This window comes from Vespa velutina, chromosome 21 (assembly GCF_912470025.1).
Source record: "Vespa velutina chromosome 21, iVesVel2.1, whole genome shotgun sequence".
NCBI classification, from domain to species: Eukaryota; Metazoa; Arthropoda; class Insecta; order Hymenoptera; family Vespidae; genus Vespa; species Vespa velutina.
In genome coordinates this window covers 3,922,985-4,062,330 of record NC_062208.1, presented here as the reverse complement: position 1 = coordinate 4,062,330, position 139,346 = coordinate 3,922,985, and the positions used below count along the sequence as shown (strand labels likewise).

At 39.2% G+C, this 139,346-nt stretch overlaps 14 protein-coding genes across 46 annotated transcripts in view; 7 read left to right on the top strand and 7 right to left on the bottom strand.

The window, feature by feature from the left end:
* The first annotated feature begins 22,706 nt into the window (after nt 1-22,706).
* On the top strand, nt 22,707-34,737 carry LOC124956220 (synaptotagmin 1). 4 transcript variants are annotated; one of them, XM_047511726.1, is made up of 10 exons: nt 22,707-22,934; nt 23,663-24,003; nt 27,123-27,270; nt 27,381-27,506; nt 27,783-27,928; nt 28,010-28,108; nt 28,354-28,548; nt 28,638-28,814; nt 28,966-29,217; nt 29,405-29,962. In XM_047511726.1, exons 3-10 carry the CDS (start codon nt 27,126-27,128, stop codon nt 29,597-29,599), a joined length of 1,335 nt encoding a protein of 444 aa, XP_047367682.1. In that variant the 5' UTR covers nt 22,707-22,934; nt 23,663-24,003; nt 27,123-27,125; the 3' UTR covers nt 29,600-29,962. The 4 variants fall into 4 exon arrangements, with proteins under 4 accessions (XP_047367682.1, XP_047367683.1, XP_047367686.1 ...); XM_047511727.1 differs by lacking the exon at nt 22,707-22,934 and adding an exon at nt 33,460-34,737 and having other exon boundaries at nt 23,573-24,003; nt 29,405-29,625; XM_047511730.1 differs by lacking the exon at nt 22,707-22,934 and having other exon boundaries at nt 23,573-24,003; nt 28,016-28,108.
* Nucleotides 31,491-40,352, bottom strand: LOC124956221 (pancreatic lipase-related protein 2). 2 transcript variants are annotated; one of them, XM_047511731.1, is made up of 7 exons: nt 38,363-40,352; nt 37,492-37,603; nt 36,925-37,073; nt 36,435-36,689; nt 35,700-35,891; nt 35,338-35,506; nt 31,491-35,024 (listed from the first exon to the last, which is right to left on the bottom strand). In XM_047511731.1, the coding sequence occupies exons 1-7, from the start codon at nt 38,427-38,429 to the stop codon at nt 34,910-34,912; spliced, it is 1,059 nt and encodes a 352-aa protein (XP_047367687.1). In that variant the 5' UTR covers nt 38,430-40,352; the 3' UTR covers nt 31,491-34,909. The 2 variants fall into 2 exon arrangements, with proteins under 2 accessions (XP_047367687.1, XP_047367688.1); XM_047511732.1 differs by having other exon boundaries at nt 36,943-37,073.
* A 3,667-nt stretch (nt 40,353-44,019) lies between these two features.
* LOC124956262 (vesicular glutamate transporter 1) lies at nt 44,020-51,759 on the bottom strand. Of its 3 annotated transcripts, none has more exons than XM_047511801.1 (9): nt 51,512-51,759; nt 49,569-49,769; nt 49,257-49,477; nt 48,796-49,109; nt 48,529-48,703; nt 48,158-48,450; nt 47,491-47,871; nt 47,155-47,367; nt 44,020-47,082 (listed from the first exon to the last, which is right to left on the bottom strand). In XM_047511801.1, exons 2-9 carry the CDS (start codon nt 49,640-49,642, stop codon nt 46,834-46,836), a joined length of 1,920 nt encoding a protein of 639 aa, XP_047367757.1. In that variant the 5' UTR covers nt 49,643-49,769; nt 51,512-51,759; the 3' UTR covers nt 44,020-46,833. The 3 variants fall into 3 exon arrangements, with proteins under 3 accessions (XP_047367757.1, XP_047367755.1, XP_047367756.1); XM_047511799.1 differs by having other exon boundaries at nt 49,569-49,750; nt 51,512-51,758; XM_047511800.1 differs by lacking the exon at nt 51,512-51,759 and adding an exon at nt 51,174-51,349 and having other exon boundaries at nt 49,569-49,750.
* Nucleotides 51,760-58,905: 7,146 nt separating this feature from the next.
* On the top strand, nt 58,906-60,595 carry LOC124956361. 2 transcript variants are annotated; one of them, XM_047512080.1, is made up of 5 exons: nt 58,906-59,063; nt 59,210-59,305; nt 59,395-59,779; nt 59,981-60,165; nt 60,230-60,595. In XM_047512080.1, the coding sequence occupies exons 2-5, from the start codon at nt 59,231-59,233 to the stop codon at nt 60,299-60,301; spliced, it is 717 nt and encodes a 238-aa protein (XP_047368036.1). In that variant the 5' UTR covers nt 58,906-59,063; nt 59,210-59,230; the 3' UTR covers nt 60,302-60,595. The 2 variants fall into 2 exon arrangements, with proteins under 2 accessions (XP_047368036.1, XP_047368035.1); XM_047512079.1 differs by having other exon boundaries at nt 59,966-60,165.
* On the bottom strand, nt 60,478-62,404 carry LOC124956360 (TATA-box-binding protein-like). Its single transcript, XM_047512077.1, has 5 exons — nt 62,085-62,404; nt 61,903-62,015; nt 61,579-61,822; nt 61,294-61,492; nt 60,478-61,154 (listed from the first exon to the last, which is right to left on the bottom strand). The coding sequence occupies exons 1-5, from the start codon at nt 62,187-62,189 to the stop codon at nt 61,078-61,080; spliced, it is 738 nt and encodes a 245-aa protein (XP_047368033.1). The 5' UTR covers nt 62,190-62,404; the 3' UTR covers nt 60,478-61,077.
* LOC124956358 (intraflagellar transport protein 52 homolog) lies at nt 60,732-64,679 on the top strand. Its single transcript, XM_047512073.1, has 6 exons — nt 60,732-63,007; nt 63,082-63,299; nt 63,430-63,538; nt 63,613-63,898; nt 64,024-64,272; nt 64,369-64,679. Exons 1-6 carry the CDS (start codon nt 62,865-62,867, stop codon nt 64,651-64,653), a joined length of 1,290 nt encoding a protein of 429 aa, XP_047368029.1. The 5' UTR covers nt 60,732-62,864; the 3' UTR covers nt 64,654-64,679.
* A 242-nt stretch (nt 64,680-64,921) lies between these two features.
* Nucleotides 64,922-67,222, top strand: LOC124956359 (nuclear transcription factor Y subunit gamma-like). Of its 3 annotated transcripts, XM_047512075.1 has the most exons (6): nt 64,922-65,063; nt 65,394-65,526; nt 65,637-66,104; nt 66,240-66,413; nt 66,534-66,709; nt 66,893-67,222. In XM_047512075.1, exons 1-5 carry the CDS (start codon nt 65,041-65,043, stop codon nt 66,705-66,707), a joined length of 972 nt encoding a protein of 323 aa, XP_047368031.1. In that variant the 5' UTR covers nt 64,922-65,040; the 3' UTR covers nt 66,708-66,709; nt 66,893-67,222. The 3 variants fall into 3 exon arrangements, with proteins under 3 accessions (XP_047368031.1, XP_047368032.1, XP_047368030.1); XM_047512076.1 differs by having other exon boundaries at nt 66,282-66,413; nt 66,534-67,222; XM_047512074.1 differs by having other exon boundaries at nt 66,534-67,222.
* A 2,232-nt stretch (nt 67,223-69,454) lies between these two features.
* On the top strand, nt 69,455-82,662 carry LOC124956356 (eyes absent homolog 4). Of its 8 annotated transcripts, none has more exons than XM_047512070.1 (10): nt 69,455-72,211; nt 72,686-72,817; nt 77,231-77,352; nt 77,620-77,785; nt 78,350-78,533; nt 78,646-78,781; nt 78,940-79,023; nt 79,361-79,626; nt 79,813-80,269; nt 80,362-82,662. In XM_047512070.1, the coding sequence occupies exons 3-10, from the start codon at nt 77,241-77,243 to the stop codon at nt 80,541-80,543; spliced, it is 1,587 nt and encodes a 528-aa protein (XP_047368026.1). In that variant the 5' UTR covers nt 69,455-72,211; nt 72,686-72,817; nt 77,231-77,240; the 3' UTR covers nt 80,544-82,662. The 8 variants fall into 8 exon arrangements, with proteins under 8 accessions (XP_047368026.1, XP_047368024.1, XP_047368027.1 ...); XM_047512068.1 differs by lacking the exons at nt 69,455-72,211; nt 72,686-72,817 and adding exons at nt 73,167-73,763; nt 73,834-73,912; XM_047512071.1 differs by lacking the exons at nt 69,455-72,211; nt 72,686-72,817 and adding an exon at nt 73,167-73,426.
* A 452-nt stretch (nt 82,663-83,114) lies between these two features.
* Nucleotides 83,115-86,216, bottom strand: LOC124956354 (digestive cysteine proteinase 1). Its single transcript, XM_047512058.1, has 12 exons — nt 85,968-86,216; nt 85,691-85,741; nt 85,440-85,592; nt 85,193-85,365; nt 85,007-85,111; nt 84,759-84,918; nt 84,478-84,670; nt 84,173-84,390; nt 83,981-84,081; nt 83,752-83,883; nt 83,429-83,618; nt 83,115-83,356 (listed from the first exon to the last, which is right to left on the bottom strand). The coding sequence occupies exons 2-12, from the start codon at nt 85,731-85,733 to the stop codon at nt 83,172-83,174; spliced, it is 1,653 nt and encodes a 550-aa protein (XP_047368014.1). The 5' UTR covers nt 85,734-85,741; nt 85,968-86,216; the 3' UTR covers nt 83,115-83,171.
* A 356-nt stretch (nt 86,217-86,572) lies between these two features.
* LOC124956357 (caspase-8) lies at nt 86,573-88,949 on the top strand. Its single transcript, XM_047512072.1, has 6 exons — nt 86,573-87,296; nt 87,429-87,676; nt 87,771-87,963; nt 88,035-88,160; nt 88,228-88,365; nt 88,462-88,949. The coding sequence occupies exons 1-6, from the start codon at nt 86,714-86,716 to the stop codon at nt 88,695-88,697; spliced, it is 1,524 nt and encodes a 507-aa protein (XP_047368028.1). The 5' UTR covers nt 86,573-86,713; the 3' UTR covers nt 88,698-88,949.
* A 615-nt stretch (nt 88,950-89,564) lies between these two features.
* LOC124956355 (sodium channel protein Nach-like) lies at nt 89,565-99,006 on the bottom strand. Of its 3 annotated transcripts, XM_047512060.1 has the most exons (11): nt 98,891-99,006; nt 92,361-92,683; nt 92,016-92,222; nt 91,731-91,896; nt 91,481-91,632; nt 91,275-91,386; nt 90,904-91,213; nt 90,760-90,822; nt 90,489-90,705; nt 90,254-90,360; nt 89,565-90,158 (listed from the first exon to the last, which is right to left on the bottom strand). In XM_047512060.1, exons 2-11 carry the CDS (start codon nt 92,516-92,518, stop codon nt 90,022-90,024), a joined length of 1,629 nt encoding a protein of 542 aa, XP_047368016.1. In that variant the 5' UTR covers nt 92,519-92,683; nt 98,891-99,006; the 3' UTR covers nt 89,565-90,021. The 3 variants fall into 3 exon arrangements, with proteins under 3 accessions (XP_047368016.1, XP_047368018.1, XP_047368017.1); XM_047512062.1 differs by lacking the exon at nt 98,891-99,006 and having other exon boundaries at nt 89,567-90,158; nt 92,397-92,704; XM_047512061.1 differs by lacking the exon at nt 98,891-99,006 and having other exon boundaries at nt 89,623-90,158; nt 90,489-90,687; nt 90,772-90,822; nt 92,361-92,704.
* A 20,049-nt stretch (nt 99,007-119,055) lies between these two features.
* LOC124956273 (putative mediator of RNA polymerase II transcription subunit 12) lies at nt 119,056-127,649 on the bottom strand. Of its 10 annotated transcripts, none has more exons than XM_047511821.1 (6): nt 126,940-127,649; nt 125,163-125,547; nt 123,239-123,791; nt 122,648-123,039; nt 121,636-122,205; nt 119,056-120,691 (listed from the first exon to the last, which is right to left on the bottom strand). In XM_047511821.1, exons 2-5 carry the CDS (start codon nt 125,268-125,270, stop codon nt 121,705-121,707), a joined length of 1,554 nt encoding a protein of 517 aa, XP_047367777.1. In that variant the 5' UTR covers nt 125,271-125,547; nt 126,940-127,649; the 3' UTR covers nt 119,056-120,691; nt 121,636-121,704. The 10 variants fall into 10 exon arrangements, with proteins under 10 accessions (XP_047367777.1, XP_047367787.1, XP_047367786.1 ...); XM_047511822.1 differs by having other exon boundaries at nt 119,066-120,691; nt 122,657-123,039; nt 126,940-127,431; XM_047511825.1 differs by lacking the exon at nt 125,163-125,547 and adding an exon at nt 124,416-124,947 and having other exon boundaries at nt 119,068-120,691; nt 126,940-127,428.
* A 3,401-nt stretch (nt 127,650-131,050) lies between these two features.
* Nucleotides 131,051-137,214, bottom strand: LOC124956295 (coiled-coil and C2 domain-containing protein 1-like). 6 transcript variants are annotated; one of them, XM_047511911.1, is made up of 11 exons: nt 136,989-137,214; nt 136,777-136,924; nt 136,575-136,681; nt 136,143-136,467; nt 135,297-136,061; nt 134,836-135,212; nt 134,578-134,753; nt 134,220-134,486; nt 133,764-133,802; nt 133,212-133,302; nt 131,051-133,089 (listed from the first exon to the last, which is right to left on the bottom strand). In XM_047511911.1, exons 1-11 carry the CDS (start codon nt 137,061-137,063, stop codon nt 132,970-132,972), a joined length of 2,490 nt encoding a protein of 829 aa, XP_047367867.1. In that variant the 5' UTR covers nt 137,064-137,214; the 3' UTR covers nt 131,051-132,969. The 6 variants fall into 6 exon arrangements, with proteins under 6 accessions (XP_047367867.1, XP_047367868.1, XP_047367869.1 ...); XM_047511912.1 differs by having other exon boundaries at nt 137,007-137,213; XM_047511913.1 differs by lacking the exon at nt 133,764-133,802 and having other exon boundaries at nt 136,989-137,213.
* Nucleotides 137,215-137,298: 84 nt separating this feature from the next.
* Nucleotides 137,299-139,346, top strand: part of LOC124956294 (DNA-directed RNA polymerase I subunit RPA1) — a 5,905-nt gene continuing 3,857 nt past the window's right edge. Inside the window, exons 1-2 of the mRNA XM_047511910.1 lie at nt 137,299-137,584; nt 137,714-139,346. The exon at nt 137,714-139,346 is cut by the window's right edge and continues 2,758 nt beyond it. Of these exons, the coding sequence (XP_047367866.1) occupies nt 137,407-137,584; nt 137,714-139,346 (1,811 nt within the window). The 5' untranslated portion in view covers nt 137,299-137,406. The remainder of the gene's footprint in view (nt 137,585-137,713) is intronic.

Here is a 139,346-nt window from a genome sequence, read left to right as displayed (position 1 = left end):
TTTAAACACAACCAGACGCAACGTCAGTCGCTACCCTGACGCTACTCGGACGTTACCAGACTCAACTCGGAGCTAACTCTGACGCAACTAGTTCGCAAACATTTTTTTTTTCTTTTTTTTTTAATTAGTCTTTATGGTAGATCTTTTTTTATCTAGCGTCTATTGGACAAACAAACATCGTAACTAAGATACAACTAGTACGTTTGTGTGAAACAAACAGACGTAACTCCTACGCATGTCAAATAAAATCCAATAGTAATAGTTGCTTTCATAAGTTTATTCGTTATAATGAAAACAATGTAAATAATAAAAACAATGTAAACTGTAATTATAATAATTCGCATAATAATAATAACAATTGGTATATTGGTAATAATATTTACACGATAATAATTATTTTGTTACTAGTAATAGAAATATGCACTACAATGTAACAACGTAACTACGTACTACGGCAGGTAAAAATAAAATTTATCTGGAGAAAAAATGGCGAACGAATGTACGTACTGTAAAAGTTTGTATAAATAAAAGTGTTGACATAATTTGATATTTTAACACGTTGGATGATGGAGAGAAATTGCAAACGAGTGCTCAGGCGACTTTGCGGCAACGTTCACGGTAGGTGATGCGCAGGAACTGATTATATATTACTTTTATTAAATAAACAATATTCTGTGTCCCTGAACATCACATATACATATTTTTACACCAATTATTAAAAAGATTTTCGATGCTTTCGTATTACAATGGTGATATTAATAATATTCTTTCTATTTTTCAGTTTTCGAACGACGTCGCAACTATGTTCGAAGCTGATGAATCGATTGTTGTTCGCTACTATAAAAAGACAATAATCTCGAAAGACCGGCGGATCTTTTTCTTTCGATAGGGAAAAATTTAACTGCATTATTCCACTCAGATTTAAACAGAATGGAGGGATCTCCGAGATGGCCAACTTTCGTTATCAGCTGCATCGACTACATCGCATCTTCCAACATTCCTTTATTTTCTTTATAATCTTCTTCTTTTCCACGTTAAATCTTTTATTTATTTGAAGTTTTTAGCAATGTAGAAGGGTTATACGTTAATGTTTAGTTGGAATTAGATAGAAAAGATAATGGAGAAATCTCAAAATATGCAGCCATTCGTTCTGTAACACTTCCGCTACATGATTTAGAATTATACTTCGCAAGTAATATCGGCACAGTACTCACTAAGTGGAAGTTGCTGCACATGGAAACCCACGGGTTTTTGAAATTACAAAAACAGACATATCTATAAGAGGATTGAATATAGAGGTACGAAAAAATTTCATTTCGACATTTACTCTCCGGAGTACGAAAGGAGGCTGACGTGGTATCCCGTATCGTCCTTACAATGCTCCTTCTTTGTTGGCATTATCGATCGACAAAAAGTGAATGAGAACTATTTTATATAAAACGTCTTACTAGCTATACAACGCTTTACGAATTCCTATATTGTTTAATTACTGTCTCATTATACTCCGAGTGCATTGTACATTGTTTAAATAATTATAAAGTAATCGTATCTATAAGACGATAGAATTTAGCGGTAAGGAAATAATTCATTTCTACGTTTACACCTCGTATTACGAAAGGAAGCTGACGTAGTATCTCGAATCGCCCTTCCAGTGTTCCTTCTTCTTGGAATTATCGAACAAGAAAGAGCGACAGAAAGCTATTTTATCTAACGCGTCTTAAGAGCTATACAACGCTTTACGAAATGTAATATAATTTATTTACTCTCTCATCGTACTCCGAGTGTATTGTACATTGATTAATTAATATTACTTTTAGTAAAGCGTTGTATAGCTCTAAAGACGCGTTAGAAAAAGTTTTTTTCATTCAACGATCTTCGATCGATAGTTTCAAGTAGGAAGAACACTGGAAGGGCAATACGAGATACTAAGTCAGTCTCCTTTCGTATCCCGAAGTATAAACGTCGAAATGAAACTTTTTCGTACCGATAAATTCTATCCTCTTATAGATACAATTATTTTACAATTATTTAAACAATGTACAATGCTCTCGGTGTACGATGAAATAGTAATAAATCAATATAGGCTTGCGTTAGCGTTGGATAACTCGTAAGACGTGTTAGATAAATAGTTTTCGTTCGACCTTCGTCGTTCGATAATGCCGACAAGAAAGGTTCATTGGAAGGACGATTCCAGATACCACGTCAGTCTTCTTTCTTACTCCGAGATGTAAACGTCGAAATGAAATCTTTCCGTACAGCTACATTCACTCGTCGTACAGACACAGTCATTTTATAATTATTTAATTACTCATCGTCTCATCGTACTCCGAGAGCAATATATTTTGTTTAAATAATTATAAAACAGTCGTATCTATAAGACGAGAGAATGTAGTAGTACGTAAAAATTTCATTTCGACGTTTACACATATGAATGGAGGAATACGAAAAGAGGCTGACGTAGTATCTCGTACCGTACTCCCAGTCTTCCTTCTTCTTAGAAGTATCGAACAACAAAGAGGGAAAGAAAGCCACTTTATCTAACGCGTTTTAACAGGTAAGAAACGCTTTAGGAAATGTAATATTGTTTAATTTAATTATTAAGACAATTAAAACGTTTCAATATATTTTTCTAAGAAATTATTTAAGAATTCTTTTACGTCTAATCTTATCTTTATGTATTCCAACATAATTAGCTAAGTAAAATGAAAGTACATTAACGTCTAGCAAGATATGAAAAGAAAAAATTTTTAAATTGGATAAAGACATGCAGCCATTCGCCCGATAATACTTGCGTTATATGATTTAGAATTAGACTTTGCAAGTAATACCGACCCAGGTCTCACTATGTGGAAGTTGCTGCATGTGGAGACCCACGGGCTAACGGTGACTCTACTCTAAAATCCGCGTTCCGCGATACCGATCCGGAATATCTTTCCGCTTCAATGCACTGGCTTCTTAACTAACAGGGTATGCGTAGCTTAGCTACAACACACCTCTTACAGATAGCTTCACCTTTTGCACCGTCCGCTTCAGACATAACGGATTATCAAGCACATCCGAATTCGTGCTTTCCGAATTTCGAACAAACAATGCGCACTCCTTAGAAATACTAACCGCGTCGCGACACTCACGTGTGTGTTATTATTACGTAGATTCTACTGTTAAGCCGAAATTCGCGAAGTACCCCCATCGAAATTTGCAAAAAATCAAACGAAGTCCACGGTAGGATCATTAATCGCGCCCGAACACCCACGCGAGTGTTAGAAAAACGGTGACTCTACTCTACAATCGCGTTTTCGATACGAACAATCAAACGAAATATAATCGCGCCCGAGAACACCGATGCCTGTGCCCGCCGACACGCGCGCCAGTGTTCTTCCTATCCTTCCCGTTTTCTCGAGTAGAAATCGATGAAGAATCCTGCCATGCGATGTATCATCCGGTCGCAGATGAACCTATCCCTCGATGATCTATATCCTAGAAAAGAAGAAGCTAAAGAGAAAATTTGAGAAAGCAAAAACATATATATAAAATAAAACATAATATATACATAGATTATAAATAGAAAATAAATAAAATAGAAAATAAATATATATAAATAGATAAGAGAGTTAGAGGAAAAAACGAAAAGAGAAGAAGCTCGACATCATATTGAATCGCCAGTCCGCATCATCCCATGGATCCTACCTAAAGGTGTAAATCATAGTTAATAAAAATATATTAAAAACGTAATTAAAGCATAATTAGAAACATAATTAGAAACATAATTAGAAACAATTAAAAATATAATTAGAAATAATTGAACATATAATTAAAAATATAAATAAAAAGAAACAGCATAAATAAATATTAAGAAAATACAATTAAAAGGAAATGATATATTGACAACATAATTGAAAACATAATTGAAAACATAATTGAAAAATAAAAATATGAGATAGAAAAGAGAGCCGGAGAACAAAAAGAGTGCCGGAGAATGTAAAGAGAGCCGGAGAACGAAAAAAGAGCCCCATAAAGAGAAGAAAAGAGAAACAACTCCACACGATGCTGAGACAGCAACCCGCACTGAGGCCCTCACCCATGGGCCCTCCCATGGGTCCCACCCGAGATAAGGACAAAGGATAATTAGTGAGAGCAGACAAGAATAAATAGAAATGATAGCGGACATAAAAGTATAATAGAAAAATTTCCTTTTTGTTTCTGTTAGAAATAAATGTTCAACTAATTCTGTTATACTTCTTCTATTGAAGTATTATTAGCGATATAAAATGGATATGTGTTAATGTTTAATTGGAATTAGATTGAAATAATATTGGAAAAGTAATACAGTATGCAGCCATTCGCTCGATAATACTTGCGTTATAAGAATTACAATTAGACTTAGCAAGTATTAACGACCCAGGTCTCACTACGTGGAAGTTGCTGCATGTGGAGACCCACGGGCTAACGGTGACTCTACTCTAAAATCCGCGTTCCGCGATACCGATCCGGGATACCTTTCCGCTTCAATGCACTGGCTTCTTAACTAACAGGGTATGCGTAGCTTAGCTACAACACACCTCTTACAGATAGCTCCACCTTTTGCACCGTCCGCTTCAGACATAACGGATTATTAAGCACATCCGAATTCGTGCTTTCCGAATTTCGAACAAACAATGCGCACTCCTTAGAAATACTAATCGCGTCGCGACACTCACGTGTGTGTTATTATTACGTAGATTCTACTGTTAAAGCCGAAATTCGCGAAGTACCCCCATCGAAATTTGCAAAAAATCAAACGAAATCCACGGTAGGACCATTAATCGCGCCCGAACACCCACGCGAGTGTTAGAAAAACGGTGACTCTACTCTAAATTCGCGTTTTCGATACGAACAATCAAACGAATAATAATCGCGCCCGAGAACACCGACGCCTGTGCCCGCCGACACGCGCGCCAGTGTTCTTCCTATCCTTCCCGTATTCGCGCGTAGAAATCGATGATGAATCCTGCCATGCGATGTACCATCGGTCGCAGGTGAACCTATCCCTCGATGATCTATCCTGAAAAAAAAGAAGCTAAAGAGAAATTAAGAGAAAGCAAAAAAATATATAAAATAAAACATATTATATACATAGATTATAAATAGAAAATAAATAAAATAGAAAATAACAATATATAAATAGATAAGAGAGTTAGAGGAAGAAACGAAAAGAGAAGAAGCTCGACACCATACTGAATCACTAGTTCGCATCATCGCATGGATCCTACCTAAAGCTGTAAATCATAATTAATAAGAATATATTAAAAACATAATTAAAAACATAATTAGAAACATAATTAAAAACATAAATAAAATATAAATAAAACATAAATAAAACATGAATAAAACATAATTAAAAACAAATAAAACATAATGAAAACATAATTAAAAAAGAGAAATATGAGATAGAAAATAGAGCCGGAAAAAGAAAAGAGAGCCCCAGAAAGAGAGAAAAAAAGAAGCAGCTCAACACGATCCTGAGACCCGCACAGAAGCCCACACCCATTGGCCCCTCCAATGGGTCCCACCCGAGACTAAAAATCATAATTAATAAGAGTATATTAATGACATACTTAAAAATGAAAAATATGACAGAAAAGAAGGCCGCAGAAAGATAAGAAAAGAGAAGAACCTTGCACGATGCTGAGACAGCAACCCGCACAGAGGCCCTCACCCATGGGCCCCTCCCATGGGTCCCACCCGAGATAAGGGAAAAGAATAATTAGTGAGAGTAAATAAGAATAAATAGAAATGGCAACGGACGTAATATTGTGATAGATAAATCTCCTTGTCGTCTGTCTAAAAATTTATTGTACAATATATTTCTGTTATATTTGTTCTTTTGAAGAATTATTAACGATATAAAATGGATATATGTTAATGTTTAATTAGTTAGTTAGAATTAGTTTGAAATTGAAGAAGTAATACAATATGCAGCCATTCGCTCGGTAATACTTGTATTAAAAAATTTACTATTAGTCTTTGCAAGTATTATCGACCCAGGTCTCACTACGTGGAAGTTGCTGCATGTGGAGACCCACGGGCTAACGGTGATTCTAATTTACTCTAAAATCCGCGTTCCGCGATACCGATCCCTTATGCCTTCCGCTTCGGACATCTAGGGCGACTTAGCTAACAGGAGGTATATAGCCTTAGCTACAGGGACCCCACTTACAGAGAGCTTTACCGTTCGACACACTCGCCTCAGGCATAACGGATTATTATGCACATCTGTATTCGTGCTTCCGAATTTCGAACAATCAAAGAGCATTAATCGCGTTCACGACACTCACGTGTGTTATGAATACGTAGATTCTACTATTAAATCCAAATTCGCGAAGTAATCTAATAGAACTGTTGAAGAAATAAAACAAAGTCCCCGGTAGGACTTTTAATCGCGCACGCGAACATTTACGTGTGTGTTAGAATAACGGTGACTCTAAGTTGAAATCCGAAGTGACATGAGTTAACCGGTATTATGACTCTCGATGATATTTGATCGAGGGATTTTCCCCCGCTTACAAATAACATGATCGTCATAATGTCAATCAGCTACATGTACTGCACTACTAGGTGACACCGTTCGCGCACCCCGAATTTCAACACTAAACGGAAGTCCATGATAGGACTTTTAATCGCGCCCGGACACCCACGCAATTGTTCGGAAAACGGTGACTCTATTCTAAATAAACTAATCGAATATTCGAGCAAACAAAACGAAGTCCCCGGTAGGACTTTTAATCGCGCACGCGAACACTCACGTGAGTGTTAGAATAACGTTGACTCTAAGTTGAAATCCAAAGTGACATAAGTTAACCGGTATTTTGACTTTCGATGTTATTTGGTCGAGGGATTTTCCCCCGCTTACAAATAAGAGGACCGTCATTACATCGGCTAACTACATGTACAGCACTACAAGGCAAGCCGTTCGCGCACCCCGAATTTCAACACTAAACGGAAGTCCATGATAGGACTTTTAATCGCGCCCGGACACCCACGCAAGTGCTCGGAAAACGGTGACTCTACTCTAAAAAAAAACGCGTTCGCGAGGTAATCTAATCGAATATTCGAGCAAATGAAACGAAGTCCCCGGTAGGACTTTTAAGTCGCGCCCGCGTTCATTCACGTGAGTGTTAGAAAAACGGTGACTCTACTCTAAATTCGCGTTTTCGATTCGAACAATCAAACGAAGTTTAATCGCGCCCGAGAACACCCACGCTTGTGCACGCCGACACGCGCGCCAGTGTTCTACCTATCCTTCCCGTATTCGCGCGTAAAAATCGATGATGAATCGGTGATCCAGACCGGAGAAAACGAAGAAACGGAGAAAATATGAGAAAGAAAAGAAAAGAAAAGACAGACGAAACCCTCGCGCAAATCACAATATTGCTCGATGATCCCTCGATGATCCCTGAAAAATAAGAACAGAAAGATAGAAAATATGAGATATAAAAGAGATCTAGAGAAAGAAAAGCAATCAATAAAAGCTATAACAGCCAGCATAGAAGCCCATACCCATTGATTTTTAATCGCGAGTGTTAGAATAACGGTAACTGTACTCCAAAAATCGCATTCGCGCGATAAAACGAATTTACTTACATATAAAAGGAAGTCTCCCATAAGATTTTTATCTGCATCGTGAACATCCACGCCTGTGCCCGCCGACGTTCTTCCTATTCTCCTCGTATTCGCGTGTAAAAATCGATGATGAATCGAGGCATGCAACGATGTTTCCGACCGCAGATGAATCCATTCCTCGATGACCTATACTGGAAAAGAAGAAGCTAAGGAGAAAATAAGATAAAGAAAGAAAATATATAAAATAGAACATAATATATATAGATTATAAATAGAATATAATAGAAAATAAATATGTATAAATAAATAAGAAAGCTAGATAAAGAAACGAAGAAAGAAGCAGCTCTGCACGATGCTGAAGAAGCAGCCCGCATCATCCCATGGGCCCTACCTAAGGTATATAAATTATGATTAATAAGAATATATTAATGACATAATTAAAAATATAAATACATAATTAAAAAGAAATAACATAATTAAAATCTGAAAAGACATAATAAAAAGAAATAACATAATTAAAATCTGAAAAGACATAATAAAAAGAAATAACATAATTAAATTCTGAAAAGACATAATAAAAAAAAATAACATGTTAATAAAATAATTAAGAACATAATTAAAAACATAAATACATAATTAAAAAGAAATAACAATCAAATTCTGAAAAGCATAATGAAAATGAATAACATATTAATAACATAATTAAAAACATAATTAAAGAAATAAAATATGAGATAGAAAAGAAAGCTACAGAAAGATAAGAAAATGCAAGTAGCTCTAGACGATGCTGAAACATCAACCCGCACAGAGGCCCACACCCATGGCCCCATCACATGGGTCCCACCCGAGACTATAAATCATAATTAATAAGAGTATATTAAAGACAAAATTAAAAACATAATTAAAAAGGAAAAATATAAGATAGAAAAGAGAGCCGGAAAAAAAAGAAAAGAGTGCTCCAGAAAGAAAAGAAAGCGAAGTTTTACACGATGCTAAGACAGCAACCCGCACAGAGGCCCTCACCCATGGGCCCCTCCCATGGGTCCCACCCGAGATAAGGATAAAGAATAATTAGAGAGAATAAATAAGAATAAATAGAAATGACAAAGGACATAAAATTGTGATAGATAAATTTCCTTATCGTTTGTCTAAGAAATTATTGTACAATAAATTCTGTTATATTTCTTCTTTCGATGTATTATTAGCTGCATAAGATGGATATATGTTAATGTTTAGTTGGAATTAGATTGAAAAAATATTGGAAAAGTAATACAGTATGCAGCCATTCGCTCGATAATACTTGCGTTATAAGAATTACAATTAGACTTAGCAAGTATTAACGACCCAGGTCTCACTACGTGGAAGTTGCTGCATGTGGAGACCCACGGGTTAACGGTGACTCTACTCTAAAATCCGCGTTCCGCGATACCGATCCGGGATACCTTTCCGCTTCAATGCACTGGCTTCTTAACTAACAGGGTATGCGTAGCTTAGCTACAGCACACCTCTTACAGATAGCTCCACCTTTTGCACCGTCCGCTTCAGACATAACGGATTATTAAGCACATCCGAATTCGTGCTTTCCGAATTTCGAACAAACAAAGCGCACTCCTTAGAAATACTAATCGCGTCGCGACACTCACGTGTGTGTTATAATTACGTAGATTCTACTGTTAAGCCAAAATTCGCGAAGTACCCCCATCGAAATTTGCAAAAAATCAAACGAAGTCCACGGTAGGACCATTAATCGCGCCCGAACACCCACGGAAGTGTTAGAAAAACGATGATTCTACTCTACAATTCGCGTTTTCGATTCGAACAATTAAACGTAATATAATCGCGCCCGAGAACACCCACGCCTGTGCCCGCCGACACGCGCGCCAGTGTTCTTCCTATCCTTCCCGTATTCGCGCGTAAAAATCGATGATGAATCCTGCCATGTGATGTATCATCCGGCCGCTGTTGAACCTATCCCTCGATGACCTATACTGTAAAAGAAAAAGATAAAGAGGAAATAAAGGAACAAAAAAATATATAAAACAGAATAATATATATGTACATATATAAAATACAAATAGAAAATAAATATATATAAATACATGAGACCTAGAAAAAGAAACAAGAAGAGATGCAGCATTATAAATCATAATCAAAAACATAATTAAACACATAATTAAATATATAATTAGAAAGAGACAACATAAATAAATATTAAAAATACATAATTAAAAGGAAATAACATATTAATAACATAATTGAAAATATAATTAAATATGAAAAATATGAGATAGAAACGAGAGCCGGAGATAGAAACGAGAGCCCCAGAAAGAGAAGAATAGAGAGCCCCAAAAAGATAAGACAAGAGAAACAGTTCTATATGATGCTGAGACAGCAACCCGCACAGAAGCCCTCCCCCACAGGCCCCACCCGTGGGTCCCACCCGAGATATATAAAGTATAATTAATGAAAGTAAATAAGAATAAATATAAATGACAGTGGACATAAAAGAGAGATAGAAAAATTTCCTTTTCGTTTCTCTGAGAAATTATTGTACAATAGATTTCTGCTATATTTCTTCTTTTGAAGTATTATTAGCTATATAAAATGAAAATATGTTAATGTTTAGCTGGAATTAAATTGAAAAGATAATGAAAAAGTTATACAATATGCAGCCATTTGCTCGATAATACTTGTATTATAAGATTTATAATTAAACTTTGCAAGTATTAACGACCCAGGTCTCACTACGTGGAAGTTGCTGCATGTGGAGACCCACGGACTGACGGTTACTCTACTCTAAAATCCGCGTACCGCGATACCGATCCGCGATACCTTTCCGCTTCAATGCACTGGCTTCTTAACTAACAGGGTATGCGTAGCTTAGCTACAGCACACCTCTTACAGATAGCTCCACCGTTTGCACCGTCCGCTTCAGACATAACGGATTATTAAGCACATCCGAATTCGTGCTTTCCGAATTTCGAACAAACAAAGCGCACTCCTTAGAAATACTAATCGCGTCGCGACACTCACGTGTGTGTTATAATTACGTAGATTCTACTGTTAAGCCGAAATTCGCGAAGTACCCCCATCGAAATTTGCAAAAAATCAAACGAAGTCCACGGTAGGACCATTAATCGCGCCCGAACACCCACGCGAGTGTTAGAAAAACGGTGACTCTACTCTACAATCGCGTTTTCGATACGAACAATCAAACGAAATATAATCGCGCCCGAGAACACCGACGCCTGTGCCCGCCGACACGCGCGCCAGTGTTCTTCCTATCCTTCCCGTATTCGCGCGTAGAAATCGATGATGAATCCAACGATGTACCATCCGGTCGCAGATGAACCTATCCCTCGATGATCTATCCTGAAAAAAAGAATCCAAGGAGAAAATAATAGAAAGCAAAGAAATATATAAAATAAAAAATAATATATACATAGATTATAAATAGAAAATAAACATATATAAATAAATAAGAGAGCTAGAAAAAAAAATAAGAAAGAAGCAGCTCTGGACGATGCGAAAACAGCAGACAGCACCATTCCATGGATCCTACCTAAGATCTATAAATCATTATTAATAAGAATATATTAAGAACATAATTAAAAACATAATTAAAAATATAATTAAAAACATAATTAAAAACATAAATAAAATATAAATAAAACATGAATGAGACATAAATATACCATAAATAAAACATAATTAAAACATAATTAAAACATAATTAAAAAAGAAAAATATGAGATAGAAAAGAGAGCCGGAAAAAGAAAAGAGAGCCCCAGAAAGAGAAGAAAAAAGAAGCAGCTCAACACGATCCTGAGACAGGAGCCCGCACAGAAGCCCTCACCCACGGGCCCCTCCCATGGGTCCCACCCGAGTCTATAAATCATAATTAAAAAGAGTATATTTATGACATAATTAAAAAAGAAAAATATGACGGAAAAGAGAGCCGCAGAAAGATAAGAAAAGATAAGCAGCTTGACAAGATGCTGAGACTGTAACCCGCACAGAGGCCAACCCCCATGGGCCCATCCCATAGGTCCCAACCAAGATATATAAAGGATAATTAATGAGAGTAAATAAGAATAAATAAAAATGATAGCGAACATAAAAATGTGATAGAAAAATTTCCTTTTCGTTTGTCTAAGAAATTATTGTACAATATATTTCTGTTATATTTCTTCTTTTGAAGAATTATTAACGATATAAAATGGATATATATATTAATGTTTAATTAGTTTGAAAAGATATTGGAGAAGTAATACAATATGCAGCCATTCGCTCGGTAATACTTGTATTAAAAAATTTACTATTAGTCTTTGCAAGTATTATCGACCCAGGTCTCACTACGTGGAAGTTGCTGCATGTGGAGACCCACGGGCTAACGGTGATTCTAATTTACTCTAAAATCCGCGTTCCGCGATACCGATCCCTTATGCCTTCCGCTTCGGACATCTAGGGCGACTTAGCTAACAGGAGGTATATAGCCTTAGCTACAGGGACCCCACTTACAGAGAGCTTTACCGTTCGACACACTCGCCTCAGGCATAACGGATTATTATGCACATCTGTATTCGTGCTTCCGAATTTCGAACAATCAAAGCGCATTAATCGCGTTCACGACACTCACGTGTGTTATGAATACGTAGATTCTACTATTAAATCCAAATTCGCGAAGTAATCTAATAGAACTGTTGAAGAAATAAAACAAAGTCCCCGGTAGGACTTTTAATCGCGCACGCGAACATTTACGTGTGTGTTAGAATAACGGTGACTCTAAGTTGAAATCCGAAGTGACATGAGTTAACCGGTATTATGACTCTCGATGATATTTGATCGAGGGATTTTCCCCCGCTTACAAATAACTTGATCGTCATAATGTCAATCAGCTACATGTACTGCACTACTAGGTGACACCGTTCGCGCACCCCGAATTTCAACACTAAACGGAAGTCCATGATAGGACTTTTAATCGCGCCCGGACACCCACGCAATTGTTCGGAAAACGGTGACTCTATTCTAAATAAACTAATCGAATATTCGAGCAAACAAAACGAAGTCCCCGGTAGGACTTTTAATCGCGCACGCGAACACTCACGTGAGTGTTAGAATAACGTTGACTCTAAATTGAAATCCAAAGTGACATAAGTTAACCGGTATTTTGACTTTCGATGTTATTTGGTCGAGGGATTTTCCCCCGCTTACAAATAAGAGGACCGTCATTACATCGGCTAACTACATGTACAGCACTACAAGGCAAGCCGTTCGCGCACCCCGAATTTCAACACTAAACGGAAGTCCATGATAGGACTTTTAATCGCGCCCGGACACCCACGCAAGTGCTCGGTAAACGGTGACTCTACTCTAAAAAAAAACGCGTTCGCGAGGTAATCTAATCGAATATTCGAGCAAATGAAACGAAGTCCCCGGTAGGACTTTTAAGTCGCGCCCGCGTTCATTCACGTGAGTGTTAGAAAAACGGTGACTCTACTCTAAATTCGCGTTTTCGATTCGAACAATCAAACGAAGTTTAATCGCGCCCGAGAACACCCACGCTTGTGCACGCCGACACGCACGCCAGTGTTCTTCCTATCCTTCCCGTATTCGCGCGTAAAAATCGATGATGAATCGAGCCAGGCGATGATGCATTCGATCAGATGTGAACTTATCCCTTGATGATCTATCCTGAAAAAAAAGGAGATAAGGAAAAAATAAGAAAAAGAAAAGGAAAGATATATTGAATATCGCTGCATTATTACTCGATCATCCCTGAAAAAGAAAAAAAGAAGATGAATTAGAGATAGAGAAAAAATATATAAAATAGAAAATAAATACCAATAAATAGATAAGAGTGCTGGAGAATGAAGGAGCTCTGCACGATGCGAAAACAGCTGTCCGCACCATCTCAAGGGTCCTACCTAAAACTTATAAATCATAATTAATAAGAATATATTAATAACATAACTGAAAACATAATTAAAAACATAATTAAAAATAAACAACATAAATAAATATTAAGAAAACATAATTGGAAAGAAAAAACCTAAATAAATATTACGAAAACATAACTGAAAAGAAATAACTTATTAATAACATAACTGAAAACATAATTAAAAAAGAAAAATATGACATAGAAAAGAGAAAAGAAGAAATGCAGTTCTATACGATGGTGAGATAGCAGCCCGCAGCTTCTCACCTGTCCTAACTAAAATTTATAAATCATAATTAATAAGATTATATTATAATAACATAATTAAAAACATGAGTATACACATAATTAAACACATAATTAAACACATAAATAAACACAAATAAACACATAATTAAACACATAATTAAACACATAATTAAACATATTATTAAAAACATAATTAAAAAGAAATAACATATTAATAACGTAGCTGAAAACATAATTAAAGAAGAAAAATATGAAATAGAAGAGAGGAAAAAAGAGATGCAGTTCTATACGATACTGAGACAGCAACCCGCACAGAGGCACACCCCCATGGCCCCTCCCATGGGTCCCACCCGAGACTATAAATCATAATTCATAAGAGTATATTAATAACATAGAAAATAAAAACAAGAAAAATATAACTTAAAAATGAGAGCCGCAGAAAGATATGAGAATGGGAGCAGCTCTAGATGATGCTGAGACAGCAACCCGCACAGAGGCCCTCACCCATGGGCCCCTCCCATGGGTCCCACCCGAGACTATAAATCATAATTAATAAGAGTGTATTAATGACATAGAAAATAAAAACAAGAAAAATATAACTTAAAAATGAGAGCCGCAGAAAAATATATGAGAATGGGAGCAGCTCTACATGATGCTGAGACAGCAACCCGCACAGAGGCCCTCACCCATGGGCCCAACCCAGATATATAAAGTATATTTAATGAGAGTAAATTAGAATAAATAGTAATGACAGTAAAGAGAATTTTCTTTGCGTTTCAATTTTAAATCGATAGTATATCTATTAATCAATAGTATATAGTAGTACATGTATATGATTTTTATAACGTTGCTAAGAAAATCCTATTTAAATATTAATTAATTATAATTTACGTGTATCGTATATTGTTTAAATGTTAAAAGAATCTTCTTTATTAATTACTCTTTCCCGTGTTCGCAATCCCACGACCTGGAACTAGCTGAAAAGAAATAAGGAAAAAGAAAAGATTATGCATATATATAAATTAATTATACGTACGATAAAATTCTGGATTTAATTTAATTAAACTTAACAAAAATAAAAGATTAATTAACAAAAAAAAATGAAATATGCTGAATACAGATCTAAATTTAATTAAATCTATTATTTTCTCTTAAAGAAATATTGTATTACTTGTACATTTCATAGTGATATGATTTTAATGTAGAACTCGATTTTAGTAAAATAAAATTATGAATTGAATTGAACTTTAGAAAAGAAAAAATGTGCAAAATTTATCAATCGACTTTAACGTAAAATTTAATTTTATTGAACTAGAATCATAAATTCAATTAAGTTTTAAAAAACAGTTTAATATTAAAAAGGCATAAAATATAAAATAATCCTATTCGCGTACGCGTGGCAATCTGGGAATATTTTTTACGGAAAGTTACTTCGTCTCAGATTTTTAAATTTACACCCCTACACCCATCACCATAAGAGCATTTTGAGTGACAACATGGTAAAATTAAAATACTAACACGATAATGCTAAGAGCCATTCTCGGAAGTTCTTAGTGAACCTTCGAAAATAACTCAATAGCCTAATAGTTGTCCTCTTGAGCCACATGTTGTCTTCGGCATATAGCCTCTTCTTTGCTTCGTGCCTCAACCTAATCGATTATCACTCTAAAACTGTAACGACAAAATTTCATTCCAAATTCTAAGATATGAAAGAAAACCCTAATACAACGCTAACGCATCTGAGAACTTATTATCCTTTCGAAAGATACTTTTCCGCAGCGTGGGAGAAATTAGATATTAATTATAAAAAAATTAGAAATTAGATAATAGTATATTAATTGCTGAAAATCCTGTGCTAAAAATTAATTAATTTATCATCTAGGCTTACGGACTACGTCTCTTTGTTTTTTAACAATTCTACTCGATTTTTCTCTTTCAAAACCAATGACTCTATCGAGACTTTTCTTGTATCAATTTAAATTGATTAAATATTTAATTAATAATTATTTAAAAATATAAAGTAAACCCTTGGACGTTCCTTCTTACAAACGAATATTTTAATTATTGTAATAAAATCATCCACAGTTTCGTTTGTAATCCAGAGTCTATCCATCGCGAGTGTCTTCTTGCTCGTTCTTTATTAGAACTTATGAACATCGATTCTTTACTTATTTCCGCGCGAGTAAAATATTTAAAAATGTATTAAAATATTCAAAATCTCAAGTAATTATAAATGCATTTGAACAAGAAGACCCTATCCTGATCTAATAAATAAGTGAAAAAATAAGAAACCGTTCACGAGTAAATCTCCGAAGAAATTTACTCGTGGTCACTCAATGCTCTTCTACTAATTAATTACAACCAATCACCCGTGCCGATTCGGACCTTTTGTCCTCGACATAATTGAGTGATAGGAGGGACTTCAAAATTCACTCACTACTTAAGAAGTTCTGCGATGGCTCCAAAACACTCGTCCAAATCGAAATTGAGAGTGAACGATTCGCATGTGGTTGAAAATTAGGTAGGTCGACATCGAAGTTGATCAAGAACTTCTTCAATGATGCACTGACTCTATATCGCGATAGTTTTTTTTAACGAACGGTCACTGAATTTACTTCGCGAAACTCTACTGTCTTTTTATAAATACAGCCTATGAGACTGTGAAAAAATTAATAAAGTTAGCGAACAAACACTGACTCTAACGACTGCATTGCACGCAGACGTTGCAAAAACTTTTTCTTTTTAAATCGCGAAACGCGAACGAACGAACACTGCTTCTAATTCGCGATATTCATATTTAAGCGATACAAATATTCCATTACATCATAGATTCCCGAGCAATTGCAATGACATTCTGAAACAACAAAATAAAAACAAAATTATTAATATCACCGTTATAATAAGATACTGTATAAATTATTGAAGAAACGTAAGATATAAAAATATATTTACCTTAATATTCGTTGATACTTGCAGCGAAGACATCCTGAGACACTTCAATGTTTACTTGTCAAAATACAAACGAGATATGATTCGGTAAATGCGATTTAGAATTTCTAATGTTTAAATAAATGTACTATTGTTTAATTATTACTCCATTCGATACCGCGTGCTATAAAAATCATTTAAATAATTATAAAATTACCGAAAATATTAATTTATAAGCTTTAGCGTTTAGAAAAATGAATCGCGATGTGCACAGGTCGAAGTGCAAGAGAAAACTAAGTCTCGAACTGTCAAAGTAATGAAAAAGTGCGTTTATGTTTAAATTACAGAATGTAACTACTCCGAAATTAAAATTCTAAAGTACAAGAAGTTTATTTAAAAATTATTCAACGTCCCGAACGCGTTTCAGACTTTATAATGTTTAAATAAATGTACTATTGTTTAAATATTACTCTATTATATCCCACGTGCAATAAAAATCATTTAAATAATTATAGAATTACCGAAAATATTAATTTATAAGCTTTAGCGTTTAGGAAAATGAATCGCGATGTGCACAGGTCGAAGTGCAAGAGAAAACTAAGTCTCGAAATGTCAAAGTCGCGAAAAAGTGCGTTTATGTTTATATTACACGAGGCAACTACTCCGAAATTAAAATTTTAAAGTAATAGAAGTTTATTTAAAAATTATTTTGAGTCCCGCGCGCGTTTCAGACTTTTTAATGTTTAAATAAATGTACTATTGTTTAAATATTACCCTACTCTATCTCGCGTGCAATAAAAGTCGTTTAAATAATTATAAAATTACCAAAAATATTAATTTATAAGCTTTAGCGTTTAGAAAAGTGAATCGCGATGTGCACAGGTCGAAGTGCAAGAGAAAACTAAGTCTCGAACTGTCAAAGTCGTGAAAAAGTGCGTTTATGTTTATATTACAGGATGTAACTACTCCGAAATTAAAATTTTAAAGTACCAGAAGTTTATTTAAAAATTATTTTGAGTCCCGCGCGCGTTTCAGACATTTTAATGTTTAAATTAATGTACTATTGTTTAAATATTACTCTATTCTACCCCGCGAGCAATAAAAATCATTTAAATAATTATAGAATTACCGAAAATATTAATTTATAAGCTTTAGCGTTTAGAAAAGTGAATCGCGATGTGCACAGGTCGAAGTGCAAGGGAAAACTAAGTCTCGAACTGTCAAAGTCGTGAAAAAGTGCGTTTATGTTTATATTACACGAGGCAACTACTCCGAAATAAAAATTTTAATGTAATAGAAGTTTATTTAAAAATTATTTTGAGTCCCGCGCGCGTTTCAGTCTTTTTAATGTTTAAATTAATGTACTATTGTTTAAATATTACTCTATTCTACCCCGCGAGCAATAAAAATCGTTTAAATAATTATAAAATTACCGAAAATATTAATTTATAAGCTTTAGCGTTTAGAAAAGTGAATCGCGATGTGCACAGGTCGAAGTGCAAGAGAAAACTAAGTCTCGAACTGTCAAAGTCGCGGGAAAGTGCGTTTATGTTTATATTACACGAGGCAACTAATCCGAAATTAAAATTTTAAAGTAATAGAAGTTTATTTAAAAATTATTTTGAGTCCCGCGCGCGTTTCAGACATTTTAATGTTTAAATTAATGTAATATTGTTTAAATATTACTCTATTCTACCCCGCGAGCAATAAAAATCGTTTAAATAATTATAGAATTACCGAAAATATTAATTTATAAGCTTTAACGTTTAGAAAAATGAATCGCGATGTGCACAGGTCGAAGTGCAAGGGAAAACTAAGTCTCGAACTGTCAAAGTCGCGGAAAAGTGCGTTTATGTTTATATTACAGGATGTAACTACTCCGAAATTAAAATTTTAAAGTACCAGAAGTTTATTTAAAAATTATTTTGAGTCCCGCGCGCGTTTCAGACATTTTAATGTTTAAATTAATGTACTATTGTTTAAATATTACTCTATTCTACCCCGCGAGCAATAAAAATCATTTAAATAATTATAGAATTACCGAAAATATTAATTTATAAGCTTTAGCGTTTAGAAAAGTGAATCGCGATGTGCACAGGTCGAAGTGCAAGGGAAAACTAAGTCTCGAACTGTCAAAGTCGTGAAAAAGTGCGTTTATGTTTATATTACACGAGGCAACTACTCCGAAATAAAAATTTTAATGTAATAGAAGTTTATTTAAAAATTATTTTGAGTCCCGCGCGCGTTTCAGTCTTTTTAATGTTTAAATTAATGTACTATTGTTTAAATATTACTCTATTCTACCCCGCGAGCAATAAAAATCGTTTAAATAATTATAGAATTACCGAAAATATTAATTTATAAGCTTTAGCGTTTAGGAAAATGAATCGCGATGTGCACAGGTCGAAGTGCAAGGGAAAACTAAGTCTCGAACTGTCAAAGTCGTGAAAAAGTGCGTTTATGTTTATATTACACGAGGCAACTACTCCGAAATAAAAATTTTAATGTAATAGAAGTTTATTTAAAAATTATTTTGAGTCCCGCGCGCGTTTCAGTCTTTTTAATGTTTAAATTAATGTACTATTGTTTAAATATTACTCTATTCTACCCCGCGAGCAATAAAAATCGTTTAAATAATTATAAAATTACCGAAAATATTAATTTATAAGCTTTAGCGTTTAGAAAAGTGAATCGCGATGTGCACAGGTCGAAGTGCAAGAGAAAACTAAGTCTCGAACTGTCAAAGTCGCGGGAAAGTGCGTTTATGTTTATATTACACGAGGCAACTACTCCGAAATTAAAATTTTAAAGTAATAGAAGTTTATTTAAAAATTATTTTGAGTCCCGCGCGCGTTTCAGACATTTTAATGTTTAAATTAATGTACTATTGTTTAAATATTACTCTATTCTACCCCGCGAGCAATAAAAATCGTTTAAATAATTATAGAATTACCGAAAATATTAATTTATAAGCTTTAGCGTTTAGGAAAATGAATCGCGATGTGCACAGGTCGAAGTGCAAGAGAAAACTAAGTCTCGAACTGTCAAAGTCGTGAAAAAGTGCGTTTATGTTTATATTACACGAGGCAACTACTCCGAAATAAAAATTTTAATGTAATAGAAGTTTATTTAAAAATTATTTTGAGTCCCGCGCGCGTTTCAGTCTTTTTAATGTTTAAATTAATGTACTATTGTTTAAATATTACTCTATTCTACCCCGCGAGCAATAAAAATCGTTTAAATAATTATAAAATTACCGAAAATATTAATTTATAAGCTTTAGCGTTTAGAAAAATGAATCGCGATGTGCACAGGTCGAAGTGCAAGAGAAAACTAAGTCTCGAACTGTCAAAGTCGCGGAAAAGTGCGTTTATGTTTATATTACAGGATGTAACTACTACGAAATTAAAATTTTAAAGTACCAGAAGTTTATTTAAAAATTATTTTGAGTCCCGCGCGCGATTCAGACTTTCCAATGTTTAAATAAATGAACTATTGTTTAATTATCACTCCATTCGATACCGCGTGCTATAAAAATCATTTAAATAATTATAAAATTACCGAAAATATTTATTTATGAGCTTTAGCGTTTAGAAAAGTGATTCGCGATGTGCACAGGTCGTAGTGCAAGAGGAAACTAACTCGCGAACTGTCAAAGTCGTTAAAAAGTGCGTTTATGTTTATATTACACGAGGCAGCTACTCCAAAATTAAAATTTTAAAGTAATTGAAGTTTATATCAAAATTATTCTAAGTCCGATCGTGTTTCCGACTTTTTAATGTTTAAATAAATCAACTATTGTTTAAATATTACTCTATTCTATCCCACGTGCAATAAAAATTGTTTAAATTATTATAAAATTACCAAAAATATTGATTTATAAGCTTTAGCGTTTAGAAAAGTGAATCGCGATGTGCACAGGTCGAAGTGCAAGAGGAAACTGACTCGTGAACTGTCAAAGTCGTGAAAAAGTGCGTTTATGTTTATATTACACGAGCCAGCTACTCCGAAATTAAAATTTTAAAAGAATAGAAGTTTATATGAAAATTATTTCAAGTCCCGCGCGCGATTCAGACTTTCCAATGTTTAAATAAATGAACTATTGTTTAATTATTACTCCATTCGATACCGCGTGCTATAAAAATCATGTAAATAATTATAAAATTAACGAAAATATTTATTTATGAGCTTTAGCGTTTAGAAAAGTGATTCGCGATGTGCACAGGTCGAAGTGCAAGAGGAAACTAACTCGCGAACTGTCAAAGTCGTGAAAAAATGCGTTTATGTTGATATTACACGAGGCAGCTACTCCGAAATTAAAATTTTAATGTAATAGAATATTATATTTAAATTATTCTAAGTCCGAGCGTGTTTCCGACTTTTTCATGTTTAAATAAATGTACTATTATTTAAATATTACTCTATTCTAGCCCGCGTGAAATAGAAATCGTTTAAATAATTATAAAAATAATAATATGAAGTAAATAAAAAAGATGTAAACAATCAAAGGACCATCGAGATCCTAGACACGATCATCGTTCGTACCAGTTCGTTCTTACCATTTCTTTATTACTCAGTTCCCGTTCGCACAGGCAGTGTTCCAGACGTCTTCAGATCTGTTCTCGCATCGTTAATTACATTTCGTTTAGTTTGACATTTATATTATATAGAACTTTTCATTAAGTTTGATTTAATCATTTATGGATTTTTAATCTTATTTCATATTATATTAGACTTCAATACGCATATTCATTGGACAAATTCGTAGCAAAATGAAGATTCAAAAGAGGACAAAGCGACTTTTTTGAACTTTCGCTAAAGTTTTATTTTCTTTCCAAAAATCATGTCAAAAAATGGTCGACGATAGTTTATGCAGAAAAATAAAACTTAGGCTTATGTCATATAAATTGTCATAAAATAATTAAACTTATATCAAAGTCTCGTTGCTTAACACGCCCACGTAATTCTCTCTCTTTTTAAGTACATACAACGAGCATCTTAATAGAGAAAGAAAGATAGCATTAGGACATAGATAACAGCTTAAAGGCTTCCAATCGTCTCCGGCAAGCAACAAAGGAACCAGTCGAGCGTGATAAAATGTTATTGCTAACACACACTCACACACACACACACACATATATATATATATATATATATATACACATATACATATATATCTGTGTATAAATACGTCATATATTATTCGAAGAATTTAGAAAGTATCGGCAAAAGCACATGTAAACAATCGAACAATGATCGAGATTTCGCCCTTGGCACGACTTTTCCCAATCGTCCCTACTAACGCGTCACACAGTCTTCGTTCTTGCAAGCAGCTCTCTAGACGTGTTCAGAACTGCTCTTTCTTCGTTTATTCTAATACAGAAAAGTGTCAAAGTATAATTCATTCAGTTTTTATCATCCTACTACAGAAAAAACGAAGAATTCTTATCATTATTCTTGGTGTTTGATAAATTTACAATTATTATTATTATACATTATAGTTATACGTTAATAATTCATTCTTTTTCCGTACCTACTAGTAAAATCACAAGCTATACATCTTGAGTGATTTTTAGTGAACAGTTAAAACACAAAATTAGTCATGCAATTAAGAAACCATTTAACTTGTGTTTAATTAATAATTAACGTTCGATATCGGCTCGAATAAGTGAGTTTAACATGTGTAAAGAAAATATATACGAATCCAATGCAGTAATTATCTTGACTTATTCGTTTCCTTTGTCGAAACGTGATCGATAATATTATAGAATAGCTAACGCTGTTAGAATTCACATACATATAAAATTAATCTGTAAAGTACACCGTATAAAAGTAGCCTGTGATGTCCAATTATTAAAATGATTATTCCTGAGCAAAAATCGATAGTTGGTAAATATTAAAACTATTTGGAATAAAGGCGATCCAGATTAGTAATTTAATAATGATATAATAGTCGCGAGTCTTTGTCATCTTGTCGAAAGTGTCATGTTAGATCAAAAGAGAAATTCAAAATCTCGAATCTATTATCTCGTATATTTCCAATTTATCCCTATTTTGAAACATCAAGATATTATATAACAAAGAGATTAGCCTAAAAAGTTTTCCTCTTCATTCGCAAAGAATATCCGAGAGGAAAAGAAATTATTTTCGCGAATGACCATAGATTTACGACAATTTTACGAATGTCGCGCAACAAGAGGAGTTATAAAAATCAATTAGAGTAAGTATATATACATACATACCTGCATGCATGCATACATACATACATACCTACCTACATATACATACATACATATATTTATATATATATATATATATATATATATATATACATACATATATTTATATATATATATATATATATACATACATATATATATATATATATATATATATATATATATACATATATAGAGGAAACTTTACTAAAGGAACGATACACATATTTTATATAAGAGACGTGTAAGAAATTCGTCAGGAATGAAGCGAGAATGAAGTGAACTTATAGTTCAAGGAGAGAATCCGCAGCTTACGTAGAGACACCCTCGTCGTTCTTTTCATAAGGGTTGCTATCGGTTCTCCTCCAGCAACTACGTCGACGCGAACCGGCTCCTTCGTAAGCGCAAGGGGTTACCGCGTTATCATCCCTCTCTCGGCGCTTCTCCATTCTATTTCTCTCTCTCTCTCTCTCTCTCTCTCTCTCTCTCTTTCTCTTCTTCATGTCCTTTACGCCGTCTATCTCCATCATTTTCTCTCTCTCTCTCTCTCTCTCTCTCTCTCTCTCTCTCTCTCTCTCGGCGCAAAATGCCGGAAAACGTAACGTGTTTTATCGATTTCGTCGTACGTGGGTCGGCCATGTTCGCGTTTGCCATCGGTCAGGCGCACTCGCGTCCTACCTACCTCCTCTGTAGAAGAGCCGTACCACGGATAGATTTTCCACCGTTCTAGCACCGTCGTGGATGTCGCAAGGGTGTTCGACGTCAAAGGCGAAGACGAGGTGGATGAGAAGGATGCGTCTCTAAACGGAAAATAATATTCGTGCGAGTTACTAATCTCTTCCAACACCATCGTTTATAGTATTTTCCTTCTATCTATTTCTCTATCCATCTATATCGGTTCGTCTACGTCGAGGGAGAATACAACGACAAAGTATCCAACATTACGTTCTCTTCTTTTTAACGTCGTTTGTTCTTCGATCGGACAACGGCACAACGACGGGGTGGATCCTTGGATTGGTGGAGATAACGGACTGAATAAAAAATCACCTTCGATAAGGAATATTAAATTACGTGAGTACATTTATTTCAATATCTCTCTTTTCTCTCTATTTCTTTATTTAAGTATTAAATTCTTTAAACGAATCTTTTATTAATCTATCTTTCTGTATATCGGTTATCCGTATAAGCGGCTATCGAAATGGTGACACGCCACGCTCCCTAGAATCGATTTCTCTCTTTCCCTACCTCTTCCTCTCCAGCTCTCTGTGATTTTTCGACCCAAATTCGAGATCCGATCTCTATCCATTTTATATATATAGAATAAAGTTCGATCAACTCTCTCTCTCTCTCTCTCTCTCTCTCTCTCTCTCTCTCTACCTACCTATTTGAAGCACCAATATTCGTCTAATTCGTAATTTTCGTTACGGTCGTGCGTTTCTTTCATGTACGAGCAGAGTTGGCAACGTTCCGAGAGTCTTCGTCGAAACGACTTAGAAACCAGCCTCTCCTTCTTTAGAGAATGAGACACACATTTCTCCTATCTTTCTCTTTCTCGTCGTCTATTATTCTCCATTTGTCTCCATTTGTCTCGTCGCCTTAAATTTCCATGAAGGCTTTCATGAACATCACCCCCTCGTCGTTCGATTCTTTCATGCGATATATACAATGAACTTAATATTAAAGAGAGCATTTAACATTAAGGTGTTATTTTGTGCGATATAGTTGCGCGACACGTGATTTTATCAAAGAGAGATCATCTTTTCTGAACGGTTCTTTGTAAGAAGATAGAGGGGGTGGGTCATTCATTCATGCTGGAAGGGCGTTGGATGCCTCCTGCGTGACGATCGTGACGAGAACGTCCTTGAGAAAAGGATGTGGGACAGTCGATACTGTTAACAAATGACCATTATCTTAAAGAGGAAGAAGGAAGGAGGGGGGAGGAGTTGGCAAAAGTATCAACGAGAAGAAAGACCGAATGTTGTTGGAATTGAATGAAATCTTCCCTTTCCTTTTCTTTTCCTTTTTCAACCGGTCATCATAATCTTTCGCATCGACAGGCAACGCAATTTAAAAGGCAGCTTCTAATCTAAGCATATTTAATACGATGCACGCGATGATATATTTTGGCTGTTCTAATAACCAATGGACGTCGTCATAAATCCTTTTTCTTATCGTTGAAATTTTATTTGATTATTTTGTTACTTTTTGACCTTAAACTTATTAGCCGATATCATTATCTATCTTAATCACTTTGATTTCTTAGGGATTAGTTAAGCTCGCCGCTAGAAGACCCTTTGAAAACGCGTGTAGACGGAAGTGTCGTTGGTAATATTATTGGACCGGCAGAGTCTATAACTATCCGCTTGGTATCGATTTACCTCCCAAGTATACTCATGGACGGGTACATACATACTAACGTAAGCGTACATAATACCGGGGATGGACTCTGGTTAGTTCGCGCGAATCCAATCCCGATATCATCGTACGTTCGTCCAACGATCGTTACATTCTTATTTTGAACTAGAACATTTACATTTGGATAAAATATATATTGAAATAAAAATTACAAGTCTTCTTTTCACACATATAAGATATTTTTGAAAATTCATACACCGGCTTATGGGCATTCCATGAAGCTTAAAGAAATATTACATTTTATATATAAATTCGATCCTTAACATTTTATGGAAATAAGCACGAATCTTTAGATATAGGATAACCTTTGGTCGTAGCGTCAGCGGTCAGAACAGTATCAACATTAGCTCATCGAGCAGTGAAATAATCCTATTGAAAGACATCCGTATCGATTTTACATACATTACGTGCCACACAAGTAAGATGCTGTGCTACTGCTACCTTTGGAATTTTCACGAGAAAAGAAAAAAAAAAACAAAAAAAAAAAGGAAAAAAAAGACGACTCAAGAGAAAAATATGTCAACGTTCGCTTTAATTTAATCTTTTCCAATTGTTAGAGAGATATTACCTAAATGTGACGGTTAATGTCCTGCCCGATGAGGGGAAATAGTTCGAAAAGAGAAGAAATAGTTCGACCTATTCTAACGAAATGGGAAAGCTTATCAACGTCAACCTGTCGCTCATATCATCGCGATGAGTGCTCCCCGTCGTGCTGTCGAATCGTTACACTTTCGCTACCTCTCAGCTTTTTACCCAAAGTGCTATGCACGTACATACAATCTATACGTGTATATATATATATATATATATATATATATATATATACATATATATATATATATATATATATACTTGGAAAAGAAATAGAAATCAAAAATTTGAAAGGTCCTCGGCAGACTCCTTAGGAAGAATGGTTACTCTCCAATTTGTCCTTTTCTACTTTTGTACTTTACCCTTATCGTTCCAACTAAAGAAGAATATAAAACGGAATAAAAATAAAAAATGAAGAGAAAAAAGCGCTCAAATCTTGGTATCTTACCCGAATAATTGATTTTCCTACTTTTCTTTCCCGCAATGGATAATTTCTGCCTTTCCTTTATTCCTCGATCCTTCCATTTTGTTTCTTTGCTCCTTTCTCCAGTTCATTCGATACTTCCTCACGGATGGTATATACACCGACTCCCACGCATTGATCGATAAACCGTATTGCCGCGCGTGCTGGACTTTGATTATCTCTTTTACCACATTGCTTCTACGTACTATTCATTCAGTCATCTATTCCTTCGTCGACCATCATTTGACATTTTTGTTCGTAACTTTCCTTACGAAATATACTTCGATGTTTATAATCAAATGGAGTTGTTCCATTTTTAAAAGAAAAATTAAATCAGCGCGACTTTAACCTCGAAACGCGTTTTAAACACGATAAAAGAAAAAATGTATTTATCGTGACTCGCAAGCGAGTCCTGCGCGAGCGATACGCATGCGAGTTTCGAATGCCGTGCCTACCGCGGAAGTGGACAACAGAGATTAGGGAGAACGAACGCGTTTGCACACAAGCACGGGAGATTATTACGAGTCGAGATATTATTTTTCATTGAGTGAAGCATTGGAAGCTACTCGCTCGCATCGCCTTTTTCCCATTTCATTGATCTTCTCCGAATTTTCCTCTTACGTACTGACGTAGACGTAGCTCGGTACGTGATAAAAACGAAAAAAGAAAAAACAAAAATATGCGTAGAATCCCATCTAATGGATAGTTTTGAATCGTTCAGAAAATGCCACCTGTTAAGAGGGAAGCACCGTCAGAACCGGCGCCAGCAGCAGCTACCTCGGAAAATGTGGAAACGCAAGAGGAAACGTCGAACCTACCGCAATTGACGTTGAAGGCGATGACGAGTACCGAGGAGGCAGTAAGAAGCGGTAAGTTTTCAAAGCCATTCCATTTCCATTTTTTTCCATACGAATTCGTTATCATCGGCCTAACATTTATTTATTAAACAATTCCATTACTTTCCATTACTTTTATTCAGAGACAGAATCGGAAGTCACGACGGAAAGTACGATGAAAAATTTGAAGGATCAACTAGGAACATTATCGAAAGATTTGGCCGAAGAAATGGGTATACCAACGTGGGGCTTAGTCGCGATTTTAATAGGTATGGGACAAATTTGTGGAGTTAAACGTTTTTGGAATTAAACGCTTTTTGTCAGATCATGATGAAGCTTTCTTGATGAAATTATTTCGATGAACTAATTTCGTATGTTCACGTGAAAAAGCATAAGCTTTGAAAATTTAGAAAAAAGAAAAAGGAGCCTAGGCTCTGCATAGGCTTATTATATGTATGTAGTCATTGTATGTAGGCATTTATTGTACTCGTGTATGATCGACGCGATGGTCATCGTATATAATATCTTTATCATATCGTACGTAGCCGTCGGCGTAGTCGTCCTTGGAATTTGTTTCTGCTGTATAAGAAGATGCTGTCGCAAGAGACGTTCCAAGGATGGCAAAAAGGGCCTAAAAGGAGCGGTGGATCTAAAATCGGTTCAATTACTTGGAAGTACGTATAAGGATAAGGTACGTACTCGGTGTGCCGTGTTTATCTGTAGATATTAGAAATGCATTCTACCCTCGTGGAATCCACTTCGATGTCCTTAGGTACAGCCGGATATGGAAGGACTCACGGATAATGCAGAAGAGCCCGACGAGGCTGAAAGCAAACAGAGCGAAGTCAAACTAGGAAAGCTTCAATACAAGGTAGAAGAAAGAAAGAAAGAAAGAAAGAAAGAAAGAAAGAAAGAAAGAAAGAAAGAAAGAAAGAAAGAAAGAAAAATAAATAAATAAATAAATAACAACGGTACTCGATATCATACGTATCGCGTATATACGTGCTTTTAGGATAATGGAAATGCGTCTCGTTAAAATTGCTCAATAATTCTATTAAATTCCTTATATCTCAGTTGCGTCGGCATTCGATCGACTTCAATGTATTGAATTTTCAGCTCGAGTATGACTTCAATTCAAACAGTTTGGCAGTGACGGTGATACAGGCCGAAGAATTGCCAGCTTTAGACATGGGTGGCACTTCGGATCCTTACGTAAAGGTATACTTGTTGCCCGATAAGAAAAAGAAATTCGAAACGAAGGTCCACAGAAAGACGCTGAGCCCTGTATTCGAGGAGACGTTTGTTTTTAAGGTCCGTTTAATTTTCATTAGATTCCCTTTCATTTCTCATAAATCCGTCATTGACCATCTTTCATTTCTCGTATTTTTATCGTATTACAGAATGTACCTTACGCGGAGGCCATGAACAAAACATTGGTATTCGCGATCTTCGACTTTGATAGATTCTCGAAGCACGATCAAATCGGTGAGGTTAAAGTACCGTTGTGTCAGGTCGATCTCGCACAGACCATCGAGGAATGGCGAGAATTGCAGAGCGTCGAAGGAGAGGGAGGACAGGTAGGCTTAAGGGAGATAATTGATTGCGATAAGATTGTCGGACAGAAGATCTAAGAAAGATAACTTTTTCATATCTCTTCTTTCATATTTTTCCATTGGAAAGCGAATTCGATCGTATAAAGAAAAAAATTTTTCGAATTGTTCATTGCAGGACAACAAATTGGGTGATATTTGTTTCTCCCTGAGATATGTACCAACGGCTGGTAAACTCACGGTGGTCATTCTCGAAGCTAAGAATCTAAAGAAAATGGACGTTGGTGGTCTCTCGGATCCTTACGTCAAGATTGCACTCATGCAAAATGGCAAGAGGCTTAAGAAGAAAAAGACATCCATAAAGAAGTGCACTCTTAATCCCTATTACAACGAATCGTTCACCTTTGAAGTTCCCTTCGAGCAGATCCAAGTAAGGAATATATAACGTTTGCCGATTGAGTTTTGCATTTCTTGCAATGTCCGTATACTTTTAATACGTCTAGAAAGGGAGAACGAAAGAGATTGAGAGAGAGAGAGAGAGAGAGAGAGAGAGAGAGAGAGAGAGAGGGAGAGAATATATCGTTGATAAGAGATTGATATAACGTTGTATTTTACAGAAAGTGCAATTGGTCGTAACAGTGGTGGATTATGATCGCATTGGTACTTCGGAACCGATCGGCAAAGTCGTATTGGGATACAACGCGAGTGGAACGGAATTGAGACATTGGTCGGATATGTTGGCATCTCCGAGGCGTCCAATCGCTCAATGGCACACACTCAAGGATCCCGAGGACGGAGATAAGAAGGATTAAATTGGTTAAATGAATATTCAATCGAGGTAACGTCCCTCCTCTGCTACACCTAACCAAAAAATACTTTCTATAAGATGGATTCAAGAGATATAGACGGCGCCTATATGCATACCACATCCACATTATAATTTCTTTCAAGACGAGATCCAAGAAAGCGTCGAGAAAAGCGAGAACTCTGAGTGTCGAGAGAATTCGTTGGCAATAACTAATCGTTTCTTTGCAGGAATATATCTCACGAGAGAGAAATGATAAAAGGAAACAAAAAAGTGTGAAAGTGAGGAGAGAGAGAGAGAGAGAGAGAGAGAGAGAGAAATTATGCGGAGGAAAATGAACGTGATAAGGAGAGAGAGAGAGAGAGAGAGAGAGAGAGAGAGAGAGAGAGAGAGAGAGAGAGAGAGAGAGAGAGAGAGAGAGAGAGAGAGAGATAGGAAGTAAGAAAAAAAATACTTAGCAGATATTAAACGATCTATGATTAAATTAAATAACGATAAATACCACCAAGAATTTAGAATTAACAATATGTTCTCATGGAATGTAGTGTCTTGTATATATACATGCATACATACATACATACATATATCTACTATTACTTCTCTCCGTAGATGTAAAACACATTTGAATAATAATTTCCCGAATGAACATGCGTTCTCTTCATATCTACGAGAAGCATTTTGAAAAAGAAAAGGAAAAGACATACAAACAAACACATATGTGTATAAATTTGTGCATGGCTATATATATATATAGGCACGCACACATATAGACACATATATATTTATCAAGTTACTTCGAATAGAGTTCTTTATAAAGCTAAAATAAGAAAGATGATAAGAAAAAACTACTCTAAGAGCTCTTACGGTCCCTTTGACGTTTCAGCGCAGATTTAATAAGACTCTTTGTAAAGTAATCGATATTGTTCATGTTAAATACGTTGGACTGAGATAAGAAGACACATAAAACAACAAACATTATATACACGCATATGTACGTGTCACGAATGGCGTGCACGTTGCGTAACCAATGTGTGAACATTTCTCGGGAGAGTATAAATAAATCATAAAATATAATAAAAAGAACAAAAAGAAAAAAAGAGACATAGCGAGCTTCGTGCGTAAGTAAGTAAAGTAATTAAGTAAGTAACCACAAGATAGTTGTGTTTTTCGTGTACAAAATAACGAGAGAGAGAGAGAGAGAGAGAGAGAGCGAGCGAAAGTGCGAACGTGCGACGAGCGAACGAGCAAATGAGCGAAAGAGAGAGAGAGAAAGAGAGCGAGAGAGAGAGAGATGAATAAACAAAATATAAAAAAAATTAAATTTAAAAGGATTACAACGAAGCTTCCGTCGATCTTTCGACGCATTTAATTCGCCACGTACCATCGACGCCTATGTGCAGAGAGAAAAGAGAAGGAATACGTAAAAAGGATAAGAAAGGAAAAGATGAAATGACGGCTTCCGGTTGTGGCAAAGATTCTCGGAAAAAAATGTTAAAAAACAATGAATCAGACAAAAGGAAAACAAAAAAAATAAAAGGATGGCTATATCCGTTACGAAGAAGACGCGTTATCAAAGCAGACCGGAAGCGAAAGAGCTATGGACAAAAAAAAGAGAAAAAGAAAAGGAAAACATGACTTTAAAGAGACCTGAAGATGACATTTTTTCTAGCTTGCCAAAATCGAAGGCACATAAGAGTTGTTTCACGCGAAGGGCTCGTGAAAAGGTTTCCTCCATTGAAGAAAAGTCTGCTTTGATGAATGTCTTCCAGACTTCGTAAAGAGGACTCGACGACGCATATATACATATATACATATATACATATATACATATATATATATATATATATATATATATATACATACACGTATACATACATGCATATGTATATATACACATACATACATAGATATACGTATAAGTAGCACACGCGCTCGCTCGTTCGCTCGCACATACGCATATACATATGTGATAAGACTTACGATTTTCTTTTATCTGTATTTTACGCGTATGAAACGAATGAGAAATAATTACAGAAAAAGAAAATAGCGTAAGTCATTTCTATGTCGTATATACGTGCAACGCGAACGTGAGCGCGCATACGTATACGTACATACGAGTGTATATTACGTGTATACACGCACACACATAAACACGCGCACACACACACACACACACACAGATATAAATACCACAAGTTACATCCGCAGATATTGTTATAATTGTTTTACGAAAGACAAGAAACTATGAACGGGCCTATCCTATTGTATGTACGTGCTTGTTAGACACATTTCGGCCAATAAATTATCTCGATTGAACACGGACTTGAAATCAACGAGGAAGATAAAATGGCGAAGATAATAAAAAAATAATCGAGCGTTTAAAGAAAGATCAGTGACCGTGGAGAAAAAACGGATAATAAAAAGAAGAAACGCGGCGGGGGGGGGGGGAGAGAGAGAGAGAGAGAGAGACGGAATACAACCTACATTCTACGCATTAAAAAATATTTTGAAATATTTTACAAAGGTAGAATCGTATCGCCGTCTTAAGTGATCGTAATAAAATCTTACTACGGAAGAGAAGGAATGAAAAGGGAGTGAGGAAAATGAGATAGGAAGAAAACAAGAAAGTGTCCGACATATGTCATCGGAATGTCGCAACTTCTCGACTCTCCATAAAGAAAATTAAGACAAAACCGTCGTTTGGTTCTATCGTTTTCCATTCAGGACCAATTATCTCGCTAGCGCGTTCCAGATGAAGTTACTATTATTATGCAGCATTGTACTTAAATGAAAAAGAAAAAAAGAATCTTTAAGGCGAGTTCGTAAGTTTAACTGTTAAAAAGTGTCGTGAGTTGGACGATGACATCGATGAAACAAAGACGAGAAGAAAGAAAAATATCGAACCGGAAGGTGGAACGAACAAACTCCTCGTCCATTAATTCTCGTTCATTCGCTTCCTTCTATCTTTTTCTTTCTCTTTCATTCAAGCGAGAATAGAACGACACTTCGCTACGGTACTATAACAATATAAGCGTTCGATATTTTGTTGAGACATGGAGGAACATATGTACGTAGTCGTTGCATCTTTAAAAGTTAGATTTTGGTAATATTCGAAATCATGATACATAAGCACAGTGTGCGGTATACATAAGTCAGAAATTGTGACTCACACGGCGACAGTTTATTATTAACTTCATTACAGCCTTTTCTCCTCATTTCGAAAATTTCTGTCTCGACGAAATTTCACAATTGCGGTTTTTCCGCGTGCGTGCTTTTTAGTAATACGTGACGTAACGTCTTTCTTGCGACAGAAATATTTAATGAAGGGGAGAGATAGAGAGAGAGAGAGAGAGAGAGAGAGAGAGAGAGAGAGAGAGAGAGGGAGAGAGAGCGATTTTAAATAAAAGCGTACGCACCGGTTACCCCTATAATTCACGATGGTGGCGTAGACACATTAGCAATGCAATAAACGGCCGCCTTTCGTTCCTTTCGAAATGATTTCCGCGCATTCGCGTTGCGTGTTCGCCACGTTATCGCAACCGATAATGATGCTGGTAATGGTTCATCAATGTCATCGGCCACGTCTTTTCGCGACGCTAATTCAAATATTTAATTGAATATTAGAGCGATGAGAATAAAAAATGAAAAAAGAGCACGCGTGAAGTTTGTTGGTTTTGTGGTTAGTTTTCGCGAGGGAGGAAAACTGTCCATTTTTTACAGTAGATCCTGTGCGTTCTTTACATATAAGATAGGAGGATGCTTGTTTCTTGTTGTATAATATATAAAAAGAAAAAAAAAATCTACAAAAACAACAAAAAAAGCAACTTTCCTGCGTTTTAAGGGGCCGATGCTTGATTTCGTCCGCAGGATCTACTTCTCTTTTTCGACGTAGACACTCGCAGACTTTAGATCACCATCATAAGAAACAGAACAAGTGAGAAAAACAAAAAGGAAGAAAGAGAAGAAAGATAAAGAAGTACGTCTTGGAAGGAAGGAGAAGGAAAAGGAAATGGTGATCCTGACGACAAGCATCTTTCTGAAGCGTCCCATCTGAAAAGAAAAATAATATATAAATATAGATATATATCCCCAGACGCATATATATCTTCTTCGAAGTAACGTGGACTTTTAGGAGAGAAAGGAAATGAGAAAGAATGGAAAGGTGCGAGAGAGAAGCAATTGAAACTCGTATATTTGATTGTCTCGTCCAAATGAAATCTATAAAAAAAAAAAAAAAAAAAAAAAAAAAAAAAAAAAAAAAAGAAAAAAAAAAAAAAAAGGAAAAGAAAAAAAAAGAAAAAAAAAGAAAGAAAAAAGAAAAAAAAAAATAAAAAATAAAAATGAAAGGTAGAGATGGAAGATGGGAGTGGAGAGGAGAGGAGAAGAAAGGCAAAGAGAAAGAAATTCATAAATGCAGTCAGCTTTAAACGAAGATTGTATCGGGAACTTGTAATCATTCCATTGCATATTATACATATTAAGGTTTAGTGCGACAATGTACTGTAAATCCATAGAAGTTATTATTATGTCCTTAATTATTATGTAATAAATATTGTTGTTAACATAAAATCATACGAGCGTGTTCTATGGGAACGAGGAACTATGTGAAATAAGGTAAGTGAATTTTATATAAGTTTTATATAATAAACGCATACAGGGCACATCGCGCAGAGATACGTAAATATCGTGTCTGTGCGTATTCCTTGATCGTGTTCCTTGAAAAAGTATGAAAGACGTTAAATCTGAGCAATCGAACTTGCGCGATATCATCCTTTATCGAATTAATATTATAATGAGGCCGTCGTACGACGCGATGTTTAAAAATAATCATCAATGAATAACTCATCAAGATGATTTCATAGAAGAAAGATGGGATTAAAAGAAGAAGAGATTACGTAGTATTAATCATCTCTCGTATTGTCTCTCTGAAAGAAAAGGAAAAGAAAAAGAAAAAGAAAAAGAAAAAGAGAAAGAAGAAATTGAAATTGAAAAAGTAAGAGCTTGGTTATTTTTCTTTTATTTTAGCCAACCGAAAGTAAACTTAACGGTGACGTTATTGGGTCAAAGGGTAAATTGGGTCGATTGTGAAACACGATAAAAAGATGTTACGCCTTTATTATCGTACAACTGATTTGACGAACGTAAGAAGTTTTGAAGAGACAAGAGAAACATAGGACGACAAGCGTAATAACAGAGCGTCGTTCATCACGACGACGAACGCTAACGTTAGGCAATTAACGATATTAATGAATTAATCAATAAGTAGGTACACAGATTCGCTATTCTATAATTATATTGATAAGCTGCTTAAGCAAGCTTAATACTGGCGGTAGGACGATTGCTTCCGACTTGTCTGTCGCTGCTTTTTTGCGGGAAGTCCTCGGGCGTACGGTCTGTGTGCGTTTGTTGACAGATAGAAGATGCCTCGTGCTCTATTCAAATGTAATCGATGAAACAAACGAAAGACGATTAGACAGGGAAATAATCTAATAAATGGAACGTTCGAATAGTTTAAATGGGGATCAGCTTGACTCGAATGGCTTTTTTCTTTTTTTCAAATATACTCGAAATCTATCCAATGATTTCTCACAATAATAAAGATACGACAAGAGGACTTTTTTTCTCTTGTTTCTTTTTTTTTTTTTTTTTTTTTTCCCCTTTCCGACCTCCCCGCTCGCCGAAAGAGAAAAAACCCCGACAATATGACCGGGATAACGGTAGGAGTATAATCATGAGAAAACTAACGTATGTGGCGTGTCCTCTCCCATGAGAATGTACTTCTCCAACGGCGGATTGCACCAGCCGATCAGGTAAGAGAAAAGATTGCCGCAGGGTGCTGCCCAAAATCCTTTCTTCGTTGTGATCGACTCGATGTAATACGGTGTCACTTTGGTGTGGTCGCAGGAGAGCGTTTCTAAGAGGTGAAACTTTTATTCGGCTCGTAATACCGATAATTATAATACGACGAGTAATGTGAGGAATAATAAATATATCGCGAGATATATGGGGTTTATCCTTTTAAAATTATCCTTGGAATAGATCGATCTTTTTGTAATAAACGATATGATGATTTCGAATGGTGGAAAGAAGGTGGGGATCGTACTCACGGAGCAGAGAGGAGGTCGCGCATCCGGGTTGGCTCGATCCGCCGTTCACATAGAAATCCGCGTGTCCGTTCGGTCCCCATTGGCCTAAAATACCGGCGCCGGTGTGTATGACGTCGACGAAATGGGCGTCCGTCTCGTCTAAATCCATCGAACGATTCCCATTCATGTAGAAAAATATCGTCGGATCGAGGCCTATCCCACAAAGGACATAGATACTTTAACGAGATTCGATTCCTTCGAACACTTTGCTACTTTGTCAATCGATTTTATACCGTTTTCAATAGATTTCGAAACAAGCTTTCTCTTAAGCGTGAAAATTTTCATTTGGTAAAATATACTTTCCCAAATAAATGAGTCTGATAACGGGATTAATATTGTATAAAGGGGAACGTGAATGAATCCAGTGAAAGTAAATGCTGATGCGAACTTATGCACGAAGAGATCAGAAAGCTCGAGCGAATCTCTCCTTTTGTCTTCTTCGAAAGCGTGCCGGACAACGGCATCGAAAGTGAAACGAGTACATTTGAGGCAGAAATTTATTTATCGCGTGGGAGAAATTGTTGGTTAGAAATGACAAATGGAAAATGAAGAAATAATCTCGGATGGAATTTGAATTAAACGACTGTAAGAAATGAAAAAGAGAATATGTAATATTGGTGTATAGGAATAAATATTATCTATCTATGTATAAAGAAAAATAATGACGGTATATGTAGAAATATTGGAAAGATTTACCCGTTATCCTGCCGAGCTTATCGTAGGGCAAATAATTGGCAATCAGTCCGGCTATATGGGCGCCCACGCTATAACCAAGGACATGAATATTCTCCGCCCTTGTACCTCGTGGATGGTCCCTCAAGTACCTCACCAATTGCGCGATACATCGCGAACAGAAATCTGGTCCCCATTGTATTTGTGAGAGACAGGGCTCGCGTACCAGCGTGCCGTAATCGACAATAATGATATTGTAATCGCCTCGAGTGAAGTACGCTAAAACGTACGAGGAGTTTAGTAACGAAGATACTCCGGGGTTATCATTGATCTTAATCATTAGTCAAACGACAAATCAAAGATTAATCAAATCAAAACTCGATCTTCGCTTGACTCGCATTTCTAATGAATGAGTGACACAAGTTTTCTTTGTTTTTCTTTTGTTTTGTTTTGTTTTGTTTTGTTTTGTTTTGTTTTGTTTTGTTTTGTTTTGTTTTGTTTTGTTTTGTTTTACCACGTCTAAGATCCGTACTAGGTGCCAAGTTTCTACCACCACCAAAACCGTGAATAATGATTTTGGTCGTATGGGAGTTGTTGAATCTGGAATAGTAGAGCGACTCGAAGCTTCGAACGTCCAATAGTAAAGGATCCTTTTGCGTATCCCTGAAAAAGAAAAAAATCGTCTACGTTTAATTTATATTGCAAATATAAGTGTATATTTTCTCATGCGTTTCACCATAGTCAAGGTGATTGTGACGTAAGCAGGGTCAATGCTAAGTATTAGTGCGGTGAATGTTGTTGTTCGTACGGAGCTAAGCGTTCGTGTCTACACGAACGTAGATATCGGAGAAAGGTGAGCTACGAAAGGAGGACACTTTCGTTACGGGAGATGAGAAATGGTCGTGATCTTGAAAACGAGAGTCTTTTTAGCTGCGAGAATAAAGCTTATTTTAGCGAGTCTTACGATACGAGAATACGCAAAGCTCCATCATAATTTTAATAACAATTGTCCAATGGAACCGTGACCGTTCGCAATAGATTAAAGAAGAGGATACGCGTGTTTATGAAGAAGGAAGTTTACCTGGTGTACAAATAAAATTCAATTTGAGGATGTGGACACTCGAAAGGTGGCTTAGCGCAGGACGTGCTGTTGAAAAGATCCTTCAGAGTTTTGTTTTCTGCACCTACGTTGTCTGCGAACAAAATGGATGATGCGATGGAATGGAAGTGACAGAGGATTAAGTAATGGACTTATTAATCACGCTTTATAATAAACCAATACGTGTATTTATTTATCCAATGAACCGCGCAACTTGTATCGCTCGTTTCTCGGATCGTTGCTTCGATGAAAAGAAGAAAAAGAAGAAAAACGAGGCAAGTGGGTGAAGGTCGTGTAGTCGTGGTCAAGCTCGATCGACCTTTCATTTTTTACTTTCTTCGCGAGATTTTTATACGTTTTTCTTCCCCGAGATGTTGCCGATCGACATCCTTGCGCGAAAGAAGAGAAGAGAAGAGAAGAGAAGAGAAGAGAAGAGAAGAGAAGAAAAGAAAAGAAAAGAAAAGAAAAGAAAAGAAAAGAAACAACCGATTACAATATGGATTAGAAAGAAGTTATCTCTCTCCCTCTTATTAGATATATTTCTTTTAATATGCGTCCTTGTAAAATGGCATGTCGTAGAAATGCAAAGCCAGGAGGAACACGACTAGTCGGATTCGTTCTCTTTAATAAAAAGAGACCCATTGATAGATAAGAAACGGGCACTTGGAGGAAGACATATAAAAGATTATCTATTCGAAACTTTGTCTTCGCTTTCACGCTTTTTAAATACAACTGGTACGTTCGACTTGAGACGAATGGTAATCCGTTTGGCCGGTGAAAACGTTTCTGGCGGCGATCCAAGATAAAGAGATTTGATCGAATTAAAAAACGAATACATATTGATTTTACTCACATTGACGGACGAAGATCGAGGAGAAGAGGACAAGAAGAAAAAGGTATCTCTCGAGATAGATCGCCATCTCCCGCACTTGTTTGATTCGTGATATAACATTCAGGCACGTAGATGATTGAGAATGAAAAATTACTTTACATGAACTTGTTTTGCCAAAGGAAAAGGTACAAAGTATCAAGAAAGTTGGTGTCTTCTTTGCTCAAAGTATGAGGAAGGAACGTAGGCGGAAGGTAGGGGAAAAATGTTGGAAATTAATTGACAAAACGTTATCTGCGAGACGAAACGCGCAATGAGTAAAGTGTAAGAAGGATGCGTGCCGGGCCTCCGAGTGGCCGAGAGCACAGCTATGAGCGCAGCTATGAGCGCAGCTATGAGCGCAGCGCGGTTGCGCCTACAAACGAAAGAACTCGAATGTACTCGCGTATCGGCGAACACGTGGAGGACCCACTTTCCCCTACCGCTCTGTTCGCTACCTTTCTTCTCTCCTCAACGATTTTCGTCAGAGATCCACCATGTTGCTCCGGTTTTGATCATAGTTTTGTTTCGACCAATTGAAAAATAATAATAACACTCCTCTTATTTTGCATTTGGAAATATTTGAAGTATTATATACAAAAATTAGAGATTAACTGGAACGATCGGAAGTTATTGTTTTCCTTTGTCTACGATAAATCTATTTTTTCGTTTTCCTTCTATACACACACACGCGCGCGCACGCACGCACATGTACGTATATATGCATGTATATATGTATAATGGCCCGAGGAAAACAAATTTCTAATTCGTCTCCTTTCTCCGGTTTTCCAACTCTCTCATTTTCCTTTGCGTCGTTACTTACGTAAATGATGGAATATAGCGGCGCTCTGACGTCATCATATCTATCGTGAGACGAATCTCCTAGATCCCGACGGTATCATATTTTCGAATGAAATATTAGATAATTACGATATAATTGTGGAAAAATTAAATATATCGTTTTTATATTATTATCGTCATTTATATTATTCGTTATTCGAATGAAAATTCGGCTGATAGCTCGTATACTACAAGTACGACAGATACGCGTCGGTATTTAATCGAGGAAATGTTCTTCCACGTTTCGAGTGGCAGCTGAAAAGGAAAGAGGAACAGGAAGAGGAAGCTACGTCGAAAACGAGCGATCTCCTTAAACGTCACATAGAGATATTCAAACGCGAAAATGATCTTTACCATTATCGAGCTCGGTGATTGCTCGAACGCTCCGACGATCTTTTCTTTTTTCTTTCTAATTAAAATGTTGGAATCGTATGCACGTAAGTATCATATATACATACCAAGGGCTAATTATCCTCCATCCTCGTGTGCGTAAGTAAAACCACGTATCACGTACCTATGTATTCTAAGTACATCCGTCGACGATTTCGCATGACGACACGTTGCAACGAATTTCCAAAATGAACAAAAATTAATGATATTAGCTCGTAGAAAGTGAGAGTCGATTGTCGACCGGCTATTTAGAAAAAGAAGAAAGAAAGCAAAAAAGAGAAAGAAAGAAGAGAAAATTAAGAAATTTGAATACAATATATCCTTTAAATATTAACAAGCTCAAGGCTTAATGAGTCTTGAAAAGATCGGCTTCCACTTTATTGTCAATAGCCGTCAATAGCAGTGTTTCTCGGTTTAATTACACGATACAATCACAATACAATATACATACATATTTTACATAATCGTCGAGATATTAATTATTAACAAACCAGACGATACCGGCGTGTAACAAGAATTTGATAGATTCTAAATTTTGCAGCTATGATTACAGAACGCGACTTTTTAACTTTTTTATCTTCTTTTTCTCATTTTCTTTGTTTTCCTTGTTAGAGATATAACAGGTATATCGATCGAACGTACGTTGCTTCCTTGACTTTTATATTTTATCTTTTGTCACGTGAATTACACGCGCGCGCGCGCGCGCGCGCACACACACACACACACACACACACACACACACACACACACATTCTTGAAAAGTTTATACATATATGAGAGAGAGGGAGGGATGAAGGGAAAGAGTAAAAACATCGAAGAAATAATAAATCTCAATTGCGGGATATAATCGATCTTTTTTCCATTGATAAGGAAGAATAATAAATATAGAATAATAACAAATTTCTATCTAATCGTAAATCGAATACTATTGTATCTACGGATTCACTTCTACGGCATACAAGAATAACCATCTTTCGATATTCGGAATGGAAAAAGGCGTAAAATGTGAGATATTGTTTTCGCCACAGCACGTAAGAGCAAAAGATTCATTTTGGCCCACGGCGCGCATCTTTCTACTTTATAAACGTGGAACATATTATTAGAGGACAATTTATGCGTATTTATTGTTCACGAAAGATTTAATCATCTCTCGTTAGACGTGGATATATCTTTGGTATATTAGGATGAATCCTACGATCGATCTACACACTCAAATATTCTCTTTAGATTTAATTCATCAATTTAAGTAGATAATTAGTGATACGACTCATCAGGAAGCTTCCTTCGTTTTTTAATTTTAATGAAAATCTTATACGTAGAATTCTCAATAAAAAATGAAAATTCCTTATTCCGTTGTTATTATCGAATTCACTCCGTCGGTATAATTCTATCGAAAAATCTGATGGAAGCTACAAACTGACAAGCTGATATATTATCATCGAGCCGGTTGGGAGGTTCATACCGAACGAATCGCACAGGAAACGGCCTAGCTAATACTCCTCGGTGCAGGAAGCAGACGAAATGACAAAACGGTTCGCGTGACGCAAAACGCTCTCTCTCTTTTCTGACGAGGCTTGTCGCTTGTAACGCGGAGGCTTATAATTTTAAACTTTCACGAAAAAACAGAAATACAAATACGATATAACAATAAGAGATTGTGAATGTCTATCTTTATCTATGCGTGTTTGTGTTCGTGTGCTTGTGCGTGTTCGTGTGCGTACGTGTATGTGTGCTTTCATTTATTTATATATTTCTTCTTTCGAGATTTAATATACATATAAACTAACGGCGAACCATCGAAAGCTTAAAATTGTAATAATTTCATCACGACTAATCCTCGTCAGTGCGATCGTCGATATTGTCATTGGTTATCGTGAAATTAACGGCAAACGACTTTACTGCGGAGAAAACTTTTCGTTCAAACGAAAGAGAATGAGAGAAAGAGTGCTACGAGAATGACCAGTAAAACTCGACAATGCCATTTTAAAAACCATCGATTGTATTAGAAACACATAATATATCGAGAAAGAAAATATCTGCAGGTTGCGATAAGACGATCGCAGTACGAAAGAGAATCAATTCTTTTCGATTTCTCACCTTATTGTCATTATAACGTATTACTTTCGTTTGCACGTAAACTTTGTCCGTTATTGTCTATTATAATAATAATATTAATAATAATAATAATAATAATAATAATAATAATAATATCAATTCATTATGAATTCTCGAACGAGCACGCACACTCAAGTACATATTTATGAGTGTGTCGCATATGAAAGAAAAGTTCAATTACAAATAGATAAACGCTTATAACTTGTTTGTTCGACGATGGCACACGATTACATTAATTATTATCATTGTTTATTACTAATTTTATTACTATCATCATCATCATCATCATCATCATCATCATTATTATTATTATTATTATCATCATCATCATTATTATCATTATTATCATTATTATCATTATTATCATTATTATCATTATTATTATTATTATTATTATTATTATTATTATTATTATTATTATTATTATTATTATTATTATTATTATTATTACTATTATTATTAACATTATCATTATCATTATTATTTTTATTAGTATCGTTAATATTATTGGTTTCTCGGGGAGAAGCGTCTTGGCGAACTTTGCCATTTTTCTGTTCAATATCTTTTTTCTTTTCGATCAATATCCTTTACCATTTCTTTTCTTTCCTTATTATGTTTGCTGATGATTTCAAAATAACGTATAGCATTATACATGCATACAAGTATTATGCGTAGGTACTTAGGCGTATGTACTTTAGGTATATTAGTATATATAACTATTATTAGAGCATTCTCTACCGAGTGTACCGATTATAGTAGAACACAAAAATGGAGATTAATGAATTAACATCGACGTATACGTATATTATTCATACCTATGTTTATAGTGAAACATAATGGAACATATTGTGTAGCATATTGTCTCTGAAAATATTGTCCTCTCGAATACACATTTATCTAATCTATTCTAAATCTCTTTCTATTCGTCGAGCGAACGATATAATATATTCGCAAGGCGATCGTTCGCAGCACGTCTACGTCGGTACACTCCGTATTGTTTATACATACATATTGTCTCGTTATATTATTATCATTTTTTGATAAAGAATGATTTCTTATTATCATTTTTCAAGCTATATTCGTATTACGTATGTACGTATATGTATATATATATATATATGTGTGTGTGTGTGTGTGTGTGTGTGTGTGTGTGTGTGTGTGTGTGTGTGTGTGTGCATATATGTATATATATATATATATATTTATATGTATATGTATATAAATGTATCAGTATTATTGTTCGAACAGCATTAGAACTTATCCTAGATATTTCGTGTAATAATTCTTACAATCAACGTCATCTTATAGTACGATCTCATTATATCTTCGTTTCCAATACCCATCCACATCCCCCCATATTCCATCAACGATGAAACCGCGTGTTAACTTTAGGCCGGTCACTACTCCAATGTATAATGGTGAATATTACATATAGTACACTCTTAACGAAATAATATTAATTTTACTTTTTCTTGTCACGTTAGGACGAGCCACAATTACGATCTATTTACAATTATAAAATAACTTTGCTGACGTCGAGCATTTGCGAATAAAATCGCGAATTGGTATGTACGAGAACGATTCGCATTGGTAATTAATATACGACGATTTCTTTCAACTCGAATTTTACTCGAAAACTACAAATGCAGCATTTTATTGTGATATATTGTTGAACGTTATTGAATATTATTGTCAGAAAGAAGACGATGTAATCGTGGCTCCAATTATTATCAGCACAGTCTCTATTGTCGAAAAAGTTTTTAGATCGAAGCGAGATATATATATGCGTATATATATATATATATATATATATATATATATATAATATATACGCATATGTATACATATATGCATATATACCTGTACAGGTGTATATAGTTGACGCGCGAACGATATACATATCTATAATAATTTGTTCTAATAATCAAAAGACGCGAAATAGGCGAGTTAAACGTGTAACGTTGAATATAAATATTTCATTAAAATCGATTTAACGACTTTATATAATTCATTGATAATGATGCAAGAAACGAACGGCTTTTAATAATAACGATTCGAGTAGTCATAACCGCCTTCGCGCTTTTTTCTTCTCGTAGAAAGAGAACAAATTGCCCAAAGAACCGATAACGAGCGCTGATCTCTCGATTGTGTTGCCCTTACTACTCTCTCGATGCCGACTTATTGTCGTAAGTAGAAATAACGAATATCGCACAACAAATCCTAATCTAGTCTCCGAGTGTTGCTCACGTATTCATCAATAAGTATCGTGTAAACGATTACAAGTGAATTTGTCATTATTGTCGACACATCGCATAAGGAAATCAATTAATACATCAACAATGTCTCAGTCGTAATACTACGTTTGTATTTTTTTTCTATTTTTTTCTGCTTTTTGTTTTTTTTTTCTTTTCTTGTTTTTTTTTTTTTTTTTACTTTTTTCCTTTTGATTCTTTTTTTTTTGTTTTCTTTTGTATTTTGTTTTTTTTTGTTTTTTTTTTGTTTTTTTTGTTTTTGTTTTTTGTCTTTTTCTTTCAAGAGACAGAGATTCTTCTCTGTCTATAAATATCTATCCCACATGTACCTTGTTTTGTTCTTATCCTTTAACCAAACGCACGATCAAATAAAACCTTTCGAAATGTTCTTAATTTACGATGGATACGTTTGCAAATAGATACGTGCCGGAAAATAGTCACAATTCTAAAATGTAGAAATCAAACGACATTTATCTTATTAAATGCTTACACATAGGCTATATTAATGGGTATGCAACGTTTCTCGTAAAGCTCTCGTCAACTTTAATTAACGTTCCTAACACGATTATTAGCTTTGCTCGCCCGTATTGTCCCCATATTGTCCCCAATTTAATATAATTATTATAGCCGTTACTCACAATAATTATTACGAAACGATGCGTATTCTTCTATAAACTCGTTCGCTTACGCACTTTCTCTCTTTTCTTTAAATACGAATGTACGAACAGTAATAATAATAACAATAATGATAACAATGGGTTTATATACCTATCATGTGTTCGTGTGTATGCGTATATAATAAGAATTTTTCATTTCATTAGATTTACACGTATATCGATATCTATATATGTATCTGTCGTCTTAAAAAGGTCTCGCATAAATTGACTAATTCATCGGGCAACGAAAAAGATGCCGCTCGATAATTGGTTTCACACTTATTTCCTCCTTATCATCGATACACGATGTGTATTATTACGATTCGTCCCTAGTGAAACTATGGAAATAGATGATCGATCCATTCAATTTTCCACATAATCTCATATTTTCTCTCGTTTCTTTTCATAACTTGTGGTCAAAAACGATCATAATAATGCTAATGTATATGTGTATACGTTATGTAAGTAAGTACGCTGCAGTAAACTCAGAACGTGACATCATTTCAAGAGTGAGGAAAAAAGAGAGAAAAGAAAGAAAGAAAGAAAGAAAGAAAGAAAGAAAGAGAAAAATTCATCGGTACCGTCAGTTTCATCGAGTGACTATCGAAGCAAGTTTCTTTTTTATCTAACGAATTAACACGATAATGTAACGCCAGAAATTCACATTACAGGTACTTAGTAAACACCCTGCATATATACATGTTATTACAGTACATGATCTCGTGTATATGTATAATAGGTAGAAGAGGAGCATGTATATATTCATATACCTATAATATCAATAGATGATAGAAATACATCTAAACCATGTATAATGTAACATATATTTTTTCTTAATTTCACGATTAAAACTTTATCGATTTACTTTCAATTTACTTTCGTCGTTTCACTTTGTTTTCTCTTCTATCTTGTCTGTCTTTTGTTAATCAATAGTACTTTCATCGAGTTTTATCTTACGACGCTATTACTTTCAATAATATTATCACTTTCTTGCGGATACTTTCATTCGAATGTCACGATTCACGCAATTTTCGACGGGAAAATTCTCCTAATATCCGTATCGATTGAATAAATCCTTTTCTAATTTATTGCTATATTTCTACAATCACGAGACGACCTTGTTTCGTCTTTTAAAGAGAAATAGATAGATAGATAGATAGATAGATAGACAGAGAAAATATTTATATATATACATACATACATATATATATATATATATATATATATATATATATACATATATATATAGAGAGAGAGAGGGGGGGGGGAGGGCGGAGGGGAGGGAAGGAGAGAGAGAAAACTAAATGAATAACATAGGGAAAGATTTGGTGCCGCATTTGCAAGAAATTCCGACTTTCTTCCTTTCATTTTTCTTGAAATTTCGCCGAATTAGGTGCATCTAGGCATTTTTTCATATTCGCGTAAACACTAGCGCATACCTATGGGTATGTTCTCTATTCAATTATTGTCGTAAAATGATGCTTATTGTCGGCAAAAAGATTCTTATTGTCTTCGCTTTTGCCTGTACATAGGGTACGCAAGTGCTTGTACACAAGCACCGTTTTTTTCGATTTTCAATAACTAACTAAAAAAAGAGATCTTCTTCTCTTTTTCTTAATATTCTTTATCATTAACGACTTCTTCATATCTTCGTCATATCAATGATTTGAGATTAAACTCTTCGTAAAATTTTTCTAAGCTAACAAAAGTTTCTAATATTGTCTCGTTTACTTTCATTAATTATTTCTCGTTGCATTCGCAATAGCGAATGACTCTCTGGAAGAAGTTTTTTTTCTTAGATAGGAGAATTCGAATCGATTCTCCATCTCTCTTTTTTTTTTCTCGGAGAGCGTCGTTTAAACGTCGCTTTTTCGTTTTGTTTTGGTTTTTTCTTGTTCTTTTTTTTTCTTTTGTTTTTTTTTTTTTGTTTTTGTTTTTTTTTGTTTGTTTTTTTTTTTGTTTTTTTTTTCATTTTTTTTCCATTTTCTTTGGAAACAAATACGTGTCGGCCTCTCATTACGTCGCGTTTTTGCGCCGACGGGCGAATGCGCAAGATGAAGACACTCAAGCGGGGATTAACAAATGAAACAAAGATGAATAAACATTCGGAGACGGAAGAATACTTTCCTCGGTCAGCTCCATCCTCCCATTTCTTTTTCTTTTCTCGTACTTTCATTATGCGAATAGCGCGAAGAAATCAATTTCAATTCCATTGATCCTGCGTAACGTCGTGCGTATAATCGTCTCTGGCAGGCGGTTGGACCAAAGTCGCGTTTAGATCCGTCGCGAACGGATTCGTCGAGTGAAATGGATTGTTACTGTTTGTCTCCGTCGATCCGTAATTTATAACGGGTGTCTTATCTTGTTGTTGCCCGTACGTATGATCGGCGATCATCGACGATTGAGAATAATTGTTCCAATCGTCGGCGGCATCGCCGAGGGACGGTTGTTTCTGAAATATAGGTAATACCTTAAATAGAGCTAGTTGTGAACTGATGTAAACGTCAATGGCGTTAAAGCTCACAATAAATTCGGACTGCATCGTCGCCGGGGCCGGTGGTACAGCAGGTGGTTTCGCCTGACTAAGCTCGTCCATAGGATTCCAACTCTTCTGTTCTTCGATCGTGGAATCGGCCCAGGGTTGCAATTCACCGGAACAAAATATCCCGTAAAATATGACACCGAAGAAATGAACGCAGGCGGCAATGATGAATACGTTTCTCCACTCTTCGGCAGCCTAAAACATTCGTTTATAATATAGATTCTAGATCTTACTTTCGTTTCCGTAAATGTTACACTCCTCGCATCGCAGATGCGACTGCATCTTTGAATATAGTCGATATGATCGTGCTTTACTCGCCTTATTTTTCGTGATGTAATCGACGAAAAACGGTACCAGAAGGCCGGCTATCGTACCTATGCCGTTTGACATGCCCATCAGGATGCTCGCGTATTTCGGTGCGATGTCCAAATGATTAACGTTGAAGCCGGAAATGGCGAAGCCACTGCAGGCAACGCCAAAAATGAGAGCAAAATTCGCCGCCGTAGCGTCCTTGTGCATGGTTGCGTTCGCAACTACCAAGAAAAAGATAGCCTCCATGCCGAAGCCGCCGCAATTGAAGAGCTTCCTAACGTTGGTCGTCGACATGATGCCACGTCTACGAAGATAATCGGCCAACAAACCCCCGCACGGGACGATAAATGTCATCATCAAGTGTGGGATCGAACCGACCATGCCAGTCTGATAAAAGAAGAACAAAATATCTTCGATTGGCCGATATGTTTGTTCGTTATCGAATAACGAGAAAAAGGAAAAAATTGAAGAAAATCAATGTACGAGGACGACAACGACGACGACGACGACGACGACGACGAAAAAATAAAAGAAGCTTTGCGATCCTACTTGTTCCAATTAAAATATTTGCGTTTACTCTTTCTTTAGGCTCTTTAATTAAACGAATTTATGGATATTGCGCCACATATAAGTTTGAAAATAGAGAAAAGCGTTAATAATAACTCGTAGATACTTCGACGAGAGAGATATTGAAGGCCTCGTGTATGAAGCGAGCTTGAAAAAGGACCAAGAGGTAAAAGTTCCAGGATCTGCAAAAGTTGGCGACGATGATCGCGTGGACCGGCATCGACGTAAAAAATTTCTTCCATGGGGTCGTGGAGAACGTAGGTATCGGTGCCTGAACTTGCCCTTGACCCAACGAGTCCTCGATATATCGAAGCTCCTTCGCAGAGATCGAAGGATGCTTCGATGGTTTCTCAAAAGCCAACCAAAGCCAGAAACAGTACCAAATTAAACCGGCGATGCCTAAAATTATTATTTCGCCTAAGTTACGTCGACGGGATTCTTTGCCAATAGCAAAAAGTTTATTATCGAAAAGTTTACCGTAAAAGTAAAAGGACGCCGTCCAACCGAACCAATTGCTCAACAAACCGGAAAGCGGCATTCCTATTACCATCGCGGCGTACGATCCGCAAAATGCCAAGGTGGCCAGACGTGATCTTTCGAGTGGTGGCGCCCAAAATTTCCAAATACCATGACATGCTGGATATGTAACGCCCTGAAAAGAAAATCAAACTATCTTAATACCTTGATTAATTATCTATATGTCTCTATATATGTAAGCATATGAACTTGGAATGAATATCGTACCTCGACAAAACCTTTCAATGCTTGGACGATCATATCGACGATCGGATCGACCTTGAGAGCACCAGGCACGAGGAGATTCAGAAATGAAGATATCGCTATAGCCGCACCAAATATTCTATTTGCGGGGTAAAGGGAGGCTAGAAATCCACCCGGGACTTGAGTTATAAGATAACCCCAAAAGAAGGACGAGTCCATGGCACTTTCCGTGCCGACCGTCCAATTGAACTTTAATTGCTCGCCCTCTTCGGTCGTGTTCTTCATCACCAGTTTTGCCATTCCCATGTTACACCTCATGCCAAATGAGATGACGAATCCTGCAATCCGATCGTTTTCCTCTGTCGACGATACTTTTCGACGACTATAATACTATTTCTCCCGACCCTCCCCCCCCCCCAACCAACCAACCACCCACCCCTGCGAGAGATAGAGAGAGAGAGAGAGAAAAGTAATGGAAGGCTCACCTAAACAAGCCAATACGGCGACGGTGTATCTCTTAGACAAACAGGGTAATTCCGGTTTGCAGTAAGTATCGATATGTCGTAAAGGTGGTCTTTCTGGTTCTGGAAGCGAATCGAAAGACGCTTGTCCACTGTATCCCCGCTCATCCTCGAATCCTCTGTTGTCTTTGCTTGCCTCTGGAGGCATTTCAAATTCCTCGTAGCCGGCATTACTCCTTCTGAATCTGTATCAATTGTATTAGAAGGAAATGTTACTTAGCGACGACGACGTCGAACGCAACGCATTTCATTTAAAATCTACAAACGATGCATTACCCAGAAAGTTTCTCCGATGCTTTAGACTTGAAGGAATTGAAGGCCATAAGACTCGCCGACGCGAATCCAGACATTTTACAATTATTGGCCTTGCTTCGGGACTTTTCGTCGTTGCGTTGTTTTATTCGGCAATCCCTGGAGTAGGCCAAGTCACATGATTTTTCCTTACGATACGAAATTCCCTGAAAGGATTTGCAACAACTTTGTTACACGCGGACTGAAAAATTGTCCTCTTTTTTTCTCACAACCGAAGATCTCTTAATCTACATCGTCTAGACACATGCATCTATCGAATAGAGAAAAATAAGACGGTCGACAGTTTTATAATTACTTGGAGAAAACAGATCAGGAAGAGGACTTTGGAGGATTATATCCTGTTTAATAGCTACTTCTACCCTATCGAACCACGTCCTTATATATATATATATATATATATATATATATATATATATATATACATATACATATCTTTCTATAGCTACATGCATACATACGTACATAGATATATATATATATATATATATATATATATATATACATATATAAGGGCGGAAAAGTACGAGAGTGTAGGGGTGTTTATTTGGAGTGGCAGTCTCTCCATCCCTAATCCCCGAACTCTCCGGGGAATCTATCTCGAAGGGAGCAGGATCGTGAAGAAAGAGAGAGAAATAAAACTCAGCCTTGTCTTACGGTCGTATTTTTCACTTAAACTCTCAGAGTTTTGTCCGCCCTATTTTCATTCCATCGCCATGCTTTGAACAATTCCTATTTCCATTCTATTCGTAGAATGTGAATTTTGAAATATTATATGATTCCTCGAAAGCGTAAACGGTAAATGATGCGTAAGCGAAATAAAGTATCGATTGCCACGTGAGAAATTACGTAATGGCTTGCTCGCGCGCGTACCAAATCGATGAATACGTTTTGTAAATCGAGACTGCTAGTCGTCCTGCTTTTGATAACAGCTAAAGAAAAAAGAACGTGGAACGAGAGGAGTCACGTGACGCGATGATCGAGGAACGATCTTCGAAATGGAGGTGTAAAGATTAAAAGGGTGCGCCAAGATGAGAGGAGATAAAGAAAGTTATAAAGGGCATCGAACACGAAAAAATGACAGTCGGATATTAAAACGGCACGTGACGAACAAAAGGCACAAAATGCACAGCACGTGTTAACGAATTAGGGTGGAACGACGTCGATGGGAAACGCTGACTCAACTCTTAAATGGACACTGAGCATCCTCCATGTCGATAATTACTCCCCAAAGTCTTTTTTTTCTTCTCGCTTTGATAGATTTTATCGATCTCTTTCGAAAGGGCGAACGATTCGATCGTCGGTGCCTAAAGCTCGCCTTTAATCGTCTTTTTTTATTTTTAATACACTGTTATCTTCTTGTTTTTTTTTTCTTTTTTTTTTTTTTTTTTTTTTTTTTTTTTTTTTCAGCGAATTTTTCGCGTAAATCATAGAATCTATCGTAACCTTCAGTCCCGCAAACCCCAATATAACCCCCCATGGTATATAGAATTTCTATCTCCGCAGATAGAAAGGGGGAGAGAGAGAGAGAGAGAGAGAGAGAAGTTACAATCTTTCGGAAGCTTCACTTACGATTATTCTTGATCGAAGAAAAAAGAGAAGAACGGATAAACGTATCGATCAATAGTTTTTCCAGGGAACGACTTTGGTTGATCCTAAAATCTTTCGAAAAAATCACTCAAGAGAATCACATCACCAAAAACGTATCACCACTCACATATAACTTGCAACGAAGAAAGACGTAATTTGAGAAGAGACAAGATTTCTGGTCCCTGATGGATGAAACGTGTTATACCCCACGAGATAATGGAAAATAAAAAGCAAGAGAATGTGGTAAAAAATTAAAATGGAAATTAGGAAGGGGGTAAAAATTTGATTCGAGAGAAAAAAAAGAAAAGGGAAAGACTCACCGATAATGAAATCCAGATATGATTACGAGCAGAGAATAGGATGATGCGGGGTACGCGACGGAGAACGTCGCTTAAGTCGTAGCTGCCACCACCGCCGCCGTCGACGTCTTCGTCGACGTCGTCCTCGTCCTTGTCGTGTTCGTCGTCGTCGCCGTCGTCGTCGTCGTCGTCGTCGTCGTCGTCGTCGTTGTCGTCGCTGTCGCCGTCGCCGTCGTCGTCGTCGTCGTCGTCGTCGTCGTCACCGTCGTCGTCGTCGTCGCGGTCGTCGCGGTGGTCGTCCTCGGCATCCTCGAAGAGTCGACTTGGAAAGACGTCGTCGGCGCATCACGACGAGGTCGTCCGATCCCATTGGCTGACGAGTTCGACGCATCGATATCACTGGCCAATAGAGTTTATCCATCGACCCCACTCGTAGCCACCCCAGGCGGAGCTTCTTCTACCCCACCTGCCCTTCGACCACCCACATTGCCATGGGAAAACCGTTTGCAACAACAAAACGGCACGCGCAAACAACCATAGTAATGGTATTAACGACGTTCAACGATCGTACCTTGGATCGAGCTCCAACTGTCTCTTCCTTCGCTTATTATTCGATCTAATAACGAATTTGATCAATTTCAATCGTGACTCGTGATTTTTTCGATATTTAATCCTTATCCATCGGTGATTAGCTTTCTCTATGATATTTGTCAAATATAACAAGGTCAAGCTCGAGGCTTTCTATCGAACATACGATATTGTCATAAATATATTTCTACCTTTCGCTATCTTAAAGTTACTATTTTACGTTGAACAATCGGTTGAGATCGAAGTGGTATAAGCAAAAGGATATTAACTAAGAGTTGAGACGAGATCGCAGCAAGCTCTCGTTGACAAATATTACGAGCCCTTGCCAATTAATTTCAACGTTTCTTTATGCAAAGAAACCGTAGGTCTCTCAAAAGGAAGATCGTCGTATTTTAATGAAAATATACGCGTTGGTCTTCTCTCTCTCTCTCTCTCTCTCTCTCTCTCTCTCCCTCTCTCTCTCTCTCTCTCTCTCTCCCGGAACGAAAAAATGCCTTCCGAACGGATTTATCTCAAGTCGTATATGGAACTCGTCATACTCCTCTCTAATTTCTCTTTATTATCTCGTTCTTAAAATTAAAGAAATAAATAAGACGAAGGAGCAAGGAGATTTTGCTTAACCGCTCGAGATAATATAATACAATATAATAGGTCGAAGGTCGTAAGTAAAGATATGTTTGGTGATCGACGAAATTAAGATGAGTCTTGTCTATCGGTGCGTTGGCTCAAATCCATCGCTAGACGTTAGAAGCCGACTCGCATTGTTACAAACAGAGGGTAAAGCGGTCGCGGCGTGGGCACCCTCTCCACGGTTGCCAGGAAATATCGATCTGCTCCAGAGGCTGCCTGCTGTTCTCTGAATGGTAGCTCTGTCATTCTTTATCCTCGCACCACCGGCAGTCCTATGACCCGAATAACTCGAATTTCACTATCTTCTCGTCCTCCTCGGACGAATAATATCGCGAATATTATTCCGTTGTATTCCCAATTCTACCCCGGTTCGTACGTACTGTCAATTCAGTTGTTTCTAAATCGATAGGATTGAAGAGTCGAGAGAAAAAAAAAAAAAAAAAAAAAAAAGAAAGAAAACTAAAACTAATATTCCCCGTCGTACGTACTCGATTGTATCATTAACAATTTTCCCTTCCATCCTCGAATAACGAGCAAGTTAATCAACCTCGTTCGTGCGAGGCCAAATAAGAATTTATTTTTTGGTTCTAACATCCTCCTCTTTCCCATTATCCAAAAAAGAATATCTAATGTTCTTACATAGGGCGACATATTGTTCCAATTTGTATCGAAAATCTAAACCAAGATCGCTGATAGGTTTCTCGTAATCGTTGACAAATCGTTCGTACGAAAAAAGTTCCTTTCTATTTTCGCATGACGTCTTTCGTATCTCCTTAGATTTTCTTCCACTTTCTACGTCCGTGAAATTTCTCTTCATCTCGGAAAGGAATCTCGTCGTGCCAACGAGATCGCGATTACGAGAACGAGACGTAAATCCGTCGACGAGTTTAATACTTCCTTTGTTCGATCGTCGTGGACCAATCGGTATATATAAATAATCCCGGCGAGTTGGCGATCCTTCTTTGAATTTCGATAGGGAATGGGCCGTCGATCGGCGATCTTTCGAGGAACGATCGTCGAAGGACGATCGTAAAGCGTAAATCGTAATACGATCGAAACAGTTTGGAGTTCGACCGTTTGTGAACGGAGACCCATCTTTCGTTCCTTTCCTATCTCTTCCATTTTCTCCCCTTCGATAAAGTTCCTTCCTCGACGGTCCTCCGGAGCGATCGGCGGTCCCCTCGACGTTTACCTCGGCTTTACCCCTCTGCATTAATCTTCGTAAATTAGCGCGGAGCATGTTTCTAAGCCGGCCAATGGATCTCCTCCCGCCGTAGAAACTCTTTGAGAACAAGTTCGAATCTCGAAAGCCAACGTAATTTTCTATTCTCGAGATCCATGGCTCGCCACTCGAAAGCTCCCTTCGCTTTCGATTGTAGAAACATTTCCTACAGGTACAAACGTACGGCAAACGATTCTTATATTTTCCCACGAGGAAGCGTTTCTCGCAATTGCTTTCTAAAAATCCACCCTCCTTTTTCCTCCTCGGCATTTTAAGAGTCGTTCTCGACGACTCTTTATCGCGAAGTCGCCCTTCTTTTACTTTCGTTCGCGATCCCTTCCTTCTATCGTTGCCACCGGCGGCAACGATAACGGTCGAACTAGCGTTCGCGCAATACCTCGTTCTCGACGTTTGAATCGACAACGATACAAAGTCCCTATGATCCTCCCTATGGTTTTCTCTTTTTTCGATCGGACAGAGTTGAGCCCCGCGATCTTGCTCCCTTCGAATATCCTTTTCACCAATCATGGATGAATTCTCCGCTCGTTCGATCTCGTCTCCCAACGCACCTTGAAGCTTTTCCTCGCCTTTTCGTCCCGCGTACGAAAATGAAGAAACTTTCGAACGACAGGAACATCTCGAGTCGCAATCGAGGTTCGCTACTTCTTTAGAAAGTAATACTTCTTTCCTTCTCGTTAAACTGTCCATGCTCATCGAACTGCTAATAACGATTTCTTCCTTTTCATCTCTCGTCTCGACCGTACGAACGATCTCATCTTTGTTTACCAAACTGCAAAGCGTTCGGGCGCAAACGTCTTCGCTCAATTCCTCTTCCTCTTCCTCTTCCTCTTCCTCTTCCTCTTCCTCTTCCTCTTCCTCTTTCTTCGATGACTTTGTCAAATTCAACGTGTCATCCTTGTTCTTGGAAATATTCGACGAACAAGGATTGAAAATATTCGCATTTTCGTCGATCGACCGATGATGGGACAGGACGATCGGAGGCTCGCAAGAAGGACGACAGAAGACAGTTCGATCGAATAAAATTTCTTCGTTCGAAAGACACGTAGGATCAACAACGAGTCGTTTACTTGTCGTCGAACGCGTCAACGACGAATCGTCACTGATATTCTCCGTTAGGACCTTCCTTTTCCCTTTCACCTCATCATCCTCTACTTTTCCTTCGATCGATGAATCATCCTTTTCCTTTATATTCTCGTCGATGTTCAATATTATACCTTGGTCGATCGGGCCAATATCGCCTTTGGTAATAACCCCGACGTCACGCCTGTGCACGCTCTGACGGATCGGTACTCGGACTCGATTCGCAAACAAGAGACAGGACCTCGCCTCCTGACTTCTTCTACCTGTCAATTTGAAGGTGATGTAATCTTTACGAATGTCCAAAATCAAACGTAGCTCCACGATAGAAGTTTCGCTGAATATTTTTCGAACGACGTCGTTAAGGCAGGAACAAACGCTCAATATTCCAATTTCAAATTTTTTTTTAGTCGCGATCAGGCAGGATTCGCCTGAGAGGAGGAGAGTTGGATCGACCTTGAAAATCTCCCTCGTCACATGGTCGGCTTTAAAGGGCAAAGATAAACGACGTTGTCTTCTCATCCGTGGCTTTAACGACATCGAGCAACGACGGCAACAATGACAACGACGACGACGACGACGACGACGACGACGACGACGACGACGACGACGACGACGACGACGGTCCCACGGCACAAATAAACTTCGACATTTGTTCCCTTTGACTTTCCTATCGGCATTATTATCATTCCCATTCGCGTAGCATACCGCGTCGGACAAGTTGGAAGAATTTTCCAATCGACAGGAATAATGGTCCAGGGTTGATTCGAAGGTGCCCTGCGATTTCATACGTTCGTTACGATCGATTTTTTCGTTGCTAGGAGAATCATAAGTAGCTGCTCTTTTACAAGCACTTCCGTTCAACGGATAGATGAATCCTGCAGATGGTTTCTTACTTCCTAAAATAACTTCTGCCCTAAGATCAAGAGAAAAATCTTCTCGACTCTTTTCCTCCTCCTCTTTTTTTCTCATTTTTTCTCCTCCTCTTCTTCTTCTTCTTCCTTTCTCTAATAACCTGCCAATTCAAGGAAGAACTCTATTGAGATTGGTACACGTATCTTCGAAGAGAATATAATAATTATAAATAATAATGTCATGATTTTTGATCGAACAAAATAGCATTATAATTTGCTTTCACTCACACGCAATCTTTCTCACGATGTTCCCTCGAAAAATAAAAATTATTAAAGACGTTCGAATCGAAACCCAAGGCATCCAATTCTTGGCATATCTTGATCAATCTATTATTCAAAATGATCGAATTGACGAAGCAGCCAAGCAATCCGTCATTGAGTAAACATTTGATCGTGTACTTGATGATCTCCTCCATCGCGTCAACCTCCCACGATACCTACCACGAATCATTCCCAATGGATCTCTTCGGGTTACGAGGACGTACAAACGTTTCTTCACCCATGAAGATCGAAGCCCCATGAATTCATCGAATTCCTTTTTATCTTCTCGACTAATGATTTCACGCTCGTTAGATCTTCGGATCTGACACGGAGTTTCATTTACGGAGTGTATAATGTGAGGGGTCACTATTTTTTTCTTTCCTTGAAATTTTAACAATTGTCATAACGCGTACTCATCAAAATCGAGTTTCCTTTCTCAATTTTTCATCGAAAAGCGAAAAAGGAGAAAGCCATTTATTAGGAAACGTGATTTTCTAAATTGTTTCAACACGATGGAGGTGGAGGAGATCCTTTTGTCGGACGTCAATAATTGGATAATAGCGAGGAAAGGTTATCCTTTGACTCCTCCTTGCAGCCTAATATATTTCTATCGGCAAAATTAGTTGTCTGTCGTTGGAGAGATGTTATGTACGTACGATTGATCTTTCCCCATTATTCTATCCGATCGAGCAACATGCGGTGCTCCGAAGCTTGCACCGTTACCGCTGTGAAATTAAAACGTCCAACTGTAAATAATCGATACTCATTGTCGGATATCGATCAAGTACGGATTAGCGACTTTATTATTTTTAAGATATTTTATTCGTCGTTGGGAGAAAATACACATACATGCATCTTCTGGGCGCGAACGAAGATGAAATATATATCTGTACGCGTACACGCGTGATATCAAAGGGAATACGTACAGTATAATAAACTAGTTTCGGTCGAACCACCTGACTTTGTTAACTGACTTGCAGCGACAGCAAAATTCAGGGTCCACCGAATATGCTAATGTGTTTTACGTTAAGTGCTCCAACGCATTGGTGCGAGACCCTTGACGCGGCGGGATTCCAACAGGGGAGAGAAATATATATGTATATATATATATATATATATATATATATAGAAAGAGAGAGAGAGAGAGAGGGAGAGGAACGATGAAGGAACGACGAAAGCGAGGAAATAAACGAAAAGAGAATTTGAAATTCTCCGAAAGAAAGAAAGAAAGAAAGAACCTATTTCAGATCGAACTAACGAATCGTTCTACGTATTGAAAGATTTTTGGGTGAAAATCAAAAGAAAAGATCGCAACATTTGAATGTACCTGCAGATTACGCAATAGAAATTTTTCTAATGGACAGGCACATGCACGTACGCATATATTAGATAACTCGTACGATCTAGCTCGTGAAAAAACGTCAACGTGACAAAGCGAGGGTGGAATAATAAATAGCCTGTTGAAGAAAGGAAGGAAGAATGAACGAGAGAGAGAAAGAGATAAAAATCTATTTCCGAAATTTTTCGGAGAGACGCATATACTTCATTCGCATAGTCGCTCCGTGGAGATCAATACTTGTGACGCCGAGACAAAGCGTAACAACTCCTCAACGCTGACATCGTTAAACAATATATTTATATGTATATACAATCGTCGCAATTTACTATACATATTCTATTTCTCTCGATTTTTCACATATTCCATCTCGCATGAATAACGGAGAAAAAGACAAAAAAGAGAGAAGAGCCAATCGAAAGAATTCTACGATAATTCTAGAGATGCAATCTCTGGGCTTCTGGTCATGCAAGAAATCGAACGAGCTACGATGATTTTCCACGTTTGATCTCTTCTCTGTTGACCCGTATTTTACGCGCTAACAATGGATCGAGGAATTTACAGGAAGCTATAAACGTCTCGGATGAGATTGAAATCTCTCTCTCTCTCTCTCTCTCTCTCTTTCAACCTTGCTTCCTACATACTTTTGGAATCTTGCAAAAATCGAGAGAGAGAGAGAGAGAGAGAGAGAGAGAGAGAGAGAGAGAAAGGGGTCAGGAACAGATCCTCCTTTTCGTTTTACGATATTTCACATAGGCCACTGATTTCTATCGATACATACTATTAACTAAGAATTAAATTTGACGAATTGCATTTGAAAGTAAACGCGGGACAACGACTAATGGACGTTTATATACCGACCGTAATGAGAACAGAGGGGTCCTTTGATATCTCTCTTCCCCTTTTACCTCTTGCAAAAATGATCCCTTCGAATCTCCATTTATATCCGATAAAAGGATGCCTCGAAATTTCAGCCGTGATTACCGAAGCTAATTATCATATTATTTGAATTTGATACGAACAATAATATACAATTAATAATAGACAATTAGGAGTATTTGAAAGGAAATTCTTTGTATGATGCAACTCGAATAAATTGGCCTAGATTCGATTAAGAATCTATCGTTGAATGCGATAAGAAAGAATTATTTTAGAATAAATTGCAAATAATTATTCAAGTGGAAAAGAAAAAAAATATGAAATTATTAAATACGTTAGAGACATTCGTCGTCCCGATATCGTGACGTACAACCTTCGCTCGTAATTCGGCTTTACGAATGTGGGTTGCCAGAAACACAGTGGAATAGCGAGTGGGAGTTGGAAGGTTCCCTTTTTACGTAGCTCTCGTAAAATCGAAAGGATCAATACTTTGATACTAGCTAAGACCACCAACGGCGCTCTCCTCTCGAGGATTCCGAGGGTCCGATTGACGTGAATACCGGCAGCCATCGGACAAAAAATATCTCGTCAAGGACCCGTTCGTTTGCTCCGTTCGTCTGCTACTTAAATCAATCACCGATCCTGGTAATTAAGAAAGCGTTATTCTCTCGTTGATAATCATAAGGAACATCTTTGATGAGCTCGATTGCCCAGATCGCGTATACGTGCGCAAAGAGGTCAATGAAAAAATTGTCATCTTGTAAATTGTCACTTTTTCATCTTGATTACAGGTACAATTCGCTCCTCCCGCTATGCCGTACTGTATTCTACTTCTCTTGATAGCCGTAGCTACGCAGGCATCTTTCTATTTACCATCTACGATTCAGGTAAATTTAAACGAACGTATAATCTTATTGCGATTATCATTAACGAGCGAATCGATTTCAATTGGTCAATCTAAACTATCGATTTTTAGGAAGAACATCTTCTGGCGGAAAGGCATCATCAAAATACCATCGATACGTTGAACGATTTTATCGACGCTGTCAATTCTTACGCCGAATATTTCGGTAATTCTCGATTGTCCGATGACTTTGATAAGCCAAAGGAAATACCGATAGATCTACCGGCTGATTACGAAACCGTCGATACGTTCAATCCCAATCCAAGTATTCGCGATCAAGAATACCTGCAACATAGTACTCTATGGAGTCATCAGCATGCGAATGATTATTACAGGGGTAACGATAGACATAGGTTACAACAGGGCGTTGGTTTAAAGGGCGGAAAAGATGATAAAACTGAAAATGCATTACCCGCTTACTGTACACCGCCGAATCCTTGTCCAATAGGATACACCAGTGAGTTACAGACTTTTTCCTTTCTTTCGTTCTTTCGTAGTTTCCCTCGTTGAACTGCCTGGTCATATCAATATCTTTCTTTTCTTTTTTCTATCTCTCGAGCGAAGAATAATAAGAATAAAAAGATTACCTTTTTAATAACCCTATATATAAGCGTGCATAATGTCAAAAGACAAAAGGAAAAAGTTTCTTTGCTATCAGGTGAGAACAACTGTCTTGTCGATTTTGAGAATACGGCTGCGTTCAGTCGTCATTATCAAAGCATACAGGATTGTATGTGCGATACCGAACACATGGCAGATTGTCCGTCTAATTCGATTAACAATAATGGTCTTCCTGGTATACGCATTTCAAATTCTGATTTTGAAAAGATCGTCGAATTTCAGGTAAGTCGACGAACTTTTTCGAACTTGAACTTTTTCTACTTTATTCCTACGATTTCCTTTTTAGGAAGAGAATCCATTCTTCCAAGGAGAAAAATTACCGATAGCTGCGAAAAAAGGTATAAATGTGGTTTACTAAAAAGATATAAAAATGTTATCTATCGAGTATTTACTGTCAAGTCACATTGAATAACTCTATGCACTATGCTCGATGGAAAAATATTATATGCCTGTTAAATAAAAGGACTGTAATACATGCTTAGATCAGAGGGGAGGGGGGGGGAGAGAGAGAGAGAGAGAGAGAAAAGTCACGTATACATGTAAATTTCTTCTACATAAATTATTTAAGATTTTTTTTCAATATATTATACATTAAAATGATCGTCGTCGCACCAAAAAATGATGCTATTATTAAAACGAACCATTTAATTTATCGATGTAAACAATTGTAATATATACACACTCACGCACGCATGTACGCAAACAGACAGCCAGCAACTCCCACACACATTCATATACACACACAGACACACACTCACACACACACGCGCGCGCGCGCGCGCGCGCGCGCGCGAATTATACGTATTTTAACATGAGATTTGTCGTTCAACTTCATCCGAAATTCCGTTCTTTGAAACAAACGACGTTTTGACACAACTACGTAGACGATATCTCACGTATCGTTCCATTGCACTTTTTTACAAGATACTATCGATGAGATATTCAATAATTAAATATTATTCGTTACATATTGGCATATCGGATCGCGAGGGAATGCACCTTACCAAATACATTTCTATATATATGAAATGTAACATCACTGGCAAAGTTATCGTATAACAATCAATTGAATAAATAAAGAGAAATATTATTTTATAAAGATATAACACGAACGTACAAAATGACGACACTATCTTATTGCTTTCTAAAACTTTTCAATATCGGATAAATATTATTTAATGCGTCCTGCAATTCAGACCGTTTCTTTGCACCTGCAACATAAGCTAATCTTAATATCATAGATCGGTATACATACGATAGATGCGACTGGCTTGAGAGGATAATACCTTAATAAGCATAAACGGTAAAGAAACTATTATATTATATCGATTGAACATTATTCGATCTTACCAGTTAATACTATCTTTCCATTTACAAATATGAGCAATACCACTCTAGGTAAAACCATCCTATATATTAAACCGGAATAGAGCTCTGGTTCGTAACTTGAAAATTGACCATGCATTTGATTTAAATTTTCCAACTTAATAGGAAATTTAAGATCACAGGTAGCGACTATATTTTGTACTTTAAAATTATAAAATTTGGCCTGCAACGAACGAGATGATATATTACAGGAAGGATATAATGAAAAGTTTAATTTCATTAATATGAGGATCCAGGCGACGTCCTTACCGGGAAACCCAATTTTTGTATAATCCTGGCAAACTTTCTTGCTGCCAAGCAAGAATCCGCCTCGCTTCTGGCCCCGGTACAAACTAATTTTCCAGAACGAAAGATCAAAGCTGTCGTCGTGGGGTTACGTATTCTCATTATTAAACCGGTGAATCTTGCTGGATTATATTCCGAATTCCTAGTTCTCGTATTAATATACATCAGTCTTAATTCCGTACCTAAGTTAACGGTGGAAACGACGTTTCTGGAAAAAGAAAAAAAAAGAAAAAGGATAAAAAAGGGAATGGGGTATGGCTCAGAGAAGATCTAGGAGAATTTTCTTACTGTACGCAAGCCTCTGGAATCTCCTTTGTACTATTGACCGTATTGGGTACCATCGGATTCATGGTAGTAGATGGATTAACATTTTGAGATGTACTTGGCCGTGGCACGTTAGTCTGCAATCAATTGTGCGTAATCAAGTTGATTTCTTAAACGTCATCGTGAATTCGTAATTAATAACCTACCGATAACGGCGGAGCCATACATATATCCTCGGTAATATTTCTCACAGGAGGAGCGTTCAATAATTGTTTCAACTCTTCGTTATTGTCTTGCTCGAGAGTTGCCATTCTTCTTCTTTCCTTCAAACTAAGTTTTCTAGATTTGTTTGATGTGAGAGAGAGAGAGAGAGAGAGAGAGAGAGAGAAAAAAAAAAAGAACTCGCGTCTACCAGACGGACACGTGGCCTCAGACCGGTTGACAATTGTTATTGGCCTGAAGTTGGCCCAAAGTAAATATTATGGAAGAGTCGAAGATATTTTCTGACGCATGCGCAGTCCCTTGATTCGAATGGACCAATACGAACGAAGGACGCGCTACACAACTATTATACCTATTTATTATCAAATATTTATTTATACAACCTATGTTGTATAACCGATTAACATTAACAGGATATTATCATGATAATTTGAAAATGTTATGCAAGCCAAAAACGAATTCCATGGACAATTACGTTATACGTAATTAATTCTTTCCTTAATACTATTGGCCATTATAGAAGCCTATCGCGCCATTAGCTGGTGTCTAATTCGTTGCCATTGACAACGCGACGTAGCGTTGAGGTTAAAAGGATGGTGATATACGTTTTGTCGAAATAAACGAGGACGTCTTTATCGTCTTTTCCTTTTCATTAGTCGATTAATCGTCTAATGTCGACGAGAGTGTTCGTTGACATTATCGTTGATCTCGTTGATACATTCGTCGATCTTCTTCTATCTATCTCTCTGGCAGAATAAGGAAAGATGAGTTCGATCTTTGGTGGAGGAAGTAGCGACAACAATAATGTTAACGTTGTCGTCTTCGATGCGTCGAAGAATGAAAGAAAATTGAACGAGGAGTTCAAAGTGTTGCAGAGAAAGTTGAAACCAAAATGGAAATTGATCGAGTAAGTATCTCTTGCAGATCATTCAATTTCGAAGCGTACGCTTCGTCTTTTTGACTTTTAAACGTCAACTTCAGAAACAACGATACCATCACCGAAGAAACATTGACGAGTGGACGGGTCTTTGTATTACCGGGACCGAGAAATAAGTTCACCGAAGTCGAAATGAACGCCATCAGAAATTTCGTCAACACCGGCGGCAACGTTCTAGTGATGCTAGGCGAAGGTGGCGAAAACAAATCGAACACGAATATTAATTTCTTGATCGAGGAATACGGGGTGATGGTGAACAATGGTATAGTTTACGATAATATTTTCTTATATATTGATAATGATAATAATAATAATAATAATAATAATAATAATAATAATAATAATGATATTTTTTAATAATAATTTTTTTTCTTTTTTAATCCATCCTTCAGACAGCGTCGTACGTATGGGTTACAATCAAACGTTACATCCGAAGGAGTGTCTCGTCTCTCAAGGCTTGTCGAACAGATCGACCTTTTCGAAGGATCACAACGAATACTCGTAAGAGCAAGCAATAAGGAAAAAGTATAACTTTCCTCGTTATCGTTAATGTTATATGTTTCCTAATCGATTAGAGAGATCAACTTTCTTTATCCGTACGGTGCGACCTTGAACGTTGTGCAACCTTCGGTGGTCGCATTGTCAAGCGGCTCAATCGCTATTCCAATGAACAGGCCTATCTGTGCATACTATTCGGGTAAAAATGGATCTGGTAAATTGGTCGTTTTGGGCTCGGCAAGGATGTTTACGGATCCCTATATCGAGAGGGAAAAGAATAGTGCCTTGCAAGATATGATTTTCGATTTCTTCGATTCGAACGATACGACCGAGAGAGATTTACGTCAGCCGGACGACGTCGATGTAGGTCTAACGTCGACGATAGGGAGAGATTGAGAAGAAAAGAAAAAAAAAAAACAGATCTTTCGTTTTTCTTACTTTTTTCTTTGTTTTGTTTTTTTTTTTTTTTTTTTTTTTTTTTTTTTCAGTTTTGGGAATACAACTTTGTACCCGATATAACGCAACAAGCGGACAATCCAAAAGTTTGTACGCAGGATCTCGACAATATCGAGATTCCGCGAGAATATACGAAACTGTTTAAACATCACTTTTACTCGATAAACTTGAATATGGTACCGGCTGCTATAAAGGCATACGAAACTTTGGGAGTGAAGCACGAACCATTGAGCTTGATACCAGCTCATTTTGAGGCACCTCTGCCGCCTACCCAAGCATCGGTAAAACATCCACATAGAGAGATCGATATAAGAATTGATTTGAAAATAATCATTTCCAATTGTCTTCCCAATCATTGTTGTTCTTTCATTTCTCAGGTCTTTCCACCGAGCTTCCAGGAATTACCACCGCCGGCCTTAGAATTATTTGATCTGGACGAGGCATTTAGTTCTGACTTATTGAAGTTATCCCAATTGACGAATAAATATATGTCGAGTAAGAATTTATCGAACGACACCGAATTGGATCATTACATTAGAGAATTTGGTAGTATATTAAGGATAAGCAGTTCGGACATTCATACGGCCAGTGAAGTATTGAATCACGTTTTTCAAAAGATCTCCAGTTATAAGACCATGCAAGAAAGAAACGAATATACCTGAGGCTAATACGAGGACGAAAGATGATTTCTGTATATATAATTGTCGTTTTTATTGTATAAAATTTTACCGTGAGAAAAATAAATGCGACGTTGTACGACGTTGAAAAAAAATATCACGATATATATAATTCTAAAGAAAGGAAAAGAAAGATGGGCGCGTTAGCGCCATCTCGTGTGGCAACGTTTCGTTGCGTGATGCGAAAAAATGTTTGACAAAAGATGGCAGCAACATTTCCATTACAAACATTGGATCTGTTGTACATTTTCTCTGTTAAAAAAAACACTGTTGTCTGTTTTAGACTGTTGGGTGAAAAATTTCAAAGATTAAAATGCTTTGTTTAATGTAAAAATTAATGATTTGTTCAAACGTGTACATAGTGAAGACAGAATGTCGGTATTCTTCGTGAATGCGTAAGTATATGTATATATGTGTGTGCGTGCGTGCGTGCGTGCGTGCGTGCGTGCATGCGTGCGTCATACGTGCGTCGTGCGTGCGTGCGTGCCTTCGTTCGTCCTTGCATGTGTATATACACACGACGTGTATGTAAAGATGGTATTACAATTGGTGTTGAGGTTATGTTTGAAATTGTACCTTTTTCCTTCAGTAAATATTACACTTTGTCGAACGAACGTATCTGTGTATTATTATATAAATAGAAATTTATATAATAAAGAATTTATACAAATTTAATTGTACGATCATAATTGTTATTAAATATATTGTAATATTTGTCATGATAGTAACCAGGATAGCGAAGTTGAAGGAGACTCGAACGGGGATTTGCAAATTGCATCACCTGGCAGTTCGGAAGCTCAACAAAACTTAATTCAATTTTGGCCAAAGGTTACGGAAGAAATTAAAAAAATTAGGACCGTAAGTAAAAATTTGTTTTGGTTTGATTGTCAAACACACACACACACACACACACACAATAAGATAAGAAATAAGTAAGTTTTTTAACGTACAATCGTATTGCTTCGTAGATAGATCAAAAAACTCAGTCTCTACCACTAGCTAGGATAAAAAAGATCATGAAGTTGGATGGGGATGTTAAAATGATAAGCGCTGAGGCCCCAATGCTATTTTCTAAAGCGGCAGAAATCTTTATTCATGAGCTTACTCTTAGGGCATGGGTTCACACCGAAGATAATAAAAGGCGTACACTTCAGAGGAATGACATAGCAATGGCAATAACGAAATACGATCAGTTTGATTTTCTTATTGATATTGTTCCTAGAGACGAATTGAAGCAGAGCAAAGCACAAACGGAAAGTACAGTGCGCACGTCCATGAACTCGGATCAAGTTCATTATTACTTTCAATTAGCTCAGCAACAAGCTACGGCGAATCAAAACGTACAGAATAATGGTACGGCTACGCAACCTATACAAATTGTTCAACCTTCTACGGGACAAATACAAACGATCAACATTGGTAGCCCCGTCGAACAGGTAATCCCCTATATTATCCGTTATATCGTATCGAGAAATAGAGTGATCGTCGATAAAAAGAATTCTTCGTTATATAGGGGGGAGGGGGAGAAAAAAAGAAGAAGAAAAAAAAAAAAGATTATTTTCTTTTGTTAGGAAACATCGAGCGCGAGTACAACTCAAACCGTTACTGTGCAGAGTCCGCAACAAACGTCCGGTCAACAAATAATCCAATTACAACAGGCGCAACCAACCCCATCTTCTCAGACCGGAGGAATTCAAATCGTACAACAAATTGTAACTCCCACTGGGGAAATACAACAAATACCTGTAACTATATTATAAAAGCAGATAAAAAGGCTTATTACGCCCAGATCTTAAATGACGAAATGTTATTAAATTATTCGTTATGTCCTTTTATTCATATTTCATATTCGTTTAACTCTATAGATCCAGTTGACGCCTCAGCAACTACAAATGATACGCATGCAGGTTCAAGGAGGTAGCAATCAACCTATCATAATTCAGACCGCTCCCATTCAAACTCAACCACAACTCATACAAGTCGCGCAGGGTACACAGGCGCCAGTTTTCTTACAGACCAGCGCCGCCGATAACGAGTAACAGTAACGTATAGTTTTAACTAATATTTAACTCTTTGCGCCGAAATCCCGATATAATATATTTAACGGTGAACAGGTAAGCTCAGATTGTTTAACAAATGAACATTATTTCCGAACGCAGCTTACCTGTTATTATTATTATTATTATTATTATTATTATTATTATTATTATTATTATTCTACTAGACGCAAATTCCTCTTATACGCTCTGCATATGAAGTATGGATAAGGAAAAAGAAGATGAAAAAAGATTCTGATTTGGGAGATTTATTTTAATTTCTTTGGGGTGGGTGGGTGGGGGGGGGGGGGAAGTTTCTCAGCCAAAGTTTTCCCAAGTTTTGCGATAATCGATTGAAAGTACGTCACTCATTGTACGAACGAAAAACATTACGACCAACAGGGTAGCCAGGCGGAAAAGTATTAGCAAAGAGTTAATTATTAATCAAAGTATCAGGTTAAATGGTTAATATAAGATTGTATGATAACGAATAAAATCTTTTGTAAATTATTCCTAAACATTCTAGAGAGATCCTTTTACCGTATATGTCCTGGCGTATAAATAATAGAAAACGTACATATGTGTGTGTAAGACGGCGACGTGAGGGAGGAAGCATTATCAAGGAAGGACAAATTATCAAGATTGAAAGGGCCAAACGATCTAGAGCGCACGATTCGAATCACATTCGTAATCGTAATATTTGAATATTTAAATTTCAAGGACGATCGAATATCGCGAGCACGTTATAAGACGCCTCGCGAAGGGTTGTCACTGAAGTGAAATGAGGTGAATTGTTGTGTTGAAGCGAGGTAAGGCGAAGAATAAAGATAAGCAGCGAACGCAAGATGTAATCTGATTCGTGCGTCGCGTTTCTTGGCCGCTGGCTGCTTCGCATGGTTGAGCGCTTAGGACTGGCTGGTGCAACTTGTATTATGTTTCACGTTACTGTGGTTCTTGTCTGGTAAATCTCGAGACTCCTTGAGCTGCCTTCGACGATCTCGAAATATCGCGCGGCGATAAAATAATAATATATGAAAGCTTATATAAAATCGGTTAACTTGCATGCGTACTATGTAACGGACGTTGCTGTTAAGGAAAATGCAAAGAAGGAGATCGATCTCGCGAGAAATAGATAAGCGTACGATATGTAAATGCGATATCGAGAAGGGAAGGAAAATTCGAAGAGGATGCCAAGGACGACAGTTTTAATTCGAAAAGGACGAGATGACGGAGGAGGAGGAGGAGGAGGAGGAGGAGGAGGAGGAGGAGGAGGTCGATTCGTGGCTTTACTACTCCAGGCGTTGACCCTCTCGGTTAACGAAAAAGAGAAGAAAGAAAGAGGGAAAAAAAAAGAAGCTTCTATTATTACGGAACAAAGATGTACTCCATTTAGTGACGTTTCTCGAGCATAGAGTAGTCCTCGGTCGTCAAGGATACCAACGAAATGCGCACGCAACATTGCGGTCTCTTTCTCCCTCTCTCTCAGAAAAGAAGAGACGGAGAGAGAGAGAGAGAGAGAGAGAGAGAGAGAGAATGAAGGAAAGAGAGGGGAAGAGGGCCAAGGAGGATCTTGGAGGCGTCTGGAATACGCGCCTTAGCTCTTACATTAGAGCACCAAGAGATATATATCCCAACCAGGCCACAATCCTACGCCACTGGCTGGGATACTCGGATTTCACGACATGTTTACAAAGATCCTAGAGATAAGTTGAGAATGGCCGCCGCGCAGCCCCATGCCTCCTCCAGCATGGGTGTAAGGTGACAGCTGCCTGCGCCTGCGTTATGCTTGCACACAGGGTGTCCGAAAATTAGCCGCCCCGGGGGCCCTCGTAAATCACGAGTTCGCGCCACACGATTGACCCGTTGCAATAACGCCTCGTAACTTTTGCCGAATTGAAATTTCCTCCGTGATCCATTCTCTCTTACTTCCTTTCTCTTACTTCCTATCTCTATCTTTTTCTAGCTTTCCAAATGACATTAGAATTCTCATTTATAATATTCGGATATACGTTATTATTCGGATATTATCGCGATAGTTTCATTCTTCCTTATATTTCATTCGATTCGAATCGAGACACCGACATTTTCTACGAAACCAAGGGAAGAGTTAAAAAACTGGTTTGGCGATTAACAAACCGATAACCGACGCAATCATTTTAATCCGTTCCCTCGACGGGGGAACGCGTAAAAAGCGTTGATAAATTTCTACGATAGCCATCGATGAATTTTGGCGATTATTCTTTTATCTATTACCTTACTCCTAATAGATAAAAAGAAAAAGATAAATTAATATCTATCTTAAAAATATCACGAACGTAATAGATCGACTCTCTTATACGTGTACACCGAAATGGAGGGTAGGTGTTGGTCGTTGTTGAAGGTAAAAACGCGAATGTTATAAAAAGGACACATATGTATGCCTCTTAACAAGCCGAGACACCCCGTATAACGTGGCGAACGCTCGCGTCCGTGTTCGTCTACTCTCGTCGACGTTCTCCAAAGTGTTCTCATGTGAGAGTATGTCCCCCAATCCGCTCTTCCACACACACACACACACACAAGAGAGAGAGAGAGATACGTCGTTTACTTAGTAGTTCCCTACGAGCCCACCTTAGTTCCACAGCTCTATGCATCTGTATATATACATGCAGTCTTTCTCGTTCGTGGACGGACGTGGACGACACTTTTGCAAGTAAAATGTATACAATCTTGTGGAAATTATAATTTCTGGGGTTTTTTTTTTTCTTTCTTCTTTTGTCTCGACGATATCTATGATATCGTTCGATATTATTGAATTCTATTCCTAATATTACGTAACGCTATAATTGTTGTGTAACGCTAGAATCGTTAATTACGTGTTTTGCACGTACCAACGAGAATTTGATTGATAGTTCGTCCATTACACCTGCTCTAGCTAGTTTACTACATGTCGCGCGCTCGAACGACTCTCTCACAAGCATCGAACATTATGGAACATTTAAATCCAATCCACGTATGATGGCTCTATGAAAGCTTTTTGAATCGTGAGCTTTCTTATATCAATTTCGAGTAACTCGGACGGAGCTACGAGTTTACGTCTGATCTGCAACGTTCCCGAGGACTCCTGGGACGTGGAACGTGCATTCATCGAGAGACGTGCCCAGAATTCCATTCTTCTTTCCTCTTAAAAGGATGATAGTCGAACTTTCATCGGAGCTCAGAAATTCAACGGCACTCGAGGAGTTATTACAAGAGGACGTATTAATTTGATTATTACAATTATTGCAATTGTTATTCGACACTTGGCTCGTTCTTAAATTTCTTATCGCAGTTTGACCTAGTTAATTTTCGAGTTTTCACTTGACAAATCGATCAGTATAGCTCGATCATCGTGTAGCCATAAGTAACCATATCTTTCGATGTGTTGTCCAACGCGCACACGCGTACGAACAAATTTGCACGTGCGTTCTTACGAGTTAGACGTGCAACAACGGCGCGGGCACGGGTCGATAATACGAAAATTTCTGACGCGCCTTTGGGAGAAAGAGAGAGGGAGCGAGCACGTGCTGCCCTTTTGCAGCACGACAAATAGGAATTATCCGAGGGACGGGAAAGCGAGCCGCGTTGGGGGTTGCTTCGTTGCGAGAATATATACGACAAAGGGGATTAGTACGTTCGCATAATGACGGATAACTGCGAGGAGGATAGATTCGGAAGAATCATCCACCGACTATAATCTCTTTCTCTTGAATCTTCTCTTGAACATTTTTCTTCGTTTTACTCGAAGGATGTCTATCGTTGCGAAGAAAACGACCCTACGCGAAAATCTTTTGCCTCCCGGCAATTATATACGCATATTTCTTTGTCATCAATAAACCGTCTTGCCAAACAAGGGCATGTCATAACCGATAATGTATAATGGAAACTTGCGTAAGAAGAAAGTTAGGTGCTGAACTATATGCATTGCAAATTAGGAATACGTTGTCCTTGGGAACTTTATGTAAAGTTTTCAGGGAAATTTGAGAATCCATCTAACGGAGAACGCAACAACCCACGACGATGGGGACGATATAAGTGATGGAAGCGCTGAAACAAACTTTCTACCCCTATTTCGCTTCCTCTTTATTAGCATAATCGAAAGACGCAGGTACAAGTTTCTCATCTTGTCTCTCTCAGTCTTGTCTTTTTCTCCTTTCTTCCGAATTTTTCGCAAAAACGTCCAATTCCGTAGTAAAAATTACATTGTACAAAATTACACAGTCCAAATTGGTAATCGTCGTCCTGATTAAAGTCCCAATTACTGAAATATTTGACACGTTGTTAAGAGGAGAAAAAAGAAAAAGAAAGAAAGAAAGAGCATTATTTCATTAACGAGATAGCTAAAATAAATAATATCGTTATCGCTGAATATATTTCGTTATCGTAGATAGCACATTGCGAAAGGGAAGAAAGCCGAGAGTTTATTTTGACGTTAGGACAAACGGAAGAAGCTAACGCATCTCCACTCCGAAGGCTCGCTTATCGTACACCGTGATCGATAATAAACGAGAAAAGAGAAGACGGTCTTCTTTCTCTCTTTCCCTCCGCAGTTCCGAGAAATCGAACGTTATGACGCACAGACGCGGACGGCGGACCTCCCGTCAAGAGGAACGGTGTCCTTTTACGAACTTTGACCTCTCTTCCATAGACGTGAAAGAAAAATAACACTTTGTAATGGTGTCCAGACGGAGCTCCAAATTCTTCGATGAGCACTTGCATGAACGATTTTAAATTCATGCACTTTCGACGATAACGATGTTTTTCCGTTGTTCCATCCTCCTTTACGCGTACGTAGGAAATATCTGCGTAAAGTAAACTCGACATAAACCACGACTATGAACAAACGTATCTCAACAATTGAAAGATGGCAATTTAATTAAAATCGCAGAATTTATTTTATTAATTGGATCGCGAGTATTGATCGATTCTTGATCCGGATCTTATCGATACGAGGAGAGATTGGCTCCTATATTAATCCCGTTTAATAATGAATCCGAGATGTATATATCCGTAGATAGAAAAATTGTAGGAAAATGAAAGAAATTGACATGGGTTTCCACGAGAGAAAAAGAGAAAACTTTTGTCCTTTATCGAGTACCACGTTTGGATGAAACAATAACGGGTGGTGTCTTTCTCTTGAAGGCCAAGAGCGCGACCGTCTTCCGTTTTGTTTACATGCCTTCTTGTTCGCTCCAAGCTTTCTCTCTCCCACACACTTTTACGGTATACATACGGTATACGACATAAAGCTACAATCAAATTTATATTTTTTAAATGGATAGATACTCTCCATCGAATATTCTCCAACGATGGCCTATAGAATGAATATGGAATTAAATTTTCTCGATCGATTTATGTCGACAATAGAATCGAGTAGAATGAAACGTAAGAAGATAAAAGAAGCAGAAAAATATTTGTAATCGATCTATCGCACGAGAATAAAATAAGAAGAAATCGCGATAAGGAAAGATGACAAATAGGAGGGAAAGGTAAAAGATCACCCTAGGTAGTCGCTAATTCGACAACTATCGAAATTTACATTCCGCCGGCTTTATCAAGATCGTCCCTGAATCGTTTCCCTTAATTACTCCTTCCTTTCCCTTCTTCTTTTCGCTCTCCCGCATTCCCATTTTAACATTCCCCTCTGCAGCTCACCTTCGGGAGAACCTGTCCTTAAAAGCTGAAAATGCGACGATCTCTAACCAACCGCCGCCTCTCGTCAACGAACAGGGACACGTTTACGGATTGCGTCTGCTACAATTCGTTCGGAAATAGCGTTTGGAAAATTTTCCTCTTTTTTTGTCAGAACTTGGACAAATTGGGCACGTTCACTCGAGACACGTCATTTTTTTTCATTTTTTACTTTTTATACTCGCAATAAATAAATAATTTTATTATTTATGCCACGTAGCACTCTTTGGTTTCTAGCTTTCATTCGATTCGGGATATTCTCTCTTTTCCAGATCGACGACGCGTGCGAATGAACAAACGGACGACGGATAAAAGAGCTTTTCCATTTTCTCCCTCCCCCTTGGGATTCCATGCCGATGGTGTTTATTGCGTTCACGTTCTCGAAGGAATTTCGAGCGACAAAAGTAAATACGATTTAATCGATTCGATAACAAAATTTCTACTAATAACAAATATTGTGCTGTACAATTAATATGTTTTGTCGAATAAATTTATCATAATTTACTTTAATTTATTTAACTATTTTATAATAATTTTTAAAGAAACTTCTTATTCGAGTGGAAAAAGGAAACTTTTTCGGGAGAAAAAATTTGCCGAAAAAGATTTTGAGATATATAATATTTATCATTTTTAAAGAAATCGCATACACACGCGCGAGCGCGCGCGCGCGCGCGCGCGCGCGCACCAACACATTCAAATTCTTTGAAGGATGAAGAGAGAAGGACCGAATAACATAGCAAGAAATGAACGTAGACAGAGTGAGAAAGATAAAGCGATGGGGGTAGTAGGAGAGGGAGTAGTAGGGAGATGGAGGGAGTCCGACGACCACGTGACCATCGGGCGGGGGTGGCCAGGCGACATTTCGCATGCTCAGAACACGCCAAGCTGCGGCGTATCGCACATTGAGGGACGCAAACAGAGGGAAAAAGAGAAAAAACGAGATTAAAAGAGAGAGAGAGAGAGAGAGAGAGAGAGAGGAAAAAAGGGAGAACAATAGGGAAGAGACAAAGAGAGTGAGTTCGCCGATCGCACACCTCGTGAAAAGTTGTGCTCAACGTCGTTCGGGAAATTGGTTAAAATCGCTACAAAATAATATCATACGAGAAAGGGAGAAGAGGAGGAGGAGGAGGAGGAGGAGGAGGAGGAGAAGAGAGAGAGAGAGTAGTGCGAAATAAATTATCGAGGAAGAAAGAAGGTGACCTACGTTCGTGTGTCGCGCGTGTGTCATATTCGTTTGTTTCGTTTGAAAAGGAAGAAGGATATAAAGAAAAAAGCAGAAAGAGAAAAGTGGAAGGGTCGTTTGGAAAGATTCCTTTTTCATTCGAGAACTGTGCATCGTTCTTTCTCTTTGTAATTGATTCTTTCTTCGATCGACGACCGAGAAAAACAAAGAAGAATATAACAAATTTTATACATTTAGGAACGTGGTTGGATCATCATTCTGGACGCGAGTCCTTCGTTGGCGAGATGCTACTATGGATGTGGAAAGTGCGAGAAAAGTGAGATAACGAGAGACAAAGAGAGAAACAAAGGAGATCTCTCTCGCTAGAAAGAGAGAGAGAGAGAGAGAGACAGAGAGACAGAGAGAGAGAGAGAGAGAGAGAAAGATTTAGACAGAGGAAGAAGGTATACCGTAAAAGTACGTAATCGCGCTTCTGCCAGGTAGGACATTTATTTGTTGTTTCAATTTTTTTATCGGCCATGTAAACAAGATACTTAGATTTTTTCCTTTTTTCTTTCCTTTTGTTCTTCTTATCTAATGATATACAGGCTATTTTATCGGGGAAAAAAAAAAAGAAAAAAATAACAAGCCGGATGTGGATCTTGTTTTCCTCAAAATTTCATATTTCATCGAATTTACGAGATATAGGAAAAACTTGAAAGATAGTAAAAATACACAGACTGATAATATTTTGTAAGAAAATGTAATAGGGTTTTTCGCATCGCACTACTATTTATATTGTTCATTGACAATTAGTAAGAACACCAAGTAGACACGTACACGAGCATATATAAATATTAACGCGTACAAGCTAACAGCTGTTGAAAACCGTCATTATCAATTGAGCATGCGTAACATATGCATCTAATTCGGCTCGTTACCAGTAATGTATTTTAATTGGCCGTACGCGCTCTCACAGCATCAAGGAACGCGAGCGTTTACTAAAAGTTCTTCCGCACTAAGTAATAATCCTCTAATCCCGTTTATTAGAAAGCCGCATACAGCTTTGCTTCTTTGTGAAAGAATGAAAAATCGATTTTTCGCAAACGTATTTGGATAATTGTTGTTAGGATGAGTGCGAGCTAATGAATCAATTTGAAAGGGAAACGTAGTATTTCAAGAATATTTAATCGATTAAATAATTCATTCTTTTATCAAATAAATGATACAATCGTAAACCGCTTTTTTTCCATCGTCGATATCCCTAGAATATAGCAAGAAGTTAATTTTTTTCTTTTTTTAAATAAATAAATTCTCATGACATTGTGTTTTTGGAAAATCGACGAGCACGCATTGGTAGGCACGTCGAGTCGAATCCATCGAAAAGCAAGCATCTTAAAAGCGGTTGGTCTCTCGAATTTCTTCTCTCTATCCCTTACACATTCGTAAGGTCTGCCAAAGGACCCGTAGCAAAGCCCCTGGGTCCTTTCGGACAAGAACCTTTTGTCTTGCCCGGCTGCAACTATTCCATCTCTCTCTCTCTCTCTCTCTCTCTTTATTTTTCTTTTCCCTTCTTTCGAGCGCGTAAACGGAGAAGGAGCTGAAAGGAAGGAACGTGTGTCACGGCCAAGAAGGAAGCTGCGAGTCGCACGCGTTTTCGTCTTCTTTTGAGAGAAAAAGGATCTTCATAAGTAATCGACGTAGAGATTAGGTGTAGTTACATGTGTGCGTAAATAGCTCCACAGAAGCAGTTTGTATACCTGAAATAAAAATTTAAATATGTATATATATATATATATATATATATATTCTAATAACAATAGAACTGTCAAAGTGTGATAATGATATCACACTTTGTCGCGTCTTTGGTTATTATAGTATGTGCGAACTAAGCAGTTTCTTCCGACGACGGATACTTTGTTGGTAATGTCTGTCTGTCATTCCGTCCACGTCTCTCTCTCTCTCTTCTTACGTGTCCGTTTATGTGTATGCATACGCACACCGGTAGATAGTCCGTTTAGATAAGCGAAATTCCGTTCATCTCGTTTCTCTTGGTTATCGTTCTAGTGAAACTTGCAACGCGACTCGCAAATCTTTCGGCTGAATCAGCGACTATTATTCTTTTTTCTTTTCTTTCCCTTTTTCTTTCTTCTCCTTGCTTTTGCGTAATTCTCCTTTGTCGTTCCTTCTCGAAGAAAGATTACAAGTGATTAGAAATCACTTTAGAGAGAAAAATATTAAATATTAATATACGCACACATCTAACTTAAGTAATGAAAATGGATAATGGTACAATGCGTATACTAATAAACGACATATAATAATGCGTATAGTTGAAAACGTATAAATAAAATGTAGTTCCGGTCGTCCTCCCTGTCCCAACCCTCTCTGCCAACCGTTTGAAGATTCTCAACTTAACGAAAAAGAAAGAAAAGCAGACTCCGTTCTTTCTCTTTCGTTTTATTTCTTTTCTCAAAGCAAAGTCCTCCAAAGAGGAGCTCTCGGGCTTGATAGAGTTACGAGCTGTGTTCTGAGACTCGTCGTCCGTGGCCCGTGAAAGGGGGGCCCTTACGCAAGAGTCTCAACCACGGAGCTATGGAGCTAACGACGATGGAGCTGGCGATGGAGCTGGCGATGGAGCTGGCGATGGAGCTGGCGATGGAGCTAGCGATGGAGTTAGCGATTGAAAGTCGGCGGTGAAGGTCGGAGGTGGTCGGAAGTAGCCGGACTTGGAGGTAGACTCACGCACAAGGGCGGAGCACGTTGAGAAAAAGAGAAAGATAGTGACTTGGCAACATAAAGAATACGTAATGCAAAACGACGCGAAAAGAGATTTCATTGGCCGACTCCAAAGGTGTTCCTCGTGCACGCCTACCGATCCACCGTTCACTCCACCTCCTCTTCTTCGACACGCAATCGGCAGGGCTTAATGAGACGTTCTTCTCTACTATAAGGCCTTCGAGAGAGAGAGAGAGAGAGAGAGAGAGAGAGAGAGAGAGAGAGAGACCCTTTAAGCATATATATATATATATATATATATATATACACACACCTATGTCCCCCCGATCGAGAGGACTATCGAGAACTTGATGAAAGATTGACCGCGCCACTGTATTTTGTTCCAATAGAATCCAAAGATAGTCCGACTATTGTGGGATTTGCTCGCGAGTTGTTATTGTTAACCCTTAAAAGTTTAATACATCAAAGAAATCATGTTAACGTTATCCGTGGGTGAAATTTCACCCCACGATATTATCTTACATTTTACATAGCAATAGGAAAAATGTGAATGCGATTAAAAGTTTGTATTTTATTATTTAATATCGGATGAAAGTATAGAGATTAATTATTGGGCTGAAATTTCAACCATGATGGCTTTTAAGGGTTAACGAAGTAATGCATTTATTTATCAGATTTTTCCATCCGTTACACGGACCCACCCACATATTGCATAACAAAATGCATAAGAAATTTGAAAGCGAAATATATATTTACAATTATATAGTATAGGATCGTAGCGCAGAGTCGCGCCGCGATTACTGCTTCTAGAAGAAATTTCTCTTTTCTTTGTGCGATTATAAATACGATACTTAGAATAAAGGAATGGCCTTCCGAAGGAAAATTTTCAATCGGTACGTGTGCGTTCGTGTTTTAGGTAGAGTGATATGTTAACCGAAGACAATGACCCGACGAAACCAGCGGGCGTTTTAGACAATGCTGGCAACGTGTCTTCCTCGACGGAGGCCTCGGTACAGCACCCTCGCAGCGCAAACAATGGTGGGCAATATTTCTCTAACTACATTGGCGTAGAACCCAATGAGAAAATGACACGATAACATTTCGAATATCGATATGATCATGCATAATTGTCCAATTGCTTGTCGGCTCGTTCATTATTTCATTCCATGGAATTGGTAATTTAATCGGAGAACGAAATAGTTCTCCGTGTATGGTTGAAAGTACGCTCTAATGAGAATTTCGGTTATAATAGAAAGAGTTGAAGTTGAATTGATTCATGTTATATTTGCCTGTTCGTACGAGCAGAAACCGAAGTTAAAAACGAAGTTCAGGACTGTCCGGAGAACGAAAGCGTGCCGGGTAGCGAATTGTACATCGACGATAATGCCGAGGAAAAGGAGCAAGAGTATCCGGATTCTATGGAGAAGGCTGACTACGGTACTCTCTATGGCGCCAATCAATACTACAACAGGTATGCGATTGATTATCGCCGATCGAATAGTACGCTTCTATATAGTTCCATTATTTCCTGATAATCGCGATTAATGACGGCTAAGACGGTTTTCGATAGAACGTTTCATAATTATGGATGGATTATGATTCCTATTTCTATTTAACGTAGAAACAGACGTAGGACATTCATTTTGCTTGTGTGGATGTTTCTACGTATGTTATGTCCCAATGTACGTCACGTAATTTGAACTCTGTGGTTAAACTTGATTTCAATCAATGGCGGATGATCGTTATATCCGTATTATCGTAATTTATGTTATTCGTAAATTTATTCGAAAACCACAAGCTGAAAGTTCGCTAAAAGTTTTAAGATTAGTTTTGATTTCGATTAAATTTGACGGATCGATAGAAGAAATGTTTTTCAATTATCTCGCATTAATCCTGAAGATGGTCGAACATTACATTAAATAAAAGTGATATAATACAATAGAAATGTTTCGTTCGCGACGCACACGTTTATCGTTCAATTTATTCGAACAATTAATTTGGACAATTTGTTCAGGATTTATCAATTAAATTTTAGCATATACAATTCGCCTACTTACGGATCGACGACGGGCACCAAGAACACGTCTAGCTTGCAAAGCTCTTATCTGACTTCGTACACAACGCCAAGCACGATGACGCAGTATTCGTCGTATGCCGGCTACAATAGCGGCACCACGACATTCCCTAACGTAGGGCAAAATATATCCTCGGCTTCCCAGGTGAAAAGCAAAAGAAAAAAAATCTATCTATCCCAATGAAAAATAGAATCGAAGAAATCCCTTTTCAATCTGTTGTTTTCTTAAAAACGAACGTATTTATCTTCCTTCCCAGAAGCTGGACTATACCGCTTATGGTAGCAGTTTGTACGGAAACGACAGGGTACCCCTTCAATATTCTGGATATTATCCGATGCCCGGTTACCACACCACTCATACGTCCTTCAACATAGGAAATCTCAACTTTGCTGGTAAATTAAATGACACGCGAGCGCGTGTTACATGACTCCAAAAAATAAGTCCGAATGATTATCGTTTTATTCGTACGATTATTTTTCGGAGTCATTCTATCCATAAAATTGATTTATTTCATCTTATTAATTGTCCTTTTGACGCAAAAACAAAAAAGATTCGACGAAGACAGCACTCACGCTGGACGCGAGCGCTCATGATGCGAGTGACCCGACCGCACGAGAGACCACAAATGTCGAAGGTAATACGAGTCATTTCGGATCGATCGTATCGCTTTATCGCTGGTATTTTCGATAAACGTCGACACCGGTTCGGAGGATCAAGCTCGAGCCTGTATTGTACGAGTCTCCAAACTTATTTTAAATACTTACAATTGCACCAATTTTGTCGAAGAATCACGAACATACGCTCTAATTCCATGTTTACTTGGAATATACACATACACACACACACACACACACATCTATCAACGCGTTAAAAGCAACAACGTTTATATCGTTAACCGTTCGTGTAAAACTATTGAATCCTTTAAAGAGTAATTGAAAGTTCAATTAAATCAAACGATATTTTTTCCGTAGGAACTACAGCGAAGCCTTGCAGACGCGGTAGGCGACAGAGCGGAAGCGGAAACAGTATCGGTTCCGCGGACACGACGGAAGCCGGCCCCGATCGTATATTCATTTGGGATCTCGACGAAACCATAGTCGTGTTTCATTCGCTTCTCACTGGTCAATTCGCTACGAAGCACCGAAAAGATCCTACCTTGCTCGCACAGGTAGCCTACAGGATGGAGGAAATGATATTTAATTTGGCCGACACGCACTTTTTCTTCAACGACATTGAGGTCAGTCGAGAGGTCTCGAATGTCGTTCTCTCTCTCTCTCTCTCTCTCTCTCTCTCTCTCTCTCTCTCTCTTCTCGATCTCGATCGAAATACGTTTGACGTTTTCAAGTACATCCGAAGACGCGTCCTACCCAATGACGACAACGTCATATATACGTATGTATGTATTTTGTTGGATTGTTATTAGGATTGCGATCAAGTACACATAGACGACGTATCGTCCGACGACAACGGACAGGACCTGTCCTCGTACAATTTCGCAACGGACGGCTTTCAATGTGCTTCGGCGAACAACGGCATATGCCTAGCCTCCGGGGTACGCGGTGGCGTAGATTGGATGAGAAAGCTCGCCTTCCGTTATCGCAAAATAAAGGAGATCTACTGTAATTATCGGAACAACGTTGGCGGTCTGCTCGGAGCGGCGAAACGCGAACAATGGGTCCAGTTGCGTTCAGAGATCGAAGTTCTCACCGATAATTGGCTCACGTCGGCCGTCAAGTGTCTCAGTTTGATCAACAAGAGAAGCCATTGCATAAACATTCTCGTAACCACCACCCAACTTGTTCCAGCCCTCTCCAAGGTCCTTCTATTCGGTATAGGTGGAATATTTCCTATAGAGAATATTTATTCCGCTTCTAAAATAGGTCGGTATTACTCTCGAGTGTTTCATTATCGGGACAAGCAATTAGTGAAAAAGTAGACATCATTTCTTTCTTCCTTTCCTTCTTTGTTTCAGGAAAAGAGAGTTGCTTCGGAAGGGTGGTGGCTCGTTTCGGTCGTAGATGTACCTACGTCGTGATAGGGGATGATTCCGATGAGGAGACAGCAGCGAGAGCGCACAATTTTCCTTTCTGGCGAATAAACAGTCACTCGGATACTCAGGCGCTTTACAATGCTTTGGAAATGGGATTCCTTTAACCTGCTTCCCTGATAAAAAGGCAAAGGCAAAAGGAACAAAAAAAGAACGTTTCTCTTCAAAGACGCGAGTTATCTTTTATCGTGAAAAACTTGAAGGCAAAAAATTAACGATAAGGATGAAACGAAAAAAATGGGTCCACAAGTGATATAATAAACAAATGAAAATATTACGAGCGGGTGTAAAGGGGCGATGGAAAAGGTGAAGAGTGTGTGAGTAAAGACAGGGTGTTTTCTGAGTATCTGCGATCGATTTCTATCATATATATATAGAAATAATGAATCTGAAATTATTTGATCAAAGACACGAATAAGAAACTGCTGAAAGCTTTGAAAAGATGTATCTACGTAAGATCACTTTCGATCCTAAAGAAATAATAAACTCGTGTATTAATTTCTATCACAAAAGATACGGTTCGCAAAAATGGATACGCGCACACATATCCGAAAAGTATTCAAATTGAACCTTTTCGTTAAGCGTTCACTCCAATTTTCTAGGATCCTTGAATAGATCTAATTTGTTGCGCACAATCAGTAGACACCCTGTAAAAGTGACAGTCGAACGAGCTTATTTTCAGTCGATCGACCAAAAGATCTTTTCGAGAAAAGATTTTGTTTTCTTTCTTCTTCTTTTTCCTATTAATTACGACAAGCAATCCATCCTTTTTGTGTACTTAAAAAAACGTAGTACGGTACGTATATACCGGCTTACTTCTCTTTTTTTTTTCTTTTTTTTTTTTTTTTTTTTTTTTTCTTTTTTATTTATTTATTTCCTTTTTTCTTGCTTCGTTTGTCGATACTCACTCATTCATTGTACTGTTTTAATTGTTCTTTCCATTATTTTTGTGCTTATTCTGAAGAACGAGCAAATGATCTTAAAGTTACATTATTCTAGTATTAAAAGAACGATACATAAACTTTTTCCTCTGTTATTACATACATTAGCGTGATATTCGACATGCGTTGCAAACAAGTAACGAACACGTGAACTTTATTTTTGTTGTAAAAGCGATCGACGTGAAAGAGCGTGAGATTAGAAAACATTAGGAGATTAATAATTATTAAGAAAACAGAAATTAATAAATATAAATATGTGTGTATATGTACACTATAATGGAGAGAGAGAGAGAGAGAGAGAGAGAGAGAAAAGTGCGAGAGTGATTAATTAGATAACTTTATTAAAGCTTAGCGCAAAGGGACACGCATTAGCGCAAAGTTAAAGACGTTGAACGACTGTGAAAGTAATTTAATGTAAGTTTCATGAAATATAAGCTCGTTAGAGGGAGACTGTAATTCGAAATATAATCAAGTTATATTGTACAGCGGCATTTTATGTTCTATCGATCATCGAGAGAGTTAACGAAGGGAGAAAGAGAAGCAAGACGAGAAAGAAGAGACGAAATAGATATTTCTTCCTGTTGAGATCGTTATGTACATGCAACGTATACGAGCGAATCGCTATCTGTTTCAATTCGCCAAGTAGTTTGTTTTTCCCTTTCCTTTTTTTCAACGTTTTTCCTTTCTATTTAAAGAAAGAAGAGAAAAGTATATTGTTGCAAGTTCGACGATCCTAAAAATGTATGTATGTATGTATGTATGTATGTATGTATGTAGATACTTTGAAATAAGTATGTACTTTCCTTTTCCTTCTCTCGTTACATACAAGCGCACAAACGGCATACAATTATATCTCTCTAATTTTTATCATTAATAGGAATAATTTAAGTGTATTTTAATAACTCGAACAAGTCCAAAGTTAAATATCGAGTATCAACATTCCAAAATTTTATTTAATGCATGTTATATCTCTTTCGTCGCTGTTCGTGATGCAGCCATTATCGGCCGAATCGTCTATAAGAAAATATTTGAATGAGATCAAACGTAATTACTTGGTTATAATATTAGATTCTTATGGTTGGAAGATTTTTTGCGATTTTTTCTACCAACGGCGTATTTTTATAAAACGCTTCCGCATTAGTCCTTTCTGACTTACGTATGGCTGCATCACCCCATTCGTCATTCGATCATTGTCTGCTGCCTACGTTGATCGAATAAAAGATGCGACAAATCAATTTATTTGTACTTACGACGCCATTCTTCTAATACACAAATATCTATACCATATATCATACTACCATGCCGATACGTAAGATAATTTGCCAAAATAAATTGCACATTTTAATTTGCAAATTACATGAACATAGGATTAATCGACTCTCCTCAAATATCTGACTATACGATAGTAGAGATATAAAAAAAAAAAAAAAAAGGAATCCCACAAGAAGGCGATATCAAGTAATTGTTATTAAAAATATTCTTTTAATTTTCTTAAATCTTTGTTTTCCATTCATTTCAATAAGAAAGTAGCATGCTACATAAGAAAGTATAAACTATCAACAAGTTTGTACATCATGATAGGCTTCTTACGATAGATAGATACATATACATATATACATATATATACACATATGTATGCATGTATATACATACAGAGAGAGAGAGAGAGAGAGAGAGAGAGAGAGAGAGAGAGAGAGAGAGAGAGACATCTACAGAACGTGTAGTTAACTGCATAAAGAGTATTCAGATAAATTTAATCTCAGTAAGAAAAAGAAAAAAAATAATAAATCCCTGTTATATCGTAACATACGTTGGTGCGGTCAAAACGCCACAATTGTTATCCTTTTGCGCCATAAGTATGTAACCATCGTTACCCCAGTAATTTGACCATGAATTCTTTATCAGCCAATAAGCCTTTCCCTTCAATATACCATAGCCAACAGCTAGGACAGCGTGATCCAACTTGTCCTCCGTATTACCTAAATCACAAAGACTTAAGACTTAACGCAAGACTTTATAACTTTTCCAAGTTAACGATAAAGAAGACTTACCGCACGCGGGTTCGTAATAGACACCATGCGAATAAAAGGAAAATGATTTGTGAGATGCGTCGATACCAACAGAAATTGGACCATGATTCGCTAAAGCCACCTTTAAAGCATCCACGCTTCCTGATGTGACATTAACGTATCCCGAGATCTTAGTCGCCATAGTAACATTGTTAACATGACAATATCCGTCCTAAAGGATATCGCAAAATGTTTTTCATTTACATTTTTGAAGGATAATTAACGACGGACGAAGAAGATTTATTACGAGGATTCTTAGAACTACTTAGAAGTAGAGTTACTTCGCCAAGTAAGTTCTTTCTCACCTGGCCTAAATAACCGCCATATTCATCTTCAGATGGTATTCCACCATGCTTCATGATCCATTGATAAGATCGAAAATCCTCACCGCCATCGCATCCGTTATTACCAAAGCCCCATGAACAGTCGATGAGTGCCTTGTGCGAATAGAGGGGGAAAAAGAAAAAAATGTAAATGTTTGTTGAGAACGGTCAATGGTAAAGGAAAATGCTTTTCTTCATCAAATTGTTATACCTGTTGAGATAAGCGTACTAATTTCCCATATCTCATATAATACGCCCCTTCCACTGCACCGGTTGTGCCAAAACTCCAACAGGATCCGCAAACGGATTGATCTGCAATATAGGATGGATTTCTTTGTACGGCAAAGCTTTCGTCTAATTTTTACGAACGCTGTCATCTATGCGCTTTTATACGTAATGTCACCTTTAACTGGCGTCACAGCACCATACAATCTCCAGTCTATACTGTCAGGAACATTAGCCATCTCCTGTTCAATATCATAAGGAAATGGTTCACCGCCATTGTAACCTTTTGTATACTGTTTACCACGCAAAGCTTTCATTTCAAGAGTAGAACGATCGGCCAAATGATTCGCATCCAGTTGATAGCCCAAATTGGCACGGTTGATCGAATGAATGAATCTGCAGCAAAATTTCACGTATCTTAAAAATAGAAGAAAATGGAGGAGAAGAGGAAGAAGAAAAAAGAAAAGAAAGAAAAAAATAAACCTCATATTCTGTCGAAATAATTCCTTCCGATTAATATGTTCGGTTTCGTTGTTGTAATATTTCTTATGCGTTTTCTTAAACTTCCTAAATGCTACATTAACGTGCTCATCGTAATTATGAACAAATTCCTGCATAGGATTGAACGTATATATATGGTTATCTCCAGGTCCGGGGAAACTAACGCATGTAGAATCTGGAATTATATATTATATATAGAGGGATTTTTCTATTAAATTCAGAGATTATTAATATCATGAGAAGAAAAGAAATAGGACAAGTACTATCGGTAACTGTGAAGACATCTGGACTGGGAACGTCGAAGGAGTACCAATCATAATCCAGATAATAATGATCATAATGGGAACCTAGCAAACTGTTGAAACCAATCATTTCGTATCTCACCGGTATGGGTTCCTTCTTTTGTGGTAGATATGGAGATTTCTATCAAAAGCAATTGAGAAAGCATTGAGAAAGCATTGAGAAAGAAACGAGGGAAAAATGTGGATCCCCATAACCGTCTCCTTAATACCTTATAACGTATCCACAATGTATATTTATTTCGTTTGTCACCAAAGTCTTCAACGAGCCTCCATTTTTCACACGACAAGCCATTTATAATTTCCTTTCCGATACACTGGGATATTAATTTTATATTATATTATTATATCCCATATTAAAAGATCCGTATAAATTGTTAAGATTAATAATTGTATACCTCCATTCCGATTGTATCAGGAATAATACTTTGCGGATGAATTTTAAAATCACTAGATCCATTTACTTGAAGGCACGTTTCTTCATTCAAGACAGATTCCGTAGTAATAGGTGCAACCTTTATACTAGAACCGTACAATCCTTTGTTGGCAAGTTGAAAGGTCTTAACTACTCCTGGAGAAATGAATAAAGATATTTTAATATAAATCTAAGACGACGTTAATAGGACGTAAAAGTTGATCGATTACCTCCATAATAATCGATTCGACTGGATCCACTTTTTCCGTCGTACCATGCATAGAAAGGTTCGCGTATTTCGGCATACGGGATATACAATGTACCTTTCGCGGTATAAGTTCTACTAAACGTTGGAGATTCTAAGTTTGCAGCATAAGAAATACCTGAAGTAGTAATACGACACAATTTGAGAGTAAAAACTTAATAAATGTATAATGGGGGAGGGTCTTACGATCTCTTGGAATAAAGCAATTAAACTTACTGCAAAACATTAGAATCGCAACACATCTGCGAATGCCAATCATTGTCAGTCCTATAACAGAAATAATAGTTTACGCGTGAATTGGTAGACCGGATTGATAATAAGAGTTAGCTATGTGACTCGTATCCATAATCTTAGTAGGAAAGATATACGAAAGGACTTAATGCAATGTAACGAACAAGTTAAATAACGTTCGAACGTAACGAAACGTAACACTTATAATGTTTTTCTTTTCTTTTTTGTTTGTTCACTTCGATAAGAATTATTAGAAGCTTACCTTGAAACAAAGAAATAAATTGTTTTTCCCGAACTGTCGTTATTCCCGAAATGCGTAATTCATTTCCTTCGGACTTGTTATATCAATAATTCCTCTTCAGTTCTCTTTATATTCGATTTCTTAATTGGACTTTGAACTATTGAGATTTACAGTCGATTATTTATATATAAAGAGAAAAAGAAAGAAACAATAACAATTAATCCCCTCTCTCTCACTCTCGCAAACTCGTTCGATTCGATTGACATATGCGCATACGTGCATGCATTAGACATCGTTAAGCATATCGATAGCAGTACTACCACCAACCTTCTTATTCGATATCGAAAATCCCCAAATGGGAATTTGGATAAAATTATAGATAGATAATTTTGGACAAAAATATTAGATATAATAACATTTATTATTTACAATAGATCATAGATTAATGCCATTTAATGATTGCTGCTGGCAAATGAATCTAAGGAGAAACAATAGATAAGGCGCGAGTATTCATATAAGGAACTTTCATTTTCTCCTCGCTATCCTTTTTATTTCTACGAGATTAGATAAACGCAATTATCACTAGGTGCATCGTTATCCGTGCTTTTTTTTTTTTTTTTCTTTCTTTCTTTTTTTTTTTTGACGTTAACACGCGTTATACGCATTTTCCTGTTGGCTCGAAATTAGTAGCCAAACGTGCTTCACCGATATAGTACGTACTTTTTTCGGTATATCGAAGGATCATTAATGCGTTATAATCGTCAACGATGTCGTTGGTCTCCGATGCAAGACCACGCATGGATGCAACAGCAGATGTGATAAAGAAAAGGATAAATTTAGATATATTGGAGAAGATAGAAGGCGATCTTGACATAGACGACATAGTTTCTATTCTATTTTTAATGGTCAACGATTATAAGAATGTATTCTTAAAAATTTTCAAACTTTATTGCAAAGCCAAGAAATACAAAACGTCTGTGATAGCAGAAATTGTCAAAGATGATGAAGAAAATTGGGAGGAAAAATTATTAGAATCGATTTGTATTAGTGGAAATAGAAAAGTTATAAAAAAATTGGGACTACGGTATGAGGACTTGGAGAAAAGTTACTTGCCAAAGTGTAGGTTATATACAAAAAAATTAAATCCTATTGCAAAATGTTTATACTTATTATGTGAATCTTTGTCCGTGGAAGAAACGAAAAAGTTATTGCGTTTTGTCAAAGAGGATAAAATCTTTCTTTCTATTATCAATGAGAATAAAATGTATGAGCCGATACTCGAGGATATAGATCAATTGGAATTACATCTATTGTATTGGATGAATATCGGATATATCTCTATTTTTTCAGGTACATCCCCTTTGAATACGGACATTCCTTTTTTTTCCTTTCCTTTCTCTTCTTTTCTCTTCTTTTCTCTTCTTTTCTCTTCTTTTCTTTCGACTTGTCTGCATCTCATACAAAACTACAATTAATCTGCAGGCAAGGAAGGAAATTTGAAAGATTTGTTGAAACATTTGAAGGGCTTCGATGACACAGATCATTTGATAATGGAAGATTTAAAAGAGTGCAACAGGGATCAGAATGTATCAAGCTTGAGTGCATCAGAAGAGGCACCTCGTGGTGCCTTGGAAAATCAAACTAACGTCATAGAAGTCGAAAAGAACATGCGTAAGATAAAAAAAGGATTGTGCGTTATTATAAATCAAATATACTTCTATGGGTCGCAGGTAGTATGAGAAATTTTGTTGGGAAACATTATGTATAAATTAATAACATTTCCCTTAGGTTACTGATTTCGTTATCGTGTTTAAAACATTGTAGTATGAAATGCGCCATGGAACAAGAGCAGACGCCGATAAATTATCGAAAACATTCCGAGGACTTGGATTTACCGTCAGCGTCATTGATAATTTGACGAAGCACCAAATGCTTTCATATATCAGGGATCTTTCCAAGCAATTTGGATGCGATTATGACTGTATATTTTTATGCATATTAAGTCATGGCTATGAAGGTAATCCATGCATCGTAATATATGCCGTTACAATAATAAATATCCAGCTTGACGAAATTTTTGTATTTAAGGAGGTATCATCGCGGTCGACGAGAAAGAAGTATCCATTAGAAGTATTAATAATGCTTTTTGCTGTTCAGAATTTAGTAAAATAATAAAGATAGTTATTATTCAAGCGTGTCAAGGAAAGGCAATAGGTGAATCTATAAATATATTCAATAGGATTTAAGCACGGTATATTTAATAATTTTATTATTGTTTTAGGAAAAGTTCTAAATCGCAATCATTTAACAACGGACGGCTTAGACGAACTTGCGACAATCGATATAACGACACACGCGAACTTTTGCGTCTTTATGTCTACCCTGCAAGGTTTTGTTTCTATACGGGATAAATTAAGAGGTTATTTTTCCAAGGAACTTCAAATATAATCATCGTCTTTCCATCATTTTTCCTTTTTTTCTCTTTTCTTTTTTCTCATTTTTGTCTTTTACGTAGGTTCGTGGTTCATTCAAGAATTGTGCAATATACTTCAACGAAATGAAAGAAAAATAAGCTTTTTCGAGTTGGCAACGAAAGTTATCCAAACGATTCGTAGTAAGCAAGGAACTATGTATTGCGATAGGGTCGCCCAGTTACCTGAATTATACATGTGTCGTTTAGATGCCGATTTTGAATTACCAGAGTACCAGAATCCTCGGGAGAAAAATGAGGAAATATGTCTGACCAATTAATACTTTGTATATATATGATATAAATATATTTATATAATATATCAAAGAAAGAGGCTCTAATGATGATAGTTCTCGTTCCGTTGGTTTATCCACGTGTGTTTGGTGGCGTCGAGGCGTCTTAGTTAGGTGTTATTGCCGGAGGAGGCGCAACAGTCGCAACGTGCTCGCCAGACGCGTATGCGCGCAGCGCCCCCTTCGATATACTTCGCGCTTCGATAATTTCTCTACATACTTAATTATCACTAATTACGACAAAATGGGATATAATATAAAGAAAGAAGAAAGGAAAAAGATCCATTAAGCAATTTATTACCTGTATATTATCTCTCGTGGATTATATGGTATATTTTAACTTTGCAATTAAAATAGATTACGCGGTCTACTTTTCTTCGGCGCACTTATGTCGCCAGACTTACCTATACGTAGCTTCCTCCGTCTATACGAACGATTAATCATCAATCGTATGGATAATGAAAGAATTCACCTCTGAAAGAATTTATCTCGTACGTCTAACCCGTAAATATTCTAAAGAGGTTAATATTTATAAAATTTGTATGAGTATTTGATAATATTTGATTTATAATTTCAATAGAGAGTAATATCATGACTCCGGTAGTAGTAGGAAATTATGTCGGAAATGAGTTCGAAGAAATTGGAACGACTTACGAGGGAATGTTTGAAAAGGAAAACAGAAAAAAGTAAAGAAAAATGGACGTTAATGGACTATGTCTAACCGTGGACGTCCATCGAGGTATGTAATATTTGGTAAATGCAACCTTTCTCTAAAGAAGTATAAGGGACAAAAGGTATGTATTATTCGTCGTACGATCTAATTTCAATGTACGTTCCTACGGTGGACGATCAAATATTTTTTATCTTTCTAAAGGAAAATAAGGATATAGGGACAGCGTCAAGGAAGACGTCAAGGAGTTTGACGAAAGAGACGAATAATGTACTGTATTTTTACAGAGAGAGATAAAAATTGCCGTAGCAACAGTTTTACCCCAAGTCGATAATGCAGATGCATTGACAATAATAAGAAAACATATTCGTATTTGTTTCGTTGATCGTTTATTTTATTATTTATTGACGTTTACGACGAGCTAATCCGTATTCTGTTCCTCCGTGTCGAGAGCAAGTATGCTTTTTAATGATGCGAAATTAGATAATAACGTTCAAAATTATCCTTATCTCTTTTCTCTTCAATCTAATTTAATGATACTAACACGCAATACATCCATATTAATCTATATTAAATTATCGACATAGGTTTTACATTAAAAGCGATAATTTCGAATTACTTTGTATTTGAAAGACAAAGCTTTTACGATTCGTTACGATTCTCCCGATCGGTATTTGCGAATCTATCGGTGATTATTCGAATGACAAAGAAATATATCAATTCGAAGCCAGACATTAGACTGAATCCAACGAATAAACCCAGGAGTCCGCCGAACGACGCTGAAATATTATCGATTAAGACGATTAAGGCTCGTCGTAGATTTTTATTAATTCGATTTTATTAGTCATTGGTTCGGTGTTAAGTTAAAACTTACCGAACAAGTTACGCCAATTATAACGTACTCTTCGACGATACTGAATGGCTATCAAATCGCTGAAGAAGACGTGGATTATGCTTTGATTTTGGGATCCTTCGTGTTTCCTTGAAAAAGAAAAAAAACCACACACACACACACACACACACACAAGCTTATTCTTACGAATAACGTACGAGGGAAATAATGAAAAATTCGACCGAGTCGATCGAATTGCAATGAAAGTTGAAATCACCCAGTTTTCCTCAGGTAACGAAATCCATCGAAAGAAATGTTAGTATCGAGAATCCCTTGGGAAACGTCTACTGGATATTGAAACAAGGTGCAATCGGGAATACATCCGCAAGGTCTCTCGTATATCTCGGCCAAGTTTCTTCCGTCCTCGAGTATAGTTTCTTCCGTTCCTTGTCCGGGCCACGACGTATCGTACCAAGCTGCGAGAGATTTTTTTACTTTCAAGAGAGATAAGTCGGAGAGTTAATTCTGTTTTTCTTTTTTGCCATTACAATTATACCTACACCTGTATATCGACAGGCATTTAACGTCCTTCAAATTACAGACTCTGGCCTCTGAAACGTTCAAGTAGTGTATTATGACATAAGAAAAAGATATTTTCTTGCAATCGAAGACAACGTCGTCGATATACTGACCGCTTGATGGAAAATAATATGGGATGCAATCGCACTTATTCCTAATGGTATTGGCACGGCATTCCGCCATGCAATTTATGTAAGAATATCTTACGGACGTTAATCTTCTGTAGTAAACCTTCTCATCCTTTAGGATCTTATCTCCTTCGTCGCTAAAAACGCAATTTCTCGTTGAAATTGCGAGATCCTTAACGTCCAACGTCGCGTAAGTTTCTTCGGGCGAGACGCTAAGGAACGCTTGCTTGTTCAAATCGATCAGCTTGTCGTTCGCGTTGTGATCCGGATAATCGTACGGATAATGTACCAAGACCTTTTTGATAAATAATCACGTTTGATCGTAACGGAACGTTTTAGTACGTTTTGAGATTTACCTTGACGCCATAAGATCCGAGAATGGTCGCAAAATAATCCTCTGGATCAGGATTCACCTTTACGGTTAGACCAGTTTGATATCCACACGCTTGTATTTTTCTTGGCTTCGAGCTTGAACAAAAAAGAATATTATAAATTAAGCGATTAATGCGTTCTTCTCTGGATCGAGAGATTCCTCGAGATATCGACTCGACCATTCTCATACTCGATCGAATTTTCGACGTCGCACGGCGAAATGTAATTGAAGCTGCAACAGATACCGTCCCTGGTTAATATCCGATTAAAGAATTCGTTGCACTCAAACGACTCGTCGTTCCACTTGCACGATATTAGGAGATCGCTGCAGTTCTTTGTAACCTTGAAAATGTGATTATTTTTCTTTTTTCTCCTTTCTTGTTCTTAGCTCTCTCTCTCTCTCTCATCGTCAATTTTCATTGGAAATTCTATCGTTTTACCTTTTCCATTACCTCCCTTATCGTTAGCCCATTATCGTCAATAATATCTTGCAGACGAGTAAGGTTTTCCGTGACGTCGTGCTCAAACACACCAGGATCGAGTAATTCTAAAAGTAGTCGAAATTCTTGTACGAGAAACTCCTTGGACATATTCGACGGGTATGACCTAGGAAGCCGAGAAACAGGGTATATACGACGATCGGTAACGGTGGTATAAGATGCGACGAGACAAGATAAATTAAATAAGTACGTAAAATACGTGCGCTATCCTTATTATCTACTCACAACATGTCGACCAAGCCTCTCGTCAGATTGAGAGATATTCGATTGATATTGCAAATCGTTACGGCGGGAAACGGATAATTCCATATACCTCGATGAGTCGTCTCTATCACCGTGAGCGTTGGATGGGAAGCATAGTAATTCCAAGCGATCTTCATAAGGACGATCGCGCAGCACAAGGAGCCGAGCAAGATGATCGCCCAAATTGTTCTAAAGAAATCGTTCGTACAACTAATTAATATTATTTTATATGTGGTCGATGAGATGTAATGAAAGGAAAGAATCGAGCGAAGACGATTAATGGCAGTATAGTGTTTGGTAAATTGTTAATTAAGAAGAGTCTCGTACCGTTCGATTTTCGAACGTTGAGATTGTGCGACGTACTTGTACCCATGGAGTCCTGTCGCGAGACAAAATTCTCGAGCTTGATTCTTAAAAACGTTCCAGGATATTTTCTTTGAACCGGAAGAATCCCTTGTGCCGTTTTTCCTTTGCAACCTTTTCATATTCCAAATCCAGACGATTTCCTTTCTTTTTTCTTTCTTTTTGTCTTCTCTTCGGTCGATTAAAAACTTTATTCCCTTTCTTCTTGTTAAAAGAAAACGCGTAGACGTTAACTGAGCGGCATTTAAAGCGGAATGTCGTGCGTCCGCGACGGCCACCTCGTACGACTATAAAATATTCATTCAATGTTTTTCATCGATTCTGCTCGTCGACGCGATAAATCCAACCTAACCGATTACATTCGATATGCAAATGGTAAGGGCATCGATCGGGCGAAATAGTACGTGTGTGTCGTATAAAAGTGTAGTACGCAAACTTAGAGAGAGCCTTCCTTCTGGCGACCTTGGCATTAGATACCACGATAATTCCCTTTCTATTAAGATTCTTGCTTTTGCCGATTGAAATGAAAATTATGATTACTTTATGGGATCCTCCTGATAAGACATAGCGAAGGAGAATAGATCGGGATGAAAAGAAGGCACACGCATCTCTCTTGGCTCGAAACGTATACATATATACGTATACATATATATATATATATATATATATATATATATATATATATATATGTATATGTATATGTATATGCATATGTATATGTATATGTATATGTATATGTATATGTATATATAGTTATGGATACGTCCAAATGGAATATTTGGCCACTCGTCGTTCTGGTCCTTCGATCCTTCGAAATTAAATGCTCTCTCTCTCGATCCGACCGCGACGCCAGGAAGACAGCCCAGATATTGAAAGTCGAAACGTAGGATACTCTGCAGCCGTTTCGTAGATTCCCTTTCTCTCTGTCTATCGTTCACTCGAGTACTGTCTCTCGGCCGAGTGACTCGGTTGTTCGGATATTAAACTTTGAAGATGCCGCTTCTCGCCGCTCTACCGTGTCTGACTCAGCGAGTGTCATTAATAACTTTGAGGAGATAGATAAAGTGTTAAACACCGTGAACCGTGTGCTCGAGCACACGTCATTACCCTGACTATTAAAGGGCTCCGATGCTAATGCAGCTCGCGAATCCGTAGCTAGAGAATACCGTCACGTATCGCACCTTAAAACGATCGTTTTCTCTTCCGGACGGAGGATAAACGTAACTCGGATTGCGATCGCTGCCGTGGATCGATACGCTGCGATTGAGATAGACGTAGTAACAGGTAATGTAGCGTTCCTTCTCTCTCTCTCTCTCTCTCTCTCTCTCTCTCTTTCTGCCCCCGTGTAAACGATATCGATATAATCCAATATTAGGGCGATATCGCGGCGGCACGAATTCAACGAGCCGAGGAACTTTCGTTACGCGACGAGAGGGTGGCCGCGTGCGACGTTTTAAATCGGGGCCGGGGATGGGAAAGGGGCGAAAACTGGTATTTGATATCAGCCACCCTAACGATTCTCGGAGACACTTGAACGAAGCGACGCTTCGACTTTGAGCTGCGGGGAAAGGATGAAGAAGAAGAAGAAGAAGGAAATTAATGGAGAGAAATTCGAATCGACTCTAAATCGCTTCCAATAATATGAAATGATATCGATCGTATATCGCTTAAGAACTAATGGACTAGGCGTTGATCTAAGAGAAATCTAGGTTTAAACTACTAGTCGCAAAAGTGAAGGAATAACTGCGAGGAGTTGTCTCAGGGAGTTCGGTCTTTAAACGCAAGTATAGTGGGGTAATTTTAATTATGAGATAGTTCATCCAGCCTTCTCGTATAGGGAAAATTACTGATCGCTGGGTCGGACTTGGTGGATGGGGTAACAATGTATTATGCGTTCACCCTGTCAGCCCCTCGTGCTAACCGCAAACCCCTTCTATTCATCCCCAACAATTCGTTAACTGCTATCGAATTGACTTCAACGGCACGGTTGGTTTAGAGCGCACGCTCGTTAAACCTTCTCCGTTTCGGTCTTTCCAGGCGTTTCTACGTTCGTGTCCTCTTTTTCCATATTCATCCTTGTTCTTTATTTATTATACCTTGTCAGGATTTCGAAACGAAAGCGCTCTCTTATCATTGGAATCGGGAGAACGCGTGGCAATTTGTCAAACTTTCGGAAAAAGTCTAGCCGAGGGGTTCGCGCCTCCGATGGAATTCTTTAAAACTAGCACGTTTCACGGGTTCTCAAGGAAAAGATGGATATTATAAATAGGATAGTATTCGTCTATATAGGATCTGTATTTAGGAGGGCGAGATTGCATTATGGGGACGACGTATTTCGCGGCACATTGAGTCGACGGACTTTAAGATACACCCGTTCTCAAAGAAAAACGGATCCAAGCTCTCTCGTCGGTTCGAACGCGATCGCGAAAATTCCTTTTCGCATACAACATTCGTTTGATACAACCCTTAGATCATTGTTATCCGTTATTATTATTATTATTATTATTATTATTATTATTATTATTATTATTATTATTATTTTGTTTTCTTAAAGAGGATAACTTTTAAGAAGCTGACAATCGGAATCGAATTCTATTATCGTCGGTTCCAAAGTTGCTTATACGACGTTTCGGTCGTACAATCTTTTTCTGGAATTTTAGGCCTACTTGGTAAGCCGTCATTCTGCTTTTTTCCTTTTCTTTTCCTTTTCCTCCTCTTCTTCCACGAGGCTCTTTTTGCTTTTGGAAGACTCGTCTTATCCTTTGGCATGTGCACGTCGCCGTACGTCGATTCGTAAAAGAAGGGAAGCACATAGTAGAAGGGAAGTACATACGGAGCATATAGGGGTTTGCAAGCGGGGAGAGATTTTATGGGGGCTCCGAGTATATTTCCTGATTGAGCGAACTAATCCACGCAAAGGAGGTTTTATCGTTGAGGTATACCTAATCGAAGGGGCTCTGAGTGATCGTCCTGCCTCCTAGCATCTTCGATCGGCACCGATACTTTCCGCGACACGACAAAATATTCCGCACAAAAATTCACTCGTCGCGAAAGTTGCAATTATTTTTCATCGTTGTTGTATAAGAAGAGAACGAGTGGAATATCGAAGCTTATCATTCACAACTCGAGTAATAGAGAGAGGAAGCAGCAATGAAGAGGAGCTTTGCTGGGAAGAATGAGAGAGGAAACTTTGGAATCCCTCGTTAGGGCGATATTTACGAGAACGTATCAGAGCGTAGGTATCACGAGTAGGTACGAATACCTTCAAGCGAGTTCGTCGAAATCGTTTACCTCCTGATCGCTGGGCCTTGTCTACGGCGTTGTTTACGATAAACGTAAACCCATCCTCCTGATATCGTTTCGATCCTCTTTTTTTTCGATTCGACAACAGAACGAGAAAGGAAAAGAGAAGGAAAGAAAATATCTTTCGCAAAATGGAGTCTTTTCTTCTTTCCTTTCTTTCTTCCTTGCTCGAAACTTCGCAACTCGCAACCTTGAATTCGAAACACGGTCTGGGCGGTCCTCCGATGCTTTTAATCGTAACATTTAAGCTGGGCCAGTGACGCGAGCCGAATCGAAACTTTACTCCTACGGAGAGGATGGACCCGTGCACGCTTTTATCGTCCCTACGATAGTTTCGCCATTCTGATCTGCTTGTGTTTATAGTGATTGGGGTAGAGGAAGAAATGGAGAGAGGGTTGGAGTTTTTCGATATTTCTTTCTGTTTTTCCGATGTAACTCTGAACGAAGAAGAGAAAAAAAGGAAGCACACAAAAAAATCAAGTGGATGAAAGGAGGAAAGTATCGTTCCGATCTATCGCTTTAGACTTCTGCTTTAACAATCGTGCGACTTGTGAATATCGGCGTTCGTGTTTGCTTGCTACGGAGGTACGTTAAAAAGAAGAAAGTAGTCACGGCAAACGTATGGTCAGCCTGAATCTGGTTAATGTGTGGACACACAGAAAGAAGGAGAGAGAGGGGGAGAGAGAGAGAGAGAGAGAGAGAGAGAGAGAGAGAGAGAGAGAGCGTGTTCACGAGCCACGTCGGGATCGAAGAAATGAATATTCAACGGTAAACACCGCTTACGCTTGTAAAGGGTTCCATACGAAGATGTAAGCGGAGATAGAGGATAGAGAGCGAGAACGAGAGAGAAAAGTCGACTCATCTCCCTCTACTATCTCCATCCCATTCTCTCTCTCTCTCTCTCTCTCTCTCCCCCCCCCCCCCCCCCCCCCCCCCCCCCCCACCACTCTTTCCTTTAAAACAGGGAGACGAGAGAGCTCGTGACTTGTGCAGATATAAACGCCCTCTCTGTGCCTCTCTTGGTCTCGTGCAAGCTGAGAGAAACGTTGTTTACGATATTACATCTATAATACCGGTCAAGTGGGCAACGTCCAGGCCTGGTGTAATCTCCTCTGCAGCAGAATCTCGTTTCTGGCCAGATACAGCACGTTGACTCTTTTGGAATTATGATAATGTGCTACTACTAAGCTTTCTAAACTGGGAAACTATCATTCTCTCTTTATTCCTCTCGTTAACAATAAGTACGCGATACTAGAGCGTAAGTAACCGATAGTTTTGTTATTTATTACGACATTAGATGGTAGAAATACTTATTCTCTGATAAATTTCGAAAGAAACATGGGAAACATTAGAGAGCCCCGAAGAATCAGGATTATGATATCGGGAATAGTCCTTTGACCATCCCCTTTTTCCTCGTTCCTATGAGTTAACTGTAATTAATGCAAGCAACATCCTTCGAGATAGCTACTCGTGTCTACTGCAGAATCCAAAGGACGTAGGAGCCGAATAGAACAACGTTCTATTCGGCTAAGGGGAAAAGAACTGCCTGTTTTGATTCTGGACGTTATAGGAAAGACATATATCACTTGGTCCACCCCATTGCCATAGATGGCAGTAGTTAGGGGTGGCGATGCCGGGTAAGGGCCGCTGGACGCGACTCGATTTATTGCTTCGTTCGATATATATGATTATTTAAATCTCATTCGAGTTCCACGTCGTCGTCGTCGTCGTCGTCGTCGTCGTCGTCGTCGTCGACGTCGACGTAGAAATGCCATTCCTCCGATCTGTCCATTCCTTCTTTTGTTACTTTTACGAAAGGACGAGGATTCATATTTTTATCTCATCTATTCGCATCGTTTTTTCTTTCTCGAGGAATTGGTTACGTTGTCCAACTCGGGAAACGTTAACGAGCACGAGAAGGAAAAAAAAAAGACAAGAAAAAAAAAGTGTGTATATATGTGCATACGCATATATGATCCTTTTATCGAGAAAAGAGAATGGGCAAAGAAAGAACGTAGGTAGAGTGAATTTGGCAGGAGTAACACAAGAGGAATACGAAAATCGTCTCGATGGATCATTCGCAAAGGATACGTAACGGTATGTGTAAGTGCCGCACGCAGACGCGTACGCCGAGTTATAGACGGAAATACGCTCGCGAGTGTTGTTCAAAAATATTCGAAGCACACGGCGTATTTCACGCCTAATTTCGCCCAAATTCGCCGTCGAATATTCCACTCGTGGTTCTCCTTTTCGATCTCATGCGAGCCACGTGCCATTTATCTCGCGGAGAAGACGTTAGACGTAGAACGTATCCACGTTTATCTAGTAGACGCTGCGATTCTCTCGCCGCGCGAATTCATTTTATTATCCGTTTCGAACGACAGCCGCAATCGCTCGCGTATAACTGGAGGAAGACGTTCGCGATGAAACATTTTCGAACATTTCGAATGATATTATCCAAATTTCTAAAGGATCTACGAGAAATATTCTCTTATCGTATCCCTTTCTTTTCGTTTTCTTTTTGTTTTTTCTCTTTCGACTTGGATACGTTACAAATTTAGAGACAATTTCAGAGACAAATTTAAAAGACAAAGAAAGATAAAAATGCGAACGAACCTCTTTCAGATTAATTACTAAAAGCTTCCTGAAAAAAGAGGAGAAATCTAGCTACCCTAGTATTTCTTTCTTCTCTTCCTCGTCCTAGTGGACGAAGAGAACGCGCGAGCGCACACACGCTCGCAGAAATTCATTAGGGGTATCTGATATTTCTGGTGGGTGCTTCGCGCCGGAATAAATCATAGCGAGTAGAGAAGCGAGAGAAAGAGAGAGAGAGAGAGAGAGAGAGAGCGTATCGGTTCGCTTCTTTCTCGTTGCACGCGCGATCCATTCGTTTATCTTCGATCTCGCATGAGAGAGAGAGAGAGAGAGAGAGAGGAATGGGTGGGCTAAACGATCGAACGTGATCCGAGCTTAAAGCGTTCGCGGACATGGAGAAAATCTCGTTACGGATTCGACCATCCTTTCTTCGTCCTCTTCTAGGAGAGTGTCCCTTGCACGAAGACGCAACCTATACACGCGTACGAGATAGTCCGAAAGTTGGAAGGAGCTTTGCTCTGTCTCAAGGATATCGGATCGGCTCAATCTTAGGAGGCATATTCGTGATCGTCGAAGCGTGTTAGAAAGCGTCTTACCAGTTGGGTACCTATGCGTACCAGAAGATTGAAATTAATTTCTGGATATTGGACGATTGAAAACTCCTGCCTCTTGCGATGACCATCCTCGAATCTCTCGATACGAAGATTACCAAGAGAGATAGCAGCCGCTTCTCGAATATCTCTTGGGGAGATATAGGGGATTTGAATATCACCACCCCTTTCCTCGAGAAGCTGTTCCACTTTGGAACACGAGATATCCTTTCGTCCTTTGAAGAGTTTCTCGTCCCTTTGAGCTGTACATAGATTTCGAACGGTTGGATCCCGTCAAATCCTTTTTCCTATAGGTAATAGTGCACTCGATAAATCGATGGATTTTCATAGATATTCTCGCGCATCGAAATCCTCGAGGCCACGTCGTACTACTCCAATGTCGTGCGAGTTATTCATACATTACCGAATTGAAATTAATTTCAGGACCGCGGCGCGACGCGGCGCGGCGTAAATCAAAAGCGTTCCGCTCTATAACGTAGGGTAGGCCCTAAATCACGTCGCGGTAATTGCTGCGGTACCGCTCGGCCCTGTACCGTTATCCGCGCACCGGAACCAACGCTTAACGAAGAACGTATATCGAACGGGACGCGATTTCGTTTCACCGAGGAAAGGAAGCCGAGTGGAATTTTCTTTTTAGCGAGGATTAAAAAAAAAGGCCTGAAAGGAAGGAACTCTAAAGAACTGGGGAGGGGAAGGCAAAGGTAAAGCGCGTAAAGGAAAGGAAAGGAAAGAAACGGTAGAAATAAAGGAAAAGGAGGAGGAGGAGGAGGAGGAGGAGGGGGGGGGAGAGGAAAGGAAGAAAGAAAAAACATTTCGCGAAAAGCACCCCTTAGCGAGCGAGCGAGCGAGCAAGCAAAGGAATACATTTTCTCTCGGCTCTTTTTTTCTTTTCTCTACCCTTCTCTCGTGACGCTCGCGCACGAGAGTATAAAAGGGAAACGATTCCTCGCTCTTAGGTTAACAAGGAAAAGGTAAAATTCTGTGTGCTAGAGGCACGTCAAGGTACGATTCGTACGATCTCTTACGATTCGTTCGTAAAAGGCCGTCGAGTCGAGGCTCGGGTCAGTTTAAAGAACCCATGTATATGTACGTTGGATACATACGTACGCGGATATATAACTTTTTTTTCTTCTCTTTTCTTCTTTCGCGCTTGAGAATAAAAGGGACCGCGCCACCCCCGTTCGGCAACAAGGCTAATTTATCCGCAAAGACCCCTCTCCGGATCGAGATCACGTATGCTATTCTCGCCCCCGGGCACGATCTTCCTTGGAATTTCACGCATACTCTTTTCGAATTCACGTGCGATTTTCTTCTAGCTGCCTCGGCAGCTAGACAAAACTATATCCTACGTACCACCTACGTCTGATCGTGTATTTTCGCGCGAAAGGAGATAAAAAGTGGGTGCGTAGCCGAGAACGTGTCTCTCTCGGTCAGAAGATTGCACTCGAGTAACGGCTACGAGGAACTCGGATGGAGAGCTCGACTCTTGGGGCTCGACGCGAGAGGGAGGATACCGTGTCAGACGGTATAGAGGACGTATAGACGCTTTTCGCCTATAGAGGCGAAAGTACCGAGAAAGAGAGAAATAGAGAAGGAGAAGAAAGGAGCGTGGCTAGTGATTGGATTACAGTCAGGGAGTCCCCGTGGACTCGCCAAATGACCGGGACAAATTGCCCCTCGCCTTCGGGAATACTTATATATCCAACGGCGATCGAGCGTGTCTCTTTTTGCTTTCTCTCTTTCCGTCTTTCTTCTCGTATCGTCGATAAAAGAAGCTTTCTCTCTCTCTCTCTCTCTCTCTCTCTCTCTCTCTCTCTCTCTCTCTCTCTCTCTTCGACAACGAAGCAATTGTATATTATAGATAATGTAGAACGTGAATTAATCTGGAATCGAGTGATTTCTAATATACTCGTTCGATCGACATCCACGCGCCGATTCTCCTTCTCTGTCTTTCGAAAAGATATCTTATCCGATCCACCCTCTTTCTCTCCTCGCGACATGATAACCGGGCGTTCACCCCTCTCCTCACCCCCCCCTCTCCCCCCGCCCATTGTTTATAGTCTCTCAGGATCGTAAATTCTGCCGTTGGTAAGTTAGGCGTTACACCGCTCGGCTCGAATTCGAAACGATCGAGGAAAAAGAGGTTGGCTCGCTCACTGGTAAGGTCACTTAGGGATCGGGATACGATGGGTTGCATCGTCTTGCTGTTGCACCCCGTGCATTCGTAAAAAGGGGATTCGTAAAAAGAGAAGGAAGGACGGACGGACTTGATAACGACTCTCTCAGGGGCTCTGTGAGTGCTCTGCGTTTCGACGAAGCGCTGTCGTCGTCGAAACGCTGTCGACTCGAGCGCGTTACATGGCTCGCTCTCCCAGGACATGTAGAAAAACAAAAAAAAGAAAACGAGAACGAATCCTCGACGATCGCGCACCCACTTTTCTCGTGATTTCTCCGTCAATTTTTTACTCCGACAATGAGTCACATCTTTTGTATCTATTACACACGTCTATCATATAGATTACGTACTCGAGGGACGTTGAATATTTGGAGTTGAAGGAAACGTTTCTTTCACGTACGCGCACGATGATCATGGATTAGAAGAATTCGAGGAGAAAAATAGCGACAGAAGAAGGAAGGATCGAAGAAGAAACGAAGAAACTGGAAAAAGATTCGAGCCTGGTCGAGGTACCAGCAGCGATTAGTTCGACCATTAAAGAAATCGCTGGCCATGGGAAGGTTATTACCCGGGTAGAAATCGACGGTATTATCTCCGCGCTCAATTAGATTTCTAAAGAATCGCACATAGCCCATTTGGTACTCTCGTTTGATCGACCTTTTTCCCTTTTCTCTGTGTTCTCTTGGCCATATTTTTCTTTTTTTTCTTTTTTTTTTTTTTTTTTTTTTTTTTTCCTTTTTTCTCCCCTCAAGAGGAAGCGAGTCCTGAGATATCGAGTTAATAATTCGCAGCTCCTTTTCTTCTTCCGACGAAAAGAAGCTCTTTACCCACTGCTCTTAGGCGTATAATACATCGTAGAATTTTAATTCGGCTACTTCTATTTATTTTCATCGCAAAAGGTATCGCGAGTACTTGGGTACGATATCGGAAATAACGAAATATATAGCTAATCCTTCCTTTCAATCTCCTTATTTACAGAATATTCGTCGTTATCGTTAATACATCGTCGAAACGAAGTGCTAAACGCTGATTTACGTTTCGACTTTTTCAAACAACCAGTACGAGAAACTAATCGTTACGAGATAAGCGCCATTCCAAGCGTAACTTTTGACATCGCTCTCGTAAGAAAACTTTTCGATCGGTCGTCCCGATAAGAATGCCAAAAGTAGCACGGTCTCTTTTCATATTAGGCAAGGAAACGTACAAGTCTTTCGTGTCGGTCGGTTGTATCGAATTGGTCTGACCGAGCCGTATGGACGCCGCGTGTGGCTTTGGAATGAAAAAGGGCTCGGACGATGAGATCTTTCGGTGTAAATGACTCAAGGAAGCAGAAAAAAAAAAAAAAAAGAAAAAGAGAAAAAAAGAAGAAAAGAGAGAGAAGGAATTTCTCCTGGAGAAATTTCGATGCAGTTAGACCCTACGTATCATACCATTTTCGAGCCATCCCCTTTCTCCTAGTTATATCGCCTAGTTTTATAGATGCACGATAATCTCCTTTGAGCTGGCTCATAGAAAAATTAACTCGAGATCGTTCGGACAATTTTATCCAAAATTGTAAACGCAAAAATTTGTACGCAAGAATGACAACGATCGATTGGATCAGGGATATCAAGAAATCATCGTTATCCCATCAATAGGGCATACCATCGAGAGTTTGGCCAATTAAGTAGTTGTAGTCCTCTCCTCCCAGTTGACGAGCAGAAGAAGAAGAAGAAGAAGAAGGGTGGAAAGGATTTACTGCCGTTTAACCCCACGGAAAGTTCTTCGATAAATAAGCTATACAAGCGCTGGCTTCCGAGGCGGGGAAGCCGAGAGGAAGAAGAGGCGAAGAAGCGGGGAGGGGGGGGGCGGGTGTCAGGGAAGAGGAGGAGGAAGAAGAAGAGATCGAAACGAAGGGTAGGACCACTCCGTGTTGTCCCAACAGAGGCGATCTGATTGCCCGTTAACGGACTCGAGTTAGCGCCAGTTCTGACTTTCACGGCTCCGTGCGAGCTTTCGAAGAGAGAGCGAGCGAGCGAGGGAGAGAGATGTGGCCAAAACGCTGCTCCAAGGACCAAACTCGTTTCGACGAAGAGAGGGCCGAGCGCGAGCTCCTGATTAGTGGCCTTCGTTGGTCCTTCCAAGAGCCGAACAATCGTCGTCCAATTTAGCTGCCGATTCGATCCACTTTCCTCCATTTATAGCCTCCTCCCACTTCTTTTCCATCGTCTTTCAAGCGTCTTCTTCGTCCTTCGATGATCGATCGCGTCTAAGAACGATCCATCGTTCGGGGACTTTAATGCGTTAAAGCAAGATCGCTTTCGAAAGGAGAGAAAGATCGAGATGGTTCTCGTAAAGTTCACGTTGCTTTCTTAATTTCAACGAAAAGGAGAAAAACGATAATGTTCCGATGGTAATCGATCTAAAGGAGCATTCGAGAAGATTTCTTATCGAAGCTCGTTTGTCTCGGAATGTTTTCCTTTTGGCTCGAGACCCCGTTCCCAAAGGTGCATTACCTAATTGCTTTCCCCGATGATTTTCCGCAAGAACGACTAAATATACCTAGTACGTTCCAATCCAATCGGTTTACGTACGAGCAAATCTTTGGGCTTTTATCGTTAACGACAAAGGTTAAACGTTTTAACAAGAATTTTGAAACGACGAAAAAATTATTTTTCATAATATCTCTTATCGTCAAAGCTAATCCTAGACCCGTCGTTAATGGTAAGATTCGTGAATGGTACTCTCCGAAGGAAGAAGGAAAAGAGAAACGAAAGAAAAGAATCTCAATGGGAGGAAGGAACTTTAGCCGAATATCCGAACGGTGAAACTGAAATATGTCCGTGGCAGTAAATCCTATCGCTTTCGATCCCACCTCCGGCACGAATCATATAACTGTCTTTGAGGGGGATAGTTGTTAAGGGGTTGACGTATCTCTAGGTGAAGGGTCGTGTGTGGGAGGCCTTAAAGTCGTAGGATAGTCTCAGTATGGATTTAATATGGCAACGGTCTTTTCGTATCCGAACAGTCACTAACTCACGATCTTCGACGTTTCAGAAAGTAAACGGCTGAACCTCGTTGGAATAAAGGCCAGACAACGTAGAAACTTTAGCCCCCTCCTATTTGGGATCCTCTTTTCATTTTTCCACCCTTTTCTAGGTTAGTACGGCCGCTTCCCTCTTTTATCATCCCTCGTAAAAATATGCGATCTCTTAATTTCGATGACGCCAAGAATCATCTCGCTTATAATAATCAGTTTTCCGCGTGAAGAAAGGTATCTTACGTACATAAATATACATGCGCGCGCGGGCGCGCGCGCACACACACACACACACACACACACACACACACACAGAGAGAGAGAGATATGTGAGCGGCAGGTGTAGCGTCGCGGACAAAAGAGCAATACTCGCTTCTCTCAACGGTTCCGATAGCGTATTGTCGTTCTTGCCGGCAGCGTGCAACGTTTTATTGTCCTCGCCATGGAGGTCCACTTGATCACGATCCAGCGGCACTCTAAGCTCGCTCGTGTACCAGATAAGATGTCGATTGAAATTCATGCAGACCTCTTCACCATCTTCCACCCCCCGAGCCACCCTCCATCAGCGTAGCCCTACTCTTGCCCATCTATCGGAGCCGCAAATCGCTCCACGAGTATTGTTTCCGGCCTCGAATCCACAACGACTCGAATACACGACTCGCGATGCTCCTCTCAGATCCACACTTTTCTCGCCTTTTCCATCGAATAGAATTTACGTTCCTTCGAGCGGTTTTCCTATTGTATGTCGGACGATCGTACGTTCTCGAGAGCGACTTCCTTCGGGATTTATGCCGAAATTTATCAGGAAGAGAAGAACGAACGAGTTTGTATACGTACACGTACTTACTTACGTACATCCACACCCAAAGTTAGATAGATATATCGTTTTGCATTGTCTCTCAGATTCGAGATAGCGCGAAAGCGCTGTCACGGGTCTTTGTATATGCATCTGAAATAATCAGTTGGAGAAAGATAAAGAAAGGAAAACGGTCTGGAGGTATTAAAATGGAAAAGAAGTAGAAGGAGAAAAAGGTGCTCTCTCGGCGGAGGGCATAAAAACTCGATATCTCGTGGGTTAGAAGTGCGCGTCAAATTGACTAACATTGTCGACTTCTTCGATGGAAGGATTTGAGTTTAGAAAAGTAGAGCGAACGTCGATAACGATTTACGTCGGTAACGTGCGAGCGTCGTCGGAAACGATCGATCAAAAGCTCGAGCGAGTTAAAAGCTAAAGGAACCGAATGACCGAATGAGGGTGCAAGAGAGTTGGATGTATCAAGCTGGACGAAAGAGGATAGAGAGAAAGGGTAGGGGTGGGTGGCGAGAGAGAGAGAGAGAGAGAGAGAGAGGAGGAGGAGGAGGAGTGTCAGGAGGGTCCTTTCTTTCTTTCACATCCCCGAGGAGTAACTAACTGAACGAGAGTCGGGATAGAGGGTGTTAAGGTAATGCCCCATTAGTATGTGGAACCCGTAGTAACACCGTAACACCACCACAGACGGTGGTCAAACCGTGGTTTGTCCCTTTTTCCTTGCACCAATACATACACGAACGAAAGGTCTTAAGCACTCGTCTCTCGGATTTCTAGGAAGCAACGTACGCCACACACGTATGCGAACGTCGTAGGAGAGAGAACGAGACCTGTCAATAGCCGGCTTGTTACAGCGACAATGATCGGCTTAACCAACGGGAAAGATCCACCCGCACGTACTGGATTTTCACGAGAAAGGACACGGGATAGCCGATGTCAACATAGTTTCCTTTCCTTTACTTTCCTTCCTTACCTTACTTTACCTTACCTTATCTTACCTTAACTCTCCTTTTCTATTCTCTCTTTCGGAATTTAATAGCGATACCAATCATACGTAGTACGTACGTGTAATTCGTTTATTCCTCCTTCCCTTTTAGACGCTCGTTCGGTCCATCGTTATATAATATATTCCACTTCGGTGAAATCTTTTCTGAAATCTACGATCGTGTGTCATTCGAAATTTGTGGGAGCAACATTGCGAATAAACTGGCATAGAATTTTCAAGATTTTTTCTCGACTTTTGCTCGAGGGATTATTTTTTTTCCTTCTTTCTTTTCTTTTCCCTCTAGTAGGTTCCTTGTGGGTCACACGAGACGCGTGCGTGACGAGAGGCTCGCTTGGTTATCAGCGTGCAGAACGGCGCGGCGTACATCGGCTATCGCAAAAAGCACCGTCGCCATCTCTTTTGCTTTCGTCTTCTGAGAAGCGAGCACTGCACTATATATAAACTCTACGTAATATACCCTACCTACTACTATTCTACTATACTATTGGCCGGAGTTTATCCTATATATATATATATATATATATATACATATATATATTTATTTGTTATTTCATAGTACATGCTCCAGTGACTCCTCTCTGAATTAAAATAAGAACGCGTTTTAATGGAGGCGCGGCCATTCGTTCGATCGTATCGATTATGCAAATAATTTTTTGCCATTATTATTACTTATTGTAGAATGGAATTTTGAAACGATATCGAGACAATTTCTTAGTGACATGTGATCGGCGATCACCGTTACGATTATTTTTATTTCCAGAGACGAGTGTCCCGTCGAACGATTTCACTCCCTTCTCTTTCTCTATACTTGCCGAACTTTTCAAGATAGTGGACACTTTGTCCTTGTTTCAGGACAGTTAGACTCGTCCTTTATACACGAGGGATCCTTCTATCGCGATCCTCTCTCTCTCTCTCTCCCTCCCCCCGTAACGTGCCAATCCGATTTTCCTTCCCTTTTAGTTCTAGTACGAGGATTATCGTACATACGTTTTCCTGTTTTTCTCGCTCTTCGAACTACACTCGAGTATACACCGATCGATTCGACTCTCGAAAATGATATTGTTCTTTGGAAGATAATCATTGTTCGAAGAAAACTTAATACACACAAACACACACTGAGACGCACACGTACACGTGTTTATATATCGATAACCTTATCCTAGGAAAGTTATAGGAAGGAACGTGACGTAAGTGGTGGTATCCTCTTTCGAGAGTACCCATCGACTTATCTCGATTCTGCAACAAGGATGCAAGTCACCCAGCTCGTACTATAGGAAGACGTTGATGTGAATTAATGGAGGCTTTAGTCGTAGTTAGCTCGCACGGGAACGAGCGAGAAAGATGGGGTGGTGGTGGGGATTTGTCGGTGGTACGATATTAATTAACTCGACCCCAAAATCGCTTCTTAACCCCCGTGAACTCTCTTCTAAACGACGCCGCGTCTCCCACGCCGGGAAACGCAAAAAGGGGGAATGTCAGAGATTCTCTTACAAATCTCCCATAAATATTACCTCTCCTCTCGCTAATATTATAAATATGGCTGTTTGGTATGCAACGATAGTCGATTAGACAGTCGTCTTTTTATCTTTCTTTTTATTTTTCTCTTTTCCTTTCCTTTTTTCTTTTCTTTTTTTTTTTTTTCGCTCCTTATCATTCCTTGAGTTTAGCTCAATAGTAATTCCGTGGAAATTATTACTAAGTCGAAAGGAGATTTGCGATAAAAAAGTAAACTACTTTGGAAATAGTTTCAACTAGGACAATATCTACATTCGTTAAGGAAAAAATAATATTTCACGGATTAGACATGGATCGATCTTCTTACGTATAGGAATGATTTAAAAAGAATTTCTCGAAGACGAGAACGAGGAGTTGGCCGAAGGAGTCGATGCGCGACCGGACGAGAAAGGAAAGAAAATTTCAGGTGGAGACAAAGGGACTGTGGAAGGGGCTGAGGAAGGATCGGCTTCGAGGGAAGTAAAAAAGCGAAATTTATAATCCGTAAAAACAATTATGGAGCAGGTCTCGAGGAGAGAGTTTCGCCGGGGCACCATCGCCATCGTCGACGACAAAAACGGCCAATATCTTTCCTTTGATTTATAACTCGGTTGGTGTCCGTATTTTCCGGCAAAGCCCTCATATTAAATAGAATATCAAAGATTTAGCGCGTCCACTGTCCAACTCGTATACGGCTTTTCTTAAATCTTGTATGCGCGCGTGCGTCATTATACGCGAAACTTATACTACGAATCGAATTTTGGGGTGAACGTCGAGCGACAAGGGAATGGGATTTCTCGGCGAAGGTGAAATCGGCCTAGCCGTTTCAATAAATTCAACCCCATAAATCCTACTTGCTACATACTAGATTCTTTATATACCGTGTGTATGCATGCATGTGTGCATCTTATGCATATGTCGCCCATCCGGCGCCACGACGTTTTCGCATTCTACAAGTTGCCTAACCTGGACGGCTCCTTTCGTTCCTCGAAACTTTGGATCTTTGATTCTCTTTTTCTTCTTCTTCTTCTTCTTCTTTTTTCTTTTTTTTTTTTTTTTTTTTTATACAGAAGCTCACTGATTTATGCTACACCCAGGCCAGCGGACAAAAGTTATGGGACGTTTTTTACGAAGATTAATGATCCTGAAGAACGTCGTTGAGAAAGTTTACCACGAGAGAGAGAGAGAGAGAGAGAGAGAGAGAGAGAATTAATTAGGACTTATCCCGATGGATTATTTTGCAAATTTTCAATTGGAATTTCGCAACTTACAAGCCGGAAACGATCGCGGTCTTGACTATTCGCGAGATATATGTTTATACATGCACGTATTTTTTCCTCCTCGAAATGCGAATTTTTCCATCCCTTCTGTCGAGTTCGTAAAATTCTTACGCGCCTTTTTTTGCACCTCGAATTTCTCCGTTAGTACGCCTGCGTCTCTCTTTCTCTTTCATCGACGGACACCCCCTTCTGCGGTCGGGCAATAAAATCGGACTGTGGGCAGTTTCGGCCAGGCGGGACGAACGCCTTATTGCATGTAAAACATTTATGTTCAACGGATATTGGCATAGACTTGCGTCGATTCAACGTGCGTTACTTCTTCCTACGTTGTCCTAGAGAAAAGGAGAAAACGATAAAAGATGATAACGATCGGCGAACCGATGACTTGAGAAAGGCAAAAAGAAAAAGAAGAAAAAGAAAGAGAAAAGAAAAAAAGAAACGGTAATTTGCCGGAGCATATAATATATATGTCTGTCTGTGTGTGTGTGTGTGTGTGTGTGTATATGTCGTAGAGTAAGGAGTTATTAGCCACGTCGCATGGCACAGCACGCGTCCCATGACAGGATTATAACGAGCGGTTCTCGCGTCTCCCATAACGCAACGCCGTTGAAACCGGTCACGTTGACGTTCAACAGTTGCGTAGTGCGTCGCGACGGCCGACATTAATAACGCGTCGAGACGTGACGCGTCGAGGCCTTCCGTTCCGCCGTTGACAAGCTTATTACCCTCGTTAATGTAACCCAACGAGACATTTCTCTGTCCTCCGAGATATATTTCTTTCTCTACCACCTCTCGATTTCGTATTTATTTGGAAAAATGATAATGAGGAATATAGGATGTTTCTATTAAATAACATGAAAATTATTCGAGCTATATCGTCGAGTCGATGTCCCATGGCGAGCCATAAACACCGTTATTTCGAGAACGAGAACGAGCAGCTAGTGGAACGGCTTTTAGGGTAGAACGCGCAGCACGACCGCCTCGTTACGTATCCGTCCAGGGTGGGTACCCTCGGAAGGCACGTCGCGGCGGGCTTACACGCTTGAAAATTCGATTCACTTTGCAGTTCTCCCCGCTTGTCTCACCCTTGAAAATTTCACGCGACTCGCACGCACCCAGGGACCGTTTAAATGCCCTTTACCTCGACTATTTTAAACGATTCTCTTCTTATCCCATTTCAATGGCAATAAATCAAACACTCCCGAGTCGACTAGACGAGAACGATATTTCTCTCTTATAGTTTAACCCCTTCGGCCCTTCGTATTTTTCCTCGAAGATTTTTCGAACGATCAGCTGTTGGCTCGCGGAGCCCCGTGTCAAGTATGATCCAATTATATCTGACCCTACACTATTGACATAATACTGGTAGCAAAGTAGCCCGCTTGCTTGGTACAGTCCGGACTCTATCCGTTCGTTTGCGACAACACACGATCGCGCACACGCACACGCACACGCGATGGGGCTTCGATTTGCGGTGCTCGTTCGTTCGTTCGTTCGTTCGTTCGTTCGTTCGTTCGTTCGTTATACGAAGGAGAGACAGCGGCGATTAGGTAACTTCGACCACATTTCCACCCTTAACGGCAAACGATCTTACCCCTCGTCCGTTGCATCCGTGAGGCTTCCGTTCTCGACTCAATCTGCACCTACTTAACCTTATTCGAACGCCGTTGAATTCTTGCTCCGCGTCCGAAAGCGTAAAAAATAAGAAACTCAAACTCGTTGAGTGCTTGGAAAGAAGGAAATGAAAAAGGTTGAAAACGAAACCGAAAGAAAATAATAAAAAAGGAAAATGGAGAAGTCTTTGTCTTTGGTATCGAGTTTGTCCTTTTCGGTCCAGAGACCTTTGAAGCCTTCGGTAAATTTTCTTTTATGGGCCGAATCTCTGACATCATCGACACCCATAAAATAAGACAGACGAACCTCCTTCTTCTATTCTCTTTTGTCTCTTTCGAATCTCGAAGCGACTAAATCAATCCTGCTGTTGCGAAAAAAAAATAGAAAATTCTTCGTTGGTCGATCTCTCGATAATACGAGCATATCGAATGAGAAATTAAATACCGTGGTGACGTTAATATAAGACGCGATCTTGAGAGGGGATCGACGTTTGCGGGGATGGATCCTTTGGGGAGAACGTAGAGTGAAACACAAAGTACCATATGAGTTTGATTTTTTGGAAGAATGCCATAGCGATTCGGGCCAGAGAAGACACCCTCTTTTCTCTCTCTCTCTCTCTCTCTCTCTCTCTTCCACCCTCTACAAACCTATCCGGCCGTTCCAGAGCTATCTGATGTCGGTGCGCTATCTTTATGGCAGTGGCACATATATGTAGCAACTTATATACACGAGACAAACGGACAGACAGAGAGAGAGAGAGAGAGAGAGAGAGAGAGAGAGAGAGAGAGAGAGAGAGAGAGGTTAGAGGCACTAGAGACGTTATACTCTCTCGATGGAAATATATTTTTAGCGGATTAACGAGTATCGAAAGAGTGACGTGGCTCGATTAAAAGAGGTAATCCCATAAATACATATCCTTAGGGTTTATCTAACGATAAACCGCGAACGCCGAAACATGCTTATGCTAATAAGAAGAGTAAGTTGGACATTTCGTATTTCTTTTCTTTGTCCCTTTTGAAAAAGTGAGAGAAACCGTCGACCCGTACCCTTCTTTCCGTCTTCCCGCTATAGCAGAAGCAAGGGATGACCTGGCAGTGCGGCGATCGCGCAATAATACTAAAAAGATAAAACCTCTGGGATGAAGGAAAAAGTATCGAAGGCGAGTGAAGGACAAAGTAGTAGGAAACAGAAGAGAGGAAAGAAGAAAGGAGAAAAATGTAGGGTGGTTCGGTCCACCCTTCGAACAGTGTCTCGCTATTGCCTCGGAGCCCAGTAAGGAGAACCATAAGCTGCCGACCACCGACTCGTTGGCTTTGCGTGCTTCCAGACGCACACAAGGATTTCTTTGGACGATCGGACGTCCGATGTCGGGCGCGTGTTTGTGTGCTGCGCTAATAATGGGCGGGTGGCCCGATCAGCCAGTTGACCGTGACTAGATAAAAAATATTGCCGGACAGCCCTGAACCGTTCTATCCACTCCTCTTTCACCCCTTGCAAACTACCATACGAATATATCGTAGGGGTAACTCTCGCATGGTCCGTCTATGTGCGAACGCATAGATCGACACGAGGGATGGTAAGAAAACTATCTACTATTCCCGGAACGCGTTGTCATGCTAATCGCGTGCAAGTCAACGGTGATACGCGATAGCGCGATCGAGGGAGGGGATGAAGATAATGGGGATGATTTTACGAAGCTACCGAGAAAAAAGGAATAGCTAAGCGACGTTAGGTGCGCGCCTTCGACACTCGTAAATCCAAACGAGGAGATTCAGGAGGAGTTGGCGGTCCCAACGCTTTATTTTCCGAGAGTGTTAACGGAGAAAAATCGAAATCGTCATGCTCGTGCCCCTCCTTAACCTTAACCGCATACCTCGCATATGCGAGGACTTGACTTATGAATTCTCTCGTAGGATGGACGATGGTCAGATGCCTCGAGACATAATAAAATAAACTGTCAGCGGCAGCTCGCATAAAAATGCTAAAGAACCCGATGGCCCATATCGTTCCCTGCGCGTGCACCGCACAGATGTTCTCCATCGAATAGATGAAAATAAAGAAAAATCCCGAAGTCGAGACCTACCGAGAATTTCTTTAAATGTTTTCAAACCATTATCTTATCTTTAATAACGATATAACTTCAAATGCCAATCGACTCCACCGAATGGAATTGTTTCTAGCGCTCGATGGTCATTCGCGAGTGCGTCCTTGATAAACGCATCGTCGATCGATCGATATCTCTGTTTCACCCTCCTCTAAATCATTGCCGAAACATTTAACCTTTGTATCGTAGACGACGTCGCCGATTCCGTCCTATGTCGTAACGATCCATTCATAAATTGCTATTTCGTTATATTCGCTATCTTTTTTCTTCAATCCGAAAGAAAAGTTCCATCTTTTTTGGAACAAGCCAATGATTGATAACAATTAATTAACGATATTACTTTGGAAATTATTATCGTGTTATTTCTCTTCCCACATAGGTTCGTATGGCTTTAGATATAAATAAAAAAGAAACACCGAGAATCTTGATATAAAAATAATACCTAGATTCCAATTTTGAATATCGCTACGGATTAAAGAATTTTACTACGGCAAAAAGAGTGGGATCGAGAGAGAGAGAGAGAGAGAGAGAGAGAGAGAGAGAGAGAGAAAGAGAGAATAAGGATAGCTCAAGACAGTGTGCGCCAAATAATGATGATAATAACTGGACGGTGCTCGGAGTAAGTGAGAAGTGGGGAAACAGGGGTGGAGGGTAGAGGGTAGAGATGGTCGAAGGTTGTATCGCGAGTAGGCGGAGCAAATGGTGGCTGAACTGGCGCCAGGCGCCTCGATCGCAAACCAGGAGTACCAGAACCACCCTACGAGCCGATAGGTATTTCCCTGTACCTCGTGGGAACACCTCGTGAAGAGCGACGGCGCGAGAAAACCCTGCTCCCCGACTACGATCTCCCTCTACGATCCTCTCTCTCTCTCTCTCTCTCTCTCTCTCTCTCTCTCTCTCTCTCTCTCTCTCTATCTATCTATCTATTTATCTATCTCACTCAGTAATTGTAAATTAGTCTTACCCTCTTCATCTTTATAATACATTTTTATACTTTTCTTCATTCCTTTTCATTTTTCAATAATATTTTCTTTAGCTATTTTTAAATCGAAGAATTTTAAATAAGAAGGATGCCTTTGAAGAAATCTACTACAATCGGCCGATGTCAAGTTGAATCGAATTATGTATAACTTGTATATCGATTGAAAAGGTAAAAAATACGGTTGGATTTACGTAATGACAAACGAAAGAAGAAAAGAAAAGGTAGCGAGAGAAAAGAAGCGATAGGGAAAAGAACTGACAAGATCTCTAACGAGATCATCGCGGTAGATCGCACTCGCCTTCCAGAGGGTTACGTCTCTTAAAACCGTTAACGATATCACTCGTCAATCACGGTTGATGACGAGCCGGTGAATGAGTGATGTATACGAAGCGAGAAAAACGCGAAAGAGAGAGAAAAGGAGTTGAAACGCAATCAAATTTGTCTTTTGGCGGGGGGTTGCTTCGCACCAGTGGGTGTCCCTCGTGGCTACTCGCATGAACGATCGCGAATCGAATTCACGACAACGACGACGACGACGACGACAACGAGGTCGACGAGGACGACGAGGACGACGAGGAAAGTAATTCCATCTGGCCAAAATGGACAGAAACTTGTCGCATCTTATCTCTTTCTATCTTCGTCTTTACAATGCGCTATTTCTAACGCATTTTGTTGCATTAAAAATAAACGATATTAAAGATAAAAGTGAGAGAGAGAGAGAGAGAGAGAGAGAGAGAGAATAAAGAGAAGGTCTAAAGATTGTGGCGGATGGTTTTCGTCGAGGCGTCGTCGTAGTTGCCACGAACAATTTGAATCTCACCCCTTGCTATTCCTCTCTCTTTCTCTCTGCAGTCTACTCTTAAAGGGAAAAACGAGTGCTGGCACCCCGTAGCTGTTTGACTTAATTTTATGAGGGGTCGCCTGGGACGCTGGGAGGGTGCCGAAGTCATCCTCCACCCCCGTCCAGCCCCGTTCACCAGAAGCACCGACAACGGGAGTCGTCGTTCCTTCTCATCTCGTGGCAATCGGCCCTCGGTACGAGGAGGATGAGGAGAGGGCTGAGAGATGAAATCTACCAGCGTGGTGGCTTAGCGGATAAAAATTATCCGTTTAAAGTCGGGAAGCGCTATAAAAGTGTAGTTAAGCTAGGCGACCGAGAAGCGAATCGCACGATGTGTGCTCTCTCTCTCCCTCTCTCTCTCTCTCTCTGCATCCCTGACGATAACTATAATTGGTAAATAACCGTGCAAGGGTAGCGTCTTAAAGACTGAAACTTTTGAGAAATTAACGATGACGTTTATCTTCTCTTCTTTTCTCTCGTAGGCCGAGGTAAAATATTTCGAATATAATTAACGCGAATTTGACGAAAACCGTTTAATAATGAAAGAAAAAAAAATTAAAGCTAAAAGAGAAAGAGAGAGAGAGAGAGAGAGAGAGAGAGAGAGAGAGAGAGAGGAGGTAGAAAAAGAGTCGGTCGTTTGTAAAGAATTGAAAGAGATCCTAAGAAGAGAAAGAAGAAGAGGAGGAGGAAGAAGGGAGAGGAAGGAGAGAAAGGGGGATGTTCTCGGTAACGAGAAGACGAATGTGCTGGTAGTCACCGAGCTTGACTCCCTCGGTCAGAGGTCACACATTGTTCGAAGAAGAGGAAGGAGGACAAAGCTATCGCGTTACGTCGTCTCACTTGCGCGAGCACCCTCGTCCGCGTGGTAAAAAAACACCTGATATTTATGGTCCGGCTGATCGGATGCTGGACTTTACTCGCTGATCGGATCGCACTAAATCACTACCGGTCTACGCCTAGGAAGGTCCTCTGGCTCCGTCTGCCATTGCTGGAACGAACCCCAAAAAGTCTTTCCTGAACAGCAACGACGACGAGATTGAAATTGGAAAAAGTTAAATTCGTATTCGCTTGAAAATATTTTTAGCGTTTTACTTTAATATTGGTGATAGGGTAAAGAATCCCTAGATTATAATTATAATTGAAATTATAATTGAAATAATTATAATTGAAAGTAAATTAAGTAGATCGAATATGTCTGAAACGTCTGAAATTCGACGAAGTTCGACGTAAGAGCCCCCCCGCCCCCGTTCGATCGTATCTGCGGACATCCGCGATAGATAGGAGTGGTAGGGTAGCGATCTGATTAGCGAGTATCGATTCTTTTTGACGAGCCGACTGGGTCTACGACTGGGTCAGGGTGGTCTTCTTCAGGGTCGTTACACCGGACCTCCGTCAATGGCTCTCGCTCGGTGTAAGGAAAATATCAAAGTTATTGTCTCCTCGAAATTTTCTCAACGTTACCTACAAATTCATTAATTTGACCGGTCATGGAATGATGTCATCGTTCGACGGTATATTTTTAGCAGGACCATCAACGAAACGAAAGGAAAGTTCGAGGATGGCATTTTCGGTATCGATCTACGATTGGTGGTCGCCGAGACTCGGTCAAGGTGCTCGTCTTCGTGATCTCTTTACTTCCGCGTCTCTTCGCAGGTTTCGTTCATTCGTTCATTCGGTGAATGCGGAAGCTTCCATGTGTGTGTGTGTGTGTGTGTGTGTGTGTGTCTGTGTGTGTGTATGTCTGTCTGTAGGTACGGATATAACGTACGTGCCGCGTCATCAACCACCGCGAACCTACATCGTCATCAGAAGTGAAAGATGCTGGCGTCGCCGAATCTTCCCTTTCTCTGGATTCTCCGTCGCGGCGAGAGTAAACGTGACGTCACCGGCTTAAAGCTGCGACGACGAAATGAGTCGGACCGATTGATTTGTCCTTCCTTCGACCATCTTTTCCCTTTCTATCGTCATCTTTCTTTCTTCCTTTTATTCCTTCTTCGAGTTTTTCTCACCTTCCACGATCACGGACGAAAGACGCGAGAACCGGAACTTTGCCAAGTATTTTTTTATCCGTATAAAGTTCGATGTCCTCTTTGAAAGGACAATTTCTCTCTTAAAGTGATTTTTTTACGAAACAATCGGATAATTCATAATTCCAATTCTTATACTTTTTTCTTTTCCATCCTCCAATCCATTCCTAACTATCCAGAAGGCTAATGTATAGAGAGAGAGAGAGAGAGAGAGAGAGAGAGAGAGAGAGAGAGAGAGAGAGAGGGAGGGAGAAAGATATATAATATTACGTAATAGTTACACGTGTGGTCCACGATAAAACATCAGATTCGAGATATCGAGTTGCGAGAAGAGAAATGCTTTTGAGATTAACGACTGTAAACACGACGATCGTTCGACTCTTGGTAGCAATGAATTGACTCCGCTTACAATGCCCAAGTCCGGTGTCAAATTTCTATCAACTATCAGCGTTAAGAGAGAAAGACGATAAACAGCGTGACTGCCGTGATCTCCTTTGACATTCGCAGCGCATGACTTGGTCAAGATACTTCGTCAAGATACGACAAGATATGTCGACTACTAAATCGATTTTTCCGTTAGTATTTTTTTACATCAAAGTACTCATTTCTTTCCAACGGGAGATACGAAAGACACGGACGAGTGTTAAGAGTGCAAAAAAGAGAGAAAGATGGAAGAAGGCGCACGTGCGCTGCACTATCGCAGGAAAGAAAGAAAAGGATGAAAGGTGGCCGAGAGTAGCTAGAGAAGGGATGTTGGTAGGGTGAGGCGATCTACGTCACCGACGAAAGAGAGAGAGAGAGAGAGAGAGAGAGAGAGAGAGAGAGAGAGAGAGAGAGAGAGAGAGAGAGAGAGAGTGGGAGAGAGAGAGAGAGAACTGGCTGCAAGAAGGGTGAAGCTGGAAGATAGAGATAGGCCACGGTGCTGGCGTGACTTGACAATAAAGCTCGTCTCACCTCCAACTCGTTTCCTGCCTTGTCCTTTCCATCCTTCAACCCCTCGCCCACTCTCTTTTACTCTCTTTCTCTGCAACCCCTTTCTGTCTTTTTCTCTTCAATCTAGCTCGTTCGTACCTAGCTCGTCCTTTTTACCGATGCAGTCTCTTTGAAATATATAAGGATCGATCAATGTTAATCGTTAATGTCTATTGTGATTTGTGAAAGGCGATACCTTGGTTGAATAATACTACTAGACCGTAGATAAAAAGGACAAAGGATTCGAGTCTTGAAGAAAAGTTTATTACTTATTTATATTTCGTAAAGATCTTCCTTGTTTCGCATAATTAAGAATTTTGGAAAGAACATCCAAACGTAAATCACCGAAGGAACCTGTTGGAAGTAACGATTAGTCGATCCTGTCGAGTAACGAAGCAACGACGTCTGTCGTTAAGGGAGGGTTGTACGGAATCGAAGACAAGTCCATTGTCAAGCAGCCCCCTGTGTGGACGGGTCGGTTGAATCCTCGTTAGAAGTTTATCAAACGTCAAGCCTGTCAACGGGCAGAAGCTCGTGTGATCTTTCGCGCTCTTCTACGTCTTCGCTCTTTTACTCTTTATATTTAACTCTTTTCTCTTTATATTTGAATGATGTAAAAAAGACAAAGCAAGGAAAAAGTACAGACTTTTAAAGTGCACAAACTTGCGTCCAAGTTGCGTTAGAAAAATATTTATTTCCATTAAAATCCGCGCTCACAAATAATAATAAAAGTAATAATAATAATATAGATATGAATGAGATGGGAATAGGGACGGAGATGCAACGCAAACTCGATCAAAGTTTATCGCGAGCTACGGGCTTCGGGAGGTGGATGGTGGATGGTGGGGTCAGGTTAGAAGAGGTGAACGTTTTGTTTACCGACGTTCCATCCCGATGGATTCATCGTCGAAGCGACGCAGTCAGCAGAAATGGCGTTGCAAATAAAGCAAGGGAACGCTAAAGTTACTCCATTCTGTCCATTTTCTGTTTCTTTCTCCCCGCTCCCTCTTTGCTTATTTCCTAGTCTTTCCTTAATAAGCCTTCATTCTTCATCACTGCTAATAAGTATTTAATTACATAGCCGTGTACGTATTTCTGATATCGTTCGAAAAGAAACTATCTATAATATTTCACAATTTGTTCTCGATTGTAAATTAAATTAATGAGAATGAATGAATAAATTTATCGGCAAAAATATTGCAAAGAAAAAAGAACAAAAGGAAAGGAAAAAAAAGTTTTTTTTTAACGAGAAAAAGAGAGATTTCGATATAAACGATTAAGAAAGATAATCAAGGAGAGCCTACCCGGAATTCTTTAAATAAAGATTAACTCGGTGCGTGACACATAGCAGTAGGATTTAATTACCACGACGTAAGCAAGATATTGGTTTCGCTACTTGAAATCCGAGTAGGTAGAATGCGCGAAATTGTGACCACGAAGGGACATCGCAAATGGAGAAAGAAGAGGAGGAGAAGGAAATTTGTTGGCTGGAAGAATATTGTTACACAGAAAAGAACACGCGATAAGCGCAAAGAGGGCTTTTCCCTTCTCTCGGTAGCGTTGGCTCAAACGAAACGCTGAATCTACGATTTTCATGCGAAATGCGAATCGCTCGGCTGAAGTGAGTCCTCGATTTTTCTTTTTTTTTTTTTTACTTTTCCTCTCCTCTCCTCTCCTCTCCTCTTCTTAGAACAAATTCTTTCTTGTATATCTTTAATCTCTAATAATCAATCGTATTACTTAAAATTAGCAGATAATATATCTATCGATAGGAGTTAGCTCGGCCAAGGGAAATGGTTTTGGATGTTTCGAAATAATACGACTCCGTCGACTGTCTGAAACTGTCGGATTTTTTGTCGACGTTTATTTATAATAAGAAGTATAATAATTACTTTTATGTACACACGAGAGACGATGCAACGGGAATTAAAACATTCTTAAATCGAATCGGACAAGTCTCGGCCCGTGGTGGTACGGACCCAAGCGTCGTCCGTACGAGAAAACAATAATATATTTATATATATATATATATATATATATATATATATATATATATATTATGTATATATATATATATATATGCTTTTTTATATGCATAATATTCTTTTCTAATTAGGATCGGTGGCGTAGCTTTGCGCGCGTAGATAAACGTTCTCGTTAAATATGGACCAATAGGACCATTGGCATCGACTCATTCTTATTTTCCTCATTAATTTCGTCGAATAGACCTTTTCCCTGGTTTCTCTTACCTTCTTATATCCTTCCTACGTAAAAGGATCGTCGTTCTTCTCAAAAGTCAAAGTTACGCCATCGTCTAACGCATGTTAATCACTCGACTTCTTCGTTCGTTCTATCGAATTTGTAAGTATCGATAGAGATGAAGATCCTTCTTCCATCAATTCATCCTCCTCTTTCTCTTCTTCTTTACTTTTCCATTCGTCCATTCTTCCTCGTCGAAGAAGCCAAGTCGTGGAGAAATACCGTACAGGTATTACCGTATACCGATTACTTTTTGTGCCATGATCACATTGAAACGATGTATGCCTCTTTTTCGATCCTTTGCGCGGGAGATCTAATTACGCGATAATATATATTAACGATCAAAGTTTCTCTTTGTCCTATTCGACTCACGGAAGAGACAAATCGATCTAGACCATAGGTGAAATAGGGTTAAAAGAAATAAAATGAAGTAAAAAAAGGGAGAGAGAGAGAGATAATGTCAATCTCGCGTAGGAAAACGATAATGGATAACGGATAGAATGAGATAGAGGAAAGGAAAAAACTTCCGTGAATGCCCTAATTGTAATAGTAAAATTGACGTTAGAAGAGAGCGCGAGTTCTTCGCTCGCGGATAATCTTGAAAAATACTGTCGACCGATGAGCCTCGCGCGACGATAGATAGGCTATTCTTCAGAGCTACGAGATCGTATATTACATAAACGATGTAGGATGAATTGTAGGTATATATAATATACACAGGTAAACCCGAGCGACAGTCGTCGGCGTTTCTTAAAAAGTAACTTAAAAAGAAGAAAAGAACAAAGATTCTGTCTGTTCGAATTCCTGTTGTGTACCTTAATTCTACATTTTCCTTAACTTAATTATAAGTAACCTCCCTTCTTCCTTTCCTCCTCCATTCCTCCTACGCAAAACATGCTTGACTTTATCCCTTGTATCTCTTGGCTTTCACCGAACGTAATTCTATGCAGATTGTTTAGGTTCGAACGCGAACGGAGGAACGAGGAGGTGTCGTGATAAAGAAAAATGAAAGAAACCGAAAGCCATCTATCCTCTTATAAACCTTCTTTATAATCTGTATACACGCACGCATAGAGCATTTTAGTATCTATCATTTTTCGGAATTAGGCGCGTTGTCGAGATAACGCCATCTCTCCGAGGATATCGCTCGCATCTTCCTTCCATCTTCGATTCCATTTCTCGATCCACGATAGTTCTCGAGAAGCTGTAAAAAGAGAATTATCGAGAAACCACAAGTGACGAAGAAGAAAGGAAAAAAGAAGAAAAAAGTAGGATAAAAGAAAGGAGACAAAAATTTTGGCCGGTGAACTTTTCGGATTGATTGAGTTTTTAATCGACTTTTAAGAAAATTTTTAACACCACACGACGTATCGCACATCCTCCAAACGTAAATTTCTAATGGAAGATATCCTGGCCCGTGAGAAGCGGGACGAGGGATTACAATGTTGATCCGATCCGGAAAAGCTGCTTGGCGCGAGCTTAATCTTATTTAAATGCTGACCCCGAATCGACCTCGGCCGTAATATCGTTAAAGCGCGCGTAACCGCGACGTTTCTTTTTTCTCTCTCTTCCTTTCCCCCCCCCCCCCCTCGCCCCCTGGAAATACGCGCGTCAAATCTTAATGAAAATTGTTCCGAAATTATCCTATGGAGGATGATAAAGGGTGTCATCTGGATCGCCACAGACTAGAAAAGAATAAGGAAGAATGCAACGTTTACGGCAGCCTCGATCTCGTTACTTTTCCGACGGAGTAACCTGACCGTAGTGTTTGACCGTACTCCGAGCGAATGACGCGGCCTCAACGGCCACGATGATAAACCTGTAAAGCTCGCGGAACAACGATGTAATAATTTTTACGAAGGCGTTAAAACGTCGACCGTCGCGTCTCTTATCTCGTCGCACATCTTTCCGCGTGCCGCGCGTAAACGCTTTTAAACGGGTCCCCGGTCGGCGATGCTATCTCGCGCGCCTCGTGATACCCTGTTTAATGAATTTTTATACCGTTGATAATGCCTGACCGCAGAATTTTCCCGCAACGTCGCGTAACGTTTTACTACGCTACGAAATATCTACGAGATAGCTAATTTTTAATCGGACCATTTGCTCTTCCCAAACGAAAGGAGAACGAAAGGTTTCTGATCGACTCACCGGCTCAAGTATTCGATATCGAGATAATCGAGTTCAGGTCCAGCAAGCGCCTCCTCGGCGCTGTCGATGTCATAGATAGACCTCCGGGCTCGCTGGTGCCGGTTGTTGCTGTTGTTGTTGTTGTTGTTGTTGCTGTTGTTGCTGTTGTTGCTGCTGCTGCTGCTGTTGTTGTTGTTGCTGCTGTTGTTGATGTTGCTGCGCCTGTTGTTGCTGTTGCGGTGGCGGTGGCTGCTGTTGTTGCTGAGGATGCTGCTGCTGCTGAGCTTGCTGCGGCTGCTGTTGCTGCGTCGGCTGAGGGGCTTGTTGTTGTTGTTGTTGTTGTTGATGATGATTGTGACTATGACTGTGATGACTATGAGTCTGACGAGCCCTCAATATTTCACAGCGTTGCTTGTAGAGATCCCGTTCCTGTTGGGTCCGAGCCAATTCGACCTTCATTCGTTGAAGCTCATTTTGTAGATTACTATTGGTCGTCTCGAGATCGTGACGTTGCTGTAGTCGTTTGCTGCGACAGTTTTGCGCGTATCCCCGATTCTTCAAAGTCCGACGTTTTTGCTTCAAACGGACGACCTTCGCAAGAGGATCGATCGCTTATAACGTTTTCGTTCGTCCGCTTTTAGCTTATCTAAACTTCTCCCTTGCCACTCGCGCAATAATTACTCGAGAAGCCACCACCTCGAGAACCATTGACTTTCCATTACTCTATGCGGAAGGGACGAAAAAATCACGACGATCAGGTCCTTTCGCTGGTTTAAATTAAATCAATATTTGTCACAGGATTTGCTATTTGAACGAGTTTAAAACTGTTGTCCGGTTCTCAAGGTAGTCATAATCGATCGTTCAATAAAGTTCGATCAAGTTAAATCCCGATCGATCATAAAAAATGTAACGGCTAGGAAGTTAAATTAGAATCGATCGACTCTTTTTTTTTTGTAAAGAATTTGATGAAGGATCGATCGAGATTCGAGGCTAATTCGAGTCGATCGTGTGATCGTTTGGAAAAATGAGAGACCTGACTCACCTCTTCCCGCGGGCAACCATGGAGGCGTTTGTTCAATTCGCGTACGGAGAGCGACATGAGGAGCTCGTCGTTCATGAGCTCCTCCTGCGAATTGGCCGGTCCGCAGCTCGAGTAAAGTCCATTGGCAGTTCTGTGAGCAGGACTTGGACCACTGGCTCCACAAGAACTGACCGAGCAAACGCTCAACGGTCTACCCGGTTGCATGGGCATCCCTTGCATGCTATCCTCCATGCTCTGCATCACACCCCCGCCCGCGGGAAGCATCCCGCCGCCTGAACCTGGACCGCCATAGTACTCGATGTGACTGGACATTGTGATGTACCCACCTGTGGGCGATAACGAGCCTCTCTTGTCGTTAAACTCTTTTATCCGATCGCCGTTACCTGATATAATAACGTCCGTGATCTCTATCCAATTCGAATCTCTATATATTATATTACATTAATCGCCAACCAAGAGATATTTATGTCGTTTATAATGAATTCGGATTTATAAAGGGATCATAAATTTGTTATCGATCCGAGAGATGATAGAGATGAGATACGAGATGAGATAGGGGGAACGTTATTCGGAGGACATTACCGGGATGCCTTGTATGTCTCGGCAAGTGTTGGTGCTCCTGAAAGTGATGATGGCTCGCGGTAGACGAGGGCCAAGCTTCGTGATGAGGCTCCTGGCCTTGTTCCTGAGGACAGTGAGGTCTAAGATCCAACGGTTCTTGTCTGAGGGACTGGGTGAGCCAGCCCATTCCGATGGCGGGTCCAACTTGCATGTCATCTTGTAATATGGATCCAGGTTGTTGCAGATGCAATAGGAGTCCGCTGCGTTCGCGAGGGTCTCGCTCGGCGCGATGCAGCTGCAACGGGGGTGGAGAGGCAGAGACCGGCGGCGTGTCCGGTGGTGTGCCTGGATGCGAAAGGGTCGTCAAATGTGGAGCACCACCGGGTGGTGCCTTTACCAGCACCCCGTGTTGCACCTGTATATGATGAGGTTGCCCGTACAACGGATGCGGCTGCTCTAATTCGTGGGCAGGTGGTGTCAACGGTGCCAGAGTCAGGCCCTGACCTCCATGTACTTGTCCTGGGATTTGCACCACGCTCCCGTTCACCATCACGTTCGGCGAACCCATTCGTACCTGAAACAATAATGAAATCCGACGTCGCGAGCTGTAAACGCTTTTTGTTTAAATAAATTAATATAACGAATATGTGTACGGCGTTATCACAAAGCTCGAAATAAATTTCTTTACGCTGTGCTACAACGCGTACGATAATCACTACCAAGGGGGAATCTCACGATCTCACGATCGATAATAACGTTGAAAGAAAGAAAGAAAGTCGTTGAAACTTTGTGACTTTATACGCTGCAATCGAGCGAACTTATTATCTCTTGAACTTCACTAATGAACTTCAACTTTTATGAATGGTACACAGAGAGATAAGGATATGCAAACGTAATACTCGGCACGCTGCAACGTCATCGATAATTCCTTTTATATAATCAACTTTAAGATTCATTCTTTAACGTTTCGCGAGAAGAGAGCACGTGCGTTTGCCGGCAAATACACGTAGTATTCCCACGACTTTCGTTCCACTTTCGTCCGTTTTAAAATATTCCTTTCTATTTTGCGGCGAGCACATAATCCCTCTTTCGAAATGTCCCTCGGAAGAGGTTTTAAGAGTTTTGGGATAGGAAAATTGGGAGGGAGGGAAAGTAAAACGGAAGAGAAAAAGATCGAAGAAGAGAAAACGAGAAGCACCTCTCGCTTGACGTCGGCGGGATCGAGATGATCGAGGACAAACTCCTGGACGTATTCCCTAGCTAAATGGTCCTCGGCTTCCATCTTAACCTCGTCGACCTCCACCTCCTGCGCCTCCACCTTCTCTACCGCGTCCGTTGCAGCTGCATACGTGAGCGTCTCCTCGGTTACAACGGCTACTCCTCCGGCACCTTCTTGACAATTCGTCGCTGTTTCTAACGTCGTCGTGATCACTTTTCTTTACAGTCCTCGAGCAAAAAAAAAAAAGAAAAACAAGAAAGGGAAAGAGTCGCAGTAGATCCACGTGACACGGACACTTTCTAAGGATTCTTATAAAGGTTGTTCCTTCGATCGACGAACAGAACGATTTTCGTCGTCGTCGTCGTCGTCGTCCTCGACACTTGACACTTTTCCTCGCACTTTGATGCCACTCGATGTTTCCTCTTTCCCGCCAAATAATAATCCTTCTCCTCAGTCTTTCAAGCAGGACTTTTGCTCGCCAAAATACACAGAGAACCGAGCGTCGTTTTCACTTCGAGAAATATTTCGATATTAAAACGCGAAACGGAGAAATGGACAAAGAGAGAGAGAGAGAGAGCTGAGTGAAGACGAGAGAGAGAGAGAGAGAGGGAGAGAGAGAGAGTGAAAGAGAGAGAGAGAGAGAGAGAGAGAGAGAGAGAGAGAGAGACAGACAGAGAGAGAGAGAGAGAGAGACATTAAGAGAAAAAAAAAGAGAGGGATGCGCACCGGCAGAGCAGAGAGATGCGTCGTCGTCGGTGTCTCCGTTATCTGAGTGGTGGCCGATACGCTCGAGCGCAGCGCGACGCGCCGAACTTGACGGGGGTGACATGACATTGGCGCGCATGTCACTTGGTGACGTCACCGTTAGGGTGGGCGTGCTCCTTGGGACCACCCCAAACGATGCACGCGAGTTGGGATTCGTTCGTTTGCCGCCATTTGCTCACGCCCCTTATCTCCGACTCCTTCCATTTCCAACCACTTCTTCTCTTCTTTACTCTTCTTTTCCCGTTTCTTCTTTATTTTCTTTGCTTCTTTGGGAACGTTCCTCTTTTCCAAAAACTCCTATATTATATACAGGGTGGCCTACCTAACTGGAACCACTTCGACGTCTCTGGAAATATTAACTTTAATCAAAAAGTCTCAGTTGCATGATGCATCATTTCAACTTTCTTCCTCTTTCAGTTCTTTTAGTTTTTTAAACGGTGAATACTTTTATTCCCGTATGCTTACTTTCGAGCGAATTATTCAAATGAAAACTTTTCAACTTTTGCATGCAAAGCTTCAAATTCGGAATCGCAAATTAAGGCAAATTGTAAGGTGAGTACAAATGTATAGTAACATCGTTTCGATATATCTACTTATCTCGATCGACTCGCTCGATGAAAGTCGTAATAGTCTCTCTCTCTCTCTCTCTCTCTCTCTCTCTCTCTCTCTCTCTCTCTCTCTGTCTGTCTGTCTTTTTTTGCGTTTCACGTAAGGAACGAGAGATAAAATTGAAGCGCGCGTATTCTTGCGCGAACGAGGAAAAAGCTCGAGGATCACGAAGCGTTTATGAAGAGACGGTGATTCGCGAGGACAAGGGAAAAGAGGAAATCGCGACCTCGTATCTAAATAGCTTTCCGCAGACGTCCAAGGATCTTAACCTTTAGCCCTTCTTCCTACCCATTTCCGAGATGCCACGACTTTAAAATACTTCATGAATATCAAATTTTCCTTATTCGCTGTCGCACCTACCTCTCTCAAATCCTCGTTTCTCCTCCTCCTCCTTCTCTCTCTCTCTCTCTCTCTCTCTCTCTCTCTCTCTCTCTCTCTCTCTCTCTCTCTCTCTCTCCCTCTCCCGTTCTTACGAGACGATACCAAAGATCTTGGCCATTTCGTCTCTAATCCTTTAGGAGCGTCTAATCAAATCGAAGATGCATCTAAAATTATTCGCTTTACTATTTTTTCAAGGGTCGAATCTTTAAGGTCCTATCCAAAGCTTTAATCCGACGAGAAAAGAAGGTAACGAGAGATCGGAGAGAATTTTGTTGGTCTAGACGGGGCGAATGTCGGCGAGGGCCGAAATAGAAGGAACAACGCCGATAGGATTGGCCATTTTGTTTGAGCGAGGAATTTGTCGACGCTGCACCTCCGACATCCTTCGACCCTCTTCTCCTCGTCCTCTTGCTCCTCTTTTCCCTCGCGTACGAGAACCGTCGCGTACGATTTCTCGACGCGGTAGCGAAATTTTCCACGATACCAAGCTCGAGGTTCGACTTTAAAAGCGAGAAACTCGATGCTTATTTATTTCGAATTGGGTACGATTATACTCATTAGTGAAAAAAATTCGATCGACGATCGATTTATGCGTATTCGGTAATAAGGAAAAAGAAAAAAAAAAAAATTGGCAAGGTGCAATTTCGGTGAGATTCGGCACTTGAACGACGGCGTTTCGGCTAAGGCATCGATCTCGGTTAAAATACTATAAATGAATTATTCGACGAAGAAATAAAAATATACCTACCTATAACCTCTGTCGATGGATAGAATTAATTTGTAGTAATCCTAACAAAGCGTAGACATTAGGTCCTAGATTAGGTCCGTGTAGAAAATGAGTCCACAAACGAGAACGAGGAAAGGACAATCGAATCGGAAGATGCAAGCCGAATGACGTTTGCTCGATATCTACGTCGACGGGCGAGATCGATCTTTGTCAAAAGGCGAATAAGTTCGCTTGACTTCGCGATGCTATTAAATCTTTATACCGCGAGGTCAAGAGACCGATCTATCGTATCGTTCGGGAGAGAAACGTCTGCCCGTTTGCCGCACAACAAACTTTACCGCGAGATTTACGACGGCAATTGCATTCGAAAGGCAAAGAGAAGAAGGACGAAGAGAAGAAAAAGTTTCGCTCGTCGAAATCGTTCTTTTTTTTTTTTCGTCTTAACTCCAATGCCAATCTCGGTCTCGTTTATCCATCGTTTATTCAAGATTTCGTAGGACTGATAAGAAAATTACACGGGCTTATTTCACATTAGCCCCTCCAGATATCAGGGGTTGGGATGAATCCCACTCGGACGGACTTGAAAAATCGAATTAAAGCCGATAATCTCTCTCCCTCTCGTCAGAACGATTCGTAAAAGTTGATCCAAAAAATGACCCGATAATTGATTACTTTTTAATTTCACTCTTACGACGTCATTTACTTAATTTTCTTTACACTCTTGATCATTGCTCTTTCGTCGTAAAAATTAAGTCATCCTCGTAGGCTCTAAGAAGGTTAAGTTTATGGACGAGTTTCGGGATGATGTCGAGACTGAGGCTGTCCTAGGACCAAGAGAGTAAACCTGCACGAGAGAGAAACCGGAGGATGAGGAGCAGGAGAAGGAGGTGGAGAAGGAGGAGGGGAATGAGGATGAGGAGGGTAGGAGAGGAGGAACGAGGAAGAGTGCTGAGCCAGCATAGCCGGCTTGCCAGGCTGCACATCGATACCAAGCAGTCAGCCAGCGAGCGAGCCAACCTACCGATGAACCCACCTATACTCACCTAACACCCACAACTCTTTCTCTCTCTCTCTCTCCCTCTCTCTCTCTCTCTCTGTTCCGAGAGACGACGCCATCGAGGACGATGCGATACAAATTATTGCAGCGATATGATATAAGAGAAATTCTTCGATTTAAGAACGTTCGATATGATCTATCGTAAAATAATATATAATTTATATGTAAGAGAGAGAGAGAGAGAGAGAGAGAGAGAGAGAGAGTATAAATGATATTTCATGTTTATCCAATGAATAAATTATTATTATTTCTCTTTGTTTCGATAGCGTCGATAGCGTTTCGTCCGTCGAACGAAGAATATAGCGATTACTGATGACAAGTAGAAAACTTGTGGATCGATCAGCCACGAAAATTCATAAAATAGACTGCTAGAGATTAGATGTAGTTGGACTAACGACAAGTTCCAGTAATATCCATTTAAATCTGCTTCCGAATCTTTCGTCATTTATTCGTGATAAAAGAGTGCTTCGTCTTGGAAGGTTTGTGCTCCTTGTCGGAAGTCGAACGTTTATACCGTTAGTCGATCGTGCATCACTTTGGTCTTCCTTCGAGACTCGAAGATGGATCGAGATAATGCCTCGGATACGATCTCGGAGGTCTATGCGCAAACTGTTGCGGGTGATCGAGTGGCCACGGCCGATATTTCGAAGGAAACGCTACACCCTCGTTCCATTCATGAACGGATGAGACGAGAAAGAGAGAAGGAGAGGACTATAAAATATAAAGAGAAAGAGAGAGATGCTGGAAGGAAGACGAAGGAAACGGAAGGGAAACACACACGTGAGCGCGCGCGCACACACACACACACACAAAGAGAGAGAGAGAGAGAAAGAGAACATTCGAAGGATAATCCTCGAGTCATTTGTCTGGCAACCGTTGAGACGTTCATTTGTTCGTGGCGCGATGACGGATGACACAATGAAGTAGAGATCGTGCGACGGTCTTCGAGCGGTAGTCGAGAACAACCCTCTCCCTGTGACTCGCCAACCCCTAGCTCGTACTTTATCTCTCTCTCTCTCTCTCTCTCTCTCTCTCGGTCGCTCGCTCTTACGAATCTGTTTGCCGTCGGTGGCTCAATTATTCTCGGATCATCGCTTTGCATCGGCTTCGCGAACAATCGAATCCTCGCTATTTGTGTCGCAGCGATTAAAAACATAACGTTCATTGACAACAGTTTGGTCCTTTTACGATTTTAAATGGGGGTTGGTTGACAGGACCTAACGATTGGTTAGAGCGAGACGAAAAGAGTTTATCTTACTCTTCTCGAGTTCGTTCGTCATTTAGAGGAGCAAATCGCCACGATCCCTAAATTTTCAACGATGAATATTAAAAGATCGGGCGAGAATATCGTTCCCGTGTTTTCTCAATCGTTTATTTCTCCTTAGAAAATCTCTTAGGATTAGCGTTTAATTAAACGCGTTCATTATATTCCAGTATAATTATGCGAACCGATTAGTCGAACGGTTCCTTTCCTTTTTACGTACGTGGAATAAAACAAGGATTTATCGGCATAAATCATTGATCAAATCCAATTAATCGTAGGCGGTAGATAACTATTTTTAATTCGATGGGAAAGGATCAGGCTCGGGGATGACGAGTAAATATAAAGAAATAATCGAGGAAGGCGACTTGGAACGGACGTAAATCACTATGCGGAAGACGCATAGAATAATACGAAACGGAAGCAAACGCATTTGGTGATTTCCGACTCTGTCCCGGAAGTGCCGTCATATTTGTCACCGGAACGTTATCAACGAGCAGCACTTTATTATTTCAGTTCGAGGAGAAAAAAGGAAAGAGACGAGGATCGGTCGGGATTTCAAGAAAGAATCGTTGCTTCCCTTTCTTTCACGCGAGCTATTCGATTTAATAGTCTCCGTTTTTTCTATCTCTCCCCTCCCTCCCTCTCTCATCGTCTTCCTCGAAATCCGCTTTTTATGTACGTACCTCTACTTCTCTACGAACGATTCGCCGGCGCTCGACCATTCTCGATAGTGTTCAATGATTCGCCCGACTATGAATAAAAAGAAAGAATAGAAAAGGGAAAGAGAGCCGTGGATGGGGATATTTTCATAAATTTCGCTTAAAAAATTATTCGAATGAAACTACAATGATATATTCGATCTCTAAAATATTTTTTCTATCGTCCGATCAGTTGCCTCAATCCATGATTTACTACTTTTGACCGAAGGAGCAAAATTGGAACGATTTACGATTGAACGTTTAACATTAAGATGTTATAGAAGAACGAAACCGGCATATCTGTAACATTGGTTACAAACATTATGTAACAACGATCCATTTAAGATAGCAATTAAAGCGATATTTACGCGGTAGTACTAGGTTCTAGCATCGAATGTATTAGATTGGCATAATCAAAGTGTCGCATATCGCGAAATGGCATTCGCGTTACAACGGGTTTCGGCTTATCGTCTCCTTCTTACAAAGAGTACCTCTGCGTAGCGAACGGGCTCTCGCTTCTTGGTAATACTTCAATTAATAATTAATGCGAACTCCCGGCGTACTCGCGTGCGCTAATAAAAATCGCGCGTACCGATTAAAAATATCCAAATTGAAAGTAAAAAGGAACTAGCTTGGAAGATTTCTTAATTCGATCGTTCGCTTAATTGGTCTATATCGATAATTGAAAGAGGATAGTTTATATAATTCCTAGATCAGATCACAAAATGATGAAATCAACGTTTAATGATTTGCCCGAGGAATGAGCGGCCAAATACTCGTTATGCGAATTGATATATGTTTGTATTTCGCGTGGGAAGAAGACAAGAGAATAAAGAAGAGCTCCTGGTGTCAGGTCACACCTGGCATCCACGGCCGTGAGTTCCAGTGACGTCACGTCCGGCAATATGCGACATAAGCAGAAATCCTGTAATCGGACTCCGACGCGTCTTGCAGAGTCCGATTTTGTAAAAGAAGAGACACGCGTTTGGCGAATTTAAAAAATGTGCGAACTTTACCAGCTAATCTCTAGCGAGGAAAAATTTCTGTTTTATAAAGGAAAGAGAAAAAGGAAAAGAAAAGGAAAACGAAAGAAAGAAAGAAAGAAAGAAAAAATGAAACTTCTTAACTTTATTATCTTTGACACTATGTCGAAGAATTCTCTGATATATTATTTCTATATAGACACAAATCGATGCTAACGTTATTATACTTTGTTTAAACAAAAATATTTTAATTGGCCTTCTTATTAAGCAATTTTGCAATAATTCTAAGCGATACGTAAAAGAAAAAAAAGAAAAAGAAAACGTTATCTTTGAAATGTTGCATTTCTCAAAGGGTATCTTATCGCGGACCTTGCAATTTTTCTAAGCTTTAGCTATTTATATACATATATAATATCGTTCCACGTGGCACATTCTTTCGACTTTCATCGCACAAGGACACGATTCTTCTTATTACTTTATTTTAGACGCAATCCTAACGCGTTGGTCCAAGATTTTCGCAAGATAAACGATCGAGACTAAAAATTCGAGACTGAAAGCAAGTAATAAGGAGAGCGAACGCAGCGGCGAAAAATACAAGAGAGAGAGAGAGAGAGAGAGAGAGAGAGAGAGAGAGAGAGAGAGAGAGAGAGAGAGAGAGAGAGAGAGAGAGAGAGCTGCACCGGGGTTGAGAGAACAGAGAAGAGGTAGAATCAAGACAGGGCAAAAGGGTTGAGAGCAAACATCGTTAATTTGCACCCAGAATGGATCTGGCAAAAGGTCAACATTACTGCGGTATGTATATGCTCGGCAAATACTCTGCACTGGACCATGTAATCGCGCTCGCTCTTCTTCCAGCAGCGAATTTCGCCAGGTCTCGCGCGCGGCCCTTGCCCTTTTCGGCCGCTCTTAATAGTCTAATTGGCAAATAGATCCCGCTGTTTTCCAATCGGCCATTCGTACGTGTACGAACGCGATCGATATATAACCCGTAGCTCGCTACGGGTGCTTGCTTCCACGCTCCTCTCTCTTTCTCTCTCTCTCTCTCTCTCTCTTTCGAGCCGTAACACTTTGTAACTAAACATCTGCGAATGCGATGAAATTAAATCGATCTATTATTTCATGTCGCTCGTTTCGCTATTTGCGATTTGTAAAGCATATGATCCGAAAAGATTATTTCCTTCGAGCGATTGATAATTAAATTCGCGCATAGAATTTCTAAATCGTAGGACAGATAGCTGAAAAGAGACAGAGAGTCGAACGATTATCGGACAATAGTTTGTTAGTGGGGATTCACCTGGATGTATTGTTCTCTGGAAAATGTCGATTCAGCTTTAATCCCGCGAATCGTTCCTTCTCGAATCGTGTAAATCAAACGACGCACGTGTTTGCCAATTCTTTCCAAGGCTTACGTGTTCAGATATCTGTACGGAGGGAAGAGGGAGGGGGAGAGGCACGTGTACGTTTGTCTTCTTACATTTCAAAATCTTAACGACCCCGACCACCGAAAGACCGAAATATATATTCCACAAGAGGACAATATCGCAAGGAACAACGTAACGATGTTAAATAACTTTTATCTTATTTCCGTACAAATATACCATAAAAAGCTGTCTTTCGTTTATTCATAGAACTCTGTTAAATCTTTTCGTATAAACGATTAAACGCAATCACCACTTTTCATCATCGTTGATCGTTTCTCATACCACGCGCGTATTATTCAATACATATTTATAATATATGATATATACAAGCAAAGTGTAACGAATGGAAAGGCTTAAGAAGAGAGAGAGGAAAAAAAAAAAAAAAAAAAAAGAAAAAAAAAAGGGAAAAGAAAAAAAGCTTATCTAAATATATGTATTCGTCTATCTACGAGGATAAGATAATCGATTAATTTTACACATTTACAATGTTCACTTGCTTGAGATAAATAATATCGCTGGCTAAGAGAACGACGTTCTACATTTATGTAGAAAAACCACAGTGCGCATCTTGCCAAATTAAATGCGAGTGCATTATGTCGATTTCCTTCCGTGACGAAACGAAAAAGCATCAGTTATCGATGATCAACCATTTGTCGGTCATTTGTTCTATCTGTTTCGTGATAATCGGATTTCTAAGGCGCATCTTCAACTCGAGCTTTCCTCCTGTTGGCTTCCTTCCCTCCATTAACTGCCACAAAGAGGACGCATTATCAAATGAATTGGTGAGAATAATGTCAATCAATTAGGATCCGTATGGTAAGGATTAAAAAAAAAAAAAAAAAAAAAAAAAAGAAGAAGAACGAGACTTACTGGAAATGAATCGTGTAGAATACATTGCATCTCAAGTGATTGCAATTTTACTGTCACGGTACCCAGCAAACTGTCGCTTCTGAAAAATCCTCTATAAAAATACAAACGTATTGATTAAGTTACGACGGGAATTTGCACGACGTATTTAGATCGAAGTCGTTTGAATAATGCAGCATAACAGTCGTAACGTTGCTACAGCTTGCTCGTAAATGAAGGCACGTTCGAAAGTCTGGCGCAGTATACGAAAGAGATGGAGAATATTTAACGTTTTCCGTATTTTCTTCCGTCGATTAATAATAATTACTGATGACGACTTGAAATCAAGTACACGCGAAACAAATTATTTCTAGTTATTCCAAATGACAACTGCATAAGCATCGAATTTCATCGAATCGATTGAACCTAAGCACATATTGCAAGGCACCGTAAGAAAAATTCCACGTTCAAAGCCACTCGTACGCATTGTGCTAAGATTGAGATAAGAGAAAAAAAAAAAAAAAAAAAAAAAAAAAAAAAAAAATCTGTATTCCTTGAGTATGAAAAATTTCATACCTTGGATGAGTGCAACACAGGATGGGGTTCAGCGAGCATCTGTAAGCAACGTCCTAATCCATTTACTGCAATAATCTAATGTCGACTGGTAAGTAAGGTATGTTATCAACGTTCAAAATCTCGTATTTTCTAGCTAGTTTCAATAACGTTCGATAATTAAGCGCATAAGTTTATATAGCGAATGAAAAGAAACACGGAGGAGAGAGGAGGACTCGTCCGAAAAGTGTTTTAAGACTTGATTAGGAGCTGCAAATTGTGACCTGTAAATCATTAAACTGATGACTGATGACATAGAACGCAACTCTTTCTCTCTCTTCCATCTTTACGATAGACGATTCGAGCGTTTAATAAAAAGTCGACGACGAGAAAGCAATATCATTGTCGTATCTATGGCTATTAAGGAAAATGAAAAGTAAAATCAAACGTATTATAATAAATAATTTTTATAAACTTTACCCTTTCGCCCAAACTTGACACTTGAGAGCATGTCGTTTGAATGCCCGTTGACATTGCCGCGAGCTACGATCCAGGATTCCTGTTAAGGGAAAGACAGCTTGGTACTCGGGATTGCATGTACCTTTAACCGTCGATGTTCTGTCCGCAGGAGGATTGTCCGAGGGATAGGGAAACTCAAACATGACGTAAGTATCAGCATCTCGTGGATAATTGATACCCCTTATTATCGAAATTTCAATATCGCTATCGTTCAAGTCGGTACAACTCCTAGAAAATAAATAAGATAAATAAGACGGCGTTTTAATTGACGGCGTTTTATTTCATAGAAAGAGAGAATAAAAAGTCTCATACTACTAACTGTACTATCGCATATGTCTTTGTCTCATAGTGATGCAACGGAGCCGGTAACGCATCGCGTCTTCTAACCCGTAACATATCCAAATCACGTGTATATCCTAGGGCGAGTCGTTCCCATCTGTTATATCCCGGAACGTCTCCCAATTGTTTCGAATGATCTCGCGTAGAAAGGCACAACTACGAGAGAAAGGTGTATCGCGTTAAAATGTCGATTGAACATACCAAGTTTGAATATCATTAGAAATTTATAAGATCGTACTTTTATTTGTTTGATCAATTGGTTCTCCAAGTTATCGTAAATTTGTTCGTCAGTTCCACCAGTCCGTTCCTCCAAGCAGTCTTCGCTGAAGATCAATTGGAAATTTTCGTCCGTTTGACCGGTCAAGCCGTTCGCACTAAGTTCCATTTTGGCAACTGGCGATAGGGGTATGGAATTCATGTCGACCGGTAAACCAGCTATACTGGCTTGGATCAAGGGCTGTATTCCTTTAGCTTGTCTCAAATAATCGCGTGCCAAGTCCAAATCTCCGTCCTTTTTGGCTTTTAACGCGGCCTCTTTCAATTCGTATTGGCGTTGTTGCAACATTGCCATCTGTTTGTCCGCTCGCGTAGCGTGCTTTAGATTTTTATTTACCGCTTGAAAAAAGAAAAGAAAAAGAGAAAGATATAAGTAACGATCGTACAAGGGTGAACAACGGTTATTTATAACCTAATGAATACCTATATTTGTTCGCGGAGGTGGCGCATTTGTCCCGGACGTTTCCTCTGAATCAGTTTTCGGTTTGGATTTTTCATCTTCTTCCTTCGGTCTCTCTGCCTCTGATACGGCCGACTGAATAGAAAGGGGCGAAAAACCCGGCGGAACAGGAAGTTCATCCAGAGGAACGGATTTGCCACGTGCGTGTAATTTAATCGCTTCCTCGAACTGCTTGCAAATACGGCCGTATCTTCGGACTTTCGAGGAATTCCCTTCGTTCTCGGCGATCGCTTTTGTTCGCTTATATACGTCAAGGCGCTCTTTAAGAGCACCTTCTATATTTTCTATTCCATATCGTTGTTCGGTTAATTCATCAATTTTATTCGAAGAAGGCATTTTATCTGGCTCGGCACGTTGCTGAACTTCAACGTCTTCCTTTTCAACGCAGGAGGGTGACGCAGGAGATACGGAGACTGACACGGAAGGTCCGATTGGCGTAGGTGGCATATCGGACAAATCGATTGCTTCTCCGGCATTAATTGCCGCTATAACTATATCAAATTGTTTTGCAATTTTTACATATTGCATAGCCTCTTGAATGTTACCAGCTTTCTTCCATGCAAGAGCAGCTATCTTATATTCCTGTTGTCGTTTATTTAACAAAGCTAATGCTTCCTGATCGACCTGAACAACCGCCGGTGCCGCTTGACCAACTTCTGAATCATTATCTCGTTCAAGACTCACCGACGAGGGATTCTCCTTTGATACTACGGGGGATGCACCATCGTCTGTAACAAATATACAAATAGAATGTCCAATCTGGATCCCTCTGTCCAAGGATGGGAGATATTAAAGAAAAGAAATTATACCCGTAGGTGGCTCTGAGAATTCAGATACAGCCGAAGGAGGTAAAGGAGGTGGAATGTCGGCCTCATTTATAACACCACCGGTCTGTGCATCCTTCAATAATTGTTGCAACGCTTTAATTCCCCTGCCAAATCTCCTGGCCTTACCAGCTTCGTTTTGTTCCTTTGCTTTCTTCTCTGCCCTTCGATAAAGTTCTAATCTTTCTTGTAACAACTTTAACCTGTCGTCTCCCACTGAACCGTCATACTCTTTAGCAGGGCTATTCTCAGGATCTTTTTCATCCCGATTTATCTCTTGCTCATCTTCGGTAATCATATTGAGTTCTTCCTGTTATTAAAAAAGTTCTTGCACATAATCGTGCAAATAAAACGTTTATTTATATTAACGAATATAAATAAAAGGCTTGCAATTGTATGGAATTCTATAAAATATACCAGTAAATCTGGATCGTCTTCTCCGTCAGAAATATCCTCCTCCTCCTCTATATCTTTCATACTTTCAGAGACCATTGCATCCAAGCCGGAAGAATCTTTCCCGTGAACTACGTTAGAGAGTACAATTTGTTCAAGTTACTACTATTGGGGATAAGCGGCAAAGGGACTACTAACCTAAAAACGGACTATACCTAAAACTTACCCTTATGCTTTTGCTTGGTCGTCGTCGTCGTCGTATTATCGTCGCCGCTCGTTAAAGCAGCCAATTCAGCTTCCAAATCTTCGTCGTCCTCGTCCTCTCCCGCATCTCCGAGATCGTCCAAACTGTCGGGTACTTGGAATATTCCATACTTCAAATGAAATTATTATTATTAAGAGAAAGCATTGCACTGCGACGAATTTATACGAACGTATATTATCGATGAGCTTTACCTGGGCAAGATTTCCAGATCTGGACTGTCTCTTTGGCTCTTTCTTTTTACCAAACATGTCGGGATATTTATCGGAATAACGATTGTATTTGTCATGCAGTTGAAACTCGTCGAATTATCTACGTAGTTTGGATAACAGTAAAAAAGAATATTTGTTGCCTCTGTCATCAGCACTCGCACAGAATGATTCAGTCGTCGTAATCTATCGATATATCGTAGACTATCGATAGCTAACGATATATCGATAGATTACGATAAAGGCTAAGGTCAGCCAATGAAAAGGTAGCGCGCATCGTTCGCTCGTCGATTCGCTCACTTTCGAGTTAGGTTAGGTTGGACCATGTGCGACAGGTTAATGTGGCGACAAACATTCTTTCTTCAATTTCAAAGTCTTCCTCGAAATGCAGAAATATCAGAAAAATCGCTCGAGTCCGAAACACTTGGATCCAAAATGCCTGACGTTTTCGATTTTTACGACGGAAGACGTGATAAATTTAAGCGTTATAAAGATTAGAACTCCTCTCTCGTTTAACATATTGGGCCATCCATTGAAAGGTGGTTTGTACGATCCAGCATTAGGTAATTCATTTCCCGATCTATCGCGCGCGTGTGTATGTGTGTGTGTGTGTGTGTGTGTGTGTGTGTGTGTATCTATGTATATATATATATATATGCGCGCGCGTGCATGATGCAATTATTCAATTTCAGGACCTTTGCTCGAGAGTTCAGACCCTTGTGCAACATGCGGTTCCACGGTATTCAAATGTCCTGGCCATTTTGGTCATATAGAATTACCCATGCCAGTTGTCAATCCGTTATTTCACAAAGCATTGTCCATGCTGATAAAGTTATCATGCCTAAACTGTTTCACTTTACAAATTCCAACTCATATAAAGATGTTATTGTGCGGAAAACTAAAGATCCTAGAAATGGGATTACTGAGCGACATAGACGGTTTGGAAGATGAAATAACATCCGGCAAAACAAAATCCCAAGATATAGACGAATCTGATCTGGTATATATTAAAGACATAATAGAAACGTATATAAGGAATCTTGTTAACAAAGCAAGACATTTGCCTAGCAGTCGTACCAATGGAATTCACTTAAATACAAAAAATGTCAATGCCCAGTGGCATTTGTACGTGGATAGCGTCCTAAAGCAATATAACGCCGGAAAAATATGTATAAATTGTCAGGAAGCTATACCAAAGATTACTATTTTAAGGAACAAGATAATGACGACTAAAGTAAATGATGCCAATTTCGCTACGACTAATATAAAGTCGCACACGATAGTAAATAAATTGGAAACAATAATCGTAATGCCGGATCAATCGAAGGAATATCTGCGAAAGTTGTGGGTAAATGAGAAAGAATTTCTTAAAGTGATCATTCCTTGCTTGAATAACGTAAATACCGAGTACGCGACCGACGTATTCTTTTTCGACGTAGTGCCCGTTTTGCCGCCCATAGTAAGGCCCATAAACTTTCTTCATGGACAAATGATCGAACATCCACAGAGTCAAGTTTACAAAAGTATCATACAAGATTGTTTAATCCTTAGGAACATCATACAGTCTATACAGGATGGTAACACGAGCCGTCTACCGGAGGAAGGAAGGATGGTCTTTGAACAAATAAAGGGCGGTACGCCCGTAGAAAAGCTCCACAATGCTTGGCAAACGTTACAAACCGATATAGATCACTTAATGGATAGAGAATTGAATAAGACCCCGGATTCTGCGAATTGTCATGGCTTGAAGCAGGTCATTGAAAAAAAGGAAGGCATCATAAGGATGCACATGATGGGTAAAAGGGTGAATTATGCGGCACGTTCGGTCATTACGCCCGATCCAAATTTGGACATCGACGAGATTGGCATCCCCGAGACTTTTGCGCTGAAATTGACCTATCCAATACCGGTAACACCCTGGAATCTACTCGAGTTACGACAATTGGTATTGAACGGTCCAAATATTCATCCAGGTGCAGTTATAATAGAAAACGAGGATGGCTCTGTGCAACGTCTCAATCCTTACGACATAACGAAGAGGGAAGCGATAGCGAAACGTTTATTGCCGAGCAGTGATAAGGCCAATCGTTTCTTTAACGGCATTAAAATTGTCCATAGGCACTTGCAAAACGGCGATATGCTTTTGGTAAATCGTCAACCGACGTTGCACAAGCCTAGCATAATGGCGCACAAGGCGCGCATATTAAAAGGCGAAAAAACATTGCGCCTTCATTACGCCAATTGTAAGGCCTACAATGCGGACTTCGATGGGGACGAGTGTAACGTTCACTTTCCCCAAAATGAATTGGCAAGGAGCGAGGGATA

What these genes read in the sequence shown, in the direction of transcription:
- LOC124956354 (XM_047512058.1), bottom strand. Translation starts at nt 85,733, where the DNA reads ATGATTGGCATTCGCAGATGTGTTGCGATTCTAATGTTTTGCA. An exon ending in TGTCTTCACAGTTACCGATA is followed by an intron (nt 84,671 to 84,758) that starts GTACTTGTCCTA and finishes ATATAATTCCAG; the next exon opens with ATTCTACATGCGTTAGTTTC. An exon ending in TGCTGTGACGCCAGTTAAAG is followed by an intron (nt 84,082 to 84,172) that starts GTGACATTACGT and finishes CCTATATTGCAG; the next exon opens with ATCAATCCGTTTGCGGATCC.
- LOC124956355 (XM_047512060.1), bottom strand. Translation starts at nt 92,518, where the DNA reads ATGAAAAGGTTGCAAAGGAAAAACGGCACAAGGGATTCTTCCGGTTCA. An exon ending in AGAGGCTTGGTCGACATGTT is followed by an intron (nt 91,897 to 92,015) that starts GTGAGTAGATAA and finishes TCGGCTTCCTAG; the next exon opens with GTCATACCCGTCGAATATGT. An exon ending in TCGGATCTTATGGCGTCAAG is followed by an intron (nt 91,214 to 91,274) that starts GTAAATCTCAAA and finishes TTTATCAAAAAG; the next exon opens with GTCTTGGTACATTATCCGTA.
- LOC124956221 (XM_047511731.1), bottom strand. Translation starts at nt 38,429, where the DNA reads ATGGCGATCTATCTCGAGAGATACCTTTTTCTTCTTGTCCTCTTCTCC. An exon ending in GAATTTTATTTGTACACCAG is followed by an intron (nt 37,074 to 37,491) that starts GTAAACTTCCTT and finishes TTTCTTTTTCAG; the next exon opens with GGATACGCAAAAGGATCCTT. An exon ending in TAGTACGGATCTTAGACGTG is followed by an intron (nt 36,690 to 36,924) that starts GTAAAACAAAAC and finishes CGTACGTTTTAG; the next exon opens with CGTACTTCACTCGAGGCGAT.
- LOC124956220 (XM_047511727.1), top strand. Translation starts at nt 27,126, where the DNA reads ATGCCACCTGTTAAGAGGGAAGCACCGTCAGAACCGGCGCCAGCAGCA. An exon ending in GAAGTACGTATAAGGATAAG is followed by an intron (nt 27,929 to 28,009) that starts GTACGTACTCGG and finishes CGATGTCCTTAG; the next exon opens with GTACAGCCGGATATGGAAGG. An exon ending in TAGGAAAGCTTCAATACAAG is followed by an intron (nt 28,109 to 28,353) that starts GTAGAAGAAAGA and finishes TTGAATTTTCAG; the next exon opens with CTCGAGTATGACTTCAATTC.
- LOC124956357 (XM_047512072.1), top strand. Translation starts at nt 86,714, where the DNA reads ATGTCGTTGGTCTCCGATGCAAGACCACGCATGGATGCAACAGCAGAT. An exon ending in ATTAAGTCATGGCTATGAAG is followed by an intron (nt 87,964 to 88,034) that starts GTAATCCATGCA and finishes TTTGTATTTAAG; the next exon opens with GAGGTATCATCGCGGTCGAC. An exon ending in TATACGGGATAAATTAAGAG is followed by an intron (nt 88,366 to 88,461) that starts GTTATTTTTCCA and finishes TCTTTTACGTAG; the next exon opens with GTTCGTGGTTCATTCAAGAA.
- LOC124956358 (XM_047512073.1), top strand. Translation starts at nt 62,865, where the DNA reads ATGAGTTCGATCTTTGGTGGAGGAAGTAGCGACAACAATAATGTTAAC. An exon ending in CCAAAATGGAAATTGATCGA is followed by an intron (nt 63,008 to 63,081) that starts GTAAGTATCTCT and finishes CGTCAACTTCAG; the next exon opens with AAACAACGATACCATCACCG. An exon ending in AAGGATCACAACGAATACTC is followed by an intron (nt 63,539 to 63,612) that starts GTAAGAGCAAGC and finishes CTAATCGATTAG; the next exon opens with AGAGATCAACTTTCTTTATC.
- LOC124956359 (XM_047512075.1), top strand. Translation starts at nt 65,041, where the DNA reads ATGTCGGTATTCTTCGTGAATGC. An exon ending in AAATTAAAAAAATTAGGACC is followed by an intron (nt 65,527 to 65,636) that starts GTAAGTAAAAAT and finishes ATTGCTTCGTAG; the next exon opens with ATAGATCAAAAAACTCAGTC. An exon ending in GGGAAATACAACAAATACCT is followed by an intron (nt 66,414 to 66,533) that starts GTAACTATATTA and finishes TTAACTCTATAG; the next exon opens with ATCCAGTTGACGCCTCAGCA.
- LOC124956360 (XM_047512077.1), bottom strand. Translation starts at nt 62,189, where the DNA reads ATGGCAACTCTCGAGCAAGACAATAACGAAGAGTTGAAACAATTATTG. An exon ending in TACAAAAATTGGGTTTCCCG is followed by an intron (nt 61,493 to 61,578) that starts GTAAGGACGTCG and finishes CGTTCGTTGCAG; the next exon opens with GCCAAATTTTATAATTTTAA. An exon ending in TGGAAAGATAGTATTAACTG is followed by an intron (nt 61,155 to 61,293) that starts GTAAGATCGAAT and finishes CTTATGTTGCAG; the next exon opens with GTGCAAAGAAACGGTCTGAA.
- LOC124956273 (XM_047511821.1), bottom strand. Translation starts at nt 125,270, where the DNA reads ATGTCATGTCACCCCCGTCAAGTTCGGCGCGTCGCGCTGCGCTCGAGC. An exon ending in CGCATCTCTCTGCTCTGCCG is followed by an intron (nt 123,792 to 125,162) that starts GTGCGCATCCCT and finishes TTATTGTTTCAG; the next exon opens with GTACGAATGGGTTCGCCGAA. An exon ending in CGCGGGAAGAGGTGAGTCAG is followed by an intron (nt 122,206 to 122,647) that starts GTCTCTCATTTT and finishes CCTCTTGCGAAG; the next exon opens with GTCGTCCGTTTGAAGCAAAA.
- LOC124956361 (XM_047512079.1), top strand. Translation starts at nt 59,231, where the DNA reads ATGCCGTACTGTATTCTACTTCTCTTGATAGCCGTAGCTACGCAGGCA. An exon ending in ATTTACCATCTACGATTCAG is followed by an intron (nt 59,306 to 59,394) that starts GTAAATTTAAAC and finishes ATCGATTTTTAG; the next exon opens with GAAGAACATCTTCTGGCGGA. An exon ending in AAAAGATCGTCGAATTTCAG is followed by an intron (nt 60,166 to 60,229) that starts GTAAGTCGACGA and finishes TTTCCTTTTTAG; the next exon opens with GAAGAGAATCCATTCTTCCA.
- LOC124956356 (XM_047512070.1), top strand. Translation starts at nt 77,241, where the DNA reads ATGTTAACCGAAGACAATGACCCGACGAAACCAGCGGGCGTTTTAGAC. An exon ending in CCCTCGCAGCGCAAACAATG is followed by an intron (nt 77,353 to 77,619) that starts GTGGGCAATATT and finishes TCGTACGAGCAG; the next exon opens with AAACCGAAGTTAAAAACGAA. An exon ending in GCCAATCAATACTACAACAG is followed by an intron (nt 77,786 to 78,349) that starts GTATGCGATTGA and finishes ATTAAATTTTAG; the next exon opens with CATATACAATTCGCCTACTT.
- LOC124956262 (XM_047511801.1), bottom strand. Translation starts at nt 49,642, where the DNA reads ATGTCTGGATTCGCGTCGGCGAGTCTTATGGCCTTCAATTCCTTCAAG. An exon ending in GCATCGGAGAAACTTTCTGG is followed by an intron (nt 49,478 to 49,568) that starts GTAATGCATCGT and finishes CAATTGATACAG; the next exon opens with ATTCAGAAGGAGTAATGCCG. An exon ending in CGATGCAGTCCGAATTTATT is followed by an intron (nt 47,083 to 47,154) that starts GTGAGCTTTAAC and finishes CCTATATTTCAG; the next exon opens with AAACAACCGTCCCTCGGCGA.
- LOC124956295 (XM_047511911.1), bottom strand. Translation starts at nt 137,063, where the DNA reads ATGTTTGGTAAAAAGAAAGAGCCAAAGAGACAGTCCAGATCTGGAAAT. An exon ending in AGGTAAAGCTCATCGATAAT is followed by an intron (nt 136,925 to 136,988) that starts ATACGTTCGTAT and finishes TTTCATTTGAAG; the next exon opens with TATGGAATATTCCAAGTACC. An exon ending in GACCAAGCAAAAGCATAAGG is followed by an intron (nt 136,682 to 136,776) that starts GTAAGTTTTAGG and finishes TCTCTAACGTAG; the next exon opens with TTCACGGGAAAGATTCTTCC.